We start from the raw sequence: 144,179 nt of genomic DNA, 5'->3' as shown, positions 1-144,179 counted from the left end.
GGACCAGGATGTACATAGGTTTTTCACATTCCTTGAATGTCTCTGGTTATCTAAATTTCTAACTCTACAACCTAACACAAAAACCCCATGCAAAAAACCTACAACCACTATCTCTAAATCTACAAAGCTTAATCCAAACATTCCCTAATAAACACTACTAACTACTTAACTACAGCTCTGGACATATTTATATAGTCAAACACATTTACTAATTGTTGTATGAAAATCCAGTTTAACTAATACCTCACTATATTGATAATCAGCAATAACAATAATAGATTTTAACTTCTTGTCATATACAATAGTAATTATTAATTCTCAGAGAAAGCAAACAGTTGTTAAACATTGCAAGACAATTCTAAGCTTATTTTTATTTAAATGTTCTAACTGCTTTAGTTAATTGTCTTCCTCCAAAAGTAACAGTCTGCTAAAACTTGTAAAATATTATGGGTAACAATAAAACTGTACTACACAAAGCAATTGGCTAAATGACTGTGTCCATATAAAATACATTTAAAATACTAGAGAGAAGGAAGAACTAAATGTAATATTTGAAACATTTCAAGTTCACAGTTTTGCATACATTTGTTATACTAACACCATCATGTTACTCTATTAAACAAAGCATACACATACATTTTCCTAATTAAAAATGAAAAAAAAAACTATCTAAGAGAAGAAGAGAGAAAAAAAACAAAAACAGAGAAATAGAGACACAATTACCATATTCATTCACAGTAGAATGTAATACCCTTCTATTTTAACCAGCCCATTCACACTAGTATTTCCTACCTGTACAGCTGTACATTCCTCATACCACACTGAAGATATTTACCCTCCAAATAAGTCCAGGAAGCTTCGTTTTTAAATTAAACAGTTTCTACAGCTTCCCTATAGTCCTTCCTGCTTGATCAGCTTGTTTTCTTCATTTCAATTTTGCGACGGGGAACCAGTTCGCGGATGGACCACCTGGATGCGCTACGTTGAAATCAGTCCCCCTGCAGTCTCCAAAGGACTTCCTGCTACTTCGTGGCTTGTTTACGATCGTTGAAGCCATAAATCCTCGGAAAAACCTCGTGGACACGCTGGAACTTTGAGATAAAGAGGTAATTAAGTGTTTCCCAGGGCCTGGTAAAAAGAAAAGAACAAACAAAGAGTTATAAAGCCTCGGATCATCGTAATTATGGAATCCCAGTCTGTCTAATGCTGAAAGAAAAGCCTGGATGCTTTGATCAAACTTCTGAAGGTGGCAGTGCTTTGAAAAGCTTCAAAAAGGTAGGTTTTGCTTCTTTTTTAGTGTTTATTGAATATTTATTACCATCCACTGTGAAAATTAAGGTATTAGGAAACTTCATTTGAAATCTGATGTTTTTTCAATCAAAAACTTGCAGTATGGAGCTAGCATTTGCCTGGATTGCCTTATTTGTATTGGTAAGTCCTGTGTCATGGAAATTTTGTTATTTTGCCACATGATAAATCCACCATTCTTTTTAATAGTTAGAAGTATTTTGCTTGCATCTTGGTAATTCAGTATTTTGGCATAAACAGGTCTAGGTGCATTTGAAGCAAATGATTCTCTGATTGCTCTGTGAGCTCTTTCTATAACAATCTGTTTAACACTATCAGAGTCCTTAAACAGTGTTTCAAGTATTTGTATTATGGTAGCATTAAGCTCATTGTATTGAATTGTTTCTGGGAGTCCTCTAATTATTATATTATTCCATCTGGATCTTGCTTACAGGTCTAAAATTTTATTTTGCATGGTTTGAATGTCTGCATCATGAGAGTCTGTTTTTTTCGTAAGCATTATTATTTTATTCTCACTTTCAGCTATTCTGGTTTCTGTCTTATCCATCCTTTCCAAAATTTGATTACATGTGGCACTAAACGTAAGCATTTGAGTTGATAAATCTTTTAAGGCTTCTTGAATAGGTAACAATGCTGATTTAATTTCCTCCATGCTGACCGGTTGATCTGGTTTGTTTGTTATTCCTGTTTTTGCAGTCTCCCTTTGTGTAACTGTTTTCTGTTTTTTAAAAATAGCTTCTTTCTCCAGAGATTGCAAAGCTGATAGTTTAGTTTTAGAAGTTGTGATTTCCATAGTTTTGTCTTCTTTTGACATTTTGATATACTGCAAACGTATTTATACCAGGAGTAAGGCTTCAGCTGAGAGATATGTAATTCCTTTGTTTGTTGCTCTGTTCAGAGTTAGGCTGACCATCAGTTCCAATCCTGCTGTTACAAAATATTTTTTCTCTATTTTTTCCTCTCAGAAACGAAGATAGATCCTAGTACTTTAGTTATTGCTGCCAATTAGTGTATTAAATCTTGTGATATCTCCACAGGGTTAGTTTTTATTTCTGATATCTGAAGAGCTGTAGACTTGCAGTGTTTAAAGAATGGCGGCCATTTTTGAATCACACTTAGTCTTTTTCTGTTAATAAAGTTTGTCAAGTGTTACCATTCTGGGGGTGTTTTTTATTTTACTAGATAAACCCTGATATACCCACACAGAATCATGGATTATTGCTAAAATATCAGCTGCAAGGACATACAGCTCTGCAGTAATATTAAGAATACCTCCTGACATGGTAGCCTACCCTACTCCTCTGGAATAAGCTCAGAACCTCACTTACGTCCTTCAAAGAAAACCTTGAGGAATGGATGGATGGGTAACTATAACTTCATGCCACTAATCTCCTAGCCAGAGGATCCTAGCCTTTCCTTATCATTGTGAAAGTGCGTCACTAAGCTTCTGACTGGCTATCCAGCCTTAAGCTTATTATGAACAATTGAACAGCTGTGAAATGATGTTGGCATCTAAACATTCAATGAATGATTGAGAAAGGCCATCTGTGAACATATAAGTCCAGTTTGCATACTTAATACAGTTGCATTTTGATGTTTTCTAAAGGTACTGTGTCAGAGCAGAGCTGAATAAAACTGGTGTAGTCTGTAACTTTACATTGTTGAGAGTGGTGTTACGGGGTTATTCCATTCCAAAGGACCATCAACTGAGCATGTCAGACCCACAATGCTCATTATCCTTTGTGTATGGGAATAAGAACAGGAAGACTGGGGGAAAGAACTTAATGGGGCTTATCACAATGAATATGCTGTAGAGGTGTGTCTTAAACTGAAATACATGAAGTTATAGCTTTAAGAAAATTTAAAAGTAGGGATTTGTCTGAAATGGGTAAGTAGTTAGATATTGTTGTAGGTTCTGATTTCTGCATAGTATTAACAATAGCAGACATCTATAAACAGGGAAATTATTTAATGCATTAGGAAGAGATTAAAGTGAGTGTAAAGAGAAGTGACAGAAAGGTGCTCCAAGACTAGAGAAACTTGTCATAAAGGCTATCCAGTTTGGTGGGTCATAGATAGGAATTGTCTCACCAGGTGTTTCATGCATTTTAAAGGTTGTATGCTGAAACAGAAAACAAGTCTGGCAACTGAAGTGACGAGATACTGTTTTGCTACCCAATATAACTGGAAGAGTGTTGATGAAAGAGAGACCAAACTGGAACATTTCTTGCCTATTTTGTAGGGAAAGATTAATAATTTGAGTAGTTTTTCTCTGGATTTATTACCTGGATGATTTGTTTATTCCTGAAAATTCATTGTTGTCCAGGATTACTTGTTCATTCTGGAGCAAAGTAAATGTGTTTTATCTTTTATTTTCATTGATTTCTTGAAGCTGGTCTGTACCTTATCCCTTAGCTTCAATGTGTTCCTCAGCTGTGAAGTGATTAAAGTTGTGTAACATATGTGTGTTCATGAGAAATTACTGTTGCTGAATAAGTGAGACAATGTCCATCATATGTTTCTGTTCACCGATTGGATCAATCTGCAGCTAGGCTTCATTTCAGTTATGAGAATTAAACATTAGTGAGTAGCCACTAATGGCTGAATAAAAATTGATTATGGTATTTATGGCTCTTAGTGATGGAAGATGCTACCACCAGGAGACGGCTACTGCAAAAGAACTATTGCTAAGATTCGGTTTATGAGACATATTTTTCTTGGCAGCCAGACTAGTAGGGAATGATTTTCAGGGCCAAGATTGGATATGGTTGGAGAAGATGCCACTTGTGAAAGGGAGAAATTCTTAGGAGTAGGTGTTTTAGTGTGGCCTGCAATACAGGGAGCCAGTGAAGGTAAATAGTAAAGACAGAAACTGCATCATGCCTTACTATACAGGTGGCAAAGAAAGTCAATTCCATTTCTTTTTTATTTATAACACATATAATCAAGGGCCTATTTTCAATACAACAAAAACAGACCAGGTATTTCTAAAAGACATAGCAAAATGTTCTCCTAAAATACTGACATGGTACTTTTTTTTAAAACCAAACTTGCCTAATGTAACACAAACTCAATTAAGTTGTTTCTAGATTTAATAATAGTCTGAAAACAAGTGAGTCGTGTGATTTGCTTTGGATATGTAAAGAGTAATACAGGAAGAAATATTTAAACTCATAGTGTTGTTCTGAAAAGTGTTGCAGGAGACATCAAAAGTTGTACAATAATGATTTGAATTTTTGCATTAATTCTGATTCTCTGTTCAGTGCATTTATCAACAATCTGATGGGGTTTGTTATCAGATATGTTTGAAATGTTGCAAGATTGAGGGCTTAGTGTTATGGTTTCATATAGCTCAGGTGTCTAAGGCTGTGAGATACTGAAAGAGTTCATCTTATAATTGTGGGTTTGATTCCTTCTGTCTCTACTTCCTTTCTGTGTGACTATAAAAAGAGTTTTTTTATTCAGTCTTGGTAGATGCTTGTGCATAGCTTACTTAGATAATTAAGGAGTTATCATCATAAAAAAAAAAAAAAAAAATATCTAGGAATAATCCAGTTTCATTCCCTAAACATTTTTCATCTCATAACAGCTTATTGTAAACCTGTAGTGTATAGAGTCTTGTACATCTACTGTATAGCTACAAAAATGAACCAATATTCTTAGCATATAGCTGTACCATGGAACCAACAATGGGCTGAGAGTTTTTACACATTAAAAGACGTTCACTTTGTTTAAATAATATGTAGCAATAAGGTGCTGTTTTTACTCAGGTTTGGCTGTGCAGTGCCCTTTTTACTTTATTAATTAGCTCTGTTCTGTCTGTGAATTAGTGAAGCATGCTAGCATTAACAAATGTAAAATTAGATCTCATACCACTGCTCTCAAAAGGTATTAGTAATTCTGATCTTTCAAGTGACACTAAGCATACTAACATAATACTCAGCAGAGTATTTACTAGAGATTAAGGACTTTTATTCATTTGCTAATGAGCGGCACTTATTAGACTCTTGTGCTTCTATATTAGGAGTAACCAAGGAATGCTGTTCTGGTTAAGTGACATGCTCAGACTTACAAAGTATATAAACAGAGAAAGAAGGCATCAAACTTAATGTTATAGGATGAAGCTGATTAGCATTCCCTAAACTTAACTCTCACGGTTATACTGCCAGAAAAATACTGGATGTGGGTGACTATTTTTTTTCTTTTCTTTTTTTTTTTTTTTTTTTGCAAAATTCTGTAAATAGTCTGCTTCTTTGAATGAGTCAAGAATAGATTGCACTTTGACTAAAACATTTTTACTTTGATGACAGAGAAGGACTGTTTATCCTACTACTACATAATCTTTCCATTTCACTATGTACTAAATAAGCTAGACAGCCTCCATAAGGCACATTTGTTTCTTGCTTTTTATGCCGTCCTTTTTATGAATTGCCTTTTGACCCCACCAAGCATTCCTGGACTTTCTTAATGTGCCTGACAGTACTATGCATTCAGTCAGGTTCTCCAATCATCAACACAGTTTTGATGAAATAATACTTCCCACTTCTGCCTTGTATTATTCATATGGGAGTTCTTTTATTGCTATACATTTCTGTATTAAACATAACACTGCTGGGATACTTAAAGGTTTGTGTTAGTACCCCTCCTTGTCTGTTTCAAGGCTACACATCCTAAGCTGAAATATGTCATACTGTTTGAGCCGTAGATCATTCACTGTTTTGTCACTGTCAGTCCTGCCCACATCCTTCCAATGAGGAGGTCCACACTGTCAGTCCTGCCCACATCCTTACAATGAGGAGGTCCACACTGTCAGTCCTGCCCACATCCTTCCAATGAGGAGGTCCACAGTGTCAGTCCTGCCCACATCCTTACAATGAGGAGGTCCACACTGTCAGTCCTGCCCTCATCCTTACAATGAGGAGGTCCACACTGTCAGTCCTGCCCACATCCTTACAATGAGGAGGTCCACACTGTCAGTCCTGCCCACATCCTTACAATGAGGAGGTCCACACTGTCAGTCCTGCCCACATCCTTACAATGAGGAGGTCCACACTGTCAGTCCTGCCCGCATCCTTCCAATGAGGAGGTCCACACTGTCAGTCCTGCCCACATCCTTCCAATGAGGAGGTCCACACTGTCAGTCCTGCCCACATCCTTCTAATGAGGAGGTCCACAGTGTCAGTCCTGCCCACATCCTTCCAATGAGGAGGTCCACACTGTCAGTCCTGCCCACATCCTTCCAATGAGGAGGTCCACACTGTCAGTCCTGCCCACATCCTTACAATGAGGAGGTCCACACTGTCAGTCCTGCCCACATCCTTACAATGAGGAGGTCCACACTGTCAGTCCTGCCCACATCCTTACAATGAGGAGGTCCACACTGTCAGTCCTGCCCACATCCTTCCAATGAGGAGGTCCACACTGTCAGTCCTGCCCACATCCTTACAATGAGGAGGTCCACACTGTCAGTCCTGCCCACATCCTTCCAATGAGGAGGTCCACAGTGTCAGTCCTGCCCACATCCTTCTAATGAGGAGGTCCACACTGTCAGTCCTGCCCACATCCTTCCAATGAGGAGGTCCACACTGTCAGTCCTGCCCACATCCTTCCAATGAGGAGGTCCACACTGTCAGTCCTGCCCACATCCTTCCAATGAGGAGGTCCACACTGTCAGTACTGCCCACATCTTTACAATGAGGAGGTCCACAGAAGTGCAGACATTACTCTAGATGATATAGGTCTTGCCCACTGCAGTGGGACAGCATTGTTTATTTTTCACTGCAGATGTTTTTTTTTTCCTTACCATTCCGATGCTTTGCAACCTTCTTAGCTGTTTTCTCAAAGTGTTTGCTTACATTTAGGTAATCTGATATGATTGCCCTTATACACTTTGCTATATTTCTTGCTATTGTCTATTTTTTTCAGCTCGGTACTCCTTTCATGCATTTTTTGCTTACCAGACACATTATTTTACATTTTACACTAAAATTAAATTGTCATGTTTTACCGTATTCCCCCATTTTTGTGATGTCTCTTGATTTTTCTGCACCTTATATAGTAACCCCAATCCATTACTTTGTGTCATTGGCAAAATAGCAAGTGTTTCCATGAGTTATTTTCTTCTTCTTTTCTCGGTTAGGGGTCACCACAGCAGAACTCCAGTCCGCTAATGATTGTTAGCAGATTTTTTTACAGGTGCCAGCTCGACGTCCAACCTTCAGTGAAGGCATGCCCATTCTAGGCATGTCTTTCAAACGCCACTCGACCATGGGGAGGACATGCAGACTCCACACAGAAGGTGCTCCACCTGAGAATCAAACGGGAGAACCTCTTGCTGTGAGGCAACAATGCTACCGCTGCACCACCATGGCTTTCCATAAGTTATTTTCTACAGTTTTCTTTATAAAAGGTACAACATTTTGTTTTGATGTTATATATTCTGTCAAATGATGTTATGATTACTGTGTTTTAGCTTTCTTGAATTTGAATTTGGCAGTACATGTATCTTCTTTTGCCATGCTGTTTACAGTAGTGACCTCTGAAATGGTCACACTAATGTTGAGACACCCTGACCCAATGTACAAAAATGACAATTTATTAATTGTTAAACAGATGCCGGAGAATGAAATCACAACCATAGAGTCTTACCTCATCCATGAAAAATGTGTACGTGTTTGTGTGTGTGTGTGTGTGTCTGTGTGTGTGTGTGTCTGTGTGTGTGTGTGTCTGTGTGTGTGTGTGTGTGTGTGTGTGTGTCTGTGTGTGTGTCTGTCTATGTGTCTGTCTGTCTGTGTCTCTGTGTGTGTGTGTGTGTCTCTGTGTCTGTGTGTGTGTCTCTGTGTCTGTGTGTGTGTGTCTCTGTGTCTGTGTGTGTGTGTGTGTGTGTGTGTGTGTGTGTGTGTGTGTGTGTGTGTGTGTGTGTGTGTGTGTGTGTGTATTTTGCTATTCTTGTAGAAAGGTTTACTGTGACAATCTTGAACAACTCTTGAAAATCAAACTCTTGAGACCATAATACTGAAAGCCCAAAATGTTGAAGACCACTATGTCCACAAATCTGAAATAGCAAATCCTCCAATCAGAGTGATCCAAGGAACAAGTGATAATATGGGTCATGCTGGGATGTGGACCCATGAATGAGAGCTAATATGGGTCCTGCAGTGCAGCAAATCTGGGAGTTCTACATTGTAGTGCATGGCATTTTGGTCTTTCAATAATATGGTCTCTGGAGTTTGATTTTCTAGATTTTGTGGTTTATGATTGTGATAGTAAACCAAGTAGAAGTGTGTGAATGGGGTGTGTATGTGAGAGTGTGTGAAACTGACATGAGTGGGGATCATTCTTTAATTTCATCAAAACTCATAAAATGCCAAAAAATGTGTCATCATCCCCTTTGGGAAAAATCCTGTTGCCATGAATTACCACATTGATGGTAGTCCACTGAACACAGAATGCATTATAATAGATCTGGGAACAAAGGTTGACAGCAACCTCTCTTTTGATCACCACATTGCCATTGTGGTCAGAAAGTCCTATGTGGCACATCTCATTACTAAGGGTTTTGTATCCAGGAAGAAAGCGGTCATTGCCTCCCTCTACTCTTCCCTCATTAGCCCAATCATCGAGTACAATGCCCCATTTGGTATGTACCTCACTAGAGACCTAAAACAACTGGAGAAGCTGCAAAAGTACCTCACAAAGAGGATCCTAGGCCTTAAACACTTGTCCTACATGGACACGCTCAAAAAACTCCAACTATTCTGTTTCATATTGCCTACTTAGAGGTGATCTCTGCTTGACTTACAAAGCCATGTCTAACGCAGCTCTGTTAGAAATGCTATATCTAAAGAAATCCCAATTCCTCCGCACCACATGCTCCAGAGACCTCAACATCATTACCACAATTGACAGAACATGCTTGAGGGGACAGGTTCATAAGCCAGAGACTGCCCATGCTATGGAACAGACTTCCCATACATGTCAAACAGGGCACCGAGTGAATGGGAAATAGAAAATTCACCCTGGGGGTAACTCCAGTGGCTCTACTCGACAGAGGCACTGGGAACTAAGGTCGGGTGGCACTATGCCAGGGTAATCCTATGGCTAGGCATGTAATGGCCCAAGGGCCATTAGCCTAGTACATGCCTATGAACCTAAATCTAGTACCTTCGATGTGTTATATCCATTTAGGTAATATTAAAGCAATGGACCATGGCTTTATAAAGACACAGAAAATGATTGGTTCTAGTACTGATTACTTTGGGACCTACTTGTCACCATTGTCTTATCCTGGTGATCTCCATTTACTCTGACCTTCTCTGGCATGGTACTTAAGTAGCGCTTGGCTCTTACGACCACTCAGGGGATGCATGCTGAGTTTCTTAATTCTTTCATTAACCTGTTTTCAGATATTTTGCTAAAGTCTGACTAGATCACATCCATAGTGCAATTTCTGATCTTCTGCACTGGATACGCAGTCAGAAAACTATTCAGATTTGTCTTTTCATGGCCTTCCTTTAATGACTCAGTTCTATAGCTCTGGCACTGTGACTCAATAGCCTCTAGATACCCTTAACTTTTTTCCTTCATCACTGATGCTGTGGTTATCCTTACTGCTAATGTCCAATAGACAGTTCATTTTTTCCAGTCTTGGCCTTTATTCTGTTCTTAAGAAGAGGATTACATCTTCCATCTTCTACTCTTTAGGGACCTTAACCTTCTCTCACTTTTTTAAAATAAACATTTTGTGGTATTAATAGGTTTTCTTCCAGTCATCTAATCATTCTTTGGTGAGTCCTATCTGATACAAAGAGAAGTGGCTGAAGACATTTTCCTCAAATTGTCAGACCAAAAATGGTATACACACACACACATACACACACACACACACACACACACACACACACACACACACACACACACACACACACACACACACACACACACACACAATTTCAAGCAGTGAGGGCACCTCCTGGATTTTCCCACCCATTATGTATCCATAATAACTGCAAGGTCATGGCACCTTGGGGTAAGTTACATAGACATAATGTTAAGACCCCCCCCCCATTGTAAGCATTCTTTGTTTTGCAAATATGATTGCAAACCAGTGCATTCATTTACTGATTTCAGCAAAATATAATTCATTTAAGTCATTCTCAACAGACTGAAATAATGCTCTTCCTGCATGAACATTGATGAGTACTAATACAATTGACTCTCCCTCACTTTTTTCTTCATTTCATTATATACAAGTAAAAACTGTTTATCTCATTTCTTAAATGAATTAGCTAGCCTTTCCTCACTGCAAAGTTTTACCTTTCAGACTACTTTTCTTTTTTTCTTTTTACTTTAATTAACATTTTATCATTTGATCATATTTCCTTTCCTTACAGTTATATTTATAATCAACTCTGTTGTTTCAGCTGCATGATTCATGTATAGGCTATATGTGTAACCACTATTCTTTTATTTAAGTAATTTTTGCCCCCATACCTGCTGACCAGAAACATATCCTCGATCAGATTCTACCCATTTGTTCCTCAGTACAAGGGACAGTATCTGAGTACCATCCAGGAAACCATCTTATAGGCACTCATGGGGATTGTGTGTGCCCATGCTGGCATCCTGGCAACTGAAAGCAGTTTCTATATTACCAACCTCACCACCTGAGTAAAGGGATGAACTACTTGCATTAGCCTGGGGGCTTACATTGGCTTCCCCCTTTTAAGTCCTTACTCCTGTGCACTCACTTATTGAAGGCTGCCACCCAGCAGTGGATTAATGAGTCAAAACCTTCCCACCAGGATACTGTTTGCATTGCCTCCCCTCACTGCTCTGACCCCCCCCCCCTCCCAAGACGTGCATACTCATCCACCTGTACCACCACTAAGTGTTCAAGCTGCTAACTGAACTGCTTGCATTTTCTTGGCCATAGTCAGGACTTTATTTATTTATTGACATTTGATTACTAGGAAAGTTCTACTGGGTAGGTGCTCATTTTCAGTGGAGGCCTGGGGAGGAAATCTCCAAAGTATTACAAGAACATTTTAAGAACAATAATTTTACAGTCTTCAAAAAATAATGCAAGAACATCTGCCATTTAAATAATTATACCAAATTAGACATAACGTGAAAACATTGGTTAATAACAGATACAACTTAAATGTTAATGATTTAGTATTTAGAGAAGTTTTAGCTAGTATATAGAGAAATTAAAGGTAAGTTAGTATAATACAAGTAGAAATTGCAATACAAAGTGAAAACAAAACAGTTTTATGGCACGTTTATAGAATTGGTGGAGGGAAATTGAGTGAAGTAAGGAACTGAGTGAAGAAGGGAGACAAAGGAGGTGCAAGGTATGAATAGGTATTTGTTCATATTTAGAGGTATAGTTGATCCTGGGGTTGTGCAAGAACAGAGCTAGATTTTGGCTGGGAAGTCTTTCAAAATGGTTTTAAAGGACTTGGGGGAAGGCACTGATCTAATGGATACAGGTAAGGAGCTCCAGGCCTTAGCAATGTGGTATGATTACAGACTCTGCCCAGCAGATTTGATAGGTTTGTGAACAGAGATGAGTTTTTGGTCATTGGTTTGTAATGACCAATTGGAAACATAGTTGTATAGAATGGTATTTAGTGCTGGACAAGCAAATGGATGTTGAATAATTTTATAGGTTATAAGAAGCTGTGTCTATTTTAGTTGATGGGGTAGTTCTAAACAACTTAGATTTTTAGTGCTATATAGTGGTGGGCTCTGAAAGGGGTATTTGCTACAAATGTAGCTATTTTATTATAGTATTGTTCAAGTTTTGCTTTTTGTGATGCTTGGAGGTTAATAAGGACAGGAGCACCATAAAATAGTGAGGGGAGGAGCTAAGTACTGAGTAGTGTAGTTTTAGTTGCATTGGTGAGAATGTTTTTAGATCTGTAATAAATCCCTAGTTTTGGTGAATTTTTATGCAATTTTTTATATATAGGTCAAATTTAAGATTATCATCCACTATCATCTGTAATAATTTACTATTATAAGTCACTTCAATGGTTGTATTATTACGAGAGAGGTTTTTAAATTTCATTTGTTCATGAGCGAGAGCTTTGGGGAAAAAGTACTTTTTGTGCATGAGTTGTATGTTACAGTCATGTTTCAGTGGCTGTTAAAACTTCCTGATTATTTTTTTTTTAGATATGCCAGATTGTCAGATGTGCATATGACTGCGGAGTCATCTGTATATTGTATTAGGGAGGCCTGTTGTGTGGACGTGTGGAGAGATGGAGTGCGACGGAGAATGCTAAAGAGGAGGAGACCAAAGATAGAGGCTTGTGGTACACTGGTGGTGACTGGGAGGTATGGATTGAGGGTGGACTGTCATTTTACTTACAGATACCTACTGGTTAGTTAGCTTTTGAACCACAAAAGGGTGGTCTGAGATAGACCTAGTGAGGCCATTTGAAGTAGACGTTTGCTGTGACAACTGTGTCAAAGGCTTTCAAATCTGGAAATAAGAAGGAAACTAGTTTGCTGTTATCTCTAGCTTTATTGACATTATCGATAAAGGTTAGAAGTACAGTGTTTGTACTATCAGAGGGACAGAAACTATGTTGTATGGGGAGTAAGAATTCCTCTTGTAGAAGATAGTTTAGTGATTGTTTTTGAATATAGTTTTCAAGTATTTTGAAGAGGGGGATAACCACCAGTTCTGCTGAATCACTGTCTTTTTGGTTGTACTAAGTGCCTTTTTTAGGCAAGGCTCAAAAGTCAAACCCACCCCCATAGACAACACAAGGAACAAGAAACTAAGGGTAATGCTGCTAAACGCCAGAAGTCTTAACCTCAAGATGCACGCACTCAAAGCTCTCCTCAGTATGGAGAACATCGATATCTGTGCAGTGACAGAAACCTGGTTCAAGGCTCCAGATAGCACCCCAGCACTACCAGGCTATACCTCGTATCATGCTTTTCGGTCCCAAAACCCGGACCGAACCACAAAAGGAGGGGGAGTTTCCATATTTATCAAGGATATCCACACCTCCAGGTTAGTGGCATTGCACGAAGTATCGGAGACCATCCATGTGCAACTAACAGTGGGCAAGACTGCTTTTCAGTTTATAGCATCCTACAGACCACCCTCTCAAAGTCAGGAATCCCATTCGGCCTTCCTGAAAACATTGGAGAACATGAAGATCTCTCCGAACACCATTATATTGGGCGACTTCAACTACCCAAACATTGACTGGGAGCACTACTCAAGCCCCAGCACCTTAGCCCAAAGATTCCTGGAAATTATAAACTCAAATGCTATGGAACAACTAGTCACCACTCCCACAAGAGGGGACAACATACTAGACCTGATCATTACCAACATGGTGACTCTATGCTCCACACCAGAAGTATATCCCTCATTGGTAAGATCAGACCATAAATTAATTTCACTGGATGTCCACATCCCGACCCCACCCCCAGCCCAGAAAACCACAGTGAAAAACTTCTCAAAAGCAAACTTCTCACTTCTCAAAACCGAAGTGGAATCCTTCAAGGCCCCAGGGCCAGTGGAAACTACAGCCCAAACTGCAGAATCCTATATAAATGCATTCTACGGACATCTCCAGGAATGCATGGATTATGCTATCCCAAACAAAACCAAGACCCAATCATCCAAAGGCAGGCGTCCAGTCTGGTGGACCCTTGCCATAAATAAACTGTACAACAGAAGGAGGAAGCTACTACATGATAGAGCAAAATCCCTAATAGGGAAGGCATCTCTGATCTGTACTAGCAAAAAATTACGATCCCTCATAAAATCCTCCAAGGCCAGCTTCGAGAGAAAAATTGCACAGGACACCAAAGACAATCATAAGGCTTTTTCAGTTATGTTAGAAACCTGGGATGCAACTCCCAGACTTGTTCTGAGTTGATTCTAAACGACAAAAAATACACTGAACCCACAGACATCGCCAATATCCTGGCAGACAGGTTCAGTGCAAACTTCTCCACCCCTTCCCCCCAAAAGAGCAAGTATCTATCCCGGCAGAGGGCTGCCTCCCAAACATCTCAGATGCTCAGGTGAAGGCTGCCCTCTCCAAAGCAAAAAACACTGCTTCCATGGGACCAGATGGCATCCCAGGTTGCGTCCTACATGAACTACAAGAGGAACTAATCCCTCAAATAAAACAGCTATACAATCTCAGCCTCACTACAGGATATGTGCCCACAGAATGTCGTACAGCAACATTGGTCCCACTCCACAAAGGTGGAGCCTCTACGGACCCTGGAAACTATTGCCCCATAAGCCTGACTAGCTTAGTCTGCAAGGCTATGGAGAGGATCATCATGGAGCTCATAAACAAAGACACTGGGGACCTACAGACACTAGATCCTACCCAGTTCGGCTTTGTCAAGGGCAGATCGTGCCTTTTGAACCTGGTTGACTTCTTTGAAACAGTCACCAAAGCCATAGATGAAGGGAAGGTAGTCCACACAGCCTATCTGGACCTTGCAAAGGCATTTGACACAATACCCCACTCGGGCATCATAGATAAGCTATCCAGCTTAAATATAAACCCCTATGTCACAAGATGGGTCGCAAACTGGCTCAAAGACAGAACCCACAGAGTGAGAGTTGCTGGAGCCATGTCAGACTCAAAACCGGTCACAAGTGGCGTCCCACAGGGTTCTGTCCTGGGACCACTCTTGTTCGGTATATACTTTTCCGAGGTACAGGCAAATGTGGGAGGACTATGGTTCACCAAGTTCGCAGACGACTGCAAACTGGGCGCCATAATCAACTCTCCAGCTGACACAAACATCCTTCAAAAAGGTCTCACAGAGACAGATAACTGGTGCGAGCGCCATGGTTTAAAGCTAAATGCCAAAAAATGTATAGTCATACCCTTTGGCAAAAACAATGTGCCCACAAATTACCACATAGGCGGAAACCCATTAAGTACAGAGAAAGTTATTAGGGACCTGGGAACCCAAGTTGATAGCAATCTCTCCTTTGAAAACCACATTGCCAAAGTGGTTAGAAAGACCTTCTACATAGCCCACCTCATCACGAAGGGTTTCACATCTAGATCAAGAGAGGTAATCGTGCCCCTTTATTCATCCCTCATCAGGCCCATCATAGAATATAATGCCCCTTTTGGGATGTACCTTACCCAACACCTGCAGCAATTAGACCCCAAAAGTATCTCACCAAGAGGATCAAGGGTCTCAAACAGATGCCATATGCTGCTCGGTTAAAAAAACTCCAGCTCTACTCAGTTGCATACCGCCTACTTCGAGGCGATCTATGCCTGACATACAAAGCTATGTCAAATCCAGAATTAATGGACATGCTCCACCTCAGTAAATCTAAATCCCTTAGAGCCACATGCTCGAGGGACTTAAACCTCAGCACAGAAATAAATAGAACTTGCTGGAGGGACAGGTTCATAACCCAGAGGCTCCCTTCGCTCTGGAATAGAATTCCAGTTCATGTGAGGCAGAGCACCTCACTGAATCTCTTCAAGAAGAATCTCGATAAGTGGATGGGGGATCGTAGGTTTGTACCAGGGATTACTCCTGTGTTACTATTAGACAGAGGCACAGTAAACTAAACCTTAAAAAGGGCACAGTATACTCAAATCAAGGGGTGGCGTAAGCCATACAGAATCGGGCTAGGCTTATAATTGCCCCAGGGCAGATAGCCTAGTATGAACCTATGAACCTATGAACCTATTACGCTGGCAGTAACATTGGGTCTGTTAACAACAACTCTTACTGTGATAGTAGCTTTTTGTGTTTACTGGATATTCCAGTTCAGTTTTTAATTGTTCCATTGGAAATAAATTAGTATTTCATGATGACTAGGTTGTTTGTGATTATATTCCTGTATTCTGTATGAATGCCCATCATTTGAGTATAACCTATGTATGCATGAACAAATCTGCTTGTTAAGAATGCTCTAGCAACAATTATCTGTAAATGCCTTAATGTCTGAATATAAAAGGTTATTTCCTGTAAATGTATGATAGTAAAATGAACAATTGCTATATTGTAATACCTATTCCTTTGGTCCTGGTCATGGCTGAAAAGGGTTTAGGGCTGGCCCACATATCTAGTAAAATAAATAAATTTAATTGCCTAAATGTTATATTTCTCTACCCTTTGTTGATGCTTTAAGAGACATTTTTTTTCTTTTGGATTTGCATATTTGTTTCATGTACAGGAATGTTGAATATATGATGGCAGCTTTTATATGCCCCCATTTCACTTCTGCACCACAATTTAGCCCTTTTACTAATGCATATCTGTATCTAGGCAATATTTTGTCAAAGTCTGTCCATATAAAGTCCAAAACTATCAATTGTTGTTTGCTCAGGTCTATAATTTCTATTTGTGTATGAATTTTATTAATTGTGGTTAACTAAGTGGGCACAAATTCCTGTTTTCAAGACCAGCCAATGAGCACTGCGTCATTAACCGACTGACTGAAACTCCTGCTGCATGCAAGTACCAGAGTTTAGGATTTGGCTTGTTATCAGCACAGAGGCTTAACCTTCCTGCACTATAAAGCCAGACGGATATTAAGTCACAGTGCTTTGAGATAATTTATTCTCAAATGGCTACCCTCTTCCTCACTTGAAATTATTTCTTCATCATTTCAGAAGTATATTGTTATCTACCTGTTTTCCCCCAATTAAAACTATTCTACTAATATGGAAATGGCTTTGCAGACTCTGGTAATTTGTGTTTGTAAATTCACTGCATCCAAATTACAATTTTCCTACAAGCATCATTTCTGTGCAATGCAGTTGTGTCTGTTGGCAGTTACATCAAAAAGAAAAAGAAATAGCATTTAGCCTTAATAATGAGCATGCTACAAAATAAAATGGGAGGAGAACGAGAGATGTAGGTGAACAATTTGGGGCAAGGTTGAGCAATGTGGGCAAGAAGTGGCACAAGTGGTATGGCATTTGTCTGTGTTTTATCTCTTACAAATGTGGTGGTCTTGATTCCCTATGTTAGCCATCTGCATCTCAACAGCTATGCTACCTTCAATTTCTCTCTAACTTATGACTATCTCTTCTGTAAATATGTTCATAGTATCATTAGTCTATGTTAATCTGCTACTGCCTCTACCATATTCCATGCATGATGTACTGCAACTTATTGCATGTTGATATTACTGTCTTTGTATTTGTTATTGTTGTTGTGCACACTTCCTGTTACGGAATGCAATCTGGGCTGAGCTTGCAGTTGGTTATTTTCTGATCAGTGCTCCAGCCCCACTAAACAAAATGAAAATAAACAAAATAAAATAAAAGAAACTGCTATTTCTCATGTAGTTTTAGTACTTACTGTCTAAGGCCTATCTGTAGCAAGATGGCAGTAACCGTCCGGCTTTTTATTGTGCTTGTAATCAATGTGCTAATCTTGACATTTTGCACATTAACCTTCCTCATTAACAACGACTTTTTTGACATCCATTTCCTGCCCAAGAGAAACTGTTCTATATATAATGTCTCTGCAAACTGTGCTACCTTCTTCTATCTACCATGTGACCCACAATACCTCCTTGTACCCTAGTCTGTCTTTAGTTGTTCTGTTATATAAATGGCTGTTCTTCCTCACAGTTTATTCATTTTTATCTGTAGAACTCTGACTGTGTGATTCAGCTCTAATCCTAACCCCCCATGAATAAATAATTAATGATTTTCACCCTTAAACAATATACATAACAACACATATTCTATATTCTTTCATCTAACACAAAAACTGAAATTGTTAAACAAACTAAACTATTAGGAGTCCTACTTCATGATAATTATAAATATGACCAGCACCATCTTCAAACCATTAAAAAAATCATATAAAACTATACTCGCTTTATAAGACTAAAGAATACCTAGCAGGTGCTACAAGAACGTCTGTAGCAATAATATATCTACTCCCACCCTTCTTGTTTGCATTCCCTGTTCTCACAAACCTTAGTAACTCCCTCAAAACAAACTTGACACATGCTACAGCACAATAGCAAAATTTGCTGCAAACACCTCCCAAAAATCCTATCACCTTACAGCCCCAAAGGAACAAAATGGGCTACAACTTTCTCAATATCTGACCTACACAAAACTTGTCATGATCTATAATCTAATACATAACTCTGAAAATGTCCTTCTCTGAAAAATGTGGTATAACCCTACCCTAATGCCAAAGCTCTGTGCTTTGAAAACAGATTCATCCTAGCTGCAACAAAATCAAATAACGCGGTAACTCACTACATTCCAGTTATGTCACAAAACTCTGGAACTCTGTCCCACATCAACTAAAAGTGACAGACAGAAAAGTTTCAAAACATTATTGAAACATTTAACACCTTGGTTTGTTCATGCTCTACACCTGGCCAGTCCAACTACACTATCCCTTCACCAGTGTTAATTTTGAAATTCTTATCTTCATTCCAAAATATACTGCCCTAACTAACTTTTTTTCATTTCTCTTTTCATCTTACAACCTGACTTCTCCCTACTCCCACTTTTACATTTACCCATTTTGCTTCTGTCGGTATTCGAATCTCTAACTCCTGTCACTCCTACCACATTTTCTCTTTCCATTCTGTATGTTTACCCTAACTAATCTATTTCCTTTCTACTTGCTCCCATTCTACCATCACCTTTTCACTTTAATTTTTCATGATGCATTTTCTTTTTTATTCCTGTCTTGTTTCTATCAAATTTGTACTTTTCATTTCAATAACCTTTTCATCTTATCTCGACAATCTCAATCATTTTGTTACCAACGATGCCGTTAACTTCTTAGAAATTATCTTGCATATATGTTTCATTGCTGATAGCTTATACTATAACAGTTTTGTAAATTACAATATCAACTACATTGACTGTATATTTACAAATCAATGTATGTGATTTTAATTTATTTTTCTATACTCACTTTGTATTTTATCTTTCTCTATTTTTATAATATTGCACTCTAGTCAGGACTTTCCTAGTTAACAAAAACAAACAAAAACAAACAAATAAACAGATTATCTACCATGTCCCCCCTATAATTTGTGTACCTAGGTGCATTTACATCCCTGTCATAGTTTTTCATGTTCTACATGCCTGTTGCTGCCACATTATGAATATGTTGTCTTTCATCTACAACCATTCATTCAAGTGCATTTTGCCTATCCAGCAGCCATTTTCCATCATTATTGTCTATTTTTCATTTATATTGACTTTTTCTTCTGGTCTCTGTCTACTCGGAAGATTAACTTTATCTTTCCCTGTTTACTGTTGATTTTTCTCTAATCTTGTTATCATCGTTAAACTTTGCATTGCTTGTTACTCATATCTTAAAGAGAAGAAGGATCTGTCATTGCTTTTCTTTGCACCTACTCCATATAGATTAAAATATTTGCTAATGAAACTTACCACTTAGATTTAAGGTTTTCATTCTATACACATTTAGGTCATCACACCTGTGTAGGATTGCTTCTGTTTAAACTGATCTTCCTTTTCTAAATAAGCTAGAAGCACTATTTATATATTGACTTGCTAGCAAATCAGGTTTTCAAACTGTCCAACCATTCATCACCCCTGTTTCCCAATGTTTTTACAAATGAGGCCAAGGTGTCAGTTCAACAATGACAATCATCTACAGTCAAGGTTTACACTGCCAGTGGATAGCTGGTTCTTCCACACCTCACTCATACCTGTGGCCAGTTTAGTGTGTCCAGTCCACCTGCTACATGTCTTTGCAATGTGGGAGGAAACCAGAGCACCCGGAGGAAACCTACAAGACCACAGGGAGGACATGCAGACGCCACACAGAGGGGACCCCAGCCGAGAATCAAACAGGGGAGCCTCTTGCTGTGAAGCAACAACACTATGCACTGTGCTACTGTGTTTCTGCTTAATCAAAAAATATAACTGCACTCAGACAGGTACTGCAATCAAATTATTGCATTTCTTGTTGTTTTTAACACTGCAAAGCAGATCATTTGGTGCGCTAGATTGATAAATTCCTTCCACTTCATGCTAAGCAAAGTTGCATGATGAACATATGCGAGCAGCGTGTGTGCAATTCAGGCAGCAGAGTTATATGACACTCCCAGCTGGAAAACAAAGTTTGACTGAGATATATGCTAATGAGAGTATAATGAGCAGTGATGTATGTTAATGCGGTAAAAAACATGGCAGAGTAATTCATGAACATATAAACACTGTGGCCACATTACATGTTCTTTAGCATTGAATACAACCATATGCTCACATTCAAGCAGAGAGAAACTTTGAAATATGTTAGGAGTTGCCATCGCCATTGTAAGCTTGTATTGTCAACAGGCTGTTTAAGCAGCTGCTATTGTCAATGGTGTGTATACCTTTAATACATAGTTATATAAGCAGATACAGACAGTAAAAATGATGCATACACAGATAACCACAATTTTACCTTCCCATGCAGTGCCTGGTGACTTTGTGCATCAGACATCTGGAGCACAACTCAGACTCTTCCAGAGGCCAGAGCAAACTAATCAACATGTTCATATGAGGGTGAGTGAGCTTTACTAAATAATTATTACAACAATTAAGCTGATAAAACAGACAGCAAAAATGAAGCATACACAGAAAAGGCAGACTTTGCCTACCCATGTAGTGCCTGGCCACTCAGTGCATCAAATGTAGGCAGCCAAATTCACAGAACATGCAGAGGGCAGGACACAGTTATCATCATCTGCACAGGTGGGTGTTTTACAGGAGTGTATGTCTGTCACAAGAAGTGCATGAGTGTGAGCTGAGGTGTAAACAAATAAATATGTTTACTTATGGCCATTGTGTACAGGTTTGGGCTGTAAGTTTAATGTTTGGAAGTTCCTGGTGGATTGTGTGGGGGGATGTGTTATGGGTGGTGTGGGTTTATATGATTGCCTGCAGGAAAACAGAAAAACATCAAGCAGGAACAGTGGAATAAACCACTCCACAGTAAATAAGTGCACCAATTCAGGCTAAATTCAATAAAGTCAATACTGGAATTTATTGAATAGAAATATAACAAATAAGCGCTTTCGTCCTGACCACTTCAGAACTTCATCAGATAGTAAATTTAATCAAACAAAATATTTTTATAGTACAAATTACCTAATTAAAAAATATCACCAACAATTAATGCATTATTTAGATTGACACACCCCCTTAAAGGAAAATACATTTAAAAGACTGTGTTGTATGTAAAACACATAAAATCTGTGTAAAATGAAATAAATATGTTATAAAAACTCTCATTGTGATGTAAAAAACACAGACACAGCTGTAGAAATAGTATATAAATAGTATTTAAAAATATTTTAAAATACATAAATAGTGAATAAGACATTAAAACCATGTTATCTTTCTAGGGCTTTCAATTTTAAAAGGGAACTAATAGAGATGTGGTCATTTAAGCCTGGCCAACTAGATGCATTAAGACCCAGTTGCCAGTAAAGTTCCCTCTTTTCTAAGCAAAAGTGACCAGGCTCCACCTCAAGGTTCCGTTTTAATATTGTCAATGACAGTAAAATGGAAAGAATGACCAGTATTTTCCATTATGTGCTTGCTGAGTGCATTAGTGTCTTTTTTTGATTTAATGTTATACAAGTGCTCATAAATTCAGTTTTTTTAATTTATGGTCCATTTTTCCGATATAAAAACAGCTACAACAATTACATAGAGCACAGTAAATAATCCTTTCAGACCCACAATTGTATTTTTGATGGAGCCTTACTTCAATGTTGTTTATCAGGAAGGTGCTATCCTCCTTATTGTGTTTACAGCAGTTACACATTGCACACGTTTTCATACAACTATGATGTACTATAAATTGTTTTTTATACACCTTTTTTACACCATTGTTTTCATCCATACAAGTATAGGTGGATGTTCTTATTCTTGTTCAACTTATGATGGCCAGCCATCTTTTAGGCTTAGCACACAATGTACAATTGTTTCATTGATTTTTTGATTAATTGATTGTGTTGATTAGTTTATTTAGTGATGTATATAAGGGATGCTGTGAGTGCTGGTATTTGATTCTGATGAGGTCTCCAGTACGGAGATGAAAGCGCTCAATCCACATGTGTTTGTCAGTCAATAAAGAAGTGTTTTGATTATTTTGGAGTTTTTGGACGTGGTGTTGGTGAAACGTTTCTCATATTAGGAAGACAGCCTTTATTGTAACCGAACTACCGTGAGTTTCTATTGTCGGTTACTTGTGAACAGTTCCATGTTTTCATATGCCCAACGTTGTTCTTTCCCTTTGGTTTCATCTCAAAAATATTTTTTTAAGTTTCTGCCCTTCTTAAATACTATGGCAGGGTGTGAACCAATAAAAGGTCTGATGGCTTTTTCATGTTCAGTATGGACCAATTCTTTTCTAGAATTCTTCTTAGGGTGTAACTGTCATTAGTATAAATCGTAATGAAAGACATCTTATAGTCCCTTTTCTCCTCTTGGTTCTCCACTTCTATTAATTGAGTGGTGTTATTGATACTAATAATACTGGTGTCAACATCTGATAGTAAAGGACTAAAGTGCCCTTTCTCCATTTTGTTTACTACTTCCAACATAATGTCTGTAATAAACTTATATGGATATCCTCTCCTCATAAACATAGACTTCAAGAAAATCCTCCATGACTGACACCATTCGGGCTGCTCTAAAAAATTGCCCTTTTACAATGGCCTTTTTCTGTTTCAGTGGATGTGTGCTTGAATAATGGAGTAGGGAGTTGGAGTAGGATTCCTTTCTATATATTTTTTAAACAAACTTATTGTTTATGTAATCTTTGATAAGAAGGACATCTAGGAAAGGTAACTGGTCTAACCTATAATTGTGAGTGAATTTCAAAAATGTAGTAGTAGAATCCATGTAAACAATTAAATCACTGATGTGTTCTGGGGGTCCTTCCCACAAAATAAAAATGTCATCCAGGAAACGAGTGTAACATTTAACATACTTGAACAGGGGACAGTAGAAAAGAAACTTCTTTTCCCATTGTGTGACAACAATATTTGCATATAGGCCCCCACAGGAAGAGCCCATTTCTACCCCCTCCTGCTGTAGGTATATTTCATGATTAAAGTAGATTAAATTATTTTTCAAAACAAGTTCAAGCGATTATGTCTACACTTGAGCATTGTTGTGTTCAACTCCTTTATCATATAAAAATTCTGAAAACCATTCCAAGCCTGTGTTGTGGGGAATAACAGAATATAAATCTTTGATGTCAATAGTCAAAAGGACATACCAGGTTTCAAATGGAGTATTGTTAATGAGATGTAAAAAACTCTGAGTCCTTACAGATATGGGTTTCAGAATGTATTAATTCTTTAAGTCTAATGTCCAAGAATTTTGCAAGCATGTGGGTAATAGAGCCTTTGACATCCACAATGGGTCTCATTGGTGGCTGTTTGAGGTTTTTATGTAGTTTAGGTTACCCGAACATCACTGACATCCTGGGATATGACAGTTAAATAGTTTAAAACTTTGATGGTAATGGACCCCTCAATAAATAAATCTTGTAACTCATTCTTAATTCTGTAATATGCTGTATGTAATTCATTAGTGGAGGATTTTGCATATGCTTTTCCATTCAAGATGTGTAACATCTTGTTGGTGTAATCATGTTGATTCCTAAGTACTACACCTTCTCCTTTGTCAGGTTTCATTATTCTGAATAAATCAAGTACACTTTTAATCTCCTGTAATACACCATCCACGTTATCTGTCAGCCTTTGTTTGTTGAACCTTAAAAAGTTATGAATATCAAGTTCACATATTCTTTCAAACAGTTGGATGATGGGTCAGCAAAAAGAAACCAAACCACACTCCGAGTCTCCAGAGAAACAATGAAACGTGAAGAAACCAAACACTGGAAGACTCACCACAGCACAAAATCCTGTAACAATCCTATAAAGATTTGAAAATCCAACTTGTAAAATTCAGAGTCTTTTATTGAAGGTACAGCACACAAAGAGATGAGCGCTTTCGCGTGTAGTAACACACGCTTCTTCAGATCTATTTTAACAATGAAACAGTGAGTTTAAATACCCTAAGAAAGCTCAATCAGTATTTTAATGCAAATTAATTAAGCAATTGAATGCTGAGTGAGAGCTCTAGCTTTAAAGACACCATACATACTTTGATGTTATTGATGAGATGCTAAACATTAGTAGCACAGCCACAAAACCTATAGAAATGCATATACTGTACAGAACTATAATATGTGTAACCTACAAACAACAGACATAATATATTTAAAAGATGAATGATAAAATGCATAATTTATATAAAAAACATGATGAAATCTACAAATACTTAATACAAAACTATCATACAGATGATAAATTGTGTAGGCATAAAAATCATGGTTGCAAAAACATGGCTGTAAAAACAAATAAGAACCTTCTAATCCACTAAAGACCTAAAATGTGAACAATGACTAGAGCAGGTGCTACCTGCTCTTAAGCACTGATCTAAGGGATACATATTGATTAATGCCCGGTGGTAAATGGGCCCTTAACTTAAAAATCCACTGTAGTTCAATGCACTCCAATAAATTCATATGGTCACCCCCTCTATTGCTGTGTTTAACTATTTGTAGGACTCTGAAATTAAACATGTGTGTAGTGTATTCCATGACATGTTTCGCTAACGCATTCTGTTCTTTATGTTGTCTAATGTCATAGACATGGTTGTAAATTCTTTGTTTCAATTTTCTCTTAGTGAGTCCTACATAGAACGCCGGGCATGTATTACAATTTGCCAAGTATATGACGCTCTCAGTGTCACAGCAAGCATAAAATCTAGGAATGAACGTGAAGTTCAGATAGGGATGCACAAAGACCTGATCTGTAGTTACATACCTACACATATTACATTTCCCACATGTGTAGGTGCCAGCTTTACCTACAGTTTTCATTAATGTTCCTACATTAGTATCTATTCTTGGATTATTACATAACAATCTTATAAGATTCTTGTGATTCCTATACGCAAAGTTAGGTTGATCACCTACTAGCCTCCTGGTTTCGTCATCTACAGTCAGCAATTTCCAATTGCTGCATATAATATTCTTCAGTGACTTATTGTCATTGGTATAAGTAATGGTGATCCTGATAACATCTTTGTTATCTTTAAAGTTCATCTTTGATGCATGACTGAAAATTTTATTAGACATAACAGGTCTTGCCTCATTCAAAACTTCAGACCTAATTCTCTTTACCATGTTGGAATCATAACCTCTTTGTACAAATAAATCTTGCATTGAATTAGCTTCCAAATACCTTGATGTTTCATTCTTGCACAACCTAACTATCCTGGTAAATTGACTCTTGACTATACCAGGGAACGTGTGTCTGGGATGCATGCTGTTAAAGGATAGAAGCGTGTTTTTCCAACATGCTTTCCTATATAAAGTTGAGACCAGCCTACCTTCCTGTATGGACAAGGTTACGTCCAAAAAATTTAATTTCAGTGGGGGATATTTCTGAGGTGAATCTAAGAAAATCACTGGTACTTTCTAAATAAACAAGAAATGTTTCAAATTCATGTCTAGATCCATCCCATACTAACAGTATGTCATCTACAAACCTCCTGTAGATGACAACCTTTTGGAATAACTCATGACTGAACAGAAATTGTTTCTCCCAGTGATACATCACCAGGTTGGCATACGTGTTGGCACACGAGGTGCCCATTGCCACTCCCCATTTTTGATGGTAAATGTTGTTTCCGAATGAAAAAACATTGTATGATAGGACTAGTTCTAACAACTGACATATCAAAATATGTCTATCATTACTAAAAGCAGTGTTGGTAATCAGAAGTTCTCTAATAGCTTGTGTTCCTGCGTCATTGGGAATATAAGTAAAAAGATTTTTCACATCAAGTGTGATCAAAAGATGTTTGCCTATCATGAGGGCTGTGTCCATGCTTTCTAGAGCCTCTAAAAGCTGGTATGTGTCCTTCAAAATAGTTGGTATTTGATTTACCAAAGGTCGAAGGGTCTTCTCTAGATAGAAGGAGATGTTATCTGTGGCCCAACCATCTCCAGAAATAATGGGTCGCAAAGGTGGAGGATATATATTTTTTTGTGCATCTTGGAAAGGCCTTTTATTATAGGTATTTGTACACTCTCTTTATGAAAAAAGTTGAATAGATCTATATCCAGTTGTCGACACATAAGCATGTCATATACGAAATCATCTATCACTTTATGGAACTCATGCAAAATATCAAGAGAAATCAGTCTGTATGTTTTATCATCAGCAAGCATATCTAACATATAGGAAACATAATCTTCAGTATCAAACAATACAAACCCCCCTCCCTTGTCAGCTGGTCTAATGATTATTGAATCATTCTCTATTAAAGATTTCAATGCCAGACTTTCACTTTTGCTCATATTATAGTATGTGCATTTCTTTTTGCTACCATAAAAATAACCATAGAGATCATGTTCACATACTCTAACAAAACATTCTAAATGAGGTGGAAGGGGGGGAGAAAAAACACTTTTAGCTTTGAACAACGAAACAGCACATTGCTTACTGAAATCAGCACCATCTTTGTTGCCAAACATCAATTTAAGAGCCACATTTCTTGCAAAAAGTCTAATGTCCACACATACTGTATGTAAATCACTTCCTTGAGAAGGTATAAAAGTGAGTCCTTTGTTTAAAAGAGATACATCTGAATGAGACAATACTGACCTTGACAAATTAAAAAACAAACAGTCTATTGTCTGCGACGCTGCCTGTGTTGTATTCCTTCTTCGGTGTCTTTTCTCTTTCGTTTGTCCCAACTGTTTACTCGCCCTCTTCTTTCTCCGAATTTCTTGATAGGGTAGGGTAAAAAACGGCTCTGCTCATTGTCCCCTTTTAAAGGCAAAACTTTGGGTATGGCTCCAGCCAAAGGATTAATAAAATCTTCTGAAAATGAATTCTGAAAAAGGACCTTAAAGTTCAACTTATGTATATATAACTTAAGGTCAATTAACGTACTAGAGATGTCTGTAGATTATACAGGTACATACCTAAACCCTTTTGCAAATAAGTCACAGTGCTTAGTCTCAATTAACACATCACAATAAATTATACACTTTAAAATCACTTTCACCATTGGTAATGGTATGACAATGAGGTAATACATAATCAGTAAACTCCACTATAACAGTTGAAAAATCATTAATGAATTCCTGTTGGACCAAGTTTGAATCTGTGGTCCCCTCCAGGGCTGACCTTAGCTGATATGGTGCCCTAGGCGAAGTAGTGCTCTGGCGCCCTTTAAGCCCCACCCATGTCATATTCACGAGACACCCCTATGAGCCACGCCCACAGGCCGGTCACTCCCCAAAAAAGACACTCCAGTCATTCACTCCCCAAGAAAGCCAGTCCAGTCATTTTCTTTAATTATTTAAATGCATAGAAGAAAGGATAGCTTGTAATGTAGTTTAAACTGCAAGTGAAATGGAAATTTCCTTTAATAAACCTGCTTTGTCTGTTGTTCCCTCACACATCCTTTACTATAAAAGTCATGTCTTCAGAAAATAGAAGCCTATGTGCCTTGGTTCAAAGGGTTGCTTAGGTTATTCTAAACAGTTTAATTTACTCTGGGTAGGTGAGCAAACCTTACATCTCAGGAAAGTAGAATAGCATCCTCTCTCCTCCCTGTGTACAGAAGCTTAAGCTAGAATAGCACAAACACAGATAGCCATTTGATAAACAATACAGTCTTGCAATGAAAACAGGATTGGCATGAACAGTAAAATTCTCTGCCACTGAAATTGCATGAAAACCCATATTTGTAGAAAATGCATCTGGTCAGTGGAGGATTAAGTTTACATTTTGGCTGTTTTCAAAACAGACTCCTTGCACACATTTTTATATATCATTATATGTTACATTTTACACGTACTCTTTGGTTAAAATAAGTCAATAAATAGGGAACAGCATAATTTAAATCTTCAAAAAAGTATTCAGATTAGTAGTACTTGCCACAAATAACTGTCCACTCAAGTTTTTTATAAAGTGTGAACTGTCAGAGATAACCAAATTCACACCATTGGCAGAAACAAGTCTCACTTACAGACCCACAAACAAACACCACAGATGGCCCATCAGATGATCAACTTCAGCAAGTTCACCCAAACCATGAGATGCATCCAAAATTGTACATAAAGATCTGGAGATTACTAAAAGACCAAATATTTGTAGTAAATGATTCCACATTCTTGATATTCCATAGTCACAAACCCATCTCCAAAAGTAATATTATGTCATGACTATTTACAAAACCATGCTAGGCAATCTAGAAATAGAATGACTGGAAGTCAATTTAAATGACAAGATTTAAAACAAAACTCTTTCAAAGCCTCCAATCTTACTATACTGTCTAACTTCCAAAATGCCTTGAATGCCTCGACTGTTCATGCTACACAAAGATTCCTCCTTTGCCAAACTATATTATGCCTGGTAAAGACAAGCATTAATTTTGTTAGCAAGGTGTGTCTGGTAGTTTGTAGTCTAGTGTTTGATTTCCTTAATGACCGCAGTGGCTAAATTCCCAGCACCTCCCTTGGGACACCTGCCTGCCCCATATAGCCTGCAAAAGAAGGTGCAGTTTGACTTGCGGTACTTGCAAGGAAGGGGTTTCCTTACTGGAGGAGCCAGGTTAGGGAGTGGGAGGGAGGGGTTTATGTGAGCTCACCAATCCCAGATGAAGGGACTGGTGTCATGCTTACAGCCAAAGTGCACCCTAGTGAACCCTGCAGCATGTGTCTTTGGCTGAAGGCAGATTTTAATTCATTTATTCATTCAGCCTCAAATTCTCTCAGTCTGTCTTGTCTTGCCCTCCTTTAACCTTGAGGAAAACTGGGTATTACGGGAAATGCACTTAGATGAGAGATAAGCAGTGGCCACTGACTACATTCACATCAAGTGCTGGATTTTGCCAGTGGTGGGTTTGTTGTTATTTGTATTGAGGACCAGAAGCAGTGCTCCATCACTGCTGTGACATGAAGAGTACTGGTTTCACCTTGTCTTTGAATATTACGGTCCATTTGTGACTACCAGATATGGTATTTTTGTAAGAAGCACAACATAATTATCAAAACCTTTCCTTTAACATATCCAAACACAATCAAATTCAAAATCATTTTCATATGTAGAGAGAAACGTAATACTGCCTGTGTTAATATTTGCAAAAGTCTCATTTGCAGCAAGCATGAATACTGTATGCAAGGCCACTATTGGGATTTAAATACGTGTCGGTCTTCACACATACTTAATAAAGAGTGTATATTGCAGCATATTTCTGAATCAGGTATGAAGTATAAACTTACTAACATCAGCAAGTCAGATCATGCAACATGAGATTTAGTACCATCCTTACAGTTATCACAGCAATATACTTATGAACACGAGATGAAGTTGCATAGTGCATTCTCTGACTATCAAGTTTTATGTTCACAAGTATGCAAAGACAGTAAATAAAATGAGAATGTGTTCCATTCTTCTTTCTCTTTGTACACTGACATGTAGCAGGGGATGCTTTGTAAGTCAGTGAACAACTTTTATATATCCCTACAGGCTGGCTTTCTGAACTCAGTAAATGTATGTGTCACATGCCATTTAATCACATTGAGAGTACAGCAGCAACGTAATATGGCAAGGAGTTTACTATTATAAGTTTTAAAGGTGGAACACCTCTTTAAGCATTCATGGAAATAAAACATAGAATCCCAGAATGCTGAATACAAGCAACCCTGCAAACATCTGAAATCCTGAAACCCTCTACCACTCTGCACCGAGGACCAAGTGCTAGCATGAAGGGGTCATGTTTGGACATTCAATATTGTCGGCCTTCATCATTCCAATATTCAGTGCTTTGATTTCAGTATTGCTGAAACTAACATTTCAGTTCTCTAGCTTATAACTGTATACTGTGGCAACTCCATATTGCTTAGCATAATGACATAATGCATGCACCAGAGGGTACAGAGATTAACATGTGCACAAGGGCAATAATCTGATGTCCATCTGGGACAGCATAGACTAAAAATAATAAGCAAATGCCCCTAACATACCTCGCTCAGTTTCTTATCATTTTGGCAGTCTTCAGTGAATACCAGAAAGCATAAATTCTGGGATATTCACATCACATTAACAGACTGTATACATGAGAAACAGCACAAAGATTTGAACTTTGAATTAAATAGCTATTGTATCCATCCATTTCCTGCTTGAATGATGTATTCCCATAACAATTGTTATTTTAATGAGACAGTTCATATCCCTTCATTCAATGGCAATAAGATGTTGCTCCTATTATAGTGGAAGGTTGCCATAACTTCTAAACAGAATGGATAACAGAACAAAAGACTTGTAGCAGGACAATTTAAATTCATATTTATTGTACAATAGGAAATGTTCTATACATGGTTGGGTTCATGAACTTAAGACAATTGCACTTTTGACTTATTGCTATAATATGAAGATAAACTCATAACACTTCAGTAAGCTATTTGTATTTTATTATGGCTATGTTATGATTTAATTTATTTGCTATTTGTATAGGAACATATTCTTGGCCCAATAATCGAGTACATTTGGTAAAAATAACATTTTTTTCCTTTCTTATAGAGATCAACAATTTAAATTTGATTATACTTTTTATAGAAGTTTAGTCAACAATAAATAAAAATAATGCATGAATAGGAAAGCAATTATGCTTATTCATATAATACAAACAATGCTTTTAGGGGAGATAACACATATCTGTTACAGTAACTTATTGAGCAGACTGAAAGTAGTCCATATACAAAAAAGAAAGCCATATATACATAAAGCAAAAACCTATTATAGAAGTAAGTAAATATCTACATTAGTAAATATGAAGAGACATTAGAGACTTATTTTTAGTTGTTAAGGGAACTGTAGAATTTGGCTAAGTAGAACAATATGGCTTGCACATCATAATTATTTGGAGAATAAATAGAAATTCAAGTATGAATGGAACTTGATAGAAACCAAAGTTCCAAAGGAATTCACCTAAAAAAACTAAAGATAAGAGGAGAAATTGCACACTTAACAGGATTGGATGTGAAAAGACTTGTAATAGTTTACAAAGTGTGCTCCACTGAAACCTGCTAGTTGAATAGTCAATGTTCTGACATGAAATCAAAAATGACGTAATTATTTCACAGAAGTCTGTAGCATACATCAGAAAATGACAGGGATAGGCATTTCAAGTTTTACTGAATTAACACAGGCTTCGTTCAGTAACTGTGACTGGTGGATGAACATTCCACATTTTGTGGAACTTATTAGCTGAAATGGCATTATATGAGGAGCATCTTGATCTAAACTGTAGCCCACTGTAAATAAAAGTGAGGTGCATAAAACTGTTTGTAGCTGTTGTAGAATCTGCAAATTTCTGCTTAAGGCTACGTTTTACATTCTGCTTAAGTTAAGCAGAATGTAAAATGGAGCCTTAAGCTAAGCAAAATGTAAAACAGAGCCTTATGCTGCTTAAGACTCCGTTTTACATTCTGCTAAACTCCGTTTACATTCTGCTTAAATTAAGCAGCAGCATGTAAACGGAGCCTTAAGCTTCAGCATTTTAAGTAGATAAAGTAAAATGGAAGCTTACCTGTTTTTGTTTTGAGTCTGGCAGGCAGTAATGATGAAGGGCACACTTTCATGTTTAAATTCGGTGCATGCGTCCATTTTGTTACAGGTCTTTTGCAGTTGTATGGTTCCGGCGTGGCAGCACCCATGCCTGTCCCCAAAACATAACATACCATTCCACCTTACAGCAGACTATCAAACCACGAAGTAACTTTTTTTTTAAACTGTCTTACTAAGTGGGAGGACGCTGAACCCCCTCCCCCATAGTTCCGGCTTATGGATAAACTTTAGCAGGGCACCGAGAAGAGCGCAAACTTTGTTAATTAAAAGAAATAAAAACTGCGCCCTTTAAGAGGCTGGCTTTACGGAGCCCTAGGTGGTCACCTAGTTCGCCTATGCCTAAAGCCAAACGTGGTCCCCTCTCCCTCTGATTGAATCTCCCCCTCGTGTTCCATTGAGTGCTGGAGGGATAAGTGTTCCCCTGGTTTGTCCGGTCCTACTGTTTTATTCCTTATTCTCTCTGAGTATCTTGGCGTGGGAATTCTCGTGGGTCTAAAAAATCATTTGGTCCATTGTTAGAAATATCACAGTCAAATTCAGTATTGTTAGTAAAATTATTACTGGCAAAATTATTCTTACTATGGTCTGGGAATTTGGGAATGAAAAAGCCATCAGACCTTTTATTGGTTCACACCCTGCCATAGTATTTAAGAAGGGCAGAAACTTAAAAAATATTTTTGAGATGAAACCAAAGGGAAAGAACAATGTTGGGCATATGAAAAAGTGTGCAATGTGTAACTACTGTAAACACATTAAGGAGGGTAGCACCTTCCTGATAAACAACACTGAAGTAAGGCTCCATCAAAAATACAATTGTGGGTCCGAAAGGATTATTTATTGTGCTCTATGTAATTGTTGTTGCTGTTATTACATTGGAAAAATGGACTATATATTAAAAAAATTAATTTACGAGCACTTGTATGACATAAAATAATAAAAAAAAAAAGACACTAATGCACTCAGCAAGCACATAATGGAAAATACTGGTCATTCTTTCCATTTTGCTGTTGTTGACAATATTAAACTGGAACCTTGAGGTGGAGCCTGGTCACTTTTGCTAAAAAAAGAGTGAGCTTTACTGGCAACTGTGTCTTAATGCATCTAGTTGGCCACGCTTAAATGAACACATCTCTGTTAGTTCCCTTTTAAAATTGAAAGCCCAAGAAAAATAACATGGTTTTAATGTCTTATTCACTATTTATGTATTTTTAAATACTATTTATATACTATTTCTACAGATGCGTCTGTGTTTTTTACATCACAATGAGAGTTTTTATAACATATTTATTTCATTTTATACAGATTTTATGTGTTTTACATACAACACAGTCTTTTAAATGTATTTTCCTTTAAGGGGGTGTGTCAATCTAAATAATGCATTAATTGTTGGTGATATGTTTTAATTAGATAATTTGTACTATAAAAATGTTTTGTGTGATTAAATTTACTATCTGATGAAGTTCTGAAGTGGTCAGGATGAAAGCGCTTATCATTTATTATATTTTTATTCAATAAATTCCAGTATTGGTTTTATTGAATTTGGCTTGAACTGGTGCACTTATTTACTGTGGAATGGTTTATTCTACTGTTTCTGCTTGGCGTTTTTGTGCTTTGCAACAGTTACTTGTTTTTGTCTTTTTTCATTGCCTGCAGGAACACAGCCTCAATACATGGGCAAACACTGTACTCTGGCATACTGGACAGTTCCAAGCCATATAAGGAAGAAGGTCCAGTTTCCAATGCATGTCCCCCACCCATGAGAAGTGACTCTAGCAGGTGTTGTTCTGGCTATTCCATGACCCTGGCTATATGTTCATGTGGTGTCTACTGGAGGAGGTATCAGCATGACCATGAGCATGTGCACAACCTCTGGGAAGGTATCTTCTGGGTGTAGATAAAGCTACAACTAATGTAGAAGTGGAAAGGCTACCATTGCTGGAGCAGAACCTGGACCATCCATGGCCATATCAGCCAACATCTGAGGATATACCACATGACTGACCTATTGAATGTTGTCTTACCCCCAACAGATGACCCAGAACAGACATTGCATGCTCCAGTGTGTCTGACATCCTGTCCAGTGAGTCACACACACTGTTCATGCAGTCTTGTAAGTCAGCATGCACTGCTTGAATTACTCTCATGATCTCTGCTAAGGTTCTGGTAGAACCTGTCTGTGCCTCCACAATGACCTTGCACATACATTGGATGGCAGCTAATGACTCATCAACTGCAGGGGAAGGGCATTTACTGTACCTCATGCAAGCACCTCCACTGACCCCCTGTGTGGAATCTCTTGCCCATGATGGATAGGGGAAGATTCCAACATGTCTGTACCTGGGTTCACCTCACTACCATGATATAAAGTGTCCCCAACAACCTGTCCACTCTCACATGCTTCTGTGTTATGGGTATGTGCAGCCAGAAAGACTGTGTCCACAAACTGGGGAGGGGATGTGGGGGTCATACTTCCTGTGTCTGACATACCAGCTATAACAGCAGACTGTGCCTGCTCATCCCCAACATTATCATCATCATCATCATCATCATCATCAAAATCTAATGATTTCCTGAATCAGACAGGCGTGGCTCTATAGTGCAGGTGACGGACAATGATTCACCTGTGAATACACCAAAATAAAACATATCCAGAGTAAGTACTCCCAAGCTCCAAGGTAACACATTTAAATTATAACATTAATAAGATAACCAGGTGTAAGTATGCCCATACCCTGAGCAGGTGCTTGCTAAACCCCGTGAATTAACACAGGCTTCGTTCAGTAACTGTGACTGGTGGATGAACATTCCACATTTTGTGGAACTTATTAGCTGAAATGGCATTATATGAGGAGCATCTTGATCTAAACTGTAGCCCACTGTAAATAAAAGTGAGGTGCATAAAACTGTTTGTAGCTGTTGTAGAATCTGCAAATTTCTGCTTAAGGCTACGTTTTACATTCTGCTTAAGTTAAGCAGAATGTAAAATGGAGCCTTAAGCTAAGCAAAATGTAAAACAGAGCCTTATGCTGCTTAAGACTCCGTTTTACATTCTGCTAAGGCTCCGTTTTACATTCTGCTTAAATTAAGCAGCAGCATGTAAAACGGAGCCTTAAGCTTCAGCATTTTAAGTAGATAAAGTAAAATGGAAGCTTACCTGTTTTTGTTTTGAGTCTGGCAGGCAGTAATGATGAAGGGCACACTTTCATGTTTAAATTCGGTGCATGCGTCCATTTTGTTACAGGTCTTTTGCAGTTGTATGGTTCCGGCGTGGCAGCACCCATGCCTGTCCCCAAAACATAACATACCATTCCACCTTACAGCAGACTATCAAACCACGAAGTAACTTTTTTTTTAAACTGTCTTACTAAGTGGGAGGACGCTGAACCCCCTCCCCCATAGTTCCGGCTTATGGATAAACTTTAGCAGGGCACCGAGAAGAGCGCAAACTTTGTTAATTAAAAGAAATAAAAACTGCGCCCTTTAAGAGGCTGGCTTTACGGAGCCCTAGGTGGTCACCTAGTTCGCCTATGCCTAAAGCCAAACGTGGTCCCTCTCCCTCTGATTGAATCTCCCCCTCGTGTTCCATTGAGTGCTGGAGGGATAAGTGTTCCCCTGGTTTGTCCGGTCCTACTGTTTTATTCCTTATTCTCTCTGAGTATCTTGGCGTGGGAATTCTCGTGGGTCTAAAAAATCATTTGGTCCATTGTTAGAAATATCACAGTCAAATTCAGTATTGTTAGTAAAATTATTACTGGCAAAATTATTCTTACTATGGTCTGGGAATTTGGGAATGAAAAAGCCATCAGACCTTTTATTGGTTCACACCCTGCCATAGTATTTAAGAAGGGCAGAAACTTAAAAAATATTTTTGAGATGAAACCAAAGGGAAAGAACAATGTTGGGCATATGAAAAAGTGTGCAATGTGTAACTACTGTAAACACATTAAGGAGGGTAGCACCTTCCTGATAAACAACACTGAAGTAAGGCTCCATCAAAAATACAATTGTGGGTCCGAAAGGATTATTTATTGTGCTCTATGTAATTGTTGTTGCTGTTATTACATTGGAAAAATGGACTATATATTAAAAAAATTAATTTACGAGCACTTGTATGACATAAAATAATAAAAAAAAAAAGACACTAATGCACTCAGCAAGCACATAATGGAAAATACTGGTCATTCTTTCCATTTTGCTGTTGTTGACAATATTAAACTGGAACCTTGAGGTGGAGCCTGGTCACTTTTGCTAAAAAAAGAGTGAGCTTTACTGGCAACTGTGTCTTAATGCATCTAGTTGGCCACGCTTAAATGAACACATCTCTGTTAGTTCCCTTTTAAAATTGAAAGCCCAAGAAAAATAACATGGTTTTAATGTCTTATTCACTATTTATGTATTTTTAAATACTATTTATATACTATTTCTACAGATGCGTCTGTGTTTTTTACATCACAATGAGAGTTTTTATAACATATTTATTTCATTTTATACAGATTTTATGTGTTTTACATACAACACAGTCTTTTAAATGTATTTTCCTTTAAGGGGTGTGTCAATCTAAATAATGCATTAATTGTTGGTGATATGTTTTAATTAGATAATTTGTACTATAAAAATGTTTTGTGTGATTAAATTTACTATCTGATGAAGTTCTGAAGTGGTCAGGATGAAAGCGCTTATCATTTATTATATTTTATTCAATAAATTCCAGTATTGGTTTTATTGAATTTGGCTTGAACTGGTGCACTTATTTACTGTGGAATGGTTTATTCTACTGTTTCTGCTTGGCGTTTTGTGCTTTGCAACAGTTACTTGTTTTTGTCTTTTTTCATTGCCTGCAGGAACACAGCCTCAATACATGGGCAAACACTGTACTCTGGCATACTGGACAGTTCCAAGCCATATAAGGAAGAAGGTCCAGTTTCCAATGCATGTCCCCCACCCATGAGAAGTGACTCTAGCAGGTGTTGTTCTGGCTATTCCATGACCCTGGCTATATGTTCATGTGGTGTCTACTGGAGGAGGTATCAGCATGACCATGAGCATGTGCACAACCTCTGGGAAGGTATCTTCTGGGTGTAGATAAAGCTACAACTAATGTAGAAGTGGAAAGGCTACCATTGCTGGAGCAGAACCTGGACCATCCATGGCCATATCAGCCAACATCTGAGGATATACCACATGACTGACCTATTGAATGTTGTCTTACCCCCAACAGATGACCCAGAACAGACATTGCATGCTCCAGTGTGTCTGACATCCTGTCCAGTGAGTCACACACACTGTTCATGCAGTCTTGTAAGTCAGCATGCACTGCTTGAATTACTCTCATGATCTCTGCTAAGGTTCTGGTAGAACCTGTCTGTGCCTCCACAATGACCTTGCACATACATTGGATGGCAGCTAATGACTCATCAACTGCAGGGGAAGGGCATTTACTGTACCTCATGCAAGCACCTCCACTGACCCCCTGTGTGGAATCTCTTGCCCATGATGGATAGGGGAAGATTCCAACATGTCTGTACCTGGGTTCACCTCACTACCATGATATAAAGTGTCCCCAACAACCTGTCCACTCTCACATGCTTCTGTGTTATGGGTATGTGCAGCCAGAAAGACTGTGTCCACAAACTGGGGAGGGGATGTGGGGGTCATACTTCCTGTGTCTGACATACCAGCTATAACAGCAGACTGTGCCTGCTCATCCCCAACATTATCATCATCATCATCATCATCATCATCAAAATCTAATGATTTCCTGAATCAGACAGGCGTGGCTCTATAGTGCAGGTGACGGACAATGATTCACCTGTGAATACACCAAAATAAAACATATCCAGAGTAAGTACTCCCAAGCTCCAAGGTAACACATTTAAATTATAACATTAATAAGATAACCAGGTGTAAGTATGCCCATACCCTGAGCAGGTGCTTGCTAAACCCCCGTAATAGATGTACCTATACGCAATAGCTGAGATAGGTATTTAAAAAAGTAATGGGATGATCTTTGGTTAATGGTGGAAATAGTAAAGTTAGGACTACATACCGGGGACATTGCCTGCAGAAATCCTGGGAGCCTTGTCATCTCTGCTCAAACATCCACCACCACATTGTGGAACCCTGAGGAGGTGGTACTGCCTTTGAATGAGACCAGGAACTCCTCCACCTCTGTAAGGAGTGGTACAGTAGATGGCCCACCACATGTAGCCCTCCACTTCTATGCCACAACCTCTGCTGTGATGGTGGCATTATGGGAAATGTCACTGGCTCTGCTCTATGTTACACCATAGTGCAGTTTTGGCCCCATCCACTAACAGCATTGACATAATTGACTACTTTTTATCAGACATGGTCACAGAAGGGCTTATCAGAAGATTGCAAGTCTAACTGCCATTTACTATGCATATGGAGGGCCTGTAATATCACCTCATTCTCACCATCAGAAAATTGTGTCTTGCAGGTAGATATGGCCTTAGCAGCCTGCATCATAGGCATATCCCTCTTGGTACAGAATGCAATGATATTAACAGCCATGGTCCTACACTGGTAGCACATATAGTAACAGTTATGAAAATTATAGCAGTATGCCCATATATCATGGTTTACAGTGGCCTGATACCAACAGTCCAGCATACAAGGCACGCACGTAGGACTGGTGGTGCTCGGTCCAAACCACGTCAATGAAGAAAATGAAGGGACCAGCACTCGAAGGCAACAATATAAAACTATTTTTATTAGATTGTAAAAACAACCTAATATGAAATGCACATACCGGTTTCGGCCAACAATGCCTTTCTCAATGTGTCTTATCCAAATGGTTTAAATTTAGCCCATAATGCATCCAGCTATTCCATTTATAGTCACTTCTTAAAGTGGTATATTCCATATTCATTCAGTGGTGCTGACTACTTAACTAAACACTGTATAACCATATTTAAGAAATAGATTCACCAAAATAAACCTCTTATTTACAATAAAGAATGGCTTAAATGTTAACATTACAATCAACCTATATGTTGTAGTCATTAGTATGGTGAAATCCATTTTAAACAGCAAATATTAAGCATAATATGATTAATGTGAATTGTGTTTTATGCATGAGAAAGCATAATATATTCAAAATATTTTAAGAATAGTGAGTACATGTACTGAAACAGATGCTTATGTGTCTGTTTTGGATAATGTTAGGATGCTGGAGATAATTGTGGAGAATATTACAACAAAATAAAGGAAATAATAATATTATATTATATCTGGGATATAATACCAGATTTTCCTCAGTGTAACTCCGCTATAAACATAGCTTGTGTGTCATTTATCCTTCGTGTACATGATATTCATTAAGTCCAGGTTTAAAAAGGGCCCCAAGTATAGTAATCCATCTTTGTTCCATATTATTTAGTCTATTGTGCCAACCCATTTTGAAATTCCTGTGTGATTGTATTCTGTCTATAATAATGAATTGGAACGAAGCTGTAGTATGTTGTTTGGTATGTTTATATAACGCATTGGTTATACGTATGTTTCGAATTGCGCTCAGGTGCTCGCTGATTCTGATCCTCATAGGCCTAGAGGTCTGGCCTACGTAGAAAGCTGAGCAAGAGCATTGTGCCAAATATGTCACCCAGTCTGAACTGCAGTTCCCAAAGATTTTGATATTAAAGATTTTTGGTGTATTTTTGCTGGTAAATTCTTTTGTTTTTCGGATGTGTTGGCATAAACTACAGTGTCCACATGGGTAACAACCAACCAATGTGTCTCCAAATAATGTAGTTTGGTGTTGTATACCAGGAACATGATGTTTATAATGTGCAAAATTCGACTGTATAGTCCGTCCTCTCCGATAGGAAAATGAACAGTTTTCAGGAAGAATCTCTCTAAGAAATGAATTGGACTGTAAGGTACCCCAATGTTTATCAACAATTTGTCTGAACCATTTTGTATTATTGTCATATGTAGTAATTAACCTGATTGGTTGTTTGGCTGACCGAAGCCCTTCTTTCGATTTATTATATTGAAGCAAATCCTGCCGACTTTTTTGGTCAATTTGTGCAGCTGTGTGATTAAGTCGGTTTATATTATATCCTCTGTCTATAAATCTGGCAGTTAATTCGCTAGTTTTTTTGTAATAATCTGTGTTGGATGAACAAATCCTTTTAAGGCGCATATATTGTGATTTAGGAATGTTGGTGGGATATAGAATTTACCATCAACATTGCATATACAGAGATTGTGTTTTTGGATGTACTAATCAAAAGACTTGCGGATCATACTTTATCAACAACAATATATCGGAAATTTCCGCAATACAACACGACTCTACATGCAACAAGTTCTCACCCCCGCCACATCATCACCAACATTCCTAAATCACAATATATGCGCCTTAAAAGGATTTGTTCATCCAACACAGATTATTACAAAAAAACTAGCGAATTAACTGACAGATTTATAGACAGAGGATATAATATAAACCGAATTAATCACACAGCTGCACAAATTGACCAAAAAAGTCGGCAGGATTTGCTTCAATATAATAAATCGAAAGAAGGGCTTCAGTCAGCCAAACAACCAATCAGGTTAATTACTACATATGGCAATAATACAAAATGGTTCAGACAAATTGTTGATAAACATTGGGGTACCTTACAGTCCAATTCATTTCTTAGAGAGATTCTTCCTGAAAACTGTTCATTTTCCTATCGGAGAGGACGGACTATACAGTCGAATTTTGCACATTATAAACATCATGTTCCTGGTATACAACACCAAACTACATTATTTGGAGACACATTGGTTGGTTGTTACCCATGTGGACACTGTAGTTTATGCCAACACATCAGAAAAACAAAAGAATTTACCAGCAAAAATACACCAAAAATCTTTAATATCAAAATCTTTGGGAACTGCAGTTCAGACTGGGTGACATATTTGGCACAATGCTCTTGCTCAGCTTTCTACGTAGGCCAGACTTCTAGGCCTATGAGGATCAGAATCAGCGAGCACCTGAGCGCAATTCAAAACATACGTATAACCAATGCGTTATATAAACATACCAAACAACATACTACAGCTTCGTTCCAATTCATTATTATAGACAGAATACAATCACACAGGAATTTCAAAATGGGTTGGCACAATAGACTAAATAATATGGAACAAAGATGGATTACTATACTTGGGGCCCTTTTTAAACCTGGACTTAATGAAGATCATGTACACGAAGGATAAATGACACACAAGCTATGTTTATAGCGGAGTTACACTGAGGAAAATCTGGTATTATACACCAGATATAATATAATATTATTATTTCCTTTATTTTGTTGTAATATTCTCCACAATTATCTCCAGCATCCTACCATTATCCAAAACAGACACATAAGCATCTGTTTCAGTACATGTACTCACTATTCTTAAAATATTTTGAATATATTATGCTTTCTCATGCATAAAACACAATTCACATTAATCATATTATGCTTAATATTTGCTGTTTAAAATGGATTTCACCATACTAATGAGTACAACATATAGGTTGATTGTAATGTTAACATTTAAGCCATTCTTTATTGTAAATAAGAGGTTTATTTTGGTGAATCTATTTCTTAAATATGGTTATACAGTGTTTAGTTAAGTAGTCAGCACCACTGAATGAATATGGAATATACCACTTTAAGAAGTGACTATAAATGGAATAGCTGGATGCATTATGGGCTAAATTTAAACCATTTGGATAAGACACATTGAGAAAGGCATTGTTGGCCGAAACTGGTATGTGCATTTCATATTAGGTTGTTTTTACAATCTAATAAAAAGAGTTTTATATTGTTGCCTTCGAGTGCTGGTCCCTTCATTTTCTTCACTGATACCAACAGTGCCATAGCCAAAAAAGCAACAAGCAGCAGTTTAATTACATTTTCATCTCTCCTAACCCACGCACCCCGAATAAATCAATAACAAGTGCAAAAGAACCAAGTTATCAGGCAAACAACCTCCTATAGCAACAGTATTGACACATAACACAAAGAAATAAATATGACAGTCATGAACTATTTATAAACACTTTTGAAGTTAGGCAGCACTACACTAGCAGAGATAAAACTATTCTTCTCAATAAACAGCTCTTAAAACAGCACTGCCAGACTACCAAAGGCTGCACCCATGGGTGAAACCTGTTACCCATGAAAACATATCATAATACCTTAGCTTTTAGCTTATTGGTATATCCTACAGGTATACAGCACACATGATATAAATGGTAATATTGTACAAAGATGCAGTTTTATGAATTAACACATGCTACACAATATATGTAGACTCTTGTAGTGCAGAAACAACTTTTTCTAATCCATTTTCTGTAGTGAGATGGAACATTCCTACTACACATCATGCATATATCTTGTACACTGGCCCCCTTTGGCCACACTGAGTACATTAATTAATTTTTCCACCCATTACCCTTTCTAAATCACTCAATTTTTGTGATGAGCAATCTAGGTAAACATCATGTGGAGGTCTACACAATGCCGTACACACACACGAGCAACTATGGTGTGCTCTGCACATGGGCGTGACCTCCAAAGAGCAGGGGTAAGTTTGTCAGTGTCATATCTTCCAAATGTTCCTCATTAGGATTAATGTTCAGTTAATAATGTTTTGAAGAGCCATGGTCCTAAAACTCACTATGTGAAAGGGTGTGTCAAATACAAGTATCAGAAATAATTTGTTTTCCCACCCAGCACTACCAGAAATTTTTAAGGCAGGAAAACAGTGATGACAACTCTCAGGATGAGGAGTAATTCCACTGTGTCAATGCCAGAAGGAGATGTTAAGGGTCTATATTATACGAACGAAAGTTCATAATCTTGAATGCTCTGAAGAGCAAAAATGCCAGACCTTGAAGAGCTTCTTGTGGGATCACAGTACAGTGAAGGTCAGAATATTTGCCCTTTCCTCACTGTAGTGTGATCTCAGAGTTGGTATTTATATTTAGCAGGGGGTGTGGGGGGCACAGTCCCCCACAATAAAAATTTCGAGGTCCAGCATTTTTGCTCTTTAGAGCTTTCGAGATTATGAACTTTCATTCATATAATATAGACCCGATATTCCTCCAAAGACCCATTCCTATCCCCATCATGGTGTGCCCTTTCCTCTTGTGCCAATCACCAGCCCGGTGTCTCATAACTGTCTTGCCTGTCTTCCCCTCTTATAATTTCCCTTTCTTACTTACCTCTGGTAATCCCTCACTTCTGTCCCCAATTTTCCTCTCTCAAAGTAAAAAAAGGCACCTGTCCCACATAAAAACTATGCTCTGCGCATACATCTCAACCTCACACATATAATATATAGTAGTGATGTACCACATCAATTGGCTTTAGTTAGTTAGTCATATTTTGGAAACATATTTATAATATAGTGTAATCACAAAGCAATAATATTTGTCATATGAAAAATTCTGTATGTAAGACATTGAGAGACATTTTTCTATCCTACACCTATCCCGATCAGTCCTCAGTTGCTTACCTCATGTCTCACCATCTGCTTGCTTCCCCTTTTAATCTTTGTCCTATCACCCCATTTCTAACTTTAATCTGATTCAAAAATGAAACAATACTGCACAAAAGTACACATGCCCAAATAGGGCTTATAAGCATAAATTATGAATTTTGCAGTCGTAATTTGCATAACGGGCAGCATTGTGCAAACCCTCTGGTCATGGATGACCACATGGAAATGCTGTTTCTCCTCCTATGGCAAAAGTGAAGAAAACTCCTTTGCTCGTGGAAAGACTATGCCATCATTCATGCACCAGAGCTAATCATTAGTGTGCATCAGTAAGCAAGTCAGAAATAAAAGTAAGGTAATGTGATTCTGTTTCTGCACTTGCCTTCATGGCTCAATTTATTAATGCTGTGAGAAGTCTATTTCAGTGCAGGGTTCTAAGCCACTAAGGGTGGGATGTTATTTTACTTTTTCTTTTCAGTTTGCAACTGTCTTACATTCCATTGTATATTAATGTTGAAATTCTTTGAATGTATTTTTTTCTGGATATCATGCTGCAAATGGCATACATGTACTTGTTATGATTCACTTATGACCCCATTCAGACAACATGACTTGCAATCCTTGTGGAAGACAATGCTATTGCAAACATAAGTATCAGAGGTGTAAGTTAGAAAGCCATTGACTTTAAGAATTCACTGTCACCGACCCATATCCTGGTCAGTCCCTATCCTTTTACCTTTGTGCTTTCCCCTTAGAAAATTCTCAATTGTGATTTTTCAGAAACATGCATTCTAAAACAACTTCTGTGCCTCCAAATGATCATGTAGTGCTCTACAGCATATCACCTAGACAAACATCCTTTGAATTCGATTAATGTGCACCTTGCATCAGTATTACACATACAGATAAATGTGCCCTAACACCGAATTTTCATCTTAGGTAACACATTATAATATACTAGGCATGACATGAGAGTTACGAATATAACATAATTTTTTTCTGTGATCATGCTTTGCCCAGTGGTTGCCAGAATGCAGCATTGCTATCCATCAGTATAGTAACATAACTGACAGTTCTCCCCTTTCAGCAAAAAGATGGAAAAATGCTTTGGTCGTGCAAATGAGATTACCCTGAAGGAGTGACATAAATCCATAATGCTATAAGCAATGGCTGATATCATTACTTTGGCTGTAACAACTGCCATATCTCACTGTACTGCTAATGTGGCTTTTAAATTTGTGAGTGAGGTATGCTGATGTTTCTGAGCCCCAATTATTGCAGTTACTGTAACTTTGTTCATATTGCAGTCTTCCACATGGTAATATCACTCCATTCATAAGTATGCTTTACAGGAGGAGCTGTGAAAGTTCTTCTCTGGCATCACTAGCTAAGACACAGGTGATGTGAATAATATCAGTGAGGCAGGCAGGGATTTGAATCTAAAAATGTATGCATTGTTGAACTATACAAAGCAATGTGTCTCATACAATAAAAAAATTATTGCTCAGGTATGAAGTAAGGTTTACTACCATCACTCGACAGGCGGATGGTTTTAATTTCCTGAGTAGCAAGGTTCCTTTTCCTTCTGACATAAACTGGTGATAACAACATCCCCTCAAATATTTTCTTTCTGACAAGGGTTACACAACTTTTTCTATGGCTAAGACATAGGTTAAGAGGATATGAGTCAGGTGAGTGAGGGTTCAGAACTAGTAATGTGTACACCATAGAAGTATGAAAAGTGTCTCATGCAATAATACCTTAGAGAACAAATATAAATTAATGTATATTATTTTGAGATGACAGTTTGACAGGAAGTGGTTTTACAGCCTAGTGATTTCATCAGGTGTTTCTGCAGTTACATCTTACTAATTCCTCTAGGCATCAAATTTCACTTGCTCATATTTCCATTAATAATGCAAGAATCATTCTATATACATTGTTGTTGCAAACATAACCGTAGCTAAACAGATATCGAATATTATTTGTATACCCTTTATTTGCATTGTAATCATTTTCATATTTCTCTAAATATCTCAACAGTCAAGTAGGGTTGCCACCTTTGGAAGAGGCAAAAACTTGAAAAAAAAACCCATCCTCTGAGCACCACTGATTTCTGTATCAATTTCAATAAGTAAATGTAGATTTCTTCTCTTTCAAAGTTAATATTCATGCTATCAAGGCTAGTTATCAATCTAGCAACAGTTCCGAAGAAATAATAAATGATATGCTAACTGAAATATATAAGCAAATGTGCTGAAATCTGCAGTATTGCTTTGTGATTGGTATGTTTGTTGAAACTATTATTTTAAAACAGTGTTTTAAAAAAATCATACTAAGGAAATGAGTACAGGAAGAATGTGTAATATTTGTACACTGCTTCCTGCAGTGTGTACTTTACAATTTTCTTGAATCTACATTTTAATCATATCTAGAGTATTCTTTTTACTGAAGAAAAGTATATATAATTTTCTAACAGTGAAAATGAAATTTAATTGGTGGACCAATCCTTTGTTTCACATTGATAAAAAAAGAACACTCAGACTTTGAGTGTACTTCTTCAAAGATAAGGAGGATTCTGGGGGCGGAGCCTAGATGGCCAACTGGTAACAGCTTTTTTTTTGCACTCTACATCAGTTACTAAGAAACAGAGAAATTATTTAAAATTCTATTATTTGCTCTTTAATGTTGTACAACCTGTTTTAGAACCTGTAATCTACTAGATCTTCAACTTTGGAGTGTTTTCTTAAAGAATTTCCTGTCAAAATTGATGATTATTATCTGAACAGAGATGAGCAACTCAAAATCCTTACATTCTGACTCCTCACTAAAAAAAGAGATCCAGTCTATACCACTCTCCAGGAATTATCCTTAAAGATTGATAGATTTACTGACAACCTTGAAAACTTAAAGATACTGTCAACAACAAACTGATGTTTTGAAGGAAATCCTCCAGCAACAACAATCTAAAATTCTGGACTTCACTGAATGATATAGATGGAAGACTTAAGCAAGATAAATCCCACTGTGAATTCACTTTGCAACAAAATAACTGGCTGATAAACAAAGTAGATGATGTTGAAAACAGAGAAAGGAGAACACATATTAGAATCTTTGGTCTCCCTGAAAAAACAGAAGGAGAAGACATCATTTCTTTTTTTAAATTCCTGGCTACCTGATTTTTTAGACTTAAAAGAAGGTTTGTCCTAAGGGACTGAAAGAGCACAAAGAGCTATTGGGAAACCTATTCCTTCTTCTCCTAATGCTTCCCCAAGATCCATAGTCGTGAAACTGCTATCCTTCTTAGACAAAGAAATTGTACTAAAAACAGCCTGGAGAAAAAGTCCCTTATCATTCAAAGGAAACCAAATAAGGTTTGATAATGAAATGAGGAAAAATTCTTGGCCACTGGTAAGACTGTTAAAGCAAAATAAAATCAAAGCACAACTTCTCTACCCAGCTAAAATCAAAAATTTTCATCAGAATGAAATGAGATCTTTCAATAATATTAAAGAAGCTGTCACTTTCATCCAAAACAAAAACATCATTACAATCCCAGAATGTATTGACTGGTCACCATCAAGAACACTTAAAAGATCATCTGAGAAAAATAATTGGATGGATGTAAAAAAGAAGTTAAAGACTGGTTTTAAGAGTGGTGGACTTTCTAGTTCTCTCAAAGATCAAACTAAATCATAAAATGTCCATGAACATGTAAAGAAGTATGTATCACTATTTTGTCTGTGAATACTCCCTCATTTATCTTATTAGTGAAATATATAACTTAAAATTAATATTACTTCTCTCTTAACCGGATATAATTGCTAAGAATGTTTAATATGTATAGTCAGTTAGATTCTGCACACACACGCTTATCTCCTCTCTTGGACTTTAATTTCTTTCAACAAGGTTAAAATGTTTGTTGTCTATTTGTGAATCTGAAATATTTACTGTCAGAGCTTGGTTCTGTGTATGTCTGACAAAGCGTGTGTTTGCTTGAGTTCCTTCAACGTGTTTTATTGTAGTATATGGTTTAAACATGGTACAGACTTCTCTTCCCTTGTAAACATTTTTTTGTGTCAGCCTAGCGTTTCAGCATTCTAAGCTGACAGTTTACTGATTCCCTTCACGAAATAATAGTCTCAAGCATTGCTATGAAATGAGAAGTTGTTTCTTTCCCCTTAAATGCACTCGCAGTTCTTTTATCTGCTAGGCTTCACTTGATATGAGTGAGACTTGTTTTGACTGCAAACCGAGTGATGTAATGAGTTTCCATATATTTTTTTTTTTTGGTGCTTCATGACATGCAGTATACATTGGTTTGCCTGTCTTGTTGTTTCAACAGTCAACAGTTTTCTAAAATGATACATGATTTATTTGAGATGTTTTATTTGAAATTGTGGTGGATTAGAGGTAATATTAGATGGCATAGGTTCATATGTAGGTACTAGGCTATCGGCCCGTGGGCCTATGTAAGCCTAGCCAACAAGGTTCCCTGGCTTATGCCACCCAAGAAAGTTATTTTCCTGTGCCATTGTCGAGCAGAGACACAGAAGTGATCCCCGGGGTGTATTTCCTATTTCCCATCCACTCATCAAGATTTTTTTTGAAGGGTGCTAATGAAGAACTTTGCTTGACATATATGGGTAGCCTGTTCCAGAGTATGGGAAGTCTCTGGGACAGGAATCTATTCCTCCAGCATGTCCTGTTTATTGTGGTGACAAGGTTTAGGTCCCTAGAGTGTGTAACTTGGAGGGATTGGGATTTCTTTAGGTGTAGCATGTCCAACAGCTCTGGGTTTGACATGGCTTTATATGTTAGGCAGCGATCACCTCGGAGTAGGCGATATGCTATGGAGTAAAGCTGGGGTTTTTTGAGATGGTCAGTGTAGGGCATCTGTTTGAGGCCAGTAATCCTCTTTGTGAGGTACTTCTGTGGCCTTTCCAGCTGCTGCAGATATCCTGTGAGGTACATTCCAGAAGGGGTGTTGTACTCTATAATGGGTCTAATGAGTGTTGAGTAGAGGGGAACAATGACCTTTTTTTTCCTGGATGAGAACCCTTTTATGATGAGGTGTGCCATGTAGAAGGACTTCCTGACTACTGTGGTGATGTGACTATCAAAGGACAGACTACTGTCCACCTGGGTCCCAAGATCTCTTCTCACACATTCGGTGTTAAGTAGACTGCTGTCTATCTAGTAGTTCATGGGTACAGAGTTTTTACCAAAGGGGATGACAATGCACTTTTGGCATTAAGCTTGAGGCCATGGCTGTGACACCAGGCATCTGTCTCAGAGAGGCCCTTCTGTAGGATTTCCACATCATTTGGGGACTCGACTATGACTCCTAGTTTGCAGTCATCTGCGAACATCGTTAGCCAGAGGCCTTCTGTGTTAGCCTGTACTTCCGAGAAGTAGATACCAAACAGGAGAGGTCCCAGGACTTAACCCTGTGGTACTCCACTTGTCACTGGTTTGAGGTCAGATTTGGAGTGTGCAGCTTTTACAGTGTGGGTTAGGTCAGTGAGCCAGTTGGCAACCCATCTTGTGATGTAGAGATTTATACCTAGTTTAGTGAGTTTAACTATAATTCCAAAATGGGGGATGGTGTCGAAAGCCTTGGCAAGGTCAAGATAGGCTGTGTGAACCACCTTACCCTCATCTATGGCTTTGGTGACTGCCTCAAAGAAGTCAATCAGGTTCAGGAGGCATGACCTGCCTTTCACAAACCCGAACTGGGTAGTATCCAGAGTTTAGAGGTTACCAATGTCTTTGTTTATGAGTTCCATGATGATACGTTCTATGGCCTTGCATACCAGGCTCATCAGGCTAATAGGGCGATAGTTCCTGGGATCAGTGGTGGCTCCCCCTTTGTGGAGTGGGATAACTGTTGCTCTACGCCATTCAGTGGGCACAAAGCCTGATGTGAGGCTATGATTGAACATGGTGCTTAGGTGGGGAACCAGTTCATTCTGAAGTTCATGTAAAATGCAGCCGTGGATGTTGTCCAGTCCCATGGATGCTGTGTTTTTGGCTTTAGAGAGTGCAGCTTTTACCCGCGTAGTTGTGATTACAGTGACTCTGCATTCTTCCTGTATAGGTATGGGCCCTTTAGGGGGTGAGGGGGGGGGGCAAAGTCAGCACTGAACCTATCTGCCAGGATGTTGGCAATATCAGTTGGCTCTGTAATTTTCGTGCCGTTGTGCTGTAACTCAGAGCACATCTGGGTGTTGCCATTGAGATTCTTGACATAGCTATAGAATGCTTTGTGGTTGTCCTTAGAATCAGTGGCGATTTTGTTTCCATAGCTAGCTAGCTTTGGAGGATCTTATAGGAGATCTCAGCTTCTTACTGAGGCTGACCAGGGAGCTCCTCCACTCATGGGATTTTGCTCTTTTGCAACAATTTCTTCCTTCTGTTGTACAGTTTGTTTATGGCAGGGTACCACCAGATTGGCTTCCTTTTATTGGAGGATAGCATCTTGGTTCTATTTGGGATAGAGTTAAATTTCTGTATTTCTAAAATGTACAAAATATCATATCATCTGTTGTAGTTTATTGGCATTGAGTTAAACCTTTGTTTAACAATTGGTCTCCATAGAAACTAGGGCAGCGCTATGCTAATTAATGATGACCTCATTGCATGATTACCAAAAACTCTTCAAACATCTGAAAGAATAGGTAATCTAGATAAATAAACAGTTTGGTTTCCCATATCACCATCACTTGTAATCACACACACTAGTACCTTGTTTCTTTGCCTATAATTGCAGTATTGTTCAGTTAATGAAAACATCCGAGCACATACAATAGAATCTATTAATGGACAGTTGATTTCTTACAATCACCATCACTTGTAAGTATTTGATTACTAATGGCAAACACATCTTCAGTATAGTAAACACCGTTTGCTATCACTTTTGCTCTAAGTTTGGTAACGGCAGCACATTTTCACTCTTGTTACCAATGGGCATATTTAATAAAGTATTAATTACCAGCAGGTACAATGAAATGCTGTTAAAACTGTGCTAGTTCATAAAACATGACTGTGGAATAGCAGGACAGCAACAGAGATTTACTGAGAAGAGCTTAAATGTCTTGCTTAATGTGTTAGAAATGTAATAACAATTGCCTGGAGACATAATGTTAAAGCTGTCCCATATCATTAAAAGTGATTTGAGGAAAAAAAAAACATAAGCTCTTGACAGAAGAGGAATAAACTACAAGAGATGATAAGATATTTTGTACTTTATAGAAATACAGAAATTTTATATGAGCCAAGCCAAAACTGCAAAAAGTTCAAAAGCCTCAAACCCACCACCACAGTGAAAAAAAAAACTGGGTTTGTAGTCTCATAGTGAACAGTAACTGATCAATTACAGTTCCTGGTTTTGGCATCATATCCATAGTTCACACATAGTTACACATTAATGTCTATAATTTTAATGCTGTCCAGTTATTGGGGAACAGCAGAGTGAATGGGAAAGTTACTTTATAGGAAAACATCATTTAAAAGGCACTTTGTAGAAAGAGAGAGAGAGAGGGACAATCTGAAATAGCGTTGCAGATCGGCTGACACATACATAATGCTTCTCTGAGTAAAAAGCAGTTTCCTTCCCTTTAAATATGCCTGCAATTGCTTAATTCACTAAGTTTCATCCCATATAGGTGAAACCTGTTTGAATGCAGACCGAGTAATGTGGCATGCTTCCCTTGTACAGCTGTACTTGGTTTATTTGGAAACAAAAATGGTGATTTGTTAATTAATGTTGTAATCACTGCATGGTCATCAGAAGCTCTCTAAACATCTGAGCAGATTGAAAACACTATTTAAACAGTTTTGGTTTCCCTTAATCATCACCACTTGCAATCGTACGTACTAATTCCCTGTTCTCTTGCCCATAATTGTAGTATTGTAGTGTTGTCTAGTTATTAGAAACAGTAGAGTGATATGTGAAATTATTATACAGGGAAGCACCATTTAAAAACAGTTCATAGTAAGGGAAATGATTTAATTAAGTTAATTCTGTAGCATGGATTGGTCTTATTGACATAATTTGTAGCTAACTCTTTATTTTATAGTGCACTATGACCTTTATACTTATGTTAAGCTGAAGAGGCATATAAGAAATAAATTGATTCAGTTGACATAAACTGTATGCTTTTCTGAGAAAGGCCCTCCCTGATAATGAGGAAGCAAGTGAGATTTAGAAAGTACAATGGAATGTTACTTTGATTTATAATATAATTAAATCTTGAAAGTATGGAAAACTGCAACTAGCTATGCATCTAATTATCAGCATTAATGAAATAATGACTACTTAAAGTTTAGCACAAGCAAACGAAACCAGAAACAAAGTAAAATAAAACACCAAAACCAGGAGACAATAAAATCAACCACAAGACGGCAGCTTAGCGCTTTCACTCACTTTAATACACCTGAGCTTCTTCAGAAAAATTGCCTCACACACTCCATTCAATTAAATATAGTGTGTCATTACATCACGACTTAAACCTTAATTAATCAGTATAAAAATATATAAATATAACTATATGTAAAACTCTACACACATAAAATCTATATTTTGTAACCGTAAACAGAGTGTTGAAGCATGTAATGTGAACGTAAAGGCTTCTGGTACGCACGTTCACAACAATGGAGGAGGGCCGATGTCCAACAGTACTGACAAGGGTGTTTCTTCATTGTCTTCACGTGTGAATGAAGATCTCATTGGAAGTATTTTTCAACTTGACTCTAACCAGTTTTCTGGTGTAAAGGACGATGTCAATCCTACACAAGTAAGTGTTGTAACGGACAGCAATGCTGATAATTCGTTTGAGTCCTTTAAGAATAATATCTTTAAATTTGAAAAACTAGCCATTAAAGTTGTTTCTTTACAACAAGCGATATTATATTTTAAAGAGAACATTAGGTTGAACTGTGTGCCACAAGGTTTGAGAGTTTTCAAATTTCCTAACTGTGTAACATATGGTGACACGTTTTCCAAAGAACTAGTGGAATTATTCAATAACACTGGCATTTCATTAATGAAAGCCTTGGTCGCACACTATAAGGAAGACATTATTTCTATTAAGAGTGAATTTGAAGCACTTGATAACAGTATCAAACAGTCACCCTGTTTTTCTTCCTTTCATACTTTATACTTTGGCATTACAGCAAATGTGGACAGACACAGGGCGTCTGTTATTGTGAGGAAATGAGGTAAGCTGAAAAGAGATTTGAATTCATATTCTACAGGTTCAGCTTACCCATTAAATTTTAAGACTTTTAAACAGGGGAAGAGTTTGTCCTATGCACAGTAACTAATTCGGGTGTCAACCAGAATCAAAATACAAGCAGTGATTTAAATACTTTTGGAAACCAAAATCAAAATTACATGGTTCAAAACAACAGAGTTATGGTTGGCCAGGAGGGTCATGGGTCTGCTGACCCACTTATTACAGTCAATGCAGCCGGCCTTTTTCTAATTGATTCCTCTGGCAACAAAAAGACTCTGAAGTGGTCACAACAAGCACAAACCAAGAACGGAGGGAAGGGGAAGGGTCGGAAAAAGAACTAGCATTTGACATTAATGTTTTGAAACTAAGTGGTGAAGAATTGAGGATGTAGTTTCTGTTTTGAAACATGTTTTTTCTTTTATTCCATCCAACACTGTTAATGTTACTAGGTTGATTGTAGATTTTAGGTTGTATTTAAGGAAACTTAACTTAAAATTTATTTTTGACAACACTTCAGTTGTTGGTAGGGAGTCATTCCATTTTAAGAAAAAAGTATGTACAATCCAACCTTAAATCCTACTATACAGGTATTTGGTACACTTTGTGAACAACAGTTAAGACATCTATGGGGAGACATTTGTGTTTCCAATTTATCCCAAGGTGAAAGAAGGGCTCTTAGTGATTTGTGTAAAAATAATGAGCTTAGAGTTATGAAAGCAGATAAGGGAGGTTCAATAGTGGTTATGAAAACTATGAAGTATGAAAAAGCCATTTTGGCTTTATTAAACAACGATGATTGTTATAAGGTTGTTGACAGTGATTTCATCAAAAGCTGTTTTTTGAAACCTGATACAATGTTATTCAATTTGTTTTGTGAAGAATGTTTTGATTTTGATACTTATGAATATTTACAAGTTGAGTATCCCAAGATGGCTGTACTTTTTGGTATACCAAAGGTACACAAAGACCGTATCAACCCCCCTTTTAGAGCTATAGTGTCTGCTGCTTACTCCAAAACTGAGCCTAGATTTTACCTGCGTGATTCCTGGTGTTTATTGGAATTACTTAGTGAAGTTGAGACTTCTGGTGATTTTTGTTTTGCTAGTCTTGATGTCACTTCATTGTACACTAGCATTGCTCAAGAAATTGGGTTGGAATACTTAAGGGAGTATTTAACGCAACATACGTCTTTTGAAAATAACATCACTAGTACAGTTTGTATTTTGATGGAATTGATTCTAACCAACAATTTTTCAACAGACATCTGGAGTAACAATGGGATCAAGGGTAACCCCTTCATTTGCCAATTTAGTTATGGCCAATTGGGAACTGAAACATCTATACATTCCCCCTTATTTGGACAACATTCTGTTTTACAGACGTTACATTGATGATTTGATCTTTCTTTGGAAGGGGGACCGGGCTAGTTTTTTGGCTTTTGTTGAGCACCTAAATCACACCACTGATTTTTTTAAGATTTACAGTTGGAGGTTTTGGTAAGTCCATTGATTTTTTGGACGTACACTTGACATATGACATTCCATCTCAATGTTTTGTAAGTCAGATTTTTAGAAAGACCACCTTTGTAAACCAGTATTTACAGAAAGAAAGTCTGCATCCTAGTCATATGAAAAGTGGGGTAGTCAAAGGCCAGTTCATATGTCTTAGCAGGTTAACCAGTGAACAATCAGTTTTTGCAACTGAAGTACAGAAACTCATGCAGTTTTTTGTACAAAGAGGGTATGATTCAAGTTGGCTTATTAAAATAGTTAAGGAAGTTTTAGGGCTCAGAGACACTACAGCTTGTCCTATTTTAAAAATTAGAGTCAGAGAGAGGAATACTGACCTGACTGATCCACATAGAAAAGTTAACATTTTTTCCCCTTGCCTTTCCTATTCCTATTTGTAATCAGATGGCACATATTAAAAGTATTATTTTGGATTATTGGAAAGTTATGATGGGGAACATAGAATTAGTTAAAATTGTGGGGGACAAGCCACTCTTTACTTACAAAAAGAGTATTAATATTAAGTCAATATTAGAAAACAACAAAAGTATGACTACAGTCACCAAATCAAACATTTTAGGTAGATTTTCATGTGGACGATGTAAACAATTTAGGTTCATTAATAATGATTCCTGCATTGAATTCAAGCACATTGATAAAACCTTTTGGGCTACAGACCGATACACCTGTAATACCACAAATGTTTATTGTGCCAAATGTGATTCATGTGACTGTTTTTATATTGGCAAGACTATTAGAGCCCTTAACAAAAGGATCTATGAGCATTGTTTGACCATAAAAAAGAAAGACATCACCAATGCTTTGGCAGTTCACGCTAGTATTTGTCCCTCTTTTAAGAAGTTTTATTTCTTTGTGTTAGAGAGAGTTAATTCTGATTTATTTACAGGGGATTATAAGACATTACTTGAATGTCATGAAAGTTTATGGCAAATATCTTTGATAGCTGATCAAACACCTGGCCTTAACGGCATCATCAATATTAAGTGTTATTTGTTATTAGCAAAGCTTAGATAATAATTATTATTTTTACTTTGTTTGAGATTATTATTATTGAAATGTTCTTTTACGTAACAAAATATGGATTTTTATGTGTGTAGCATTTTATATATAAACATATAATTATATTTATATATTTTTATACTAATTAATTAAGGCTTAAGTCATGTGATGAAGTGGCACGCTATATTTAAATGAATGGAGTGTGTGAGGCAATTTTTCTGAAGAAGCTCAGTTGTATTAAAGTGAGTGAAAGTGCTAAGCTGCCGTCTTGTGGTTGATTTTATTGTCTCCTGGTTTTACTACTTAAAGTTTCTCACATTAGAGAAACCTATGACTAATTACTCTGTTTAAGTGATTCTTTATGTACTGATACTACCTCTTCTTAGCTGTTAACATATATTGACAAATAAGATGCTTATTAGACCAATAGTCAATTGGATTATACTAACATCATTTTACTTTTACAATAAAAATGGAGTGAACAATACTTTTTTTTGGAAATAGTCCCAGTTTGACTTACAATATCTCTAGCTTAGAATTGTTTTGATAAAATTTTCCCTATTCAGTGTCAGTCATGTAACTATTACTTGCTTGGTGAAGAGTGCAATGTATTTAAGTGGCTCTTAATTCATCAACATTTTCACCATTTTATTTTTCACTATAAAGTGTCCTCAAGTGCTGATCTACTGTTTTACTGATTTATTCTAACTAATGCTAACATTGTTTATTTATCTATTAATTCTAATAGAAGTGTTTACATAATCAATTGTTGTTTAAATACTTTTCTTTTGACAAACTTTCTCATACATATCCGCTGTTAAGCTATGAATTATTTGATTCTGTAAGGATTCATACAGTAATGAGAATATGTTCCTTTTTAATCAATGTTTTTATTAGTGAAGTCTAAAATGCACTGATTATAATCAAAATTATATGTTACATCAATATAGTGTTGTTCTCTTGTGCCAATTAACTTATAGAATTTCCATACAATACATATTCTAGAGCCTCAAGTTGGGCAACTTTGTTCAAATCTTTGGAATGATGGTTAATCTGACTGGATATATTTGTTCTGTCAGATTAGTAATGGTTTTCATTCCATGTCAGTTAAAGGATTTACTGAAGTTTAATCACTTTTTAAAAAAAAAAAAAATGTTTTCCTTTTTCAGGCCTCAATCTAATTTTAAATTATATTTTTTTTAATGGGAATTAGCAATCTGTCATCAAAATATAACCTTTCCAAGAAGGATGCACAAGATTTAAATATTACAAATGCTTGCTACTATATCATTCTAACATTCTTAACCTTTGAGTAAATAATGGATTTGACCTTTCTTTGTCTAAATGTTAATGGTTTAAATAACCCAAGGAAAAGATTTAATTTACTAAAATACTTGAAATTAAATAAAGCACAAGTAGTTTTTTTTACAAGAAACTCACTTCCAAAGAAATTATAGCTTTATTTGGAATCCAAATGAATACATAAAACTATCCAATTATTCACACATTAAAAAAACTAGAGGAGTTTTAACACTGTGGAAGAAAAACATTATCTCTCCTCAAAATTATTTACAATTATGAAGATAAAGAGGATCTTCTATCAATTATAATAATAAAATTTAGTAACAAAATTTGGACATTAGTTAATGCTTATTGGTTTCCTGGAATTGGAGTAAAACAAATAAAAAACACTTATAACTTATCATTAAAAATACTAAGGGTAGTCTAATTCTAGGAAAAGACTTTAACTATTTACTTAATGATTCAGAAATCTCTAACAAAAGACCTTTTTGTATTATCTATATGGGGAAATATCTTAAAAATGGACAGATAACTTACAGCTATATGATTCATTTTATCTCAAAAATGATAACTTACTAGAATTCTCTCACTGTGATTTTAGGCATAAGACTCAGACTAGAATTGGTAACATTTTATATCCCAAGATCTAAAACAAAAATATCATACTTTACAATAACCCTGTGCCCTATGTCTGATCATAATGCACTCATTTTTAATCTTCAAATGGATTTTAAGAAATTGTCTTTCACTAAATGAATTCCAGCCTATATTACCAAATTCAGTTTAAACCTTGGTTAGACTCAGAAATAAATATTTTCCTAGATACAAACCTAACCAGTAAGGTAAATGTAATAATCCTCTGGGATTCCTCAAAAGCTTATTTATATGGCAAAACTATTACATGGTTTAATAATAAAACAAAGGAATAGGAGTCTGAATTATATAACATGCAAAAACAAATTGTATTAATTAACAATGATAATACAAGAATTTTCTTGAATAATAAAAAGGAAATTGAATCTTTAAATAAAAAAAAATATAATGGCATTCTAACTCACAACTAATTTGGCCCTAGAAAATTAAAATTAAATTCTTTCTCTGTATCTCCAAAATATATGCGCAACCTAGCATTGAGAATAAAAAGACATCCCATTGAAAATAATATTGTGATTGTAGTTCATGAAGGGAGGAATAATAAAAAAAGTTTCTAAGTGATATTTTAAATGCCTTTAAATATCACTTCTCAGAACAGTACAAAAACAAAGAATTTCAACATAGAATTTCAGACCATGGCCTGGACTTTTCTAAATTAAAAAAAAACTACCAGTAAATTTAATTAATGAGATTCAGAAATGAATTTCCCTAAAGGAAATTAATGAAAAAAATAAAGAAAGCAAAAATAAATCACCAGGCATAGATGGTATTAATGAAATATATAAGCTTCTACCATCCTCTGCTATATCAGTCTTACATAAGGCTCTGAATGAATCATACTTACAAGGTATAATTCCACCTTCATGGAGATATTCATCAATTACCCCTATACTAAAAGAAAATAAAGATTCTCATTTGTGCAGTTCATATAGGCCAATTTATCTGATTAATAATGATTATAAAATTTTAAGGTCTATTTTAGTTAACATATTTAAGAAATCACTAACACGTCTCATCACTGAAGATCAAATGGGATTTATTTATAATAGACATACTCAAGACAACATTCAAAAAATCCTATCCACCATAAATATCTTAAATAGAGATAAACAAGAAGCTCTTATAATCACCCTCAATATTGAAAAAGCCTTTGACACATTAAATTGGAATTTCCTTTCTAAAATTCTTGAATCATATAAGTTCCCTATCCAATTCATTTCTTTTATAAAAAATATTTATAATAATAATTTAGCCTATGTAAAATTAGGACCACATATGTCTGAATCTATTGAAATTACTAAAAGTACCAAACAAGGATGCCCAATGTCCCCAATTTTATTTGCATTAGCAATAGAACCTTTTTCTTTGGCAATCCATTCTAATTCCAAAATTAAAGGCTTTAATATATATAATTAATTTGACTCTAAGATAATGCTATTTGCAGACAATATCTTACTTACTTTAATAAACTCAGAAGAATCCTTACAAGAATTAGATTTATTAGTTAAAAAAATACTGTATCTCAGGATTAAAAATTAGCATTTCTAAATCTAACCACATACTATTAAATAAAAAAACTCAATGGTAACACTAAATTGACTATAAATTAAATAGTTGGGGAACATGTCTCTTCTTTAAAATATCTAGGGATTGTACTGTGTAAAAATATTGATTTAACTTTAAATATGAACTATAACAACATTGTGAACGTATTAAAAACTCTTACAGAGAAATTGAATAAATTACATTTAAATTTTGAAGATAGGCTACAATTAATTAAAATGATTCTGTTACAAAAATAAATTGCATTTTTTTATCTTTTCCTATATTACCCAGTAAAAGTATTTTAAGAGAAATAAATAGAATTCTCTTAAAATTTTTATGGTATCCCAAAATAAAAATAGCTTTATCATATCATATTAGACCCTGGGAGCTTGCAGAAATAAATTTTCCAGATTTGGAATCCTATATTTAAGCTTCTAATCTCAAAACAATCGTAAATTGGATTGATCACAACTTTTCTTCAGCTTGGAAAGCCCTACACGCAGCTATTATCCTAAATGAAAATAAATTAATAAAAAAGTTACAACTAAATGATCTGAGTAACAAACTTTGGTATTGCTCTTTGTGTCAATATACAATATAATATTATTAAACCCACAAATCTAAATTATATAAACTATATTTACAATACTTTTAGAAGTTTTGTTGACTACCAGATTGATATTAAACTATGGATACAGTTACTATTCCCCTTTAAAATTACAAACATTTTTTTTAATAATATCAGCGAAGATACTCAGTAATTGGGAAGCAAAAAAATTTACATGCTGGTATCATTGCACAATGAACTTAGTTACCCTGGATGCACAACATTTAATTAAAACATTTAATTTATCAAAATCAGATTGGTTAACTCTCAATAGCATACTTCCATTTTCTCAAGATCTGTGTAAAACAATAGAGAACTCTTCCTTTAAATCCTCACCCGAATTTTTACTTCTTATACATGAAAGACTATGTGGAGAATTTAATTGGAAAATTTTAATTTCAAAACTTTATAAAATCATTATTAACTACAAAACTATTCCGAATCAGAAATTTTGAGGTTTTATTACTAAAGATTATACATGGTCCCTAACCTCTGAGAATAAAACTATTTTTTTACATTCCATTAAATTAACTTCTAATTTACAAGTTTGGAAATTTTTTTCCAGGAAATTCTTGCATAGAGCTTTCTATACTCTTAGTAAAATTGCTAAATTTAATCTTTCTAAGAAGGTAACATGTTGGAGATGCTCTCTAAAATGCAAGGCCGATTGGTCTCATATTTTTATGAATGTTCTCTCATTAAGAAATTTTGGGAAGATATTGATAATTTCCTTCAAACTATCTTTACAGATTCCTTTATATTATGAAAATCTTTAATTTTTTTAATGTAAATGAATCTATTACAATGAAAAACAAAAATAAATATCTTCTTTGGACAATTTTGGCAGTAAACAAAAAATTAATTACAAGAAGATGGAAATCATCTTCCATTCCAGCCTTCGAAGACTTCATGATTCTATTGGATGAAGTAGCATCAACGGAAATAAAAGCTAAAGAATTAAGAATTTTTCCTAGAAAATGGACTAATAATCCTTGAGAGAAAGTTCTCTCTCTTATTAAGACAGTGAATCCAGATATACTTTCATCTAATTAATCAAATTGAAAGCAATAATTGTTGAATATTGTATAACCTTCTTTACATGTTTATATTATTTTGCTATTCCGTTCTCTTTTGCTCTTGAGGCCTTTGTAAATTTTGTACATAGTTTATCACAATTTGTTATTTAAATTGTAAAATTATTTTTTTCTCTATTGTTATTGGAAAATGAAATTAAAAAAATTGAGCAAATAAAAGGGGGTGTCCCAGGCATGAGGCCGGGTCCGGTCAGCCAGGGTTTGTTTGTTGCTTTCATCGGCTTGTGTCGCGGGACTTCTTCAGAGTGGAATATACAAGCATACAAAAACCACAATTTAAAAGGCATTAATTGGCCACATGACCAGATATCCACCAATAAAACATAATTTATAATTATTCAATCAATTAGTCTCCTAGTAACAAAATAAAGTGCTAAACACAATGTGAACACAGCCTTAAAAACTAGCTATACATATATATTCAGCCCAGGTGAAATTTGGGGATTCAACTTTATCTGCCAATGAAGTTCTCTAAACTCAACCATATATGCCCAGGGCCCTCTTAGAATGTCTTTTTTAACCCCTTCTAAAAAAAAATAAAAAAAAATAACTAAAAGTATGTCTAGGGTACTTTTCCACATGCTTGTAAAGGACTTGTTACTGTTTTTATTTTTCATGTCCCTAATATGTTTGTAGATTCTCTCTTTAAATCTATGTGTAGTTTTCCCTATATAAAATCCAGGGAACTAGGAGCAAATGGCAGAATATATAACCCCAATAGAGTTACAATTGAAAAGCCCATTAGGTTGTATGGTACAGGAATTAATTCTAACATATTCTTTGTTTAAAATATAACAACATTGTATACAAAACCCACATTTTTTCATTCATATCCTCCCTTTACTTAATGAGCTCTCCTCTTTCCATTCTAACCTTTTTTTAATAGTACATTTCCTCTTGTATACAATATTGGGCTTATATCCAAGTTTTTTCTATTAATCCATTATGTACTTGAAATAACTGCCAGTTCCTATATAAAATGTCCTGGCTCATGTAAGAATCTACGGAAAACTTAGTGGTAAAGGAACACTGATAATTATTTGTAGTATAAGATTTTGAAGGTCCATTGTTTTCGGAATAAAATGTACCTTGTGCCTGTAACAGGTGTGTAAATAACCCTCCATTCCTCTTAGTAACTATTTCATCTTTTACCTTATCTATTAAGGGACTTTGATACCCCCTTGAAATAAACATATTACTGAGAATGGAACAATGGGCAAAAAAATCCAAGTCTCTGGTAATCATTCATGCTATTCGGACAAATTGCCCTTTAACAATACCCTTCTTAACATGGTTAGGGTGACAGCTATCATAATACAGCAGACTATTGCAATAAGTGGGCTTCCTGTGTGTGTGTTTGTGTGTTTTGTTCTGGGTGGGGGTCTTGTGGTGCAGGCTGGCGAGGGCGCTGGGTGGACCTTGGTTGATTGGATTTGGTTTCATGTCTGGGACACTTTATTTATTTATTTATTTATTTATTTATTTATTTATTGCATTTGTTTATCTGGATAAGTCCACTGGGCCTAAAAGTGCCCATTTTCAGTGGAGGCCTGGGGAGAAAAGCTCCAACGAGATACAGAAAAAATATAAACATTAATTAGTGTCGAAACCAAGGGTAGGTGTCACGAGAGTATCCTGAGGTAGCAGGCTTCCAAAATGAAGCACTAAAGCTGGCCAAAGCTTCGTTAACTGGAATAAAAGTACGCTGATACAAGGAAGTTGCAGATAAAAACCGTTGATTTTAATAGGTCAAATCAGGAAGGTAAAAAACGAAGCTAGTAATGTAAAACGCTCCCAAATGCGTTTTTCGTTCAAGTCACTGCTTGAACTTCCTCAGACTTACAATGATATTAAAACCAAATATCACTTAAGTACTCTAATTAATTAGGTTAGGTAGTAAATTGACTGATTGGTTAAAAACAGTTTTACAAAACGAAATTGAAGAACAGCAATCACATGCACCAAAACAGTAAATAGTAAATAAATAATAGTCATAAATAATGAAAGGATGATAAAACATGATGGTACAAATACTCAACGGACCTGACATAGTAAGAATATAATAATTTAGCACTTAAATTTGTCACACATATAAAGATGTGGTAAATAAAAATAATGAATGAGGAATGTATACAATATAAAAAGTGTATGCAACCTATCTACTGTTAAAATATTGCACCAACCACACAAAACCTGTTATTGTCCACCAATAATAAAAATAAAAATAAAAATAAATATGAAAGTAATAACAGTGATAATTTTGTCGTATGTATGACAATAATAATTTTGACAGTAATAATTTTGTCAAATGAATGACATGGAGATGTGGGAGACAAAACTATAAGTAAACTGACATACAATTACATAGATTTTATATGTTTTGTGTGTACAATCTGCATACAAGTCATTCATGGTGTAAAAAATAAAAAAATTATAAAAATATAGATATAAATATACCTTACACGTGAAATGGAAAATAGATTGAATGAAAATATACACACCATATGTATAGTATTGCATGTCAGGTTACAATAAGATATTAGGGGTTATGTATTAGATTTAAGGATGTATACTGTATCTTAACATCTCTAATATATGAGGTGTAGATCATGTTCCCTACAAAATTCTTCTCCACTACTTCTATTGAAATGTAATGGAGTATATTAATGAAATTAATAAAATTAATGAAGTTAATAAAATTAATATTAATAAAATTTGTAAAGTTAAACATTAATTAGTACAGAAGCAGAAACAGTGTTACAAATTGTAAATATAGTAACATATACAGAATATATACATAAAAGCAGGAATCTAGTTTGTTTGATTACAGCAATATATACAGAAAATATACATTAAAGCACAAGGCAAAAAAAAAATAAATAAAGATGATTTTTTTTATTAGTATAACCCATCTGCTAGTGGTCATATTCCACATCACCCAGGTTACCAGCTGGAAGAAATAAATGACTATTCAAATAAAATAATTTAAATGCAATTTGGAAATCAAAATGAAACACTAATCAACTGGGAAATATACTTCAGATATACGTCAACCCTCAGAATGATTCAAAATGCCAGAAAAATACTTTAACCAAAACTCAATTTCCTGATGGAGATCTTGATTTATAAATTTCCTGATAGAAACTCTGATTTCAGGATTATCAGGAAAACGTCCTGACAGGTGGCAACCCTACAATCAAATGACACACTCAGAACTGATAATCGCATATGGAAGCCAGCATCTGTATGAAGAAAATCCTGTTGGCTGAATTTGCCTGAATTTTTAATGAGATATTGCAAGTTGCTAATACATCATTATAAAAATGAATATTTACTGTGTTTATTATGGCTTATAAAATCCAGTTTAAGACCTAGAATTTAATGAGTGCAACTAATGTAAAAATCACTTTGTATCGAATAGTTCACCATTTACATTTTCTAGTGACTTATAGATCTCAAGATAAGAAATTTTGTTTAAACTATGAGGTGATAATTTCATTTTTTTAAAAGGCTCAGGCCACACCAATTGGAAGTTAGAATACAAACTCAAAAGAGTTCCACTGGAAGGAATGAGTTAACACTACTCATTTTCATTGCACAAACGTTTGGTAACATCCCTTCAAATGTGTGCTGTTTGAAAACTGTTGCATTATGGCTTCTGTGGTATCACAGCTATAACACTCCAGAAGAATGGAAATTAAGGAAGGAGGAGTTCAGACCGAATAACGTGTGTGTCATAGCAATGTGTATCATAGAATAGCTAATGATCAAATATGAGGTAACACTTTCATGTACCACTTTGACATGGGAAGGGTTGAGTCCCCTAAGTAGGAATACTCCTTTTCCTTATGACACAAACTGTTGGCAACATTCTTTCAAATGTGTTCTTTATGACAAGTGTTGTATAAGTTCTTGTGTAGTGTCAATAGTTAGGACATAGGTCAAGATAATATGAATTAGGCAGGCAAAGGTTTGAGCCTAATAAGGTGTGCATTGCATCAGTCTGACAATCAATTATAACTTACAAAAAGTCGATACAATGATTATAAGTAATAAGGGTAAGCATAATATATGTTTGAACTTGTTATTGATGTGTACATTGGCAATACAGTAGTGGGTAGATTTTGATCCCTTTATCATTATATTCTGTTTACAAATACACATTTTTCATTATTTCGTGACATTATCACACCAGAGTTATGTTCAATAAGGCAGTTCACAATGAAAAAACTCATATATCGGCAATATAATTTGCACAGCTGTTGGCAATCACCAACTTTACTGTTCTTAAGTAAGCACAAAGAAATAATGGTTCTTGTTCTATGGCAAAAACTGAGGAAATCCTTCAGTCGGACTAATAACCCGACCTACAACATGCAACTGATGTGAGTGGCAATGCACACAACCAGGCAATACTGACATAAGCTTCCAGTTTTACTTACAATGTCACAATTTCTATTTATCTTTGTACTTATAGTGCCATGTCTACATTGTCAATACATTAACAGGAGGATTGTGAGTCCCTCCTTATTATCTGTAGTGTACAATGATCATTCTTATTCTTCCAGTGTGTTGTAACATTCTCTGGAAATGTGTATTGTCTGCATCCTCCACTATAGCATCTGCAGTGGCTTTAGTGGAAAACATACGACTCTAGAAAGATTGCAGCTAGGCAGGCAGGTGTTCAAATTCATGATGGTTTGCCATGTACTGCACTGACAAAAATCATTATCATGTGCTACTTACATGCCATGCATGTATGAACTCAGTTAAACATGATAGGTGGAGGCGGGAACTCCCTTGCCTCAGTCTACTTCTGCAGTGATTTGTAGAGTGCCTGATGGGTGGTAAGTCCTCCAGTGTGGGCTCTTATTTTGTTTTCTACTGTCAGTCGTCACTCTTGCAGACTGTTCCCACATTTCCCTGAAATGTCTCATGTCCAGAGTATGCTATAGACTAAACAATATACACACATGCAAAGCTCATGCAAAGACTGACTATATAATCTGTGCTAATCATTATCCATGCATGACAGTTGCCGCAGAGCAACAATAATGGTCAGTAGTAATGACAAAGTTATGGCAGTCTACATCCAATGGGAAAAAATAACAGAAAAGCCATCAGTTGAGCAAATGAACAAAGCTTCATTACAGCCATCTGCTGATTTCAGATACCACATAAGTTGTACCTTTTGTTGCAACTGTTGTGTTTGCAGACTCCCACAGGTCCCACATTTCCCAGATATGTGATTGAGTACGTTTGCACCCTATGTGCTGCATAGGTTATTCTAGTGCAGTGATATGATGCATGCATGCATGTGTGTGAGTGCTGGGATCAATTCCTCTAAGATATTTTTCTTTGCTCCCCTCCATCTGCAAATGTACTACATTTACCATATATGTGTTCTGTGATCTGTTTCACTTTTAATTTATGCATGCCTTACCCCTTTGCTAGTTGTTGTTGTTTGGCTTTTTCGCGGTAAGAGGTCGCCACAGCGGAACTCCGGTCCGCTAATGATTGGCAGTAGATTTTTACGAAATGCCGAGGTGCCAGCTCGACACCCGTCCTTCAACGAAGGCACGCATGTCTTTCAAACTCTACCCAACCGCGGGGAGGACATGCAGACTCCACACAGAAGGCACTCCCAAGCCACGCTGAGAATCAAACGGGAGAACATCTTGCTGTGAGGTAACAACGCTACCGCCGTACCACTGCGGCATTATCCCTTTGCTAGTATACTGTTGATATAAATGCAGGTGAAATGACAATTGCTGTGTTAGTCATCTCAGGGTGACATATTCATTCTTTAATGACTTGCATGTATAATATAGCTCCAGTGCTGATGCTCTGGCATTTGAAAAGTATTTTAACACCTTGTTCTCTATGTATACCCGTGCTTTGTTATGTTCCAAATCTCTGCACACTTTATTGTTGTTCATCACTGTGCATTTATTTGTTATTTGTAGGGTAACCTCCAAGTAGCCTCAGCATCTGGATTACAATGCTTTCCATTGCACATACGCTGATGTTGTTTACATCATCTTCTACAAATGTGCATGCAGCTTCACATCCCCTACTGGTAGTATTTGTGCACCTTCATTGTTTATTTCAGCTCCATGTGTATGTGTTCTTGTGGCCACATAATGGGGTACCATGATCTTGCTGTGGGTCTGTGCTGTCATCATGATAAAAGGCTCCTCGCCATGTAATATGTTCCTGCTGCATGCATATTTGAATAGCATTGCTGCTCATCATGTTTACAATGTAAACAGTGCTGGTCTGGCCATGGCTGCCTACGCAACATTACTAAATCTCCAGGATTTGTTGAAAAACAAATACTAGATCACATCTTACTTACCCATTTTAAAAAGCAAATGTACTAAAGTCTCTGTTTCCTCAGATTTTTTATACTGCACTAGCTATTGTGATACAGAAGTTTTTGTTTTCTGGTTGCAGATGCATTATTATGATCTGGACATTCAAACTCAGTAAGTGCTCATGATGAAAAAAAAATGCCATTAAATCAGGCATTTCAAATTGAATTACAGAGGCCATTTATTAATAAAAGCAAAAGGAGTGGATATATTGACATTGTGGTTATTATTGTTTCTCTCTCTCTAAGATGAAGTGTTTTATTTTCAGTAGGGCCTTACATATATAATACTTTTACAGGGACAGAACACTGAGGAAGGGCAAACACGTGATGTTTGGCAAGACCTGCCAAAACAGATGAAGCTTTTCCTATGTCAAATGCATTTTGTTCACTAAGGGCAGAATACATTGACAGGATATGAAATGAAGGGGAAAGGTGTTTTTTCAACCTAAAATAACCTTGTATGCTTTTATGTCAAAAGTCTTTATGAGTTTGCTAGCTCCACAAAAATGTTGCAAGAATTTAACCTTGTGGTTGTAAATGCTTATAGTTTATTCTTCATGAGGCCAGGGTATACAATATTTGTAGAGGCGATAATGAAAGAGCAAATGTTTGCAATAAATACAATTCTTAGTCAGAAATTAATGAAATTTATAATGCTAACTTGGTGAATGCTTTTTGTTTCATTTTATTTAGCTTGAGTGATGGACACATCTGTTTTTGACCTTATCCTGTATCTTTCCTTCCTGTTACTTATACAGCAATTTCAAATATGTGCGATGTACCATATAAGCTTCAGTGGGAAGCACTACAACTCCTCAGGTGATATAATATTGTGATTTCAATATATGGTTTATGTTCAGAACATCACAAATTATTTTCTTCCAAGTGCGGTGGTTTATTTTAGATCACAGGACTCACAGAAAAGGGAAAACATATTTTCTTTTTCACATATTCTCTTTTCTGCAAATTTTTGGAACCTCAGAGTTAGTCTTTATAGAAACTAGGTGGTTTATTTTTAGGTCACAGGCCTCAGAGAAGGGGGGAAGGGTATTTTCTTTTTCTCATTTTTTTATTTTCTTTAAGTTTGTAAACTCTCTCCCCAGGATTCTCTATGCCTTGCATGGCGTGCAAGATTGGTGCAGAACCTCTAGCAGGCAATATGTCTGCCATGCGATCCAGGAACAGGCTGCAGGAGCGTGCACGAGCGCTCCTGCACGGACTAAGACCCTGTATGCAAATCACCCCATTTGCAGGAGAAATCTATGCAAATGAGGTGATTTTGCAATCCAGGAAGCTTGCAACCGGCTGTGCAGGACTATTGCAATGTGCAGAAATGTACTCTGTTAGTAACCAAGTACATTTCTGCAAAATCCAAAACGGAGCTGTGACAACTCCAAATAAAGGCTGCATATCATGTAGTAAGCATGCCAATGGCTAAGTATAAGGCCATTGGTATTGCAAACAGTGAAAAAAAAAATGCAAAAATCAACTTTTATTTTTTTTAGCCAATCTCGGCTGTTAGGGCAGCAGCGTGCAAATGGGTCCGGGGGGAAAATAACAAAATAAACCTAAATTAAGCATTCTAACTAAAATTATTACTCTGCCATGCAAGTCAATGGCAGACAGAAGACAACATGGCCAGTGAGTAGTGGCTTCTAAGGGGGAAGTCTCAGTGTGAGACATGTAACTATGCATTAGCAGGCAATCCTATGCAAATGAGGGGAATGATAGTGAATCCCAGTTTTTCTGTCAGGCATACTGTAAGATAATTGGAGCCCTGTGGCTCGGGTTTGTTCCAAGCTTAGCACAGGTAATCTAGGGGGTGTGTCTAAATCTGCCTAGCACTCTTTACATTGCCTAAGCGTGTGTGCGTTTTGCAGACTAGGTTTTAAAGGCAGAGAAAATATGTTAAACCAGGAAATAGCAGCAGTGTGCACATTTGTGCACTGTGTTTGCGCGGTGCACCCCTGGGCATAAACAGGAAGGCAATGGGAAGGATAAACAGCAGTAGGAAGGTAATCAAGGAGAACTAGCATAGATGGTAGGTGAAATGTATCAGAATCAGCCAATTACACAGACAGCAGACCAGTCCAGCCCAGAACACTACTATAAACTATGCAAACACCTTCCCCACTGTTTTTTCCCACACTCTACACCACTGGTGTAAACAAGCGGGGAACTTTTAACAATCACAACAGCAAAATGATAGGGTCTGCAATAGCTATCATACAATGACTTGTGGAAGAGGCTGAGGGTGGTGAGGATGTGAATGCTGTCGACCAACCCACAGTGAGGAGGTGGAGAAGAGTATACAGACCAGGGTAACCTACTAGGGGTTACATGAGTTGGGGATAGTGGAGAGCTATAGGGTGGATAGGACCTCCTACAGCAAATTGTTGAGCTGTGCTGACCACACCTGACACACAGAACTAACAGAGGGGAACCCATCCCAGTGGATACCAAGGTATGTGTGGCCTATGAATACTAGCTACAGGTACCTTCTAAAGGCCAACTGGGGATATGATGGGGATTTCACAGGCATCAGCATCCAGGGTACTCCACCAGTTCCTGAATGCCATGTCAGCACATGTCAGTGAGCACGTATATTTCCCCAACACCCGTGAGACGTTGGCCAGCAATATGTAACTGTTCCACCAAATAGCAGAATACCCTGAGGTAGTGGGTGCTATAAACTGCACACACATATGCATCAAAGCACCACCTGGTGAGTGGGGTAGGGGCTACGTCAACTGCAAGGGCTCCTCCTCTATCAACTGCCAGGTTGTGTGCAATGCCCAGGGGCATAATAATGAAAGTGTGTGCTGGCTGCCCTAGAAGCTATCATGATTCCCACATCTGGCATCTGACGCAGCTGTTTTTTTGCCATTTGCCAATGGGGACACCCTGATGGTCACCTAGTGTGGGATGCTGGATACGCACTGGAGACATGGCTGATGACACCCAGCAGAAATGCACACACACCCAAACAAGAACTCCATAATGAGGCACACGCACAGACCAGAATTATGGTAAATTTGTGTTTGGGATGCTCATGTCATGGTTCCAGTGTCTGGACACATCCGGTGAAGCCTTGCAGTACTCACCAGCTACATGTACCAAAATTGTCCTTATATGTGCCATGCTACACAATATGATCCTGTGGAAACAGCTGCAGCAGGAACAGCACGGGGCAGGGCCACACAACCCCCACCATTGCCAAGGCATGCACAGGCACAGAGTGGCTTGGAGGAGGAACAACCTGAGCCTGCCCCAGTAGGCAGAAGATGGCATGCCCAATATGCCCTGGGCTTGGCAAAGAGGCAATGCATAACACATACACCGACACAGGAGGGACCCAGGGATTAACACCTCTCTCTGACTCTCACATACAGTAAAAGGGATGCCAAACATTACGCTACCTGTGCTTAACCTTGTGTAGGGAGCATGCTATGTGCATCCAACATAAGCAGCCCTGCAGCACCACCCTCAGTACTGGGACACCCACAAGGTAAGTGACTTACACATGCCAGTCAAGGGGGATCACATACCCAACAACATTCACAGCCAGCAGGACAGGTGTAGACAAACACAAACAAAGGCTGTGCTATGGCCTCTGAATGAGGCCTATGGATAACCCCTCCCCGGCCTACACAGACAGACTACAGCAGGTCAGGCAGTGGGATGTCAGTTCTGAAGGGTAGGAAGTCGGAAACTAATATGTAGGTAAATAAAACTAAGATCTGTAGTGCACTGATATGCCTCTAGTCAGCATGATAGGTAAGACTACAGAATGAAATGGAGTACCTGACATACCAGTACAGTCCTAGCAAATGTGTACAAGTGTCAGGTGTCCCCCCCCCATCCTATGTAGTAATGTAAGAACAGTCAGGTGTGCCCCCAATTCTGTGTAGAAATGTAGAAATAGACAGGTGTGCCCCCCCACCCTAAGTAATAACGTAATAACAGTCAGGTGTGCCCCCCCCAATCTTGTGCAGAAATGTAGAAATAGACAGGTGTGCCCCCCATCCTATATAGTACTGTAATAACAGTCAGGTGTGCCCCCCAATCCTGTGTAGAAATAGTCAGTTGTGGTCCCCCCATCCTACGTAGAAATGTAGTAACAGTCAGGTGTGCCCCCCCCAATCCTGTGTAGAAATGTAGAAATAGTCAGGTGAGCCCTCCCATCCTAAGTAATAACAGTCAGGTGTGCCCCCCCAATCCTGTGCAGAAATGTAGAAATAGACAGGTGTGCCCCCCATCCTACGTACAAATGTAGTAACAGTCAGGTGTGCCCCCCCCAATCCTGTGTAGAAATGTAGAAATAGTCAGTTAAGCCCTCCCATCCTAAGTAATAACGTAATAACAGTCAGGTGTGCCCTCCCCAATCCTGTGCAGAAATGTATAAATAGACAGGTGTGCCCCCCATCCTACGTAGAAATGTAGTAACAGTCAGGTGTGCCCCCCCAATCCTGTGTAGAAATGTAGAAATAGTCAGGTGAGCCCCCCCATCCTATGCAGAACTGTAGTAACAGTCAATGCCAAATGCTCAATGGATACCCTGCAGAAACAGCATGCTACCTGTCGGTGTACAAAACAAAGGTCAGCACTGCAGTACAAACTACTTGGACTCAAATACAGATGGGCATACTGGGCATGCTCACTCACTTAAACACATGAAGGCCATTTCAGCAAACATCAGTGGACCAGACATATCTGGCAGTCGCAGTTGGTGCAGAGACTTGTCATTATGCACCACTCATGTCTTGCACACACAGTGGATAGGAATACAGACATATATGTAAGGACAACACACTATAATAAGCCAAAGGTAGACATACATAGATGTGTGGAAGAGGGTGACTGTGACAAGGAGCTATCCAGGCCTATCTCACCCAGCACACAGCCAAAGGGCTCCAACCACATGAGGTTCAGATGTCACTCACTGCAGATACTAGTCACCAGTATCTGTGAGCATTACAAACTATGTGGTGCATGTGCTAGCTGTGCAACATGACTGTACAAGGAAGTAGTCATCTAGCAGCTGTATACACATACCTGTGAAAAATGACCCTGTGTGTGCTCGCATGTGGCGTGTTAACCTCTAGATGAATGGGTTATGGCCCATGTACACACACTGCCCTCTCCATAGCCCTAGTATGATAAGCCTGCTGAGGCCATCCACTGTGAAATACACCTTTGGGAGAGGTGTAGACCAATAAGCTCTGTGGCGCCTCCCATAACTGCTGCAGTGTGATAAACTAGTTGGGTATGAGTTCAAATCCCAGACATGGCAACTGTGTGTGTGTGTGTGTGTGTGTGTGTGTGTGTGTGTGTGTGTGTGTGTGTGTGTGTGTGTGTGTGTGTGTGTGTCTGTCTCTGTCTGTGTAGAGAGCAATGCTTTTTAGGGTTGTCACACTCCGTACAATTGAAATGCTCTACTGTGGTAAGGCTGCTGATGTCATCCACCTAGAAATATATCTCTGGAAAGGTTGTAGCCCAGTAAGTTCGATCGGGCATGCCATGACTGTGTACTGCTGTAGTGTGATAAAATAGGTAGGCGTTCTAATCCCAGCCTTGGCAACTGTGTGTGTGTGTGTGTGTGTGTGTGTGTTTCTCTGTGTAGAGAGCAATGCTTTTTAGGGTAGTCACACTCCCTAAAATTGAACTGCTCTACTTTGGTAAGGCTGCTAATGTCATCCACCTAGAAATACATCTCTGGGAAGGTTGTAGTGCATGCCATAACTGTGTAGTGTGATAAAATAGTTAGGTAGGAGTTCTAATTCCAGCCTGTGTATGTGTGTGTGTGTGTGTGTGTGTGTGTGTGTGTGTGTGTGTGTGTGTGTGTGTGTGTGTGTGTGTGTGTGTGTGTCAATGCTTTGTAGTGTAGTCACACCCCATACAATTGAAATGCTCTACTTTGGTAAGGCTGCTGATGTCATCCACCTAGAAATACACGTCTGGGAAGGTTGTAGCCCATTAATCTCTGTAGCGCATCCTATAATTGTGTACTGCTGTAGTATGATAAATTAGTTAGGTAGGAGTTCTAATCCCAGATTTGGCAAGTGTGTTTGTGTGTCTGTTGGTGTACAGCGCAATGCTTTTTAGGGTAGTCTCACCCCATACAATTCGAACGCCCTACTTTGGCAATCCTGCTGATGTCATCCAATGTGAAATACACCTAGGTAATCACCGTGATGTGTCCTATAACAGCTCCATGCTGTAGTGTGATACAGACCTCTGTTAGGGGTTTTATACCCACACATGTTGGTTCTGGATGTTTTGTGTGTTGCTGTCTGTGTAGGGAGCAATGCATTTTAGCCTGGCCACACTCACTACAATTCGAATGCCCTACTTTGGCAATCCTGCTGATGTCATCTAATGTGACATACACCTTTGGGGAAAGAGCACTCCAATAATCCCATGGTGCATTCTATAACAGCTCCATGCTGTAGTGTGATATAGACCTCTGTTAGGGGTTTTATACCCACACATGTTGGCTGTGGATGTTTTGTGTGTGTGTCACTGTCTGTGTAGGGAGCAATGCATTTTATCCTAGCCACACTCACTACAATTCGAATGCCCTACTTTGGCAATCCTGATGATGTCATCCAATGTGACATACACCTTTGGGGAAGGAGTTCTCCAGTAATATCCATGGTGCATCCTATAACGGCTCCATGCTGTAATCTGATATAGACCTCTGTTAGGGGTTCTATACCCACACATGTTGGTTGTGGATGTTTTGTGCGTGTGTCACTGTCTGTGTAAGGAGCAATGCATTATAGCCTAGCCACACTCACTACAGTTCGAATGTCCTACTTTGGCAATCCTGCTGATGCCATCCAATGTGATATACACCTTTGGGGAAGGTGTACTCCAGTAATCTCCATGGTGTGGACTATAACTGCGTAGTGCTGTAGAGTAATAAACTAGTTAGGTAGGGGTTCTAATCCCAGACATGACAGGTGTGGGTGTGTGTGTGTGTGTGTGTGTGTGTGTGTGTGTGTGTGTGTGTGTGTGTGTGTGTGTGTGATTGTAACTCATATCCTGTGTGGAGGTGGGTTTGAGTGTGTGACACCTGGCCCCAATGTGGAGCGGGTTTGCAAATTTCTTATATGGTGGCCCTAGTATATATCACAATGCCCACCATACAGGGATAACAGATGTAAAATAGCCGAGAGGTTGGGGTGCAAATCCATACCCATACCCATACATGTGACATCAAGGCCAGGCAATCACAGTTAGCAACCCTAGTATTACCCAGAGCACACTCTCAACCCATGTCTCATATACACACACACACACACTTGCCTAGGCAACAGCCAATATCTGGGTAGTACAATGCATATTTACCACTGATAGTACTATGGAGTGATTGCAGTTGGCAACAGAGGGCATGGCACCCTGTCCATCTGTCCAATAGGCACATACATGCAGACAGTGTGCCTTCCCCATGTTCCCCACTGGACACCTGCAACACTTGTGGTGCCATCAAATGTGACCCACAAAGGACATAACATGCCTAAAACATGCCCTGTATGGACAGATGCCACTGGCACCAGGGAATGCCATTAGCATGCTATCAATGTAGGTGCAAGGTAAACCTGCTGTCCATGACCAGTTCCCACCACAGGTAGCCAAGACTGGCACATCTGCTGATAGTCTGTGTACACAACATGGGCCAGACATCCCATGCACAGCTTCACATGTCACTGTACATGCATGTGGGAGGTGTGCACATCACAGACACCGTCCATGCCATGGACTGAGGAACACATACATGGCAAGCAATGCACAACATTGGCCATACACAATAGTCACCCAGGTGATAGGATGTGGATATAATACCCACCTGTGTGGGCAAATGCAGAAACTGCAGCCCTGAGCCACAATGCAGACCATTTTCATGTGGCCTGATGCCAAGGTATAACCATCACCTAGCATTATATAGCTGTCTGGCACAGTCGACCATCACACACCTGTAAAGAAATGCACCCATGCATGTCAGTACTGGCACCCTTTGTGTTTGTGTATGAGTTGTACAATGCGAATGATCACATCCCCACTCACTACAACCCCCATTGGCATACTGAAACATGCATCTGATGTCAGACACCTCCCCATACCCTTTGCCCATATAACCTTTGTGTAACCCATGTGGTGCATGTGATATCTGCACAGTAACATGTTGTGGCAATCTCACTAGTGAAGGGTTGTAGTCCTGGCCCTGCCAAGTGTGTAAATGTGTGTGCATCCCTGTGAGAGTGTGGCTGTGTTGACACTGGCATCTGTTTATGCAGACAGGCACATGTACTACACCTATCATATAGCTACCATATCCCTGTTGCAGACATCACTCACCATCACATATATGTTCTGAGGGCTCCACAGCAGGAAACCTGTGTGTGTATCCAATAACTGCATAGAACTGTGATAGCACTACATAGCCATCAAGGGTTTGATACCCTGTGCTGGTAGGTGTGTGACACAAACATGCCTAAGTTTTATTCTCTCCCCCTCCCTGACTTGTCTTTGCCTCTCTCTGCTTCTCTCACTCCCTCACTGGTGGTTGTGGAGACCTACACCTGCTTTGCTTAGGCAGCAGCATGTGTATTTTAAGTGATGCTTATGATCAGCTGATGGCCTCTGCATGAATTGCAGCCCTCCCCTAGCTGATTGAATGTGGAACAGCTGTTGTAACATTCCCTTAGCCAATTGCATGAAAACACACTCCAATATCTAGGAACATCATGTTGGTGTTGGGCCTTTTCATTCACTGTGAGGAAGAACTCGATCTGTTGTTTGGCTAACAACATCTCAGATTGATTGGGGATTTACTTCTGACAGCATACACTGTGGAAACAGGCCAACACACAGGAGGGGGATGTGCCCCTCTATCTAGTTATGTGTTTTTTACATTAAATCTTTTGAATTCCACCTTTTCTGCTGGCTATTTTTGTGTTTTGATGTGCTGACTTCACAGCCGTGCAGTTGCCATATGTGCATCACGTTGCTTCCTGGGGGATGTGCCTGACCTGACTACAGACTGTAAGTGCTGCTATACTGCAATTGGAGTAATGTTGGTTTAACAGGGTGTGTGCGGATATGGCTGTCCTAAATGTTTTAATACCGCCTATGTCAGTTCTATGTTTGAGGATTCCCCATCTGTAAGGTCATCTGCAGACTGGGCAGTGTGTGATGCCTTTGGTGTCATGTGTTACCCACAGAGCATCTATCTGTGAACTGCAGAAGGTAGTGTGAGGATTGCAGTCTATAGATGGTGAAAGCCGTGACAGTTATTGACTTCATATCCCTCATAGGACATATGTTGCGACAAACCCTGTTACAACAATAATTGTATGAAGTTATTCACAGGGCAGCATGTCAATATTGGCCCTGTGTATGTGCTTCCAGCCACATCTGTCGTCAACCTTTTTACATATGTCACGCAGTAAGAGGTGCATATGTGCTCTACACCATAATTAGTGTCATCATATCTGATAACAAGCCAGTGAGATATCAGACTGCTACACGTTATGTACAGTAGGATTTATATTTGATGACATAACCTGGACATTCTGTGCTTGTTTGTACAGTACTGAGGTCTGTGTACTTATGGTGAATGTCAGTGTGTGTATTGTTAATATGTACTTTGGCCTGTGTATAGACTGTGATAAATGTCATCGTTCTAGGTCCCGTCCTATCTGATGTTACATGCTGCTCCACTCTATGTTACCATGTTGGCTTACATGTTTGTAGGGCCATACACGCCAATGTCGCATACCACAGACAGGCATCAGACTGCACTGTGTAGCAGCCCAGTATATGTAGGGTTAGTGTGTGAGTGGAACATATGAGGATGGTGTTGAACAGATAGTCCATATACTGTAATATTATGCCGGCTTATCATATGTGGCTGTGGCTGTGTTCACACAGGGTGTGGTTATGCACTTTCACACAGGTGTTATCTTACCCTGTGCTGTGACATACCTGTAGAGCCTGCTATATATATATGCAGGTACATGTGCATTCCCCAGGTCTATATTAGAACATCGAAGTTTCAAAACTTCGAATGCTCTAATATCGAACCCTATTCAGCGAAAGCTGAAAACATTGAACATACAGAATAGTGATTTTTTTCCTAGGGAAAAAATTTACTGTTCCAAAACACATACACACAATACAAGCACACCAAACAAACAGCAATCCACACACATACACCTAAAATCTTACAACTAACCCTACACTAAACTATACACACACCACTAACTATCCACTTACCTTAACCCAAACCCTAACCTGTGACTGCACTATCGCACACTCAACTCACCCGCTCCCTAACCCTAAATCACCTACCCCGGCCTAACCCTCATGTCCACACAATCACACACTTACCTGACCCGCGCCCTAACCCTAACCCACCCTAACCCTCACGTCCACACAATCGCACACATACCTAAACTGCACCCTAACCCTAACCACCCTAACCCATACTCAATCGCTCACTTACCTGAACCCGACCCGTAACTTTCTACCACAGCGCTGAAAATACCGAAGCAACCGAAACGGACAACCGAATTCTTTCCCTAGGAAAAAATTTGGTTTTCTGTTGCTTTGATATTTTCAGCTTTCACTTAATAGGGTTCGATATTAGAACATTCGAAGTTTTGAAACTTCGATGTTCTAATATAGACCCGCATTCCCCCATAGGAGATGTAGGTCAGTGTTGAGCAAATCTGCCTGTAGCCTGCACAGTGCTTTGTTACATGCCTAGCAGCTTAGTGTACTTACCCAGTGAGATGTCATGTCCAGATACTTGCCAGATGTACTGCTGCCGGGCCTCCCTTAACAGTCATGTATGTCAGACAGAGCAGTGGGATGCTGTTCAGATGTATGTCAATATCTAGTGGGTAGTATGTGACCATGGCACCTCTGTACCAGTAGTTATTATGTGTCAGGACAGACAGGGATGTGTGAGTGCATAACCTATGGGGGCGAATGTATACCAGTCGTTATGTGTTATACCCATCTACATGGATGTTAACATCCATATTGTCAGGCTTGGTCCACATGTTTTGCACTAAGGGGTTCTGTGTATACCTCTGGACTGTCCAGAGTGTGTCAGAATGTCCACATATATTGGCCAATATCTCTGCTGTAGTCCACAGAAGCATTATGTGCTTGCAACGGTACTGTACTATGATGTCCTTAGGATGTCTATCAGTAGCCAATGGCGCACATGTGAAAAGCAGATGTGACCTCCCACACACACACCATGTCTGTAATGACAATCCCTATTACAGTAGCAATAGTCTACTAATATACCTGCTATACATACCTGACATCACCTTGCACTACAAAGTTGTGACTATAGGGGCTGAGGTAGGGCTACACTCCATGTTCAGGACATATGGTGAAAATATACGTACATATGATTATCCAGATATCTATATAGATAATTACACATGTACATATCAACATATATAGATGGGTATGTATATGTACATAGATATGCATATACACACCCAGATACATACATATACAGAGCATTATATTTCTACACATATACAGATAGTGATACATATGCACATATGCATATACCACACTGCCATTCCTGCCAGTAGTCCACTGCTGTTTTATCCCCCACACATATGGTGGGGCTGGGGCCATATATGTGTGGGCCTCACCTACACAATACGTGTGTGCCCATATGTACTCCAGAGGCCAGTGTATGTAACAGTGGTGTATGGCCCTGTATTATTGAGTCTAGGGGGGGATTGCACCATACAAAACCTAGGCTGTTACAAAATGTGGGGGTATCAGGGGTGAGCTGCCTTAAGGTATCTGGATGTACAGTATCATACATTTCACCTATCTTGACATTACTTACATAAAGTGGGTTACTGCAGGCCTACTGCCTCCTGCCATACAGACTGTTCTGTTTGTCAGTGTGCCTGTGATGGTGTCAGTTATGCCTTGTTATGTAACATTTACATCCCATTTGGTCAACTGAAGTGTACAGAGTGTAGGTAGAGGTTGCTGACCTATACACCTGCATTACTTACTGTTGATTGTGTGGTATCCCTGTGGCCCAGTCTGTCTTTACTATTTTACGATTTGAAGGGCTTGGCCTGAACAGCAACAGTTGTGGACCTTTCCAGACTACTGTATTAGTATAACTGTTTCACAGTTGCATTAGTCTGTTTATATGGATGTCAGTGTATGAACAGCTATATGACATGGCATATATATCTGTAATAGTACACAAATAAAGGTTTTCCATTTCTGCAAACCTGTGTGTGGTGTTTTATCCTATGAACTCTCTGTGGGTATATGTTGCCGGCAACGAATGTCATTTGTATGGTGGCTCATCCAGTGTTGAGTTGTTAGGGTGTTAACTGAAGGCATAGTGGCTGTTCCATATTGTGTGCACCTACTACATAAGTATCGTACTGTACATATCTCTGCATGTGTATGTGTAGTCACATGTATATCTCTATCTGCATATATGTGCCTGTGTATATGTATCCTGGGGATGTTGATAGCTTTCACATTTTACATTTCCTATGGGAGCCATACTGTACTGCATGATATGTTACCAATACCAGCCTGACATCATACAGGTGGTATGTAGTACTGTTAACATCTTGTGGCCATGTCATGTCAGGACCTGGTTATGGGATCTGCAACACTTGGTAGTGTATTGCAGGGCAGATGTGTTTGGCTGTGGGGGGTGGGTATACTTATTCGTACTAGACGTATATTGTTTGAGGCCTCTCAACCCCATTAACGGTGCATGTGGACATATATGGTTTAGTTAATCTCGCTTTGATATCTACACATGTATGTCCATATATACCTATATGGATATATATATATATATATATATATATCTGCTTACATATATATAACTATGTCCATATATATCTACATAGATATATATCTGCTTACATATATGTAACTTGCTGTGTATATGTAGACATACAGGTGTAGACATATATATGTGTTGATGTAGGCATTTGCATGTATATATGTTCATATTTATGTGTATATATATATATATATATATATATATATATATATATATCTACATATAGAGATATGTTATATCTGTTTAGATATTAATATATTTACACACACACACATACAGCTAAATGTTGGAATATATTCTCTGTACTGATTAATGACTGGGTTGGATGATATGTTTTTGAAAACATCAGAGTTATGTATATCTGGTATGGCTTAGTGGCTTAGTGGTAAATCACTTTGTCTATGGAGTGCAGGGTCCTGGGTTTGAGCCTTACAGCGGCTGTTTATTTTGTTGCTGGGCAGAACATGGGCCGTTGGATAAGAGTGATTAAGGCACTTTAAAGCAGTTGTAAGCGGGTTTGCGCGTGTTTACATGGAGGTAAGCATTGCTAACTTCCGGTTACAGTTTCTTATAGGCAGTTAGCTTCTAAATGCTTAACCAGTGTAGGCATTGCTTACCCCCATGCAAACAGGCTTAGACCCACTTACTGCTGCTTAAATGTGCTTACTCCCACTTACCACATGCTAATTTCTTTAAAAGAAAAGAAAAAAGTGTTGATAGGAAAGTGGTGAAAAAGGGGCACAAAGAGGGAAAGGCAGTAGGGAAAATAGCTAGGGATGTGCAGGAATGGTGTAGGGAAGGTCCATAGCTGCCCATTTCTTCTACAGCAACAGCTGTACATATATACTGAATTTGGAGGTAGATTTGGACACAAACCCCTGGGAGAAGGGTGAGGGCAACAATAATAAGTTGTGATGCCAATTAGACCAGATTGCATGTGACCAGTGGACATGTGTGTGAAATGGACAGCTATGTATGGGGTGAGATTTTTGTGTGGGAACAGACTGCCCTTTTTTTCTTTTTTTCAGGTGAGAGTGGGATGTTGGGGAGGGGTCGTAGGTATATTTGGGGAGGTAGATTGGGTTAACAGACAAGACAAGACGCATACAGGGGTGGTATATAACACATCTGGGGGGTATACACCTTGATTGGGAAGGGTGTTGGGATATCGGAAGCCCACAAGCCCCCTAGTGGGAACAGTGGGACTGAGGACCCCACCCATGAGCAGTCACTACTGCACCTTCACAGCCCTGAAAGTGGATATGCTGGGGGTGAGTCGCAGAGCCAGGCTGACTCTCTAATTGTGACATGCGGCCCTCAAGCTGGTGTAGAAGATCCCCAAACTGCTCATTGATCGCTCTACACACCACAACCCTGACCTGATGATGGGTGACAGGTGCCTGTCAATGCCCACTCCCGGGGGGGTGAGCCCCATCCCCTGAGTTGGTTCCACCCAGTGGTGCAGGACCAATGGACAGGGAGGTCCATGGTTGGGCCCCAGACATGCTGGTGCTCGGTGCCACGGCCAGCTGAGGTGGGACAGGTGGATCGCTGGGACTGTCCTTCCCAAGCGTGCTATAGTGTTTAGATTTCATCATCATATATGAGTTAGTAATAGTCATCACATTCCAGGGTTAGGTATAACAGCATGCATAGATATTCCCATTAACCTAGACACCGGATATGGAACAGTTGCATAGCAAACAGAACACATGCCTATATGGGACCATAATGGTAATAAGAACAGCATGCAGGTACGTTGATGGCACCATGCCACCAATGTTGGAATAATTCAATATAACACATGCATGGGAACCATTAATATATTTATCAAACAAATGGACAGTATCAGAGAGAATACATACCAGCTGGGGTGGGTATGTTGGAGATATGGTGGGGGTAGAGAAAGATGTCAATTAACAACTAGTATATTCCTGTAGTCCACATTACATTCCTGGTCAGTGCTGTTATCTGTACCTTATAAGTCTTACTACACTACCCTATAGCCTTACTTTGGACAGTGATATGGCTGTTGGTATCGTTACACATGATCCGGTTTTACCTGCAGTATACACCTCTTACCTGGTATAGCTGTGGAGGGAATGTTTGTTAACACTAACTGTTTCTTCATATACTCCCATATTCTGGGTTTCTGTTTTGCACATAGCTATCCAACTCTTTTTGCACAGACTCTGGCCATGTACTGACCACATGCTGGTGTGCCTGGACATAGCTAGAATATTGCCCTCTTCCACCTTTAGTGACCTGACACACACATATACATGCTTTCCTACACAGTTATATTATGCAACACAGTGTGGGTGACAGTAACCAGTGATGTTTTATTATTCAGAGAAACTGCAACACTCACAATTCCCCACAATATCAAAGTGAACAGTACCAGTACAGGTTATAATGGCCTGTATTTCTCTGCACAGTGTTTGTATCCAACATACCTGTGGGAGCAATGTTTGTCAGCACTACCTGACTGTTGCCACACAAAGTTCCAGATTACACATTAGTATTATGCACATATGTCTCACACTGTTACTATACACACTCTGGTCACAGCTTGATGACATGGGAGTGTAGATAGGACATACTTGCAATATTACTCTCCTAACAGTTTTGGGGGTTGCTACAGTGACAAGTGTGTTCTCATGATTTTTGACAATCACTTGTATATGGGCACATATATGAGACATTCTGGCCTCATCTGTACAGTTGTGAGGTATCCATCTGTATGCAGCCTAATTCCACTCCCAGGATTCAAACCATGGCTGTGTCTGCTACAACATAAACACTGTCCATCACAGTTGTGTCTGCTATATAGCTATTGCTATATATATCCTATCTGCTTTCTGTCTAATTAATCCCCTGTGCTTTTGCATTCTGACCTTGTATTAGGTTCATAGGTAAGTACTAGGCTATCTGCCCGAGGGCATCTATAAGCCTAGCCAGAATGTATTGGCTTTCACCACCCCCTTAGGTTAGTTCCCTGTGCCTCTGTCCAGCAGAGCCATTAATTCCCTGTGCCTCTGTCCAGCAGAGCCACTGCAGTGATCCCCGGGGTAAATTTTCTGTTTCTTATCCACTCATCGAGGTTTCTCTTGAAGAGTGTTAGTGAGGGGCTCTGCCTAATGTAGATTGGAATCCTGTTCCAAAGCATAGAGAGTCTCTGGGACAGGAATCTATTCCTCCAGCATGTCCTATTTATCACTGTGGTGAGGTTTAGATCCCTAGAGTGTGTAGCTCTCGAGGATTTGTTTTTTTTTAGGTGGAGCATGTCCATCAATTCTGGGTTGGACATTGCCTTGTATGTCAGGCAGAGATCACCTCTGAGTAAGTGGTATGCAACTGAGTACAGCTGGAGTTTCTTCAGTCAGGTTTTATAGGGCATCTGTTTTAGGCCAGAAATCCTCTTGGTGAGGTACTTTTGTGGTCTTTCCAGCTGTTGCAGATGTCTTGTAAGGTACAGCCCAAATGGGGCGCTGTACTCTATGATTGGTCTGATGAGTGAGGGGTAAAGGGGCACAATAACATCTTTTGTTCTAGATGCAAACCCTTTTGTGATTAGGTGGGCCACATAAAAGGATAAAAGGAGAGATTACTATCTACTTGAGTCCCCAGATCCCTTATTACATTTTCTGTATTTAGGGGACTACCACATATGTGGTAGTTTGAGGGTACTTTGTTTTTTCCAAAGGGGATGACTATGCAGTTTTTGGCATTTAACTTGAGGCCATGACTTTAACACCAGGTACCCATCTCAGTGAGACCCTTCTGCAGGATGTCTATCAGCCAAAGAGTCAATTATGGCCCCCAGTTTGCAGTTGTCTGTGAACTTGGTCAGCCATAGTCCTCCTGTGCTTGACTGTAACTCTGAGAAGTATATACCGAACAGGAGGGTCCCAGGACTGAGCCTTGGTGGATGCCACTTGTAAGCAGTTTAGAGTTGGACCTAGAGCCTGCAACTCTCACCATGTGGGTTCTATCCGTGAGCCAATTGGCAACCCATCTCATGACATAAGGGTTTATGTTAAGGCTGGTGAGCTTGTCTATAATACCAGAATGGGGAATGGTATCAAAAGCCTTTGCAAGATCTAGGTAGGCTGTGTGGACCTCCTTTCTCTCGTCTAAAGCCTTGGTAACTGTCTCAAAGAAGTCCACCAGGTTTAGGAGGCATGATCTGCCCTTAACAAAGCCAAACTGGGTAGAGTTCAATGTTTGGAGGTTCCCAATGTCTCTTTTAATAACTTCCATGATGATGCGCTCCATAGTCTTGCAGACCAGGCTAGTCAGGCTTATTACAACACACTCATATACAGTTTCCTAGACACTTATATGTTGTTGGACAGTGTGGGTGACAGTGATGTCTAATACCTCATTATAGAGTGCAACTGTATATCGCTCTTGTATTTCTGGGCACAGTGTTAGTGCACAGTGTTGTATCTGACAGACCTGTGGGACGAATGTTTATTAGCACTACCTGAATGTTCCCACACATAGTACCAGAGTCCACATTACTATTATGCACATACATCTCATTCTGTTAATGTACACACTCTGACCACAGCTTGACAAGTTGGGGTGTAAATGGGACATACGTGACTTCTTAGTCACATAAGGTATTGGGGAGTTGCTAGTGTGCCAGCTTTGTTCTCATAGCTGTTTGTCAATCAGTTATATTTTCTGTTTGCTGCCTATAAGTCTGGGATCATCCCACTGATTTTCCAGGGGGACAGGTTGATAGGCAACAGATACGGGCAACTTTACTAGACATTCTGGACATATCTGTACAGTTGTGGGGTATGATTCTGTATGCAGACTACTACCACTGGCAGGATTTGAACCGTGGCTGTGTCTGCTAAGAAACTACAGTGCACATCTCAGTTGCATGTGCTATTCAGTGTTTGTTCTCTGCATTTTCCCTGTTTACTGTCTGAGTCTCTCAGTTGTACTAAATGGCCTCTGGGGGTTACACCTGCATATACAGGGATTCCTACACATTCAATTTATGGTGCACAGTGTGGGTAATAGTGCTTAATACTACAGTACTATTACATGATTGCATATCTGCATTACCGTATGATACCAGGATATACACACGCAGTCCAGCAGTTAGACCGGTTTTGTCAGGCTATTGCACTTTTATTGACTTGCAGACAATATGAGACTCTTCCTGCCATATTCTCTAGTGTATGCAGTACTTGCATTGAATAATACAGGTTTTATACTAGCAATTAATTTACTACTACTTTTATTTTTATTTACTATGACAATAAATGCATGAGTATTACTGACCTGCCTCGCATCGCAACCTCGCCAGGCGGCTGATGTGGGCCTCCTGGTTCACGGCCCACTCCATTGCAGCTGTGGGGGACATAAGAGGAATACTTTGCCATACCTATCCATGATATACCTGAGCTGGCAACTATTATACACATACTGGGGTGATACTTACACATGTCCGGAACATCCCCTGATGCTCTAGCCTCTTGGAACCACTCCTCCAAGAGGTCCCCCTTCTGCTGCTTCAGGTCGGCATAGTGGTGCCTGACCTGCTCACCAGTTCGAGGTATGCCAGTGGCACTGGTGAGGTCACGGGTGAGATGGTCCCAGGTCTCCGCCTTATATTGGGAGCCCTGGTACTGGCCCTGCAGCAGTCTCTGAGCATGGTCTTTAACTAAGAGTCCTGCCATGACCTTGGACTCCTAGATGCACCAGCACTGCACCTGGAAGCGCACTCCTTCTCCCCTTACTGCCATAGTGCCTGCAAGGGGAAGCTACAACCAGTTATGAGATGTATTCCCACCTCTTGGGTTTAAGTAGGGCCGATTTCCCGTACTTTTCCATGATTGCCCGGTTTTGAAAAGGCTAAGCTATTGGCAAACCTGCTTACCTATGGTTGGCATTGTTTAAAGGGGTATACCACTGGGCACAATGAGTTAGCTGGTCTACACATTGCTCACACCTCCTAAGCTGGCCTGTGCAATGCTTAGCGTTACTTACATTAGACTTTAATTATAATGCCTTTTTGGCATTGTGTTATTATTCATTACACCTTATATGTATGCCTGGTATCCATGATTAATGTTTACGTACGCTCTGTCAGGTCCTTGTGTTTTATTGGCGACTTCAACACTCTTTTACAATTACACCTCACTTCTGGGCTTACTGCTGTACTCCAGTTCACATATTTATGTTATGTAGTGGGTTATATCCGGGGTGGTGGTGCTGCAGTAGCGGTGTCGCCTCACAGCAAGACGTTGTCCCATTCGATTCTCAGCCAGAGCGTCTTCTGTGGAGACATGTGTGAATGGGCGTTGAAGGTTGTGTGTTAGGGCCAGCAACTCAGCATGTAAAAATCAACTGCCAATTATTAGCGGACCGGAGTTCCGCTGTGGCGACCCCTGACCGGGAAAAGCCGAAAGGCACAACGTAGTGGGTTATGGTACATATGACTGCATACTGATTCCTTTCACAGGTTCAGTTTGGTTATACTATAGTGAAGACTTGTTAGCTACTACCTCATTCTTCTGTACTTTTGTGATAGCTTGGTGGATAACTACTGGGACTATGGTGTATGGGTTTAAGACCTGCATGGCTGTTTATTTTGTTGATGGGCAGAACAAGGCCTGTTGGATACAGAGTGATTAAGGCAGTTTTGAGCAGTTGTAAGTCGGTTTGTGTGATGGTAAGCACTGCTAACCTGCCGTTATATCTGCTTACACAGTATTAGCTTCAGAATTGCTTAGCCAATGTGGGCATTGCTTACCGCCGTGCAAACGGGTTTAAGCCTGCTTACTAGTGCTTAGATATGCTTACTACTGCTTATTTGTGCTTAAACCTGCTTACTTGTGCCTTATTCATTATGACACTGACACCTCATATGTGCATTTACTGCAGTACTCCAGTTCATAAAAATGTTATTTAGTGAGTTATGCAACATAAATATTACTCATAATGTGCTTTGCCATGGAAAATGGAATCTGCTACAGTGGGACTCAAACTCAGACTGCCTGCTTGTAAGGCAAATGCTCTGCTGCTTCATTTGCATATATCTTCCTTGTTATCCTCTTCAGCCATTGCAATGGGCACACCCGCAGACCTACGGTTAGCTTTAATCGGATTTAAAAAAAAAAATACAAGGGTTTCTTCATTTTATTTATATATGCTGCTGGTATTATACACAAGAGGGACTGTTGGTGGGGATATGTTGGCATACCCCTTTCTGCTGTTCTACATTGTGGGGGTGTGCTCCCTGCACTCTTACATGCCCCGTGTAACCCTAGGAGCTTGGGCAGCGCACCTCATTAATATGCATGGCGTGCTGCTGTCCTACTCCTAAATGGTCGCTTCCATGCAGGACTAAGCTAGTCCTGCACAGAAGATTAGTAAATCCGGGATTCTGAGTTGCTCTTTATAGAGACTAGGTGTCTACCACCGGACACCACCCCCACATTGGAGAGGCCTGGGCACATACTTCTGGAAAAAATATTACTTTGCAATATTTCATGCTGTTTTGTAGGATAAAGATTAAAAAGTCTGATTAAATGTATAATTAGATGTTTTATCTGCCTTTCCTGTGTTAAATTGATGGGCACTTCTGTGAGTTATATTTATCTGTTTTTGGTCATTCTATGATAAAGCCATAAAAGGAAGCATACAAAAACATTTTTGCAGGAGGACAGGAACCCCCATCTCTACATTTCTCTTCCTTAAATATACTAGCTCCATGACTGCACAATAGCAGAGAAAAGTGAAATATCAGATTTATATTTTATAATAGTCAAAAAAGAAGGGAATCATTGCTGGTGTGTACTTAGAGATCACTCCATCAATGCCTGACATTATCTTTCTTGGTGTCTTTTATTTTAGTCAAGTGATGCTTGAAGAGTTTCTCCCTTATCACCTGTAGATGAGGAACCCATCTTGATTAAAATAAGAAGCTGTTCGAGCTGTCATGTTTTGTGTCAATTAATGTTTCCTTGGTTATTCAATAAAACAAAGCACCACGAATGTCAGGAGGCCTTTTCAATGACACACCTTTAGCATCTAGCATTTTTTACATCTCCTGTAATGCTGGATGTATTGTGATACCATTTCTAGTTAATGTTTTGTGAACTATGAAAGCAAGGTGTCCATTAAAATATTCCAAATGCAAAGTTACATGTTTATACACAATTTAGGAAGGAGATTGGTAATGCTGAATAGTATGGGAATGTGACCTTTTTGTTATTTCCCTATATTTCTCTACCATAAAAGTTTATTTTCTCATCTTTGTCTTAAATCAGATTTAAAGCTGAAGTGTTATATTTGTCCTGGTCCACTTCAATAAGCACACAACACCGAATGTCATTTCACGACCTTTATTAAACTTCCATAAACATGATTGTCAACCAGTAATTATAAATTTCAACCAAAACATGACACAGGTGATAATAACATCCATGAAAGAAAACATAAAATAACCATAAGGGCAGCGCAACCACTCACCCTTGATAAGGAGTATCCCCAACTTGTTCACTTATCTTTGCAATATCAAAGAAGCATTACCCCACTCACCTTCAATTTATTGAATTACACCACCATCCAAATAAGCAGCTCTGCTTGCTTATTTACTTATCCAAAAGAGCAATTGCTCACTTTCCTTCCCAGCTTATTGAACTGCACATCCAACACCAGAAGGGGAACAGAAGAGGGCAAGCTTGCCCCTCTTCTCCACCCACCAGCCTGACCTGGCTGTTCCCCCTCTCTCCGACCAAACTTCCAGCAATCTAACCACCATTAAGGCAGTAGGTCAAACATCATTCAGTGTACCCCTCCCTAACCAAGCTGGATCCAAATTAATACCTCCTAACCCTATACATACTAACGTAAACAGCCAAGTACCTAACAACCGAAAGCAAACCACTGACCCCTCACCTGTGATAAGGTAGAAACCATAACCTCATCACCTGTCATAACTACTGCTATGAAATAATTAAACCATACCACCCGACCACAGAAAACCTCGCAATGATACCAAGAGCCTTACCATCCACTGGACCCACTACTAAATCCACTACCACTGAAGTAATGCCGAGGCAAATGCATACCACTATGTCACATTGCAGCCCCATAGTATCACCCAAGAACAACTATCCAGTGAATGTAAACCCCCTCTAAAGTCACTTCTAAATACCATTTAATAAAATTCTACCATCACGCCAACTACCCATTATAAACACTAAGAGACTTAAACCACCATCATGGCCGGAAGCAGTATAACCACAAAAACACCACCATCATGGCCAGTATCACCAACAATAGACTAAGCCAAGCAAAATTAACCAACAAAACACACCAAAGTATAGAATGCCCGATGCCACCATGTCACTTAATATGCATGACATGCTATTACCATCCAGAATATAGTGAATCAACCCATCCCAGTCTATCCTGAAACTCCAGTAACTCAAAGCTAAATGCTCCCATCAAACCCCCCATCCAGCTCACAAGCCTGAAGCAATGCAACTTGCTAATCCCCTACCCCTGATGTCTGCAATAATATCTGACCCATTCCAAGAAGACTCACGCTACCCATAAAACAGTGTAATATTCCACACTGATGATCCCCATACAAGCTCAAACAAAAATAAGACATTACCTGGTGCCTGCAGAGAAGAAAATCACAATGAACCAACAACTCCATATTCGCTGCTCTGCTGGCAACCCGTGATCTCCTGTCGTACTGCTCCATCAGCCGAAACCCTCCTCAGGTTCTTCTCTCATCTGTCAAGTCCACATTTCTTCAGTCTCCAAAGTAAATACCATCTCTGCATGTCCCAATCTGTAGTCAGAGTGATGTGCAAAAGAAAAGACTAAATACTCCACCCAGGTATAAAATAAACCAAATTCTCAAAGACCATTATACACCCCCGAAGGCATGTCTCATTTATCAACTGCATAAAATGCAGACATTACCAGATGGAAAACACCCCTGAAAATTAAATGTCCTACTAAAGATCCCATAAAATTTTCTCCCAACTCCCTTAGTAACAGAAGAACAGATACCCCTGTGAAATAAGACAAGGTCTTATGTTATAGCTAAAATTATCACTCTTCTACCAATACGGGAGGTCTCACTAAATTAATGACTAGACCAAGGAAAATTAAAACCGGCCACTTACAAAAAACAGAGATACAAACTCCACCTACAGCTCCACCTATATGCCCTTATGACAAGGACAACATTCACCCTAGCCCATTTTAACAATGAGCAACATGCACTGCACTCTGGATGGTGAAACTCACTTACCTGAATGTGGCTAGGTTATGAAAAACCTTAGACCATAAATCTAGAAACCACTCCAAAGAGCAGAATAATAAACTTATCATACTGTGTACCACACCTCACCCAGTATCTCCCCCTGCAGCTTACCCTATCTTCCCCATGAATTGCAGGACTTACCAAGCTTAATAGCTTTAATCTACCGCTTGTTCTCAGCCTCTCCCTTAAAACCAAAACTATGCCTTGCTTATGACTTCTAATGTCCCAGACAACAACAAAGCATCCAGTTCCAGAAATAGCCTGAAAGCAACTGCATACCTGCAATGCTTCCTGAAACCCAGTCTACAAATAACTGAGTAGAGTAGGATCACCTAAGACCTCATTGTACACCACTCCAACCACCAGAATATCCACCCAGCAGAATCCATTACTTAAGAGCTCTGTTTCCTTCAGGCCACTGACCTCTTCCCACTTATGACCTCACCGCATGTAGTTCAAGCATTCAAAACCCCTCTACAGCGATATCCATCACCAAAAAGGAACCCCTTCCTTCAGTCCTCAAGCTGACACAACTCTGCCCTGGGCAGCCTCTGTGAACTCCTTGCATAGCACAGCACGTCAATCATGCAATTACCTAAATACCATTTTTTTTTTATTTATTTCTCCCTTCTCCCTCCTCTCTAGTTTGTCTGCCCATATTGCCACCAGCGGAGAAAAAGAATGGTGCTCCTCTAAGGTATTCCGCACCCCAAGGAATCACAAAGTGTGCCGCCCCGCCAGCCTGCCTCAATACCGTAATGAAGAAATAAGGCATTCTCAAGTGTAAACACCCACTCAGAAATGAATGCAACCATGGGTTTGCAATGGCACAAGCAAACCCAACAACTGATGGGGAAGAAAGTGAGGAAGGACGCGAAAATAGAAAAGATTTAAATATTTTGTTTTAAAACTTAAAAGTTACTATAATGATATGAAGTCTCAAAAGTGAAATTTATTTAATACTATTCAAATGATTTCAGTCCTTAATAATTCCCCAGAAACTACAAATTTTATGAAGGATCGACCAGCATTCCCTCCAAACTTCCACATTCTATGGCTACGATGAGAACAAGAAAACATGCCAACAACTCCAAGAAAGCCCCCAAAAGTAACACTTCCCCATAACTTCCCAAACTACCAAACTGAGACACGAGAATATTAGCACATTCACTGCAGCATACGTGCACAATTAGTTTCTGTGCTTATGAATCTAGCCCATAAGTTGACCAACAAACCAGAAAGGTATTCCCCCTCCTCAAACTCTAAATGTATGACGCAATGACTCCTGAAATCTTTACATTCTTTATGTATCACCGAATGTCAATCAGTATTTTCTAACTTCAGTCTGTAATGATTTGCCCCTAATTTGGGCAAATCACAGTGTTATGACAATGAACCAAGCTACAATGTAAAACATTGCTCCTGATAACTTAAAATTGCCAGAACAGATGTGACAGCAGCCCTTGGAAAGGGCAGGAAGTCTGAAACTGCCATGACTTTTTTTTTTGTATATATATATATATATATATATATATATATATATACCTCTCAACCTCTAGAAATCTGGATATAGCCATGAATAAAATTGGACAAAGATCCAAAAATAGGGAAAAATTAAACATTGCCCTTCCAACTTCGAAAGTTTATAGAATGACAATTTGTGCATTAGTATAACTTGCCCACACACTCTATGCAGGTAGATACCCCCTTTGCCCTATTAGACATCATAGAACATCACAATACTACCAATTGCGAAACCCAAGGGTCCTACCATCCAGGTCATTGCAAAGATAATACAAAGCTCCCTCACCAAATCATTTCTATTTTTTTTGACATCATGGAACATCACAGTACCACCAACTGTGAAACCTAAGGGTCCTACCCTCCAGGTCATTGCAAAGATATTACAAAGCTCCCTCACCAAATTATTTCTATTTTTTTTTTTTTATTATTATTATTTATTTTTTTATTGTGTGTGCATGCCCTCGTGTGAGGAGAAAGGGCCGGCACTGACTAAGCTCCAGACTGAGCATGCATGGAGCTTACCATAACCTAACTCACTCAAAAAACCTGCGAGAAGCCGCCACCGGTCACTGATGAAGAAATTAGCCCGAACATGGTTCAATAACTTCCCCCAAAAGAAAGACTACCTTTCTGTTCAACTCTGTCCTACAGCAAACACCATGTCCAACAAAACGCTACAGACCAAAGTCCATCCACCGATAGTAAAACAGAATACCTGGTGGCTGCTTAGTTTCTTAGTGACCTCAGTTTTAAAAACAGGTTAAATGTTTTTTTTTTTTTTGAAACTAGACCCACAGAGATTTCCTTTAAATATGTAGTAGTCTTTACCTACAAGCACTGGTTCACAGCACAAAATCCCTTAACCATAATGCCTGCACAGCAGCAGCCGTGACTCCTCTTCAAGAAAGCCTGCTAAAAGCCACTCACTGCTTCAGCTGAGTGAAAACCGCTGCACTGGACTGTTAGAATCCAACCACAGCAGCCACCTGACTCTTTGCACCACTCACTCGACCGGGCGCCTTCAACCTCCACCCTTGCAATCAACCCCAAGCCACCCTGCAATCCTCTGCAAGTGCATAACAAGCCAAAACACCAACCTCCCTCCCATAGCCCCACTCAACAGGCAATCAAATCCAAACAAAGTCCCAAAGAGGGAAAAACCTTCAACTATTGCCTCCACAAAACCAAGGCAAAAGTGTTGGAATGCATCCAGCTGCCATCACCTCCAATCACAACCCTCAATGACCCAGAACCCCCAACTCCACAGAAACCAAACCAAAATATGAGAAATAACACTGCAAGAAACTTTTTTTTTTTTTTTTTTAACCAAGAGGCATGCCAGACAGCACGCAGCCCAGCAATGACTAATTTACCCAAAAAACACCATTTTATGACAACGGACCAAGCATGAGGCAGCATCTGTACATTCTGTGAAATCTGTATGGTTAAATGATATGAGCAGCACTCAACCATTTTTTATTATTTTTTTGCACACTGTTCACGTGAGCATGGTTTGTATGTACTATTCATGCAAGTACACGTAACAAGAATCGCACGCTGACACAGGCATTAATCTGTACTGCTAAAAAACAGCTTTCATAGACTGCATCATATTCTAATCTCACAAGCACTACTCTGCAGATGTAAGCATGAAGCTCAAATATAGTCACCCTTAATGCACTTTCAGCCTAAACTATGAGGTGAACTGAACCGATAATCTGCACAGTTGAAAGATATACCTGGTTCCTTATACCTGGGATCGATGTTTTTTTTTTTTTTTTAAACATTACACCCCGCATATGCAGCAGCAACCTCCTCCTCCCATTGACTCGCAGATCGTGCAAATAGCCATTGCAGCTTCCTCCAACCCACAAACCACCACTGAAAGAATCCAAGCAAAGAAAGACGTCAATTCTGAAAAAGGACCGTTACGAAGGCAGCTAGCCAAGATTATAGATCAAACGAGCCACACAAGCAGACAAAAGGAGCTATAACTGTAGCAGAGGACTGCAGAAGATGGCACTTGCATGCCAAACTCAGATAGAGTTATATAGATATAGATATATATATATATATATATATATATATATATATATATATATATAGAGTGTGTTGAGTAGATGGAAAGAGTATTTTGAGAGGCTGATGAATGAAGAGAATGAGAGAGAGAGAGAGAAGGTTGGATGATGTGGGGATAGTGAATCAGGAAGTGAAACAGATTAGCAAGGAGGAAGTAAGGACAGCTATGAAGAGGATGAAGAATGGAAAGGCTGTTGGCCCAGATGACATACCAATGGAAGCATGGAGGTGCTTAGGAGAAATGGCAGTGGAATTTTTAACTAGATTGTTTAATGAAATTTTGGAAAGTCAGAGGATGCCTGAGGAGTGGAGAAAAAGTATTTTGGTACCTATCTTTAAGAATAAGGGTGATGTGTAGAGCTGCAGTAACTACAGAGGGATAAAATTGATCAGTCACAGCTTGAAGTAATGGGAAAGAGTAGTAGAAGCTAGGTTAAGAAGGGAGGTGATGATTAGTGATCAGCAGTATGGTTTCATGCCAGGAAAGAGCACTACAGATGCAATGTTTCCTCTGAGAGTGTTATTGGAGAAATACCGAGAAGGTCAGAAGGAGATGCATTGTGTTTTTGTAGACTTGGAGAAAGCATATGACAGGGTGCCAAGAGAAGAGTTGTCATATTGTATGAGGAAGTCGGGAGTGGCAGAGAAGTATGTAAGAGTGGTACAGGATATGTATGAGGGTAGTGTGACAGTGGTGAGGACTGCAGTGGGAGTGATAGATCTGTTTAAGGTGGAGGTAAGATTGCATCAAGGATCACCTCTGAGTCCTTTCTTATTTGCAGTGGTGATGGACAGGTTGACAGATGAGATCAGACAGGAGGCCCCGTGGACTATGATGTTTGCAGATGACATTGTGATCTGTAGTGAGAGCAGGAATCAGGTTGAGGAGACTCTGGAGAGGTGGAGATATGCTCTAGAGAGCAGAGGAATGAAGGTCAGCAGGGCTTAGACAGAATATATGTGTGTAAATGAGAGGGAGGGTAGAGGAATGGTGAGGATGCAGGGAGTAGAGTTGGTAAAGGTGGACGAGTTTAAGTACTTGGAATCAACAGTTCAGAGTAATGGTGAATGTGGAATAGAGGTGAAGAAGGGAATACAGGCAGGGTGGAATGGGTGGAGAAGAGTGTCAGGAGTGATTTGTGACAGACGGGTACCAGTAAGAGTGAAAGGGAAGATCTACAAGAGGGTAGTGAGACCAGCTATGTTATATGGGTTGGAGACAGTGGCATTGACAAAAAGGCAGGAGTCAGAGCTGGATGTGGCAGAGTTAAAGATGTTAAGATTTGCACTCGGTGTGACTAGGATGGATAGGATTAGGAATCAGTATATTAGAGGGTCAGCTCATGTTGGACAGTTTGGAGACAAAGCAAGAGAGACTAGATTGCGTTGGTTTGGACATGTGCTGAGGAGGGATGATTGGGTATATTGGGAAAAAGACGCTAAGGATGGAGCTGCCAGGTCACAGGAAAAGAGGAAGGCCTAAGATAAGGTTTATGAATGTGGTGAGAGAGGACATGCAGGCAGTTGGTGTGACAGAGCAAGATGCAGAGGATAGGAAGAAATGGAAAGAGATGATCCGCTGTGGCGACCCCTAACAGGAAAAGCCGAAAGATGATGATGATATATATATATCTATATATATATATATATATATATATATATTTATATATATAATATATATATATATATATATATATATATATATATATATATATATATAAAATATATATATATTTATATATATATATTTATATATATATATATATATATATTTATAAGTATATATATATATATATATATATATGGATCTGTTTCAAATTGCTGATCACTCACATCATCACCATACTAAAGACTGAGATAAAAAAAAGAACAAAGACAAGTCTAAAACTGCACCAACCACACACCCCTGCTAAATATATATATATATATATATATATATATATATATATATATATATATATATATATACCAGCTCCAAGACTGCTGTACAGTGAGAAAGGTCAAATCCTGAATAACCGTTATATACTGATCTCAGAAAACATGCAAGTGCCATGCTTCACTACAGTGCAAGGCTGATAATTTGGGCTCGATGCTCAGTGTGTTGATTATATGGGTAGTCAGCAATTTGCAGTGCATTCATACATTTAACAATGCCAGTATGGTACCTGTTCACATACATTTTGGTTTATACCAGATCATAAGGGGCAGTAGTGGTAGATTCATCATGTAGCTAGTTTGATGGCTATTCTGTTTTTCTCAAATCAACCGAATACATTTAGCTGAAAACAATTTAGGCAAAAATCTAAGCAAATCTTTTTTGCATACCATCAAGTTACTCTGCACCCCTCATGTGGGAGGACACTGTCCATACCACCTCAAACTTAAATACAGTAGTGGCTAAAAAAATAAGGCCACTTCAACTTTCTGATCAATGTTGCCTGTTTCTTGACTTTTTGCATTACAATAACAATTACAGTAGCTGCATTCAGCCTGACAAGCAAATATTTATTGAAAAACAGAAAAAAAACAAAATTCTACATATCTAACAGTCATTATTTTGTTGGATTTCCCTAATTCTTCAAGACAGCCATGATATGAGATGGCATGCTCTGAACCGGTGAGTTGCACTATTCTGACGTGATCTCAGTCACCCAAACTTGTTTGATGATATCTTTTAAATCTTTTTATGAGGTTGTCCAATGTGCTGCCACTTTCGTCTTCATATTCCAGCAATGTTCTATGACATTGAGATCTGGCAAATTTGATGGCCAGTTTGAAAGGAGATGAATGTGGTTGTTGGGAAACCATTTCTTGACTGTCTTGGTGGTATGGCATGGAGCCAAATCCTGCAATATTGTTGTACTACAAATGTTCATATGGATTTTTACTTTTGAGTTCAGCACAGAAATATACTTTACAGAATTCACTTTTTCACCTTTGTCGAATATGTGAATTCTGCAACCCCCTTTCACCAAGATTGCTCTTCATACCATAATGGATGGAGGATGTTTGACTGTCTTAATCGTATACTTTGGATTCAGGCATTCACCAGCAGGCAGTCTCATGTAATTATAGCCTGACCCCCGCCATTGCCGAAATGTACTTTCATCTGCAAACAGCACTTGTTCCCACCACTCTGCAGACTTATCTTTCAAGTCATGACAAAACTCTTTCCGATCTCAAAGCTGCTTCTTTAGCATCAGCAGCTTTGTATCTGGTCTTCTTGCCATCAGATTAAAATTTTCTGCTCAACATCATCTAACTGTTCTGGAACTAATATTAATTCCCCATTTTTTAGCCAGATGACCTATTTGTACAGATGAAGTGTGAGGACTTGATGTAACAATGCCCTTCAGACATCTGAGTGATGTTTGAGATCACAGCTGCAGTTAGCACAATATGTTGCACCACCCAAAGAAATGGTATTTTGTACTCCACATTATGAAATAGCCTAATAAGCCTAATGTTTAGCAATATCATGTTGGGAGTAGCCTTCAGAATGCAGTGATATAACTTGTCCCTTTATAAAGTCACTTAAATCGTACGTTCTACCTATTCTAATCAATACAGATCATATACATAAATTTATCAATTCTCATACAATTTTTTGTAAAATTTGTTGCAGATAAGCAAAACTGTGCAAATAGGAAACACAGATCCTCTAAACAATCAAAAAAGCAAAGAATATATATACACATAATGTAAAATTATAACATTGTGAACATTACTGTCCATTTTGTCGAAAAACAATTGGCTGCCTTATTTTTTTGGCTACTGTGTATCTATATTGAGGGTGCACAAGAGGAGAGAAAAGGGGATCCTTCACTATCACTGAAAATTCACTGATTTGCATTCTACCATACTTCCTTTCCTAAAATGACACAGTCCCATGAAGGTAAGGTATCCCCTGGAGTACATCTATACAGCATGGCTTGGCAGCTGTTTGCAGTATTTGCAGAATCATAGCTTTGCATTCAGCTGGATTAATGCCAGGTAGATTGAGACATATGTTTCTTCATTGTATACAGTTTTGAAAAAAAGATGAAGATTGTTTTCTTCACTGAGAATGGAAAGCTGGACATTGGTGTTTGCAGCATCGTAACTAAGGAAGTGAATGAAGGGATCATTGTCATGGTTTACGGTAGCAGTAGCAGTTGTATCCTTGTACTGTCATGGACGTTTCCCACTCACCTGGCAGCTATTGGGAGGGGGCAGCAAATTGATGGATTTACAAGATTGTTGGTGCCCTTGTTGCTTTGTTCAATGTTTTGGCCTAGTATCATGTATATGTATATATATATATATATATATATATATATATATATATATATATATATATATAAACTGTGGTGGTGTTGTCACCTCACAATAAGACCTTGTCCTGTTCGATTCTCAGCTAGACCATCTTCTGTGTGGAGACATGCGTGAATGGGCGTACCTTCGTTGAAGGTTGTGCATCAGGGCTGGCAACTCAGCACGTAAAAATCTACTGCCAATTATTAGCAGACCGGAGTTCCGCTGTGGCGACCCCTAACCGGGAAAAGCCAAAAGACACAACAACAACAACAATATATATATATATATATATATATATATATATATATATATATATATATATAAAAAATACAGTGTTTTCAGTTTCTCTGCTATGGTAATACATTAACTGTGATTAAGATATTAATTTAAGCCTTTGCAACAGTCTGAATAGAGCTCTCAAGTGGTGTTTCGTTCTGCATTGTGAAAGCATCTTCTTATTTATAATATCTGGATATTGGCTTTCTTTGTAATTCCCCATTTCTCCTTCTTCCCACCACTTTCTTTCTTTGTCTCAGAAATTGCCTTTAAATAATACAACAGTTTCTCTAATGATCTACATTTATAAAATAGTTGAAAAAATCAGGACTGAATTTGAAGTAAATTAAGATATAAGCTACTTCTAAATGTTGAACAGCCAGTGTGAATCAAAAACAATAACTGGTGCTTTGCAGTAAGGAGCCAGAGAAATGACTGGCTGAGGATTTATGACCCTTGACTGGGCAGGTGCAGACAGCAATACAGCAGAAAGGAGGAAAAGCTGCATAGGGAACAGCAAGATAAATTGCAGGTGATGATATAAATGGATAGTATGTGAATGCACCACATTTATTTTTCAACACAAATTCACTGCACTGTAGCTTCAAGCTTCATAAATTTCACAATTTATTTACATTTGCTATTAATTACTCCCAAAGAATTTAGAGACTCCTATTATTTTCCAGCGTAAGTTAAGAAACTTAAATAAATTAGATGACTTGTGAAGATTTGCAAAACATGTAAATAGGAATTGTTAGGATTCAATCCCTGCACCCTGATGCATTCAGCACTCTGCCATGTTACAGTCATTGTATTATGGTGACTAGCACATAATGTAAAAGTAAAACATATTTGTTTAAGTTTTGTTGAGCAGTATAGAGGGCTGATCTAAAGTGGATCCATTTCCCCCAAAGCCTGGGAGTTGCAGAGCACTGGGGAAAATCAGTACAATAGTTTTAGAGAATACAGTCTAAAGTAATACAGTGTAGATTAAATGTCTATACCTAATGGCACAGAAGATGAGATTTTTCCATATATATACTAGTACAGTACAAAATAATGGAAAAAAAAAACACTCCTTTTATAATGATGATTTAGCTTCCATCCACTTTATCGATGAATGAAAATAAATACTAGCAATTTAGTGGACATAATGATGCTCTTAAATACTGAGGGAATTAGTGGAATTTGACCTGGCAGCTTGTAATTTACTTTTTTGAGCTATAAGCACTTGAGATAATTAATGGTTACTTACAGTTATAAAGTATAACTTTTTGAAAATCTCTTTCAAGAGCTGCAGTCTGTGCTGCAGACTCCGATCTTTGAGGTGGTAAAACACGGAAGCACAGACCTCAGCAGGTTCATAGGTCTCTATTAAGGAAGGGACTCACTCATTATTCCTTGTCAGTTTGTTCTGTTTCACTAGTAGGAGCCTAAGCTCTGCTGAGACTCCCACAGCAATATATTACAAAAAAGTAAAAAGCTGGCTTAACATTGACAGATTGATTTTCTTTTGCAAGACAGACTTGAACAAATGCTGTATAAATGTTGGTCTTTTTTGCTAAGCTCAGATAAAATACTGCAGTGGCATTTGTGCAGAAATTGATCATATATGACTGGGTGCCACAAGTGTGTGAGAATGGAACTATGAGCTGAACAGCCTTTTTGTGAGTGAGCATGTACGTCAACACACATGCAGTCATATGCATGCACACACGTACGTGCACATGTATACACACACACACCATAAATAATAGTTGGAGGAGTGTACTTGAAACACAGTAGGTGAGAGAGACATAGAAAGCTGTAACATTTTCATGGTTTATTTGTTTAGGTGCACAGCTGATCTATATTACCTAACAGTGCAGGACTGAGGGCATACTCTGAAAACAGAATTATTTTGTTATAACCTGGATAAAATTAAAACACATTCTTTACAGAATTCAATCAGCATGCTATTATACATCAGTCTAAGTCTTTTCATTCTATATCCTTTGGTAATGGACTCAGTTCAGCTGATTATGCTACATTGTGTCCATCTCTGCCAATATCAGCAGTCTTTTCTTGCAGGTCACTTTACTTTTGTATCATAAAATACTCTCCTTATCACCTCTAGATATTATGGTAGCTGTAGGTGTCTTGCCACCATCTGGCCTGCATTACAGAGTTTTCTTCTCAGCAGTGTAAAAGCAATGTCAGAACATTTGATAACATTAGCAGCATTACAAATGAAAAGATATATGTAAAACAGGCACAGATAAAAAAAAAAATGCACCAAGTAAAAAGTGCATTTCATAATTGTTCACTTGTAATCTTGCTATTTTATGGGGAAGTTATAAGAGAAGGGTACTGTTCCTGTAGGAGTTGTGCCTACTATACCTATCTATAAGATATTATTGAAACAAACAGTATCATTGTAATGTGTGGCAAACCAAAAGAACGTCTAAATTTGAAAGCATTTGCACTTTAGTAGCTGAAAAGTCTTGCTATCACAAAGAACACAACTTATAGAAACACTAATGGGACGGGTACTTTGGTACCTAGCATATATTGCCCTGGGATTCATTAGCAATCATGTAGGCTTCGCACTAAAGCCTACACAATTTAAGCATGTCAGCCAGATGAGCAGCATTGCTAACGGAACATGCATGCCGCTCATCTCACCTACGCATTGACAAACAGCTTTTCGTGGCCAGCAATAGTGTTTGTGGGCATGTAAAGATGCTTGCTAGCATGAGCACAGAATGAAAATAAAATGGCTTGACTATAGGCAAACGCAAGATACCAGCACACACTGTAGCTCAGAAATATTTAGGGCAAGTACAGTGAAAGAATTCTGAAAGAGAAGTGAAATGGTGGAATTGTATAGAAATAAATAATAGTTTGTACTGCATAATTAATTGATTGGGAAGAGAAGATGGCTAAAGTGTACACATATACTGCAGACAAATGTGCTGAAGTGTCAAAGAAACATTCCTAACATAAATTCTCAGTACTACTATAATGTTAATTAATACCAACGACAATACAGGAGTTATGCATATAACTAATAATGGACATGCTAACAAAGGGTGTGATGGGTATATAAAGCTATAGTGTAACAAATGAGAGTTAAAATGTGATATACATTTAAATAAAATGCAGAGGTGAGATAACCGTTATCAATTACAGAAGATACATAATGGGATGAATGCACAGACTACAGTTGTTGCATATCAGATGTATATACAGGGGTTTTATGTATGCAAGCTGACACCACTGCTGTATTTTTCACTTCAGCATGTATACACAAGAGCAAATGCGTCTTACAGATGTAATGTTGGATACATCAAAAATGGACATGTTTTTGCAAAGAAATGTCAGTGGTTCCCATAGGAAAGGGGGTTATTAGCTATGAACATATAATAGACAAGCAGGCATTGTATAGTCATGTAAATGCTAAATGGTAATCTAATAACACACAATATACATATGTGACAAATGACAAAACAGATCAGATGCTGTGTCATGATTTTAAGTTTTCCATTGCTAATTTGTTAACATCCCAGACATTGTTATACTGGGCATGCTCATATAGAATTACAGGGAACAGTAAAATAACAGCAATTCAACAGCACCAACACACACGAAAATGTTATAACAGAGTCACAGTTTCTGAAAGTCTTGCAGCATGCCATACAGCAAGAAATGTTCATAGAAGCCATCCTCTGCTATAAAGCTGTATAGTGTGACAAGAACAATTGCAGTAATAAAGAAATGTCCGGATGAAGACATGTAATACAGAACATAATTATTTTGGGAATAGGTAATGCCTGTGAGCAATGAATGACATAATAAATATTCACATCATGTCATTTTTGAACACATGCCAGTACAGCTGTCAGAGAGACTCATGTCAATCATGGACACCACTGAAATACATATATTGGTTATGTTATGAAGAGTACCCTTGATGGTCTTACACCACTTTCCTATCATAAGAGCTATGGATGCCCTACCTTGTAGAACAAGGCCTGAAAAAGGTGTCCCACTGACTGGGTCACAGCTATTGTCTGTGTGTAAACCAATGCTGTCTGACACAGTTGTCTGACAGACAGATGTTAACCAGATTCTAATCCCTGCCTGTTATACTAGACTCTCTCCAGATCTCTGTATGACTGCAGGTGCCACATTAGATAACACTGAAGGCTAATATGAACAATCGGATTTAGTCAGAATGCTGGAAAGAAGCTACACATGTTACTGTCCATACAACAGTGAGCAGTACAGTATCGATGCTTCTTTGACAATGAAGATGTTTTCATCATGTGGTGTACACACTGTCCCAGAACTGAACCACACTCTATCTGTGTAGTTATTCTATACAAGCCAGTATGCATGGCCACAGGAGCACTCACAGTGCAACATGCTCCAAATATAATTTTCACTGCCATGCAGATATAACTGTGATTATATATCATTATCCAACATAAAAATGGATAAGAATAACTAGGTACAATGATGTATATGGAGTGTCAGTACATTCATATAATGCTGCCCTTTCAGGAATTGAAAAGCAAGCTATTTGACTATACTGACTAATGACATGTGGAAGCTGAGTGCAAATATTAATGCATTCTCTTCAGGAGAAGTGGCTATAGCACCAGTATTTACACACAAACATGTTCCCATGTTGAGGATTGAACCTCATACTTACCTAGTTACACAATGTGAAGTGTACTCTATTAGCTGCAAGCACCACAGGAGAAGACTGACTTTAATAATGTGAAATAGCACATTTGTACTTCCTGAAAACACACTGTTTGGAGCAAATAGTACTGTGCATTACAGACTGTGGAACAAATGTATATGTGTGCACAGGACAATGTAATATCACTGTGACTGTCCCATGTAATTACATAGTTATCTATTAACATTTATATAGTGTCCATGTACATTTTGTTACTGTGAGGTATATTGACATGTTTCAAATTATGAGATGCCATAGAAATTCACTGCTGTAAACCAGTGGATTATCAATCAAGCTTTCATGCCACTTCATGCCAGAATGATTCACAATTGTATTGTTTCATACTTGCAATATATGCATTGACAAGACAAACATGCAAGTCATACATAAAACAGTGCACTGCAGAGTAACAATGATGGATTATGTCAAAACAGGTTAACCAAACTTGTAACACAATTGGAAGTGTAAACATTGTGGAGCAGACATATATTAAATGACTGAGTTAATTGAGTCAACATAATTCTGAAATCAAGATAACCTGTTAACAAAATTAAAACAGACAAACAAATGCTGTGCAACATAAAATAATAATTATTTCATTTTCTTGTTTTTATGTTAATCTTTGAGTGCTGAGTTGCCAAGCTGAATTTCTCTGCTAATGGCAAAGTGTTAGCACATGCATAATCATATATTGAAGTGTTGAACATAAATGCAAATTAACAGTACTGTATGTTGCCCTGTGCCAACTTTCACACAAGGATCATTAGAAGACAGTCTCAACAAGAGGGAGCAGGCACATTAATATAGTAGCAGGATAATGATTTGCTAAGCAAAGGTTTAGCCAGCATTTACAGCCACAGGTCAGACTAAATATTCTGAAACATTTTATCATCTAGATGCATTCAAACCTTTAGAGCAATGCAAGAAAAACATTTATACCCTAGTGTTATCCAAGCACACCACATCATAAGACATACTTCTGTTCACATTTGACAGCAGATTTCAGCAAACATGAATGTAAGTATTCATCTTCATTACCCTGTTGATCACTGTAATCTGTACATCCAACTCTTCAGCTTGTTAAAAAGTACATTAAAATGAATAAAAATAGCTAAGCAAAGTGACATGAAATGTGACCAAGTAAAGCAGCCGAAGGCAATAAAACCACAAGTTATTGCAAAAAGCTGTGTACTTCCATTTAGCCTTAATTGCATTTATTGCCCAGCTCCAGAGATTGCACAAATGCAGAGGTGGAAGAATAATGACACAGAAGAGAGCAGGGAGAAGTACGGTGACAACTTACTGAAGCAGAAGGGGTGAACAGAGAGAGAGAGAGAGAGACAGACAGCAGATAGGAAAAGCAACAATAAGTTGTGTGGGAGATGCAGCAACAACTCTATGGTGCTTTGTTCCTAATTATTAAATCATCATTAATCTATCATTCTCTGTACAATACAGTGCAAATTATGTTCTGCTGCACTATTCAAATGATGTGTTAATAAAATGGAAAGAAATGCAAATGGTTGTAGTTAAATATATAATAGGAATATGGAATGTCATGATTTAATAAATGGACCTACGGCTGTAATCGAACCCATGACACTACGCAAAAAGATCAGTCTATAAATAAGCCACAGAGGAACTTGTTATTTATTACATCCAGCAACCTATGAACTATTAAATTAATTGTTTCACAGTATGCCCTTAGTATGCCTTTATTCTTAATTACAATACCATAGCAGATTTTAACATGTATGGATGAAACTAACCAGACCTCTGCAAATCACATTGAAATTATCAGCTTTGCTATAAGAAGTTAAACAGCGTTCACTGTTATCCGACATTGTTGTGCTATGCCAACCTTTGCACAAATGCTGAGGATGTAAAGTGAAGGCTTTTCCACAGGCCATTCTGGCCATGTGTGTTATGTGTGAATCTATTTTTTGATGAGATTAAATGTGTGAAAAAGGGGTGGATAGGGCAGTGATGAAATTGGGGGTTGGCAAGCAGATGGTAGTTCACAGGGAAAAGAATATAGGAATTTGCAGGAGGGTTATGAGAGGGCACCACACCTATCTACTTCTTCACAACATGAATGCACAATTGTACATACTATTTCATAACTTTGGAGAGTCACCACACTAGTGATGTGTGACAGCAACAAAATAATGTTACAAGGCCAACTGGACCAACTCATGTATGGCAAGATGAAACATAAGCAAAGTGGACAGCATTGTATGGGGTGTATTTTTTTTTTTTTTGGTGGAACAGGTGACTATTTTGAGATAAGAATATTGTGAAGGGAGCTTAGGAGTAGGTAGGGTTGGTTAGGAAGCATGCACAGACATACAGGACATACAAGACAGACAGGGATGATAATGGAGAGAAACGTCTGGGGGACACCTTGGAGATAGGTAGGGAACATTGGAGTATACCCACATCCAGCCTGAGAGCAGTGAGAATCTAGTCCTTACCCTCAAAACTGTCATCACTGTCTCCTATAACAGCTCCAATGATAAGTGCTGGACATGGCAACAGCTTTCTAATTCGATGCATGATGTTTTCATACCTGCCAATATGTGCACTGAGGCCGCTCTCCATGATATCCTCCACCAGCCCTGTCAGCTCCTACTGGGTGAGAAGTTCACAATCTCCACTGGTACTGCTCCTGCAAGGTAACACTGTACCAGCAGCTGGGTCTGTGATACCTCACACAGGTGGAGCAGGTAAGGTAGGGGTTGTGGAGGTAATGCCGAAAGGTTGTGAAACTGAAGTGCTGGGTATCTCTGTTGCCATCTGTGGAGGTATGGCAGACTGAGACACAATGGCCGGTCATTTATTTTTCAGCAACAAGATATGCAAATAGCAGAATGTTATAAATTATAAAAACAAAAAAAAAGAAAGAAATTGAAAGAAACAGAGTGTGTGTGTGTGTGTGGTGGTGGGGGGTAGAGACAAAAATAGATAATTAGATATATGGCATGTCACAGTAATTTGTTTTTCAATAAACTTTATTTGACAATATATAAACAATTATGATCATTTACTATTGTATACCTTTTCCTCATCCATATTTGATGGGAAGGTATTAATATGTCATAAGATAAACTGATTTCACTGCTATGATATAACAAAGAAACAATCTTTTATTTCTCTATGATGGGTAGGATATATGCATTCAAATGCAATAATTGCAATTACCATAAGTGAATTGTTTCTGACATATTATTGCTGTTGATATGTTATTAAATACTTATCCAGTAGTAAAAAGTAATTGTTGCTTCTGGGTATTGAACCCACATGGATTTGATCTGCTGTTCTCATTGCCTAATGCAAGCAGCAAGAGTTCAAGGCTAAGGTATGCCTGGTCAAGATGTTGCTGACTGAGGGAATAAAAATAAATTTCTGGCTTGAATTTGGACCTGAGTCATTCTTACCCCTTGCCTCTATGAGGTGAGTTAACATCTCCTGGTGCACCTCACGGTTTGTAGCTATTTTCTCTGCAGCTGTTCAGTACAAAAATAAAAGAAATATATATGAAAGCATAATGATGTACCTGCTTTGGGGTCTATGCTTGTCAAATGTGAATTCGCTATTCCACAAACACAATCCAACAAAATTTCTGTTCAACGAAAATGCACATCATCTGAAACAAAATCATTGCATAGCCATACTTGGCCAACATACACGCAACATAAAGGAGTATGGATTTAGAGGTATGCTAGGGATAAGGAGATCTGTCCTTTCCCTACTTTAGTGTAATCTCAGAGTTAGTATGTATAATTAGCATGGGGGTGGGGGGTGCAGCCCCCCCCCACATGAGGAAAATCTTGTTAGCAGATTCTATTCATGTAGGGGGCTGTACTCTCCCACAACCCCCACTAATTATATATACCATCTCCAAGATTACCCAAGAATAGAGAAAGGGCAGATTTCCAGATCACACTAGAGTAAGGAAAGGGCATATTTCCTTATCCCTAGCATACCTGTAAGTCCATCCTCCCTTCCATTGTGTGTATGTTGGCCAACTATGGCTATGCAATGATTATGTTTCCAATGATGTGCATTTTCACTGAACAGGAGTTTCACTGGATAGTGACCATGGATAAACAGTCTGCTGTAATTCACATTTGACAAATGAACATAGACCCCTTGCTTTGGCTGGCTAGCTCATTAATGCCATATCACTGACATTTTACGGGTCAGTACATTTACATGACTGAGGGGTACTCAAGGTCCTAAATTCAGTCTCCCATTGGCTTAGGAGGTCCTGCTTCTGGTTTTTAAGGTCACAGTTTTAATTAATCCAAGGAATGCATTCCTACATAGAAGTCATTATTTCTGTTGTAAATATATTTAATTTGGATGTAGTTGAATGTGCTGAGTAGTATAGGTGGGGGTATGTTACATACATACTTCACAAGACATACCTGTCTTAAACATATAATTAGGATATGTCATGAGTCATGATTGTTATAACAAAAATATTGTGCTCATCATACACATGCAAGAGAATTTTAAATTAAATGTTATCATTTACATGTTTAAGAAACTGGATATAATTTAACTTGACGTTATATGTTAAGCATTAATGCTAAATGATAAATAGAAAATATTACTTATGCAAGCATTACTGATCCATTGCTTGCAACAGACATGTATAACATTATCAATTTTCTTTAGTTTTACATTCCTAATCAAAATGTTGTGAGAAATGGGGTTCTTACACCCTTTGTAAGAGCATCATTTAGCTGGATTCAAACCCTTAATCAGCTGTGTTCTTTATTTGAACTCACTGCACATGCACCTTGTGTGACACCCCTGCACTGGCCCAGTAATCAAGGAGCCTCAATCATCACCACTGGCAACAGTGAGGGATGTACACACTGGGAGGATGACAAGTACACACACAGTAAAGTGCAATTTCCCAGAAGAGCACACAGAGATCACAGTCTGGGGATGGTTTCTCCGTCTTTTTCCAGATCCCCAATTAGACTCCCCACTTCATTGATATTCATTGTCAAACTCTTAGCCTAGAGGGTTTCTATGTATTTATCTTTGAATTTATTGCTGCTCAATATCTGAGTTGTTTGGCTTCTGCTACATACCTACAATCAACTGCATTACTAGCGGAGTTAAGTACAAACTTGCAGTGTTAAAGAATGTACTGCATTTTATTTTATTTTTCTGTGTATTTAATTGTTTAATTGGTCTGTGTCGCTCTGTAATTATTTATTTTTCTATTTGTTTCATAAAATACCGTGGTCTCCCTTTGTCTCTGCAGTTAGTGGGGGGCTATTGTGTTTTACTTCAATGATATTCAGTGTTAAACTCTTAGCCTAGAATGTTTCTGTGTATTTATAAGTGTTAGTCACACGTTTGAATTTATTACTGCTCAATATCTGAGTTGTTTGGCTTCTGCTACATACCTACAATCAACTGCATTACTAGCTGAGTCAAGTACAAACTTGAGGTGTTAAAGATTGTACTGCATTTTATTTTATTTTTCTGTGTATTTAATTGTTTCATTGGTCTGTGTCTCTCTGTAGTTATTTATGTTTCTATTTAATTGTTTCATAGAATACTGTGGTCTCTCTCTGTCTCTGCAGTTAGTTGGGGCTATTGTGTTTCACTTCATTGATATTGAGTGTTAAACTCTTAGCCTAGAGGGTTTCTGTGTATCTATAAGTGTTAGTCACATATGTTTGAATTTATTACTGCTCAATATCTGAGTTGCTTGGCTTCTGCTACATACATACAATGAACTGCATTACTAGCAGAGTTAAGTGCAAACTTGCAGTGTTAAAGATTGTACTGCATTTTATTTTATTTTTCTCTGTATTTGATTGTTTCATTGATCTGTGTCTCTCTGTAGTTATTTATTTTTCTGTTTAATTGTTTCATAGAATATTGTGGTCTCTCTCTCTGTCTCTGCAGTTAGTTTCTCACCTGTCCTCCCTGTTCTTTTTCTGGCATTAATCATGGTGGCTTTGGAATTGCCCACCCCTTCTGTAAATTTGTGTTTGAACACCCCTCCTGGGTCTATCTTATTTGCTCACTAAACCGAGTACAGTGAGATCATATTTTGACTTCAGACACTCCCTCCAGTTCCATCTGTTCAGCTCTATCCCAGCTTTGTGGTAGTTTAGTGCCAGTAGCTCATTCTACCTAATACAGAGAGAACATTTGTGAAGGGCAAGCCACTTAGGGCCTTAATTTTGAATTATCTTCTGTTTCTCCTTTCTCCCTTTCCACTTTCCAAAAAAAATTTCTAAGCTTGTTTCCTGCCTTTCCTGTAACTAGTTTAGTCCAGATACAGATTTGGTGGAACCAGGACTGTTTCTAAGCTTCTGAGCCACCAAAGCCTTTCTGTGTTGGAGGTAAGCCTTCTAGCTTATCAGTGGGAGTAGTAAGCACTAGGTTGCCTATCTACCACAAGAGTGGTTTCTGGCCCAGAAATTGTAGTTTATTGGCCATTTGGGCAGTTTTTCCATCTCTTTTAACTTTCTGGTTTAAAAGCCTGCATGTGCGCTTGTTTCCCACCTTTCCTGTAACTAGACTAATCCTGATACAGATTTGTTGTATTCAGGAGTGTTTGTAAGCTTCTTAACCCCCAAGCCTTTCTGTGTTGAAGGGAAGCCTTCTAGCTTATCAGTGGGAGTGGTAAGCACTAGGTAGCCTATCTACCACAAGAGTGGTTTCTGGCCCAGAAATTGTAGTTTATTAGCAGTTTGGGCAGATTTTCCATCTCTTTCAACCTTCTGGTTTAAAAGCCTGTGCTTGCACTCGTTTCCCACCTTTCCTGTAACTAGTCTAGTCCAGATACCGATTTGCTGTATCCAGGACTGCTTATAAGCTTCTGAGCTCCCCAAGCCTTTCTGTGTTGGAGGGAAGCCTTCTAGCTTATCAGTGGGAGTGGTAAGCACTAGGTAGCCTATCTACCACAAGAGTGGTTTCTGGCCCAGAAATTGTAGTTTATTGGCTGTTTGGGCAATTTTTTTACCTCTTTCAGCTTTCTTGTTTAAAAGCCCGTGTTTGCACTTGTTTCCCACCTTTCCTGTAACTAGTCTAGTCCAGATACAGATTTGCTGTATCCAGAACTGGTTGTAAGCTTCATAGCCCCTACGCCTTTCTGTGTTGGAGGGAAGCATTCTATCTTATCAGTGTGAGTGGTAAGCACTAGGTAGCTTATCTAACACAAGATCCAGGTACAGATTCTTAGTTTTAGCACTTGAATTTGCTTATTCGTGCTCAGCACTTGTTCAAAACTTGTTGTTAGCACTAAATAAGCTACAAATTACTACAGCACTCAACCTTCCTCTTTACCTAGAGGAAAACAGTTTTTGTACTTACTTTCCTCACTTGCTTAGAAAAAAAACATCTCTTATACTCACTTTCTTCACTTGTGCAGAGGAAAGTAGTTTTTTATTCAAGCATGTCCAAGGATCAGCTCCCAGTGTTCTCTCCTGTCTATCTGATGAATCTGGGCATCTTGAGGCACTGTAGCAATTGCCTCATGTACGCAGGCAACCCTCTCCTCCTACCATCCAACACCACAACCTGTACTTATCTAGCCAAACTGGAGGTAAAGCTCTCTCCAACCAAGAGTGAACTTGACAGTCAAGAGGAGAAGGTAAACACTTGCACCACGCCACACTCATCACATAGTCCCACTAAACCTACACCACCAAAATCCACACATAGAAACACAAAAACATTTACAGAGGCTCTCAGTCATAGTCTGCTCAAGCAACAGAGACCTCCAAAGCAGAAATGCAAGCAACTTACATTCTCAACACAACCCAAATGACACATAGCCCATAAGCAAACCAACGTACCCAACACACTAGTCATAGGTGACTCTATAGTCAGGCACACTGATGTCCCACTCACCAGGCTAAACAAGGAGAAGGTTACTGTCAGCTGCCTGTCAGGTGCCAGGATACACCACATAACCCATGCACTCAGGTCACTCCAAAACAAGTGCAACTATGACTCTGTCATTGTCCATATTGGTGTGAATGACCTGAGATGTACCTCCCTGGACTACATGAAAAGAGACATGGAAGAGATCTCTGATCTTGTAGCCCAGGCAGGTATGACCCTAGCCCTGAGAGGCATCCTGCCATCGCCCAGAATGATACCACAGTGCAAGGACAAAATGATTGACTTGACAATTGGCTAAGCTTCTGGTGTCATTTTAAGGGGATCCAGTATCTGTCTGCTTGGGATGACATGGTCGACAGACCGCATGCTTTGACAGAGATACCTGTTGCCCCTGGGATTCCAGATATTGGCTCTTACTGCTCCTATAGTGCCTTTTTTAGGCAAGGTTCAAATGACAAATTCACCACAGTAACAGGAACAGGCAAGCAAAAACTGAGGGTGATGCTACTCAATGCTAAAAGTCTAAATCTCAAAATGCACTCAAAATGCCCTCACTCGAGGTACTCCTTAAAATGGAGAACATCGATATCTGTGCAGTGACTGAGACCTGGTTCAAGGCTCTAGAGAGCACCCCTGCATTACCAGGCTATAACTCATACCACACTTTTCAGCCATCTAACCTGGACCAGAACACCAAAGGTGGAGGTGTGTCCATATTCATTAAGGATATCCACACCTCCTGGCTAGTTGCACAGCATAATGTATTCAAGGTTATCCAAGTGCAACTAACTCTGGGCAAAGCTGCAATCCAAATTGTAGCTTACTACAGATCCCACACCATGCCCCAAAATTCCCACTCCTCTTTTCTTGATTTACTGGAAAATATAAGGGTTCAACCAAACACCCTAATAATGGGTGATTTCAACTACCTCACCATTAACTGGGAAAACTACTCATGTACCAACTCCTTCACTCAACGTTTTTTGGAATTCATAAATTCCAATGTCCTGGATCAACTTATCCACTCCCCCACCAGGGGCAACAATATCCTAAACCTAGTCATTACCAACAGGAGTGACCGGTGTTCCACACCTGAAATCAACTTCCCATTGGTCAGATCTGACCATAAGCTAATCACCCTAGATCACCCTAGATATCCGCATCCCACCCCCACCATTAAGGAAACCATGGTAAAAAATTTCTCCAAAGCCAACTTCATGCTTCTTAAGACCGAAGTGGTTGACACCCATGCAGATGGACAATACAGTTACAACAGCTGAATCCTATACAAATGCACTCTATAAGCACTTACACCAGTGTATGGATCATGCTATCCCAAACAGAACCACAACACTATCCTCCAAAAAAAGGAAGCCAATCTGGAGTTCCCCTGCCATAAACAAACTCTACAACAGAAGGAAGAAACTTTTTCAAAAGAGAGTAAAATCCCATGAGTGGAGGAGCTCCCTGGTCAGCCTCAGAAATCTGAGATCCCTTATAAGATCCTCCAAAGCTAGCTACGAAAACAAAATTGCCACTGATTCTAAGGGAAACCACAAAGCATTCTATAGCTTTGTCAAGAATCTCAATGGCAACACCCAGATCTGCTCTGAGTTACAGCACAATGGCAGGAAAATTACAGAACCAACTGATATTGCCAACATCCTGGCAGATAGGTTCAGTGCTAACTTTACACCTCTCTCACCCCCTAAAGGGCCCATATCTATACAGGAAGAATGCAGAGTCCCTGTAATCACATCTATACAGGTAAAATATGATTCTCTAAAACCAAAAACACAGCATCTATGGGACTGGACAACATCCCAGACTGCATTTTACATGAACTTCAGAATGAACTGGCTCCCCACCTAAGCACCATGTTCAATCATAGTCTCACGTCAGGCTTTGTGCCCACTGAGTGGTGCACAGCAACAGTTATCTGACTCCACAAAGAGGGAGCCACCACTGATCCTGGGAACTATCACCCAATTAGCCTGATGAGCCTGGTCTGCAAGGCCATGGAATGTATAATCATGGAACTCATAAACAAAGACATTGGTAACCTCCAAACTCTGGACCCCACCCAGTTTGGGTTTGTGAAAGGCAGATCATGCCTTCTGAACCTGATTGACTTCTTTGAGGCAGTCACCAAAGACGTAGACGAGGGTAAGGTGGTTCACACAGAATATCTTGACCTCACCAAGGCTTTCAACACCATCCCCCATTCTGGAATTATAGCTAAACTCACTAAAGTAGGTATAAATCCCTACGTCACAAGATGTGTTGCCAACTGGCTCACTGACAGAACCCACACTGTAAAAGTTGCAGACTCCAAATCTGACTTCAAACCAGTCACAAGTGGAGTACCACAGGGTTCAGTCCTAGGACCTCTCCTGTTTGGTATCTACTTCTCTGTAGGAGAACGCGACACCATGATAGCGGATCCAACATTTCTGCATTCAACATAGTGCAGTTTCGCGTAACTGCACTTTCATGTATTCAGTCTTGAAGTACTAAAATTTGACATTTCAGTACTTCGAGATTCTCTAGTGTATCCATATAGATATATACATACACATGCACACACACACACACACACACACACACACACACACACACACAGATATATCTATATATATATATATATATATATATATATATATATATATATATATATATATATATATATACTCACTAGACAATCTTGAAATACTGAAATGTCAAATTTCAGTATTTTGAGACTGAATAGTCGAACACCCACATACCCAAACACCCAGAACCACGAATTATGACCATACACACACACACACACACACACACACACACACACACACACACACACACACACACACACACACACACACCTACCTAACTACACGAAAACAAACAAAACAACACACACAAACACAACATAACACACACACACCTCCCCTACCTATAAGTAGGGGTGCAAGCACCCCTGCACCCTACATCTGGGGGGGGCTGCACCTCCTACAACCCCCTATTTATATATACTAACTCTGAGGTCGCACTAAATGCACAAACACACAAAAAAACACCGCTACACACACTCACACACACTAAAATTCCTAGCCAATACCCTTACACAAACACTTCTTACCTGAAACCACAGATAAATCCACAAACCGCACTGCACGTCATGAACGTGACACCATGATAGCAGGTTCGACATTTCCGCATTCAACATAGTGTAGTTTCACGTAACTACATTTTCGAGTATTCAGTCTCGAAGTACTGAAATTTGACATTTCAGTACTTTGAGATTATCTAGTGTATGTGTGTGTATATATATATATATATATATATATATATATATATATATATATATATGTACATACACACACACACACACACACACACACACACACACACACATATATATATATATATATATATATATATATATATATATACACACACACATCAGTAAGGGCAAATTTCTTGCACACATGTCAATCAACTGCCTAGCGAACCATATGTCGTTGACTATAGAGGTGTCGACAAAACCCGCACTCAATATTTTCACTATTTCTGATATATATATATATATATATATATATATATATATGTGTGTGTGTTTGTGTGTGTATATACACACACACACACACACACACACACACACACCTGCATACACCACACACACATGACCCATGATTCTCACATTTGGCACAGAAGTCATCTGTATCATTTCTTCCTAAATCTCACAGCACCTTCTAGTTGGTAGAGTGCAGGCAGTGTGATAATTTGGCATATCATATACAGAGCTAAAGACAGTCACTACACATCTCAGCCCTGCCTTTATTCCTGCTGTGCTATAGATAATACATCATACTCACTACAGCCCTGTTGATGACTCCCAAATTGAGCCCATAGATCTTAGCTGTACTGCAGAATAACTCAACACATGCTAAAGTCAGAACCATTGTAGAGCACCTGTTCAGCATACTGAAAGCCAAATTCCAGTGCCTGGATAGATCAGGAGGTAATTGCTGTAACCTCTGCCACAGCCTGCAAGGTATTTCTAGCATTCTGTATGCAGCACAACACGATGGCAAGTAATCATATAGGCCAGCAATTTGTCTCAGAAACCACTTGATCCCCTAGAGCAGGTTCTGTCACATTAAGTCAACATACCAACAACATCCAGAAGCAACCATGCGACCAAGAGACATTCAGAAGAAGTGACGCTACACACCCGTGACAGTAATGGACACAGCACATGGCAGTGCAGGTGAGGTGGTGGCATCTAGTCCAGCCCTATAGGACCATGATCATCATACGATGACAGTGGGCTATCACACAGAACAAACATGATGTACGCAGTGGCAGGTAAAGTCTCTGCTCAAGAGTACATGGACAAGTCACTTATATGTCTACATACACTGTTTAGATGACAGGGTGCAGTGGGTCACAGTCATCATCATTTTCATAGGGGGCAATAATATGTGGCTGATGTTACAAGCTGGAGGGTGGTGATATCACAGGAGTCAGAGATGGGGACCTTGTGGTGAGGGTATTCTGGATCACAGACATTGACTGGGAGGGGACCATAATCTGGAGCCTCTGAACTGTCTTGATGTGGCAGGCATACAGGACTCATGTGACAAGGTAGGAGATGTGCTTGAGCAAGAACAAGACTTATATAAAACCTGCTGGTTGGGTATTCTGCTTGTGTAGGTTGGCAGATGTCTCTACATGCAATGTGGTGTGGTGGAGTAAGGTGGAGTAAGGTACTTTCAGACTTGTAGGAACAGACTGTTCACCTGTAATGGCCTCCCAATGTGACCTTCAAGGAGACATACCTCTCTGACCATGGGAAACAATACTAGATAGGGCAGTAATAGTGACATATTATATTCTTCATGTGGAGGTGGATATGGAAATGCAGCACACCATAGTCTTCTTAGTACATCACATAGCATCATCCTTGGGTCCATCATCTCTCCAAGTCATTGGCAGTGCTAGATTATATCCTTGCAGGAGCCACTCAGCACAACAATCAATTTCATGAAGCTTGGGTATCAGCAAACTGCGCCTGGATGGCAGTCTTGCACACACTCATTCAGACTCAACACCACCCACATATCGAGGGTAGATGGTGACAAGTGACAGTAACAGGAAGCCATGTTATGCCACTGTGTGAGAAGTTCACCCACATCAGATGCAGAACACTCATGTACTGCTCCAGTCAAAGTGAAGCAATTCTGCTACTCTCTGTCATTGGAGAATCCCCACCCCCAACTAAGATGGTGAGTGCTTATGTTGTACAGCCTGTTGCTCAGGTGTGGATGAAACTATACCTTCACCCTGAACGGTGGGTGGGTGACTATCCAGGAGGGAGAAAGACAATGCTGATGTGCTATCATCAGACTCTATATAGCTGTTGATATCAGCCTACTATCCTGACCCAGACTGTATAGGTGTCTCTGTAACAGTTGTCTAGTCTGTGAATGTAAAATACAAGACAGAACACAGTAAAATATAAATACCTATGTTACATGTGAGGCCTTGCATTTACATGCAAATAGCCATAAATAATATGCATACATAGAACTGTTACATACCTTTGCAGCCATTTCTGTGAGGGTGCACAACTGACATATCCATGGGGAGACCTATCCAGTGACACATGTGACCTGCCTGTAATGTGTATGTGTAGAGCTGATGCAGACACATTCAGTATGGCTACTAACCTGGTGTAGTTCCCTCTGAGACATGTGGGAGTAGGCCACTCCGGGAACCTCTGTCCCCTGCTCTGGATATTATACCAAATTCCTCATCATCTCCACTCAGGGACACAAGAAAGTCTTCCTTATCAGTTATGCTTGCAGAAGGTGTGGCCTCAGCTCCATTGACCAACTTATCTGTCACTATGCTGTGTGTCTTCTTGTAGTCCTAACTCGTCATTTTGCTGACATGTTTCCAGCATTACTGTGTTATGTAAGTTCAATGATAGGGACAGGATGGCTGCCACTGATGTCTTCTTAAGTCATCCAGCTGGCCAAAAGATGAAGCCCAGTTGGTACAACCACAGTAGTTGTAAAGCAAAACCAAAGCCAAAACACAGTTAGCATCAGTGTCTCTAACATGTTTGCTCCTGAAATTCTGTTACTACTTTTGAGAAATACATGAGGTTAAATAGTAGTTCAGGATTTCAGACTGATGCATACAAGAGAGAACCATTTAGGTGCGCTCACTTAAGATCTTCAGTCAAAACTGAAACTCATCATATGACTTACACTTCAGACTGACTGATAACCTAAAGCAATGCTTTCTGAAAATTTATGTTGTGGAACCTCATGGACATCCAAAATTTTGTGTGACACCCCACCAGAAATGTGTGTGTGTGTGTGTGTGTGTGTGTGTGTGTGTGTGTGTGTGTGTGTGTGTGTGTGTGTGTGTGTGTGTGTGTGTGTGTGTTTGTGTATGTCTATATGTACACACATACATATATATATATATATATATATATATCTATATATATATATATATATATATATATATATATATATATATCACACACATATATATGTGTGTGTGTGTGTGTGTGTGTGCTTCTCTAATGTGTTTGTGTGTTCGTATGTGTGTGTGTGTGTATGTATATATATATATATATATATATATATATATATATATATATATATATATATATATACAAAAAACACAAGTATGGTCACAGCTAGAATAAGTGATCCGTTGATGAAAAACACTTTCAGTACACTCACTAACAGCATTCAGCAAATCAGCCAATGGTGCAGGAAGCCACAATCCAATAGTTAAAAACCACAAGACTTTATTCAGGTAGGTACGTACTTTTGTGGTGATACACACCACTTCCTCAGACCATAATGATACATAAGTTCATACTGTGATATACATACCAAATCACATCAATCAACACCCAATCAAAGGTGAACACTAACTGAAGAACAATCACTATGTTCACAAAGTCTGCTAAAAACTATGTATGACATAAAAGATATCACATACACTAACAGAATGTATAAATACATATATAAAATATATAAGATGTATACATATAAAAAATAAAGAATATACTTCACTTGAAAAGCTTTCTATTTTTCAAAATCTGTCTGAAAGGTACCCTTTCATTCAGTCCCATGCCCTTATCAGACCTCAATCTGATGATCCATCTAGTTTCTGATGTTTCTGTTTGATTAACCACATCACCTTCACGTTCATTTACCCATATTTCCTCAACTGCTAGAAATCTGAAAGAGTGTGTGAGTCCCATTAGGCTGACATGTTTGGTTATAGCATTCGTTAATGTCTTATTCTTGATGTTCATCAAATGCTCTCTTATTCTAAACCTGAATTTCCTATTGTTTTTACCTACATAATATGCTGAACAGGCATTACATATTGCCAGATATACTAAGTTGACAGTATTACAATCTGCTACTACATTGAATCTGGTCCCTGTGCCTGTATCTGGATTTTTAAATCTGTTGATGGTGTCTATATACTGACATTGGTTACATTTGTTACAGGCAACAGTACCTCTTTGCCTTGGTCTCTATGTGTATTGCTCCTGGGGTAGCATAGTAACCTTCTGAGGGATTTCTTGTTCTTAAAAAGAAAGTTGGGCTTATCTCCCACTATACTTGTTATCTCCGGATTGTGGGTCAGTATAGGCCAGTGTTTCTTAATAATGCTTATTCTTATATTAGTGTCCCTAGAAAAATATGCAAGACTCCTACAAACTTTTTCAAGGTGTCCCTTCTTTCTGTTCCTCCTCCTATGAGATGAAAAATATGGTTTCCCTGTGTCTTTCCTCCATACCATGGCATCTCTTAGAATCCGGTCTGTGCCTGAGTCATCATAGCCTCTCTCATCTAATCTATATCTGAACTTAAATGGTTTATTCCTGAATTCTTCATCATTTGCTGTTAATCTTGAAATTCTCAAGGCCAGTCCCTTAACAATATTTTTACATCTACATTTCGGGTGCATACTCCCTTTATGCAATATAGCATTTCTGTGGCATTCCTTCCTATGTATTTTGGTTGAAAAGCCACCTGACTGGTCACTATAATTTTTAATATCCAAGAATTCCACCTCTTCATATGAACATTTCAGATCAAATTTGAGAAAGGTAGTACTTTTGTTAATGGTTTCATGAAATAAATGTAATTCTTCTTGGTCACCATGCCATAGCATAAAGAGATCATCTACAAAATGCCAATAAAATGCTAATTGACGCCCTTTATCTTTTATTTCAACTTCACATTCAGGGCTCAAAAATTGTTTTCCTATGGCATAGCATTACTGAAATTATAGTTTTCTCACCAACCAACTGTGGTAACATTTTTATTATTTCATTTAATAGGTAATGTGCTTTTTGAGCTTTATGTGAAGTTTTAAGATTCTTTGCAAATAAAGCATCCTGTATTCTGTGTTTTGACATATCTTTGAAATAATTATTCAATTTTTGTGTTGTGTCTGTGTTTAGTAGAAAATGACAAAAGAATTTATATAGGGCCAAACTTGCACTAGCCAGTTTGTACTGATAACCTAAACCATCCCAGTGTAGGACTACCGTTGTCATTGCACCACATAAAATGAACATTTTTATATACTCCTCAATACATTAATGAACTTTATATTTTATTAAATATTGTATTGGCATTGTTTCATGAGGGCAAATACTATGGTCAGTGTTCACAGACGGTGGAATGCAAGATGGTGTAAAAAGCTGCTAACACAGGGATAAGGTATTTCAGACACACAAACAGCAAGGCCACATTGGGATAAAAATATTGTGGCATGCAGCTCATGCAAATAACTGCACACTGACATAGAAATGAGGCTCCAAATACAAATGAGGGAAGGTAGATATGCAAATGATATCGTGAAACACTGTGGAATGGTTCAGAAATGTTTTAGGTGGCTTTGCTGCTCCATAGCCTTCACTTATTCTAAACGCCAGAAATTGCTAACAGAACATCATTTCTTAGTAGCTACTCTTGGGGTCAGCACCTGCAACACTGAAAATTGTGGTCCTATACACCAGAGCAGATGCTACAGACAGAAGTGAACTTACCACCACTTTGATGACCAGAAGATGGTAGACCATGTCATGCAGATAAAGATTCCATGCAGGAATATGTTGAATTTTGTTTCTACATATGGAATCAAGTGTAATAAATGGACAGCTCATCCCAGGGGGCACTCAAGTATGTGTAGCTCTAGCCATTGAAGTTTCAGGGACATTTGAGTAACATAATGAGGATAAGCTAGGAATTTCCTAGGAGTCTGTCATGCATGTGTTACACCGCATTATGCTGTAGCATGTAAAGGAATATATATGGCTCCAAGGACTGCAGAGGACAGAAGCACCACTATGTGAACATGTTACAATGCTGTCCATTTCTTTAAGGTTCTGTGTTCCATTGATTGTACACATTTTGTCTTAAAGGCCCCACTTGATCCACAATATCTTCGAGACATCAGAAGGAAGAGTTTTCAAACCCTCAATTGCAATGCCCAAATAATCATGTTTACTGTTTCTGTGTACCATCCAGGCAGTTCCCATGATTCTCATATCTGGCACACATCTGACCTATTACCAATGGTTCATAGTATAGGGAGTGATTTCCTATAGGATCATCTACTTGGTAGGTATACATGTAGATGTACATAGCCAGCTCAGTATTTGCAGTTACCATGCAAACAGGCAGTAGACCACATATAATGGCATCAGCATTGTGCATTACAGGGATTGCTGGATATGTCATGGAGCTGTGGATTATGACTTCCCCCTCCTCCCATCCACAACTTCAGACAGTGTCAGTGATAACATATCATACTGTGCACAGGGAGATGGAACATGGTGGAATGAGGTTTTAGTCAGCACTAGGGATGTTTCTACTGCCTTGAATTATTTGTTGGGACATTATAACAGTCACCAGAGACCTGCAGCCAAATGTTTCCAGTGTGCGCTTTTTTGTATGACATGCTTGAATGGAAAATGCTACAGTAAAATAAAAATACCCCAGCAGGGTCCACCAGAACCATTGGAGCAGCACAGCAGCCAGTATGAGGAGAGACAGGCTGCAGTGTCTCCCCTTTCTGGACTGAAGCAGGTGTAATATTAGCAAAGATGCAGCATCTGGTTCACAGTTATTAGTCATGAGACATGCTATTACTGAATAAAATGCTTTCATTATGAAACCCAGGCTATGTAATAGAGCATGGATTGGCCATGCTGTGCAACAGACATTATCTTACCCACACAGTTTATGGAGCGAGCAGGGGTGAGTTATAATCATTTGCACAAATATGGGGAGGGTACAAAAACAGGTGACAGCAATACTATCATATGGGCTAAGGTGATAGGAGAGGAATGTGGTAGCCACACAGTATAGTATCAGGTTGTGGAGAGCCATGGATCACAATCTCCACTGGTGGGATATAGTTGCTGCATTGTAAATATTGGTAATGTATACTCTGTTTGATATATTTTCAGGGTTTGATGTGGTCTACTGAAGTGTGCATCTGCACCCCGATTGGGTGTCCTATATCACAGCTGTCAGGTTTGTGGCATTCATGACCTGGCTTATGGCCATGATTAAGTTTGTCAGTTTGTCTGCCCACAGGAAAAAGTGATGTTGTAAAACTATTGGAGGGAGACCATACAGCATAGTGAGGTGTCCCAGGGGTGGAGCCTGAGGAGCAATGGTGACCACATAAGAGAGACTGGCTGTGGCCAAAATTAGTGACCTCTATGGTCTTCTCAACTGTCTGGACTTCTGCAGAATGTCCAGATTTTTGGCTCATATTTTTGGTCTGTTCCTCATAAAATGTGTGTATTTGTGGCACTTGGATGATCTGAGGATTGAAGTCACTAAATAATGACATACATATGAGTTTCAGACTTCAAATCCTTCAGAGAATGTATATTAAAACAAACCCTGTTACTCTAGGAACTTTCTAAGTTTATAAGAGAAATATTTAAAATATATTCCTATATCTGGGCCTTTGTCCCCCTGTTTTGTGAAGCTTGTCCAGATTTCTTGCACTGAGAGGATGAGATGAATGGTGGTAGTATCTGACAGTGATGCACAGCCTATGTCCTGCCATCTCACATATAGACCCTTCCATGGTCATGGACAGCAAGGCCTGAGGACCTAGATAGGAGGATGGTTACTCTGCCTCATTAGCACACCACTGGATGCAATCTCAGTCTCTTGTGAATTGAGTAGCACTGTTTACTGTCTGACCCTATGGTCTGTGTCACTGTACAGGCAATGGATATCTTCACAAATGCCATGCAGGTGTTGCACATCATCTCACACACCACAAAGCACACTCACTGGCTCCACAATTTTTTTGGGCAGCAGCTGCCTCTGCCTGGATCATTGAGCTGCACGTCTGCTGATTATTGTCAAGTACTGCGCCCATTTCAGGGAAAGAAATGCAATCATGACAGTACCACAGACTACCACTCCTATCCTCTGTAAAATGTACATGCACATCCGAAGCATTGTGGTATTAGTCGCTATGTGGGCTGAGGACTTGTGTGTTGATTGAGTGGGCCTTACAGTTACATGGCAACTGCCAAACACAGGTTATGTTAGAGTTTTGTTCTCTCCTCACACAGACTCCTCATATGTGGGTAGATATAAGTGAACTCTCCATTTTTAGCATTGCCGATGGTGCTACTATGTTGTCAGACACAGGTAACCTGACATCATGCATGTGATGTCCTGTTCTGCTGGACTCTCCACCAGAAGAACCCGTGAAAGCATAAAAATAAGATTTCTGTGGCAGCACTGAAATAAATGACCCACCCCACCTTTAGAAGACACACAGACCAGATATCTCTGGAGTACAGATATGCAACAGCATCTTGCTGAATAAGTTGTGCATCACACACAATGTGCAATATGTAGTATGGAAGGTTAAAAGCTAACACTAGCCTGGTTCATCCTTTAGAAACAGGCAGTTACCACCAGCCCAGCTCTCACATACAAGGCACTTCTTGGCATGAGGTCCACTCCCTGTCCCTGGCAGAAGCGCTAGGAACTCCTACACCTCTGTGAATGATTTATATGTTGGGGGTCCTACTACTGCTACTGTGGTAGACATAGCCTTGACAAGGTCCTTTGCTTGGTACTTGAAATGAAGTATCTTATTGTTCATCCTTCTAAAAATCTGATGTAGACCACCAACAACACTGGTGCTGTGTACTGTGCCCTGCCGCTCTTGTTTTCAAATCCTTATCCACATTACTTTTTGCCACGGTGCATGTGTTTTGTGTGCAATAACACTTTGGTCTCCTGGATGGCAAATATGTCTGGTAATTGGTTCCCTTGTGGACCCATAGCAACATGTGTACACCTGTGGGTTACACTTCTCAGTTCATGTGTGTATGACAGACAGATGCACAAATGGTTATCCCATGTGACTGTAAGCTGTACTTCAGCCCCTTATGGCACCCACCTACCTGTCCCCATTGTGGTGTGAGACTACCCCTTTCCTATACAAACAGCAGGTATCCACTTGTTCCTGCAGCAGTATACTGAAACCCTAATGTACACTGCCCACCCGGCCCACATCACGGAATAAAGTACATTGTCTTACCATATGTACAGTGCCATTGAGTCCTGAGTAGCATATTATGCACTATGTGTGTGTTGCCCCTGTTGTACATCCCAACCACAGCTGGATATAACAATGTCATGGAATTGTATGTCCACACACTCATATATAAAGGTTCATCTATGTTCTGTTACTGTCTTCTACTGTACATTGTCAGAGCACTGTGCAGGGTTACATTACCAGGTGTCTTGTCTTACTTTACACCTATTTCAAAGTCCAATATCCTAATGCATTAAACTATTGTTCCACTGTTGTCTGTATTACTGTAGTATCTTGCAGTATGGCATCACTGGTTTATATTATGCCAATTCAGACATCATAGTATGGTGGTTATGTTAACGAGATAATTTCTTGTATCTGTCTCTGAATTATGATATTGATATGCCACTCTTTTGCCAGTCACTGCCCCTATTATGAATGTGGACACAAGTGCATAACATCCTCATGCACAGCATTAGTGAATCTTCAAGCATAATTGATCTGTGCTAAAGAACCTTCTGCTAGCATATTACTGCTGCACTGCAATGCACATCAAGTGGTATGTAAATGTGCATTCTTGTGCGTGGGGCTACCATTTTGCTTCTTTGCAGATTTGAGTGAGTGACCAGTGCTGCTTCAGGCAATCAGAACAGCAGGACTCCTCTATGGCATTCAAATGAGAACAAGATTGTCCTGCTGTTCCTCCATAAGGACTTACATGAGTGCTTGCTGGGCCAATATGATGGTCCTTTGTACAAAACTGATCCCTGGCATAAGCATGCCAGCATGGAGTGATGACACCCATTATGGTCATAAGCATAACTATAGTGACCTATAGTGACATTACCTTGACTTGCTTACCCAGTGTTAAGCAGCTGTTAATAACTGACAGTAAGACAAGATTTCTTCCCTTGCCTTTTCACAAGTGCATGGCTTTACTGATTTTTTTTCTATTTTGTCTTACATTGGATGAGGAATGATGAGAAATACTGCTTAGGGAGGTTGCAGGAAAAAAGAGGATTGCCTCTCCCAGCAGTGAGGTGTATATACCATGTGTACTAATACACTGTACAGCTTTAGCACCATGTGTGACATGTGTGCACTAATGTGCTTTCTTTTGGTTATCTCTTCTTCTGCAGGTGCAGCTGTGGTAGTAGCAGAAGCAGTCACCTCAGCATATGCCTGCTGATGTTTTTGCCTCTAGGTCATTACTGGTTACCAGATGTGCCTCTCAGCAAGGAGATGGAGGTCATCCTGCTGACAGTGACCTGGAGCACTTACTATAGTCCTCTGTGCCCACTAGTCATGACCGGAGTGGAGGTGCCTCTTCTGATAGTGGACCAGAGGGAACACTGATGGCCACCTGGCACCACTAACATAGGCTGGTGATGTTTGAGGCTCACTGACATCTGGATGCCCCCTCAAAATCATGGAGAGCCTTTTAGCAGGGCAGGTTGAGTCACATGATTGGTAGGCCCAGCAATATTGGCACAAGAGGCAGAGCATCCATATGACATCAACCAGGAAGGTGACCAATGTATGCATGATTTGGTTTCTAGTTCAGTCTGACATCCAACATATACCCCATCCTATACTGTCCTCCATCCATGTGATCTCCTGCCTTATGTAACTCCACATATTTATTTATTGTCCAGTGATGCCCATCACCAGTTACTCATACTCTGTTGCTCAATGCCCATCCACTCTTGTCGCCACCTTTTGTAACAATACCAGCCCTGTCTATCTATCTACATCTATGGTTTAAGTTTGATTGTCTGCCCTGCAACCTTCAATTCTCCCTTTGTCCATCCCATGACCATTCCTCACTACTTTCGCTAGGCTGCCTTCCTCTTTTTGTATAAACATGAGAGTCTTTCCTACAAACAAAAAAATGCCCTTCTTTCCCCAGGCATTTGTTTTGGCTGCCCTATTGTCTTTCTCTTGCTTTGTATCCCCCATTTTTCTAATATTTATATCTGTGCCTTTTTTTCCCATTTATTTGATGAAGTGAGTTGGCTCCTTGATGTGCTAGCAGTCCTTAGACTGTTTGCCCCTATGTGTGTGGCAAAGATGAGGAGCTATATTATACACACTTTATCTCTTTCCACACACTCATTGCCTTGACCATACTGTGGCACTTGCTTTTCTGTGATGTCAGCTACTCTGATTATATTCACTTTGGTAGGGAGATTCTTCCACTTATTCTGCCTAACATCAGGTGTCCCCAAAATGACTGCATTAATTTAATATGCACTCCTTTTCTCAAACATCTGCTGCTATGCTAGTTCTGATTCCTATCTAAGCAGCAATGGGCTACATCGCACTATGTGATACAAGCTATTTAACACTGCACAAATATTAAGTGTTTATATATGAATCTAAATCTCTTTCTTTTGTTTGTAGAAGCATGGACATCCATTTTGGTAGCACTAATGGCATTTAAGTTTGTTGAGTTGTCTTTCAAGATATTGGTGATGTTTGTTTTTTCTCTGAATAAATATATTCAGTGTACTTGTGTTCTCTTTTTGCCTACCTTTTCCTGTCTTTTTTTTTTTTCATTTGTACACCAACTACCCACCCCAGGCTGAGATTAAAATTGGTCACAAGGATTAGTGTTCTATCCAGGTTAATAAAATAAAACAAAAAAGCCATATTCCAAATTATAAAATAAAAATGCTGCAAACATAAACACTTTGAAACACTTTTGAAACTATTAAACAGGTGTAGAGTAACATCCAACCAGTGTAACAGTGAAGATCAAAGCAGCTACACTGGTGTCTACACAATTACATAACAATAATAGAGTAGTGTGTCCAGTATCAGAACCAACAAATTAGACTTAACAAGTACAAGTCAGCTGTCAAAGTAGACATATGTCTTTCATCCTTATCATATTGCTGAGAATAAGGATTACTGTGAAATATTAACTTTTCATGCAATATTGTCTATGTTCTATCGCTCCAGCCTGTTTTATTTTTTTTATATCAGTAAGACTATGACACCTTTCATAATGTTGTGTAACACACACAGAATCATGACACCCAATTTGAAATTGCTGATATAAAGGAACAGTATCCACGTATGTATATACAACAGCACTAACTGCTAGGCAGTTCCTGATTGCATCTTCCTCATGATGGGTTTCAGGATTTGACTTTTTCAGTATTGCTGTTTCCACTGGGACTAGTCAGACTTGACTGGGTGACCTCATGGACATTGTTGGCATGTCTGAAAGTTTTCTTACTATCCTGTTACTTAAATGCCTGACCAATGTGTTGTATACAGGCTTCTATTGCAGCAATATTTTCAGGAACTTATACCATCATATTCCTCATTGTAGTAAGAGCAGTACAGTTCAACCTCCCTTGTTATCTGAACATCCTCTTGTAGGCCTTCAGTTTCTTTACATAAGACAATGAGCTACATTGCACATACTTTTTTGGAGCTCCTACTTGTACAACAAGCATATTTGAATTTGTGGCTGCATAGATTAGGAACCTCTGTATGAACATTAAAGCTTGGTCAAAGTCTGTAAAAGGCATTCCTGTAGCATTGTGAATTTCCTTGGCAGTCATTCTCAGCTACTCATAATTCACCAACTCATGTACAGCAGAATTATTACCTGCACACAAAAATATAAGATCCTGCTTAACCACATAGAATGCTGTAATAACTTGGGACTGCATGCTCTTGTTGTTTAAAAAACTTTGGATCTTGGTAGATCATGAAGATCACAAAGCCATTTTTTATACTTGCTTGGCAGATTCTTCCACATATCATAATGAGATGCATTACTTCAAAGCTAAGGCCGCTTATTATAGTGAACACAGAATTGAAATTCTTGAACTCTTAGCAGTGAGTGGTAGGCTTAATGACTGCTTAAAATCTTCATCCATTTTTTCTGGTTTTATTCATTAAGGGTAGCTGTTGCTAGAATCTCCTTGTGTTCTGACTGAGAGTGCTTCTCAAACAATCTGGAAATATAGTGCTGATATTTTTGACACTTTGTTCAGAGTTCTGCACTGTCTTATTGTCGCTTGTCTGAATTATTTATATATTTGCTGGCACTGTATTCTGATCTCTGCTGAAACCTTTTTTACCACCCTATTGCTGATGTGTTCTAAAAGTTGGTAAAACTGGTCTAACAGCTTTTGTGTTATCTGTTTATTTCAAGGCTTGCTGGTATAAACATATTCCCTTTTTGTAAATCCCTGTCTATCATTGCTAGAATATCCTTGTGTTCTGACTGAGAATGCTTCTCAAACAATCTGGAAATAGAGCTGATAAGTGTATTTTTGGCACTTTGTTCAAAGTTCTGCACTGTCTTATTTTTCTTTGACTGAATTGTTTATATATTTGCTGGCATTGTATTTTGATCTCGTTGAAACCTTTTTTCCTCCCACCTCAACCTACTGCTGATGCCTTTTTAAAGTTTGTGGCTCTTGCAGTTGCCTGCCCCTTCTGTAAATTTGATCTGGTTCACTCCTCCCAGTCCCATCACTTTAGTTCATTCTACTTAATACAGAGATCATTTGGGAAGGCCAGACCCCTTAGTCCCTTAACCTTAAATTATCTTCTGTTCCTGTTCTCTCCCCTTTTACTTTATTTAAAAAAAAAAACAATTTTATTCCTCTGACTGTATTTTTCTATTTTGTGTTTCTTCCTACTAGTCTGTTACTTCATCTTGCTTTGCTTCTTCCTACTTGCTGCCTGTTCTCTAAAGTGTTCAACTGCATTGTTTCTTTTGCATTTACTACTGCTTGTTTATAGCCTGTCTAAATTTGTAAGTGGTATTCTTAAGTGTTATTCTAAGCTCTTAGTTTTGGTTTTAGCACTTTGGCTTTAGGTCCACCCCTTAGCTCTCCCTGGCCTTTCTCCCTCAGATTCTGACAAATATGGATAGACAATTTCCTACAGTTTCTCCTGCCAGTCTGGTTGAGATGGCCATCTTGAGACAGTGTAGCAACTGCCTCATATACACGGACAACCATGTACTACTACCACCTAGGAACACAATTTGTGAGAGATGCAATTACATTAGGAACCTAGAGTCCAAGCTCTCCCCTCCCTCAATCCAGTATATCTGGCACTGAAAAGGCTGTCAACACAATCACTACAACTCAAACACCACCTACACATACACAACACACATCTACATATACGGAGATCCTCTACATAAACATACCCAAACAAAGCAGTCTTCTGAAGAAAAAACAGACATGCTCTTCTCAGCCCTCCGCACCACATACTACGCATAGTCCACACACCTGTGCCTCACAACCACTAAGGCTTCACCATAAACCCAACATATTAGTCATAGGAGACTCCATTATGAGACACACAGATGTGCCTCTCACCAGGCTGGATAAGGAGAAAGTCATGGCTAGTTATCTGTCAGGTGCCAGAATCCAACAAAGACAAACTGTTAAAAACCACAAATAAAAATGATAGGTGTGCAGGCAAAACTCTTATTTAATAAAATAAGGAAAATCGTTTTTCATTTGTAAAATAACAAACTTCATCAGACCAAACACCGTTTTTGTTTTTTATCCAAAACTACACCAAAGCACCATATGAGCATTTATATAGATGCATGGAATCAGGAATACCCAACAGGACTAAATCATCCTCCACAAGGAAGAGTAAACCTGTCTGGTGGACATCTTCAATAAATAAACTCTATAACAAAAGGAAAAAAATTGTTGTCCAAGACCAAGAAGAAACAGATACCCAGTTGGAAGCAATGTCTCCTTAGCCTAAACAAGCAAATAGGAGCACCAGTGAAATCTTCCAAACCAAACTTCATGTCCAAATTGGCCACATCTACTAGAGACAATCATAAGGCCTTCTTCACATATGTCTGCAACCTCAAATGAAGCACCCAGATCTGTTCAGAACTGGTGGTCAAGGACACCACATATACAAATGCCATAGATATAGCAAACTTGCTAGCTGACAGATTCAGCAAAAACTTTACCCCTCTGTCCTCCTATCAGTAAATCAGGACATCCCTAGTACCTGCCCCCATCCTCTTATATCTAGGGAACAAGTCATTACTGCTCTCTCAAAGGCAAAAAATGCAGCCTCCATGGGACCTGATAACATCCCAGGTTGCATCCTACATGAACTCAGGCAGGAACTTGCAGCACCACTAGGCACCCTATTCAACAAAGCCTGAGTGCTGGCTTTGTCCCAGGTGAGTGGAGGACAGCCACTGTCATCCTTTTACACAAAGGTAGAGCATCCACCAATCTGAGAAATTATAGACCCATCAGCCAAACTAGCCTGATCTGCAAGGCCATGGAATGGATTATGATGGATCTCATTAACAAGGACATTAGCAACCTCAAAACACTTGATCCCACACAGTCTGGCTTGGTCAAGGGGAGGTCATGTCTGCTAAATTTGATTGACTTCTTTCAGACAGTCACCAAAGCCATGGATGAGGGGAAGATGGTGCAAACCACCTATCCTGACCTGGTCAAAGCCTTTGACACTATTCTCCCACTAGGGCATAATAGATGAACTCTCTCAACTAGGCAACAATCCATATGTTACCATATGAACTCTCTCAACTAGGCAACAATCCATATGTTACCAGTTGGGTAGCAAACTGGCTCACTGATAGAGCCCATGTATTCAAAATCGGGGAAGCCAGCTCAAGCAGTAGACCTGTAAAAGCGGCATACCCCAGGGTTCGGTCTTGGGGCCTCTGTTATTTAGGATATACTTTTCTGAGGTGCAGGCCAAAACCAGTGTGCTATGGCTGACAGAGTTTGCAGATGACTGTAAGCTGGGTACTGTCATCAATTCCTCTAGTGATGTCCTTCAAGAGGCTCTCACTCAGACAAAAGGCTGGTGCCAGAAACATGGCCTCAAGCTGAATACTAAAAAATGCATCATCATCCCCTTTGGGGAGAGTGACATCCCCACAAATTATCCCATTAATAACAATGTCCCAAGCACTCAATCAGTCGTGAGGGATTTGGGCACCCATGTTGATAGCAACCTGACTTTTGACCACCATGTTGCTTCCATTGTACGGAAAAGCCTTCTACATGGCCCACCTCATAAGTAAGGGTATCTCATCAATGGACAAGGAGGTCATAACATCTCTATATTCTTCTCTTATAAGGTCCATTATTGAGTACAATGCCTCTTTCGGCATGTACCTCGCAAAGTACATGCAGCAGCTGGAGAGACCACAGAGGTTCCTCACCAGGAGAATCCAGGGCCTCAAACATCTACTATACACAGATAGGCTAAAAGTCCTATCCCTCTACACAGTTTCATACAGAGTCCTCAGAGGTGACCTCTATCTGGCATAAAAGGCATTCATGGACCCCACCTTGATGGGACTGCTGCATATCCGCAAGTCAAGCTCCCCTTGAGTAACCCAAATGCGCGGTCTCAACCTGGTCTGTAACATCAACAAGACTTGTTGGCGGGACAGATTTGTGTCCCAGAGACTCCTCCATCTATTTAATAGACTCCACATCAAGCATAGTACCTCTTTACCCGTTTTTAAGTGAAACCTGGATAACTGGATGGGAAACAGAAAATACACCCCTGGGATTCCTCCAATGTCCCTGCTGGACAGGGGCATCAGGTGCTGATTCGTCTAAACCTGGGCTAAACTCTTGGCTAGGCTTATAAGGGCCTCACAGCCTATAGACTAGCAACCTCCTATGATCCTATAAAAATCTTCTCATATTTAGAAACTGCTTCAGATGTGCTTGCTCCTTAGGCCTCGAATCCAGGTTGAAAAGTTCAATATGTGCTTCGTTTTACAGAATAGATGTAATTATTTCAGTGACTACTGGGTGAGCAGCTCAATGGCACTTAAACGAAGGTGAGAGGACACTGACTTTCTCAGAAATACTCCTGGTCATCATCATAACATAGTGTTTCAGTTTCCACATTGTTTTAAGGTCATACATTCATAAAATCAACCTACAGTCGAGGGACATTCAAAATGCAGATTCAAAGTTGCAACAAATCTGATCTACTGGATGAGAACATTTGAAATGGCCATTTTGGCTGTACTGTATCAGCAATGGTGTCATCCAAGCAATGATCAGTATTACCAACATTAAACAGCTTTGGTGGCAGAGTGCTCAGAAAAGGTTGTCAAAGATTTTCCAAATTTTATTTCTGCTACTGGATGTATTATTTTGTTTTAGCTTCCTTTCTCCCAGCTAAGTTACATCTGTTCCATTTCCTCAAGAAGGCCAGAAACTGAGTAGCAATTATTCATTTATTTCTGCCATTTTCAGTCAATGTTGTGTATGTATTATATTTTCTTTTTCCTGTGCTACTATGCTAAGCAGGTCCATAAATACAACAATGATACTGAGAGAAAAATATGTGTTTTTTCATGATCTGTAGTGATCTTGAGTAATGTTTTTAGAGTTATTTCCATTTATTTCCATTATATTTTGGTCACCCTGTTTAAGTCCATCTTCTTCAGGCTTACCATCTAGTACCATACTGACCTAATAAAGATAAAATGTAGTGAGGATAACTGCAAAAGTTGGGTTTTGCAGCATAATAAATGCCAGAGTTAAACTGCCTCTCGATTTTACACTCACCAGTTTTTTTAAACTTATTCAAACAAGTTATTATGCTATAGTCACCTTCAGAATTATTTGCCCACACCTGCACTATCAGTATAACTTTGTGCCAGAGGCTGTTAATACTAAATTACCCAGTTTTCTAAATCTCCATGGAACTTGATATGTCCTGTACTTGAACAGAAAATCTTCAATGTAAGTGGAACCCATGACAGAGCATTCCTTTTCTGAATGTATGGTAAGTCTATTGGCATATTTAATTACTGTTAGTTTTCTTTTTTTTTTTGCAAAACTGTAATTCATTTTCTTATGCTTTTTCAGCATAGGACCTTTATTCCTTCACCATCTTCCTGGATGTTCTCCAAATGATTTAGTGCTGCCGCTGTAACACGCATACTGATTAACAGTCATCTTCCATGTCCCTCCATCTACCATTTATCAAGAAAGAGAAAAATCTCCCAGCTTTGACACACAAAGAGATAAAGCTCTGATTGTAACCTGCATGATCTGACTTTCAGTAGCTGCCTGACTAGTTGAGAAGCTTGCAGGGAAGGGTGGAATGAGTGGCCATTGCCAGCTCTCCCACTTCTGGAGGAGGAAGACAGTCTACTATACTTCACCACTGACACCCAGCAGAGGATTTATATTGCTGGAAGTCTTCATGCAGGACTAGGAGCAAAGAACCCACCAATTAAAGTTTCTTTGTACAATAGGAGATGTTAGCATATGCATGAAGACAAAAATGGGTCAGTTATAGGTACTGTGGGAACTACCGTTGTCCAAGCTGACTTGGGGCAGTGGAAGCGAGTGTAAGGAAAAAAATAGGAGGCTTATTATGACTGAAACTACTTCTACAGCTAACTGGTATAGCTCCCTAGTCAGTGGAAATTAGGTGGCATTTCTTTTATGGTTATCTGTCAGGCCGGGAATGACCACAACTCTGTTTCAGAAGAAAATGATCAAAAAACAGGAGAGAGTGAAAGAGACAGAGAGAGGGATCCTCAAACTGTTTCAAATGCAGGTATTTCACTTCTTCCATTATGTCATCTGATCTCCACATGAGTCAGAATTATATGCTAGCAATCAAATATTGGCCATCTTCAAGAATCTTGGCTCCTGCGTGTTCTTCTGTTTTGGATGTAATTACTGAGTACAGCTCAGTGCTAAGACAGTTTTTCACAACTGTGTGCAGCTGATTCATGAAATCTAGAAGTTTTTTTGATATCTTCACCTCTTCCATCATCAAGATATTTGTTAAGCATTTACTCACCATATCTTGTCCCAATAGATGATCCAAATGTCTGTCAATATCCTCGTCTTCCTTCTCATGTTTATCAGTCTACAGCGCCTCTTCTTATAGACCTGTTAAGTCCACAGCTCACATTTTGCTTTCTGTAGTTAAAGGATTGCTGTTGGATTATAAATATATTGTGCTTGTTTGGTGCTCTCCCTTCCAGCTGAGTCTCATAAATGTCCATCTAAACTGTTAGAGAGGATCATCCTGCTGAATTATTGGGTCATTGTTCTTTTACAATTTCCATCTGTATCTCTCCAGATATCTCTTTGTAAGTTTCCTCTTCTTTTCCATCATTTATGTTGTGAAGTTATCAACAATACCGCCCTCCACTTCCTTCCAACCTCTCTTTTCTCCTTATGCTTCCATTTTGAGGGTCTCAGTCATGTCTAGTATCTCTGACTAATGAGGTGCACATTGCTTCCGAGGGAGCCCCACAGGAGGTCATCCAAGTTCATTTAAGGGTCTGATATCTCTGTTAACTGACTTCCATTTTGTCTCTCTGTCTGCCACAATAGATGATGTAAGAGGCCTTCTTTCAAGCAGACCATATTCCAGCTGGACCAGTGACAAGCAGCTTATTATCCAAGAAGTTCAAGTAGGACAACATACAGGATCACACTAAAGTTTTGCACACATTAAAATCTAAAAGTCCATAATTTTTTTTTAACATAGTAGCATAATCAGTTTAGGGTGGCAACAGTATACTACAATACCATATCTTAAGCATATTCTACCAAAATCTTACAGAGCAGTAGGGAAATATACACTCCCCCCACACTCATACACATATACAGTTCTGACATACTTTCACGTTATAGTTCCATTTCTAGAAAAAGCAACCAAAGGAATTCAGGATAGGTGGTAGGCTAGGCATAAAATAAAATCCAAAGAACAAAACAGTTCAGCACTCCAGAGTGATAACAAACTCTAATGAATAACAAACAAATGCATTTTTGCTTTAAGCTTCATCAGACATCTTCCTCCCCTAGCATAAGCAGAGGCTGATACACTGTCTTGATCTATCTGCAATCCCCTGTACCTTCCGTTCCTTTACTTTGGGTATAATGACACTTACCTAGATTCTATCACTCAATAGCTCCTCACCCCCCTTTTATAGGTTTGTATTCCCCCAACTCCATATGTAATACTCATTTGATTTGTAGCTCACCACTCCCTTCTTTCCCCTCACCCCATCACTCCTAAACAAGCTGTACTATGGCATCTCCATGTTCTACCCCCTCTTGTCAGAGGATCACTACTTCTGCGTCACCAGCAATGCTCTTCAACCTCTCCTGAATTAATGCCTGCAGCTCCCTCTGTCTTTGTACCCCAATTTCTTGTACTGCATATTATTACAATCCAGCCATGATCTCTGTTATTTTTTGTCCCTTTGGTGTGTTCTATGCCCAATTTCTCTGCCTACCTAGTGACTGGTAAATAGTCACGTTTTCTGCTTTATAAGATCTCCTTCAACTTCTGTCTTAGTTTTCAAGTCCAGTCTGTTGCAGACATACTTTTCCATTTTAGCTTTGAGTATCACTGTCCATTCTAGGCTAAGATTTTTTATCAAAAAAATCATCTATCTCTTTCAAGTGCATTCACATGTATTTATTTTGTGCAATGAGATACAGAAGACATTTTGTTTCAGAAAGTTAGTCTTTCTAAATAGGTTTAATTGAGCCTGTCATTTTGGAGCCATTTTTTCCATAATGAAAAGGTAAGCAATTCAGAAATATGCTATGACCCTGCCCTTTCTACTTGCCCTCTACCTCTACCTCCAACCTAGCTCCAGTGTGACCTTCTCTGTCTATTTCCACTTGTCTTTCCTGCCCACTCTACTCCTCTTTAGTTCTCCACTTGTCTCTTCTGATTGGTGCACCTATTTCTTCTTGTTAACTTGCTGCCTTCTATAGTTTCCATTTCCCATAAGCCAGAGGTTCACATGTCACCCTCCTGCCCTCCTTTACCTCCCATTCCAGTCTCTCAGTCCTCCAAAATGCCACAAATTCTCCTCAACCATACTGTTAGCATAAATGTGGTTCCATGTTCCTGCCTTTTTCCTTTCCTGTTCTGTTTTTATCACCTGTTTTAATCTACTAAACAGTTTACAGCCTGATTGTATATGCAATTACAATTTAGCCTACTTAGTTTTTGTGCACTTCATAGGATCATAGGAACATACTAGGCTATTGGCCCTGAGGCCCTTACAAGCCTAACCAAGAATTGATTCCATGTTCTGACAATTCAGCACCCAATGCCTCTGTCCAGCAGGGACACATGTGGAATCCCAGTGGTGTATTTTCTGTTCCCCATCCAGTTATTCAGATTGCACTTAAAAAGGGTTAATGAGGTACTCTGCTTGATGTGGAGAGGGAGTCTATTACAGAAGGGGGAGTCTCCGGGACAAAAATCTGTCCCGCCAACAAGTCCTGTTGATGTCACAGACCAGGTTGAGGTCATGTGTGTGGGTTACTCGAGTGGAGCTTGACTTGCAGATGTGCAGCAGTCCCATCAAGGCGGGGTCTGAGATTGCTTTGTATGCCAGACAGAGGTTACCTCTGAGGAGTCTGTATGAGATTGAGTAGAGGAACAGGGCTTTTAGCCTATCTGTGTAGGGTAGATGTTTGAAGCCCTGGATTCTTCTGGCAATGAATCTCTGTGGTGTCTCTAGCTGCTACATGTGCTTTGTGAGGTAAATGCTGAAAGGGGCATTGTACATAATAATGGGTCTTATAAGGGAAGAATACAGGGATATTATGACTGCCTTGTCTCTGGATGAAATGCCCTTACTAATGAAGTGGGCCATGTCGAAAACTTTCCATACAATGGAGGCAATATGGTGGACAAAAGTCAGTTTGCTCTCAACTTGGGTGCTCAAGTCCCTTACGACTGATTGCATGCTTAGGTCCTTCTTATTAATGTGATAATCTGTGGAGACCTCACTCTCTCCATTTTTGGCATTCAGTTTGAGGCCATGTTTCTGGCACCAGTCATTTGTTTGGGTGAGGCCTTCTTGGAGGATGTCCACATCACTAGGGGAATTGATGACAGCACCCATCTTGCAAACTTAATCAGCCATAGCCCACGTGTTTTGCCCTGCACCTCAGAAAAGTATATCCCAAATGACAGAGGCCCCAAGATCAATCCCTGGGGTACACTGCTCATTACAGGTCTACTGCTTGAGGTGGCTTCCCCTGTTTTGACTAGGTAGGTTCTGTCAGTAAGCCAGTTTGCTACCCACCTGGTAACATATGCATTGCTGCCTAGTTGAAGGAGTTTATCTATTATACCTGAGTGGGGAATAGTATCGAAGGCATTGGCCAGATCAAAGTAGGTGGTGTGCACCATCTTCCCCCCATCCATGGCTTTGGTGACTGTTTCAAACACATCAACCAAATTTAACAGGCATGACCTCACCTTGATGAAAGCAAACTGTGTGGGATTGAGTGCTTGCAGGTTGCCAATGTCCTTGTTAATGAGGCCCATGATAATGTGTTCCATGGTCTTGCAGATCAGGCTAGTTAGGCTGATGAGTCTATAATTTCCTGGATTGGTGGACGCTCCATCTTTGTGCAAAGGGATGACAGTGGCTGTCCTGCACTCACCTGGGATGAAGCTGGTACTCAGGCTTTGATTGAATAGGGTGCCTAAGGGTGTTGCAAGTTCCTGGCTGAGTTCATGTAGGATGCAGCCTGGGATGTTATCGGGTCCCATAGAAGCTGTATTTTTTGCCTTTGAGAGGGCAGTGATGACCTGTTCCCTAGAGATAAGGTGGGGGGCAGATGCTGGAGATGTCTTGATTTATTGATGGAGTAACAGAAGAGTGAAGCTTTTGCCAAACCTGTCTGCATGCAGATTGGCTATATCTACGGCATTGGTGCATGTGGTGTCCTTGACCACCAGTTCTGAAAAGATCTGAGTGCTTCCTTTGAGATTGTGGACATATGTGAAGAAGGCCGTATGACTGTCTTTAGTAGATGTGGCCAGTTTGGACTCGAAGTTTGCTTTGAAGGATTTCACTAGTACTGTTATTTGCTTCTTCAGGCTAAAGAGAGATTGCTTCCAATTAGGCACCTGCTCCTTCTTGGTCCTGGCCAGCAATTTTTTCTTTTATTATGCAGTTTATTTTTTGCAGATGTCCACCAAACAGGTTTACTCTTCCTTGAGGAGGAGGATTTTGTCCTGTTGGGTATTCCTGATTCCATGCAGCTATATAAATGCTCGTATAGTACTTTGGTGTAGGTTTTGACATAAGTGCCAGTTCCTATGGAGGAGGAGGGGACTGTGAAACTGTTTATACCTTCCCTCAGGAGGTTGTAAACAGCTTTGGAGAAGTTTTTTTTTGTTTGACCCTAGCTGGGGTTTGGGAGGAGATTATGACTTTGAAAGTGACTGTTTTGTGGTCAGATCTTACCAGGGAGGATGACACTGCAGGGATGCTGCAGTGGGTACTCATGTTGGCTAATATCAAGTCCAAGATATTATCACCTCTTGTGGGGGTGTCAACCAGCTAGTCAAAGGCATTTGCATTGACAAAATGAAGGAATCACTGGACATTAGTGTTTTGGCATAAGTAGTTCTACAATCTATGTATCTACAATCAATGGTTGGATAGTTAATTTCACCCCGGATCAGGGTAAAGGGGTTGAATCTTGATAGAATTGAAGAGGTCCAGATACTGTAGGTGGAGTGGGCATTTTGAATCAAACTTGAGGGCCTGTAGCTATCTATGATTTGAGCAGGGGTCTTGTCAGTGGTTAACTGCACCTGGAGTGTTTCCTGTTTGTCATACAGTTTGATCAGCCTGGAGGTATGTATGTCTTTAATATATATTGCAACACCACCTCCTTTTGCTTTGCTGCCCATAGTTTAGGGCCTGAATGTATGATAGGATGAGTAACCTTCAGCCACATACTCCAGTTGACAACAGTTGATTTATTTACAAGCAAGTAGTTTTGTGTTACACAAGAAATCTACCTGAAACATTCTAGTGATGCCCCTTTAACTCTACCTCAGGAAAAAAGGTATTGGTCTATAAAAAAATGCAGATTGGTTACATGGACAGATTTTAAATGTTGCTTTTATAAAATTAGAAAATTGCTTGAATAACAGGTTTTGTATTAGCATTCATTTTCAGGTTTGCCAGAAAAACATAGAATGAAAAACAGACCAAAAAATATGTGTAAAAATCTGGACATTTTGCAAATTTTTTGACAGTTAGGTTTAGTTGGGGGAAGGCATTGATTGATGCCTGAAACTATGTAGATTAATTCTGTACATGTTCACTGCTTTCCACAGACCTTCGGTGTATTTGTGTTAGCAACATAGATGTGGTTGTGTGTTTTGTATCACTAATACCACGTATGCACATTGACTTGTATGTATCCAGCTCACACTATCAGCCAAGCGCGAGTGCTGTGTGCAGGAAATGAGGCATCTGTCGTTGTCATTTTATGCACTTACAATGGGCAGGAAAACTACGCAAAGTATGAGAAGTGAAACAGCCATATGTTGCAGTTGTTCAAAACCGGTGATGGAACAACAGTCCAGAAGTAGGTCACAATCAGCATGTAAGTATTTATTTGTTTATTTTATTTCTTTATTTGTCTTTGTTGACTGGGAAAAGTCTGACTGGGTAAAACACATTTTCAGTGGAGGCTCAGAGAGAAAAGCTCCACATTTAAGTTACACATGATGCACTCTTATAACTGCAGGGTAAAACATCTAGACATGAGCATATTTACATGATTTTTAAATATTTCTTAAATAAACATAGCATTTTAACACAAAAAACAAGACAGAAATTAACATATATTGGCTAATTCCTGAATACAAAAATAAAATACAATAATAGTTAATCCCTTGGATTCACTATTCTTCCGTGCAGGACTAGCTTAGTCCTGCATGGAAGCAGCTGTTTAGGAGCAGGATGGCAGCGCGCCATGCATATTAATGAAGGCACACTGCCTGAGCTCTTAAACGGATATGGAGTGTGTATGAGTGCAGGGGGCATGTCTGAGAGCAGAGCTCTCAGAATATACAGGACCCTGCAATGAAGAACAGCAGTGTGTGAATAAGAATGAGTGAGACCGCTCATAGGTGTTTGCATACCCCCAGCAACATCCCCCCAAGTTTACAAGAGCAATATTTAATGATAAAGAAGTTTTTTTTTTATAAAACAGATTAAATTTAACTGTAGTTGCACGGTTTTGCCCATCGCTTAGCTATGGCTAATGAAGCTTAAATGTCACAAGAGGATAAAAAGCAAGATATATGCAAATTAAGCAGTACAGCAATAGTGTAGTGGGCAGAGCATTCACCTTACGATCAGTTATTCCCGGTTCAAGTCCCACTCCAGCACAATCCATTTTCCATGTCAAATCACTTTATGATCAATTTATTTTGTTGCATAACCTATGACATAACATATATACTGTGAACTGGAGTACTGTATTAAATGCAGATGTGAGGTGTCATTGTCATCATGTTGCAAAGTCCACAGATAATTACAACTGCCCCATACAGTATATGTACACAGAATCAGGGATACAAATGGAAGGTAAAATGCGTAATGAATGATAAATCCATACAGTTTCCAAATTCACCACCTTCCCAAGAACCATAAGACATTACTGTCTAAAACAGTGCGGGGGTAAACAGGTGTAAGCACTAGTAAGCAAGAGTAAGCATATTTAAGCAGTAGTAAGTGGGTTTAAGCCAGTTTGCATGGGGGTAAGCAATGTTCACACAGGTTAAGCAATATTGAAGCTAACACTCTGTAAGCATATTTAACCGGAGGTTAGCATTGCTTACTTTTGTGCAAACCCACTTACAATTGCTTAAAAGTGCCTTAATCAGTCCATATGCATCAACCGCTGTTCTAGCCAGAAACAAAATAAACAGCCTTTGCAGGTCTTGAAACCAGGACCCTGTACATTATAGTCACAGTAGCTAAACACTAAGCCATCACAGCAATAGATAAGATTGAGGTATCACCAAACAGATCCTCACTATAGGAAATACAAACTGATCTTATAAACAAAGACATTGGCAATGTTCAAACACTGGACCCCGCACAGTTTGGGTTCGTGAAGGGCCAATCTTGTTTCCTGAACCTGATTGACTTCTTTGAATCAGTCTCCATAGCTGTGGACAAGGGTATCTGGACCTCACCAAGGCCTTTGACACCATCCCCCACTCTGGAATCATAGATAAACTTACTAAGCTGGGCATTAATCCCTACGTCACTCGGGTTGTCAACTGGCTTACTGACAGAACCCACACTGTAAAAGTAGCCGACTCCAAACCTAGCTCCAGACAAGTGACAAGTGGAGTGCCTCAGAGTTCAGTCCTGGGACCGCTCTTGTTTGGCATCTACTTCTCTGAAGTACAGGCCAACACTAAGGGTCTCTGGCTAACACAGTTCGCAGATGACTGCAAACTGGGAGCCATTATTGAATCCCCAAATTATGTGGATATTCTACAAAAGTGCCTTACAGAAACAGATAATTGGTGCCAGAGCCGTGGGCTAAAGCTCGATGCCAAGAAATGTATAGTTATCCCCCATGGGAAAAAACATGTACCCATGAATTACCACATAGGTGGCAGTACACTAAACACAGAAAGTGATATGAGACTTAGGGACACAGGTGGACAGTGGTCTCACCTTCAGTAACTACATCACCACAACAGTCAGGAAGTGAAGTCCTTCTATGTGGCACACCACATCACGAAGGGTTTTTCGTCCAGAAAAGAGGATGTCATTGTCCCACTGTACTTATCCCTCATTAGACCCAATATAGAATACAATGCCCCATTTAGTATGTACCTCTCAAGACGTCTGCAACAACTGCAAAGGCCGCAGAAATACCTCACTAAAAGAATCACAGGCCTAAAGCAGATACCCTATGCTGACCATCTAAAAAAACTCCACCGATACTCTGTCACATATCATCTACTCAGAGGCAATCTCATAACATACAAGGCCATGTCAAACCCAGAGCTGCTGGACATGCTACACTTAAAGAAATCCCAATCCCTCAGAGACACATGCTCCAGGGATCTAAACCTTGTCATCACAATGAACAAAACATACTGGAGAGATAGGTTCCTGACCCAAAGACTCCCCAGACACTGGAATAGACTTGCCCATACATGTCAAGCAGAGCACCTCTTTGGACCTCTTCAAAAGGAACCTTGATGATTGGATGGGAGAAAGGAAATTCACCACAGGGATCATGTCAGTCACCCTGCTAGATAGGGGTCCAGGGAAGTAAATACTGTGGGAAGAAATAGCCAGGGAATTATTATGGCTAGGCTTGTATAGGCCCTAGGTCAGATAGCCTAGTACCAACCTATGAACCCATGAACATGTGAAAGGAATCTATATACAGTTTTATATTATATAACCTACTACAGGACATAAATAAATATGTGAACTGAAGTACTGCATTAAGCCCAGACGTGATGTGTCATTGTAATAAGGTGTTGAAATCCCCTAATACACACAAGGACCCCATACAATGTACGTACACATGAATCGTGTATACCAAACACATATATAACATGTAATGAATAATGAATCAATGCCACAATGCAAATATAATGCAACTTGAATATTAAGCAACGCTAAGCATCGCACAGCCCAGCTTAGTAGGTGTAAGCAATGTGTAGCTAGCTAAGTCAGTCTGCCTATCGGTATGCCCCTTTAAGCAATGCCAACATTAGGTAAACAGGTTTGCCCATAGCTTAGCCTTTTTAAAACTGTCCAATCATGGCAAAGTGTGGGAAACTGGCCTTATTTAAACCCAACAGGTGGGAATACATCTCATAACTGGTTGTAGCTTCCCCTTGTAGGCTCTATGTCTGGAATGGGAGAGGGTGTACGGTTTTGGGTGCAGTGCTGTAGCATCCAGGAGTCCAGAGTCATGGCAGGACTCCTTGTGAAACACCATGACCAGAGACTGCTGCAGGGCCAGTACCAGGGTTCCCAATCCAAAGCAGAAGCCTGGGACCATCTCACCTGTGACCTCATCAGTGCCACTGGCATACCCCAAACTGGTCAGCAGGTCAGGCATCACTATGCTGATCTGAAGTGAAGAAAGGGGGAATCTCTTGGATCAGTGGATCCAAGAGGCTAGGAAGACAGGGAAAGTCCCAGCCATGTGTAAGTATCAGTCCACTACCTGTTTAATAATTGCCAGCTCATGTATATTATGGATAGGTATGGCTAAATATTCCTCTTATGTTTTTCACAGCGGCAGGTGAACGGGCTATGAACCAGGAAGCCCATGGCTGTAGACTGCAGTGGCTGTGACGTGAGGCAGGTTAGTAATACTCTTGCATGTACTGTCATAGGAAATAAATCTAAAATTAGTAGTAAGTTAATTGCCTGTATAAAACCAGTATTGTTTAAGGCATGTACTGCATGCACCAGAGAATAGGGCAGGAAGAGTCGCATTTAGGTTGTATGTAAATAAAAGCATAATAGCCTGACAATTAAGGTCTTAACTGCTGGACTGCATGTGTTCACTCTGGTATCATATGGTAATGTAGAGTTGCAATCACTTAATAGTACTGTTGTAAAAAGCACTCTTACCCACACTGTGCTACATAAATAAATTGTGTAGGAATGTCTGTATATGACTGTTGTAATTCCAAGAGGTCAAATAGTACAATTGAGAGAGACTTAGACAGAAAACACTGAAAAGACAGACAACAAAATCCAAGTAGCACATTCAACTGTGATGAGCTGTTGTACTTTTTGCACACACAGCCATGGTTCGAATACTGGGAGTGGTAGTAGGCTGTATGCAGAATCATACCCCACAAGTGTACAGAAATGTCCACAATGTCCAGTAAATCGGCCCATAGCTGCTGCCTGTCCCCCTGGCAAATCAGTGCGATTATCCCAGATGTTTAGGCAGCAAACAAGACATGCAACTGATTATCAGACATCTATAACAACAAACCTGTCACTCTAACAACACCCCAAAATGTTATGAGAGTAAGTAGCCAAGTATGTTCCATCTCCATCCCCATGTTGTCAAGCTGTGACCAGAGTGTGCACAGTAACAGAGTGAGACATATGTGCATAATACTAATGTGGAAAATGATAATTTGTGTGGCAAGATTCAGGTAGTGCTAACAAACATTGCTCCCACAGGTCTGTCAGATACGAACACTGTGCCTATAAATAAAAGATTGATATCCTGTACTCGTACTGTTTACTCTGGTATTGTATGGCACTGCTAGTGTTGCAGTTGCTCAGAATAATAAGGTATTACTCATCACTGTCACCCACACTGTACTACATAATACAACTGTCTAGGAAATCCTGTATAGGAGTGTTATAATTACAAGGACAGAATGTATAACCACAGGAGAATTATAGACAGAGATCAGACAAGAGATACACAGCAATACCTATAAAGCACATTCAACTGTGATGGACAGTGTCTTATTTTAAGCAGACACAGCCATGGTTTGAATCTTGGGAGTGGTAGTAAGCTGTATGCAGAAGCATACCCCACAAGTGTACAGAAATGTCCAGAATGTCCAGTTATTTGGCCCATATCTGCTGGCTGCTACCCTGCCCCCTGCCATATCAGTGTGCTAATGTCTGACATGTAGGCAGCATTTCATGTCATACAACTGACTGCCAGACCAGTACATATTTGGAAAATGTCAAATAAAACAAACCTGCCACTGTACAAGTCACTAAAGATTTAAGAGGGCAATAGTGGGAATATGTCCCGGTTCACCTGCATGTGGTGAAGACATGCCCAGAGTGTGTGCACAAAGAGATGGACAGGTATGTGCAGAACATCAGCCTGGAA

The sequence above is a fragment of the Protopterus annectens genome, chromosome 13.part0 (genome assembly GCF_019279795.1).
Source record: "Protopterus annectens isolate FY-2018-M chromosome 13.part0, PAN1.0, whole genome shotgun sequence".
NCBI classification, from domain to species: Eukaryota; Metazoa; Chordata; order Ceratodontiformes; family Protopteridae; genus Protopterus; species Protopterus annectens.
This window is presented reverse-complemented; position numbering follows the sequence as displayed.